At 39.2% G+C, this 121,896-nt stretch overlaps 10 protein-coding genes and 2 long non-coding RNA genes across 21 annotated transcripts in view; 7 read left to right on the top strand and 5 right to left on the bottom strand.

Moving 5' to 3' along the window:
* Positions 1 to 2,241: 2,241 nt before the first annotated feature.
* On the bottom strand, positions 2,242 to 3,012 carry LOC148080388 (gamma-crystallin M1-like). The gene is made up of 3 exons (XM_087792081.1): positions 2,935 to 3,012; positions 2,588 to 2,854; positions 2,242 to 2,520 (listed from the first exon to the last, which is right to left on the bottom strand). Exons 1-3 carry the CDS (start codon positions 2,941 to 2,943, stop codon positions 2,242 to 2,244), a joined length of 555 nt encoding a protein of 184 aa, XP_087648207.1. The 5' UTR covers positions 2,944 to 3,012.
* A 1,410-nt stretch (positions 3,013 to 4,422) lies between these two features.
* On the top strand, positions 4,423 to 8,297 carry LOC148080387 (ETS translocation variant 5-like). Its single transcript, XM_087792080.1, has 13 exons — positions 4,423 to 4,551; positions 5,395 to 5,458; positions 5,535 to 5,616; positions 5,679 to 5,726; positions 5,799 to 5,849; positions 6,119 to 6,221; positions 6,285 to 6,497; positions 6,557 to 6,807; positions 6,878 to 6,931; positions 6,996 to 7,064; positions 7,127 to 7,278; positions 7,352 to 7,453; positions 7,545 to 8,297. Exons 2-13 carry the CDS (start codon positions 5,411 to 5,413, stop codon positions 7,773 to 7,775), a joined length of 1,404 nt encoding a protein of 467 aa, XP_087648206.1. The 5' UTR covers positions 4,423 to 4,551; positions 5,395 to 5,410; the 3' UTR covers positions 7,776 to 8,297.
* A 1,470-nt stretch (positions 8,298 to 9,767) lies between these two features.
* Positions 9,768 to 27,772, bottom strand: LOC148080386 (voltage-dependent L-type calcium channel subunit beta-4-like). 4 transcript variants are annotated; one of them, XM_087792073.1, is made up of 14 exons: positions 27,607 to 27,772; positions 26,571 to 26,654; positions 19,771 to 19,941; positions 19,575 to 19,697; positions 19,370 to 19,497; positions 16,735 to 16,811; positions 16,310 to 16,329; positions 15,771 to 15,851; positions 15,559 to 15,617; positions 15,385 to 15,494; positions 15,166 to 15,317; positions 13,956 to 14,051; positions 13,690 to 13,875; positions 9,768 to 12,700 (listed from the first exon to the last, which is right to left on the bottom strand). In XM_087792073.1, exons 1-14 carry the CDS (start codon positions 27,667 to 27,669, stop codon positions 12,440 to 12,442), a joined length of 1,611 nt encoding a protein of 536 aa, XP_087648199.1. In that variant the 5' UTR covers positions 27,670 to 27,772; the 3' UTR covers positions 9,768 to 12,439. The 4 variants fall into 4 exon arrangements, with proteins under 4 accessions (XP_087648199.1, XP_087648198.1, XP_087648200.1 ...); XM_087792072.1 differs by having other exon boundaries at positions 9,768 to 12,703; positions 27,607 to 27,771; XM_087792074.1 differs by lacking the exons at positions 26,571 to 26,654; positions 27,607 to 27,772 and adding an exon at positions 23,490 to 24,083 and having other exon boundaries at positions 9,768 to 12,703.
* On the bottom strand, positions 9,768 to 55,464 carry LOC148080382 (uncharacterized). The gene is made up of 2 exons (XR_015711351.1): positions 55,235 to 55,464; positions 9,768 to 9,886 (listed from the first exon to the last, which is right to left on the bottom strand). It is a non-coding gene; the product is annotated as an uncharacterized LOC148080382 (long non-coding RNA).
* On the top strand, positions 31,140 to 36,506 carry arl6ip1 (ARL6 interacting reticulophagy regulator 1). The gene is made up of 6 exons (XM_087792070.1): positions 31,140 to 31,266; positions 32,017 to 32,150; positions 32,960 to 33,079; positions 35,050 to 35,167; positions 35,732 to 35,816; positions 35,922 to 36,506. The coding sequence occupies exons 1-6, from the start codon at positions 31,231 to 31,233 to the stop codon at positions 36,038 to 36,040; spliced, it is 612 nt and encodes a 203-aa protein (XP_087648196.1). The 5' UTR covers positions 31,140 to 31,230; the 3' UTR covers positions 36,041 to 36,506.
* Positions 37,130 to 41,890, top strand: cep70 (centrosomal protein 70). 4 transcript variants are annotated; one of them, XM_087792068.1, is made up of 16 exons: positions 37,130 to 37,218; positions 37,407 to 37,428; positions 37,744 to 37,843; positions 38,035 to 38,158; positions 39,008 to 39,188; positions 39,320 to 39,495; positions 39,574 to 39,633; positions 39,710 to 39,797; positions 39,857 to 39,924; positions 40,302 to 40,386; positions 40,470 to 40,625; positions 40,816 to 40,962; positions 41,032 to 41,200; positions 41,264 to 41,372; positions 41,464 to 41,543; positions 41,738 to 41,887. In XM_087792068.1, the coding sequence occupies exons 2-16, from the start codon at positions 37,420 to 37,422 to the stop codon at positions 41,797 to 41,799; spliced, it is 1,614 nt and encodes a 537-aa protein (XP_087648194.1). In that variant the 5' UTR covers positions 37,130 to 37,218; positions 37,407 to 37,419; the 3' UTR covers positions 41,800 to 41,887. The 4 variants fall into 4 exon arrangements, with proteins under 4 accessions (XP_087648194.1, XP_087648193.1, XP_087648191.1 ...); XM_087792067.1 differs by having other exon boundaries at positions 37,130 to 37,331; positions 39,320 to 39,633; positions 41,738 to 41,890; XM_087792065.1 differs by having other exon boundaries at positions 39,320 to 39,633; positions 41,738 to 41,889.
* On the top strand, positions 42,350 to 46,364 carry LOC148080383 (ankyrin repeat domain-containing protein SOWAHC-like). Of its 2 annotated transcripts, XM_087792064.1 has the most exons (2): positions 42,350 to 43,910; positions 43,974 to 46,364. In XM_087792064.1, the coding sequence occupies exons 1-2, from the start codon at positions 43,581 to 43,583 to the stop codon at positions 45,204 to 45,206; spliced, it is 1,563 nt and encodes a 520-aa protein (XP_087648190.1). In that variant the 5' UTR covers positions 42,350 to 43,580; the 3' UTR covers positions 45,207 to 46,364. The 2 variants fall into 2 exon arrangements, with proteins under 2 accessions (XP_087648190.1, XP_087648189.1); XM_087792063.1 differs by having other exon boundaries at positions 42,350 to 46,364.
* Positions 49,403 to 56,088, top strand: slc19a1 (solute carrier family 19 member 1). 3 transcript variants are annotated; one of them, XM_087792079.1, is made up of 7 exons: positions 49,403 to 49,488; positions 50,134 to 50,200; positions 50,323 to 50,661; positions 51,872 to 52,643; positions 53,034 to 53,226; positions 54,238 to 54,379; positions 55,448 to 56,088. In XM_087792079.1, the coding sequence occupies exons 3-7, from the start codon at positions 50,356 to 50,358 to the stop codon at positions 55,622 to 55,624; spliced, it is 1,590 nt and encodes a 529-aa protein (XP_087648205.1). In that variant the 5' UTR covers positions 49,403 to 49,488; positions 50,134 to 50,200; positions 50,323 to 50,355; the 3' UTR covers positions 55,625 to 56,088. The 3 variants fall into 3 exon arrangements, with proteins under 3 accessions (XP_087648205.1, XP_087648203.1, XP_087648204.1); XM_087792077.1 differs by having other exon boundaries at positions 50,134 to 50,661; XM_087792078.1 differs by lacking the exon at positions 49,403 to 49,488 and adding an exon at positions 49,678 to 49,760 and having other exon boundaries at positions 50,134 to 50,661.
* A 4,909-nt stretch (positions 56,089 to 60,997) lies between these two features.
* obsl1a (obscurin like cytoskeletal adaptor 1a) lies at positions 60,998 to 73,941 on the top strand. Its single transcript, XM_087792061.1, has 25 exons — positions 60,998 to 61,211; positions 62,245 to 63,393; positions 63,670 to 63,939; positions 64,087 to 64,347; positions 64,431 to 64,736; positions 65,013 to 65,279; positions 65,345 to 65,620; positions 65,869 to 65,983; positions 67,317 to 67,477; positions 67,541 to 67,813; positions 67,879 to 68,154; positions 68,402 to 68,677; positions 68,753 to 69,028; positions 69,097 to 69,372; positions 69,443 to 69,712; positions 69,786 to 70,052; positions 70,125 to 70,394; positions 70,473 to 70,739; positions 70,841 to 71,107; positions 71,558 to 71,670; positions 71,742 to 71,895; positions 72,003 to 72,164; positions 72,820 to 72,924; positions 72,994 to 73,260; positions 73,328 to 73,941. The coding sequence occupies exons 2-25, from the start codon at positions 62,283 to 62,285 to the stop codon at positions 73,603 to 73,605; spliced, it is 6,564 nt and encodes a 2,187-aa protein (XP_087648187.1). The 5' UTR covers positions 60,998 to 61,211; positions 62,245 to 62,282; the 3' UTR covers positions 73,606 to 73,941.
* A 4,097-nt stretch (positions 73,942 to 78,038) lies between these two features.
* Positions 78,039 to 88,785, bottom strand: ctdsp1 (CTD (carboxy-terminal domain, RNA polymerase II, polypeptide A) small phosphatase 1). Its single transcript, XM_087792062.1, has 7 exons — positions 87,979 to 88,785; positions 80,579 to 80,727; positions 80,411 to 80,512; positions 80,064 to 80,120; positions 79,731 to 79,823; positions 79,197 to 79,382; positions 78,039 to 79,123 (listed from the first exon to the last, which is right to left on the bottom strand). The coding sequence occupies exons 1-7, from the start codon at positions 88,049 to 88,051 to the stop codon at positions 78,995 to 78,997; spliced, it is 789 nt and encodes a 262-aa protein (XP_087648188.1). The 5' UTR covers positions 88,052 to 88,785; the 3' UTR covers positions 78,039 to 78,994.
* A 19,745-nt stretch (positions 88,786 to 108,530) lies between these two features.
* On the bottom strand, positions 108,531 to 115,411 carry LOC148080378 (uncharacterized). Its single transcript, XR_015711350.1, has 3 exons — positions 115,325 to 115,411; positions 109,191 to 109,237; positions 108,531 to 109,006 (listed from the first exon to the last, which is right to left on the bottom strand). It is a non-coding gene; the product is annotated as an uncharacterized LOC148080378 (long non-coding RNA).
* Positions 115,412 to 115,432: 21 nt separating this feature from the next.
* Positions 115,433 to 121,896, top strand: part of LOC148080377 (sodium/potassium-transporting ATPase subunit alpha-1) — a 13,621-nt gene continuing 7,157 nt past the window's right edge. The window contains exons 1-8 of the mRNA XM_087792059.1: positions 115,433 to 115,605; positions 115,940 to 116,050; positions 119,036 to 119,095; positions 120,360 to 120,461; positions 120,855 to 120,956; positions 121,232 to 121,345; positions 121,453 to 121,587; positions 121,673 to 121,790. Coding sequence (XP_087648185.1) covers positions 115,594 to 115,605; positions 115,940 to 116,050; positions 119,036 to 119,095; positions 120,360 to 120,461; positions 120,855 to 120,956; positions 121,232 to 121,345; positions 121,453 to 121,587; positions 121,673 to 121,790 — 754 coding nt within the window. The 5' untranslated portion in view covers positions 115,433 to 115,593. The remainder of the gene's footprint in view (positions 115,606 to 115,939; positions 116,051 to 119,035; positions 119,096 to 120,359; positions 120,462 to 120,854; positions 120,957 to 121,231; positions 121,346 to 121,452; positions 121,588 to 121,672; positions 121,791 to 121,896) is intronic.

Genomic DNA, 121,896 nt, shown 5'->3' with positions numbered 1-121,896 from the left:
CCTATTGAATCAGAGTCTGGCTAGATTAGAAGAAAGCATTTCAAAGATTGGCTAATTCATGTCAGATTTTTTTGCAGTTTTCTAAATCAGTTCCACATTATATGGTTCCAAAATATTGGCACTCCTGTAATGACATACTTAGGTATTTTTCTCTTTTTATTTCTTTCCCATCTTACCCTATTCATCCTTTCAACAGTCATGTGAAAATGTTGAACTAAACTTTAGTTTTCTTACAAATCCTTCTCCTCATCATTTCCGTGATTATTTACCGCTACTTTAATTATATTATCATGTTATTACAATGTTCTAATGATAAACTTCTAATGATGCATTTTCTGAGTTTGGGGGCAGGAGTGGAGTAAAAGTATCATGATGTTCTATTCTATGTTAATCTTTGTATCCTTTGTTTTTGTTATTTTTCTTTGATCTATGTTCTTTATCTTTAGACTTAGATTGTATCATCTTGTTCTTTCTCTTTATTTCTCTTTGTTCTTATTTTATTTTTATTTATTTTTATGAAAAATTGCTGTATTGCTGTGGCTAATTGGAAAATAACAATTTCCCGAAGGAGACCTCCTGAGGGATCAATAAAGTTCTACCTAACCTACCTAACCTAACCTAAACTTAGTTTCCCCACTATAATTAGTGCTTCTTTATAATTAGTGCTGAGCTAGTATAAGAAAAAAAACAACTTTAGAAGCTCTAGGAACAAACTGCATCCATGTGCACCCGCATCATTCCTGATGAACGAACATCTGAATTGGTTGTAAGTTTGGAAAAGGAGCTTTCACTTCTCCCACACGCAGATCCGGATTCTGGAAGTTTAAGATGGGCAAACGGGTTTTGGGCACGACTGACCTTAGGGACACTGTGGCCATTCAGTGTGTTTGCAAAGAAGTGGAAACCTGGCGCACATCTCAGGACAAGTCAGGGCTGGCAAGACTCTTTAAGCTGTGCCTTCTGCCAAGACTTCTCTGGACCGGGAGCTTCTATTAGAGAGAGCTCTCAGAGCGAATAGGGATCAATGGCGGCTCATCTGTGGGGCAGGGGCCCAGTTCAACTATAAGAGCTTCAACAAGGGCTGTGAGAAAATATCAATACACGCTGTATTGATATTGGGCTTTGAAACCACATTTCATTTTGATCATAGTTCTTTTAAGGTTTATATTTCAATAATGTGTGCGGAAATTAAAGTAATTTCATTTTTTCATTCATAATAACCATTCAAGCATTCACAGCATTTGTTCATGTTTGTAAGAAAGTAAGTAAGTAATTTTTATTTATATAGCGCTTTTCCAGACCAGAGTCACAAAGCGCTTAAACAATTAAAACAATACTCAATAAAGTATATACTTTAAAGGTCAAGATAAAACTGATAACACAACAGGAGTTCCAGAAAATCAAGGAAAAGCCTGAACAAATAAAAACGTCTTAAGATGTTTCTTGAAGGAGTCAGTAGATCCATCAAACACAGAGAGAGAGGAAGATCGTTCCAAAGATTAGGAGCAGTAGATTCTGATCCACAGACCTCAGAGCCCGAGCTGGGGTGTAAGGCTGGATCAGATCAGTGATGTAAGGAGGAGCCTGACCATGAATAGATCTGAAAGTAAGAACCAGAATTTTAAAGTTGATCCTGAAAGAAACTGGCAGCCAGTGAAGAGTTTGTGATGCAATTAAACTTCAGGACGCTAGATGGCAGTAGTCATTATGTCCTCCTGCAGCTAAAGGAACAATGAATTCCGTTAAGATACCAGCGATGACTGAGGACGAGAGGATACAGTCGACTCCAGAAGCTTTTAAAGCTGATGTTTGGACATATATTGGGTACAAATAAAAATAAATCAGTTACTACTTCGTAAGGGTCAAATGGTCTGTAAATCCTACAACACTAGAGTCAAGTACTCGATAATCAGAATAATACAAATATATGCTTATTCCTACAGTATCACAAAATATCCTGCATCATTGTCCCTTTATCACATTGTTTGACACATTCTTACCAATACTCACTCCCAACATAAACTGTTGCATTTACCCAGAATGAGCTGTTTTAGTTTTGTTGATGAGTGATATAAAGGAGATAAGTTAGCCATATATCATGGACAGATGTGGCCCACCAGCTGTGATGTAAGCTGCATACAACTAGTTTAGTGTGCTGTATGTTTATGAAAGTGCAATAACGATAGAGAAAGCAAAGAATACTTTAAAATACTATTTATTCGTCTACCAGGACATGCTGGGTTAACAGACGTCGGTGATGCGTCTGAGGGAGCAGATCCTCGTGATGTTGTTGTTGGCTATTTCCCTCAGGTTGCGGTGCTCCCCGGGCCTGACCAGGATCATGCGGCCCCTGAAGTGTGGCTGCTCAAACAGCAGCCAGTGGCCCTCCAGGACGTTGACGGACTGGCAGTCGGACATGTACATGCTGTCCTGGATGGACTCGCAGTCCTCCATCAGCTCCTGCATCTGGCCGCTCAAGTTCTCCCTCTCGTGGATCTTGATCCTGAACAATCCTCTGTGCTGCAGAGCCAACGCACTTTTAAGTACCGAGAACATCGTCTTCAACCGACACCAGTGGATTTCTTACCATGGGGATCATGCGACAGGAGCGAATGGTGTCCATCATCACTCCGCCCAGGATCCCGATGGTGCTGCTCAGGCGCTGGAGGTCAGGGATCTCCCCTCTTCTGAGGAACACCTGGTTGCCCATGAAGCTGGAGCGATCGAACCCCACGAAGCAGCCGTTCTCCACCCGGCAGGAGTTGACCCGATTCATGTGCATCATGATGTCGGAGCAGTCGCTGCTGGTCTCATAGGAGCGACCCTGGAAGTTCCTCTCCTCGAAGAAAATGATCTGAGGAAGAGAAGATGCACAAAGAGGTTTGTTTCTGGACACTGAGAGGAGTGTGGTGGCATGAGAGGTGTTGTTGTTACCCTGGCCATGGTGCTGGTTGTTGGTAGAGATGCCAGTTCTGAGCTGCTTTTATATAGAAGCAGCTGCCAGCTGCTTTTGTGCCAACGGTCCTGACTCAGCACAACGCAGCATTCATGTCTCACAAAAGCACTCAATGCTTATCATTGTTTGTTCAATGCATTTGCACAGTATAGGGGCAGGTGGGATATTTATCCATCCTGTACATTTCTGGAACGCTTTTTACATGTTGCTGGAAGCCTGTGGTGTCTGCCCCTCATGCAGAAGACACGGCAAAGTATCTAAGTCCCATTCGGCTCACAAGTCTAGAAAAAGGTTTTATTAAGATACAGACCTCGGACCAGGAATAAGAAGTGTATCTGGAATTGTCAGGTGAATCAAGCTCATCGTTACGGCAAATACAAGTTAAAATTAGACAGAAACACCTTGCTTGGATTTAACTTTCTCGCAGCCTTTCCTTTAGATAATTGACTTTCTGTCATCATGTTTTTGTTTTTATGTCTCGGGAGGACGTCAATCTTGGTCTGCAGATGATTTGAGGTTCAGCTTCCAAGTGGTGACAGCCAGGATCAGATGTTGAACTTTGATTCCCACATTAATGAGAGGCAGTGACAGCCCCTTCAGAGCACTTTGACTCAAGGATCCAATTTATTGATGGTCATGTCAATAATGTCAGCCATATTTGAGTCATACTTTTGAAATTGAAAGGTGGCCTTGAAACAGCATCACATCTATATGTGTTAATTTATAGATAATATATAATGTATAATGCTAATATATATATATATACTATATATATATATATATATATACTATATATATATATATATATATATATACACTGTATATGTATATATGTTCTCAATCTGTATAAAATCTATAGCACGTTTCTCTTTTTTTACTTTTTAGGTTATCTGGGTCATTTCATCAATGGTTTTTCAATTTTCGATTATTGTGAACCGTTACTTTTTGATTATAAATAAGACCCCGCAATTTATGATAGTATATTTCTCCTAAAGCGCTATATAAATAAAAACTACTTACTTACTTACTATGGCAATTTAATCTGCTTGATTTTTTTCCTTTCTGTTCTGAACATTCAACAAGCCACTTGAGTTTTCGACTAAGCTTTTATTCATATTTTGAAAGAGCAAAAATACACTCAACAGTGTCTATGTTTTACAATTGTTACTGTAAACATAACTCTTTGTATCCGTCTAGTCGCCTCTTGAAGTTCAGTGTTCGTTTTGTAGTTGTAAAAAAATAATAATGTTGTTGTTTCTTGTCCTTAAGGATGTCGCACATATAAAGATACACTTCCCGAGGCTTACGTAAGCAGCCTCGTCGCTCTGGTTCCTTAACATATTTCATGAATGAAACGTAACCATTCATAAAAAAGCAGAGGGGGCGGGTGTTCACGCGCTCGCGTTGCCGATTGGTGGGCTTTAACTGGCGTCCGCCTCGACCAATAGGAGGAAGGCTCGGCACTTTCCCTGGCTCCAGAGATTAAAGATCCCCATTGAGAAAAATCCACTGGCGAGTTTTTACTCCGGGACCTGTAGGGGATGTAGGACGCCTTCAGATTGTGTACCAAACAACCAGAACACTTCACTCCGCAGGTGAGTGCAGCCTTCCTGCTCTCCAAGAGTCTGTTCGTGTTTAGCATTGTTTCGCTGCATCGTCACGGCGGAGGAGCCGAGATGAGGGAGGCGTGCGCCATTTTCTGGATATCAAACATTGCGTCCATTTCACTCCGTCTTTTAACTGAGCACAGATCGACTAAAGTGGCGTCTTCTGCTGGTCTGGGATATTTCTGTTCAGATAACAAATGTTGAGCTACCCATTCTTTTTCCTCCCCCTGTTGCTGTGGGGATCAAGTTTCACTTCATTGTGGAATAACAATAATCTACTGCGCCTGCGCGGTACAGCCAACTTCAATACACTCGCTTTTTGGTCGACATCCGGTTTCCAACACGTTTGAAGGTTTGTCACGTGATTTCCATCGCGTCACAGTCGACCATTGAATTAAATCAGGAACAACCACACTGGACACAGACCTGATGAGACTCTTATATAAGGGAAGATGAGACAGAATAAAAATGTCAGATAAAACTAAATACCTTCTTTATCCCATTTAGGGAATTTGAACCGCAAATAAAACAGAGTACAGTACATGATAATAAAAAAGCGAACATAATCTAAATACTACTGAAATAGAATGTAATAACATTTAAAGGTTAAAACAAGTTCGTCTTTTATAACTTTAACATGCCACAATAGTATCATATTTTTACACTACAATTAATAGAACTTTATAAAATATATCTTATTTCTCAGAATAAGGTATTATCTTTTTTTCTTCTACGACTTAATGATCTGTTTATACAGTAGCTTCTCAGTCAGGTAGAATTTAAAAAAATGACAAGATGTCGTGGATAATTTCTCTTGTAATGTTTCACCAGTGAAGTGTTCTCCAACATGGACGGTTTCTACGACCAGCAGGTCCCGTATCTGCTCTCGGACCATGTGAGTGATCATTAACCTCATTTTAAGTTCCCACCATCACTATTGGAAATGATTCATGCAAGTGTTGGGTTCACAGTGTGGCACCGAGGACACGGACGCATGTGCCGGCGGCAGGACGAGGAAGTATCTGGAGGAGGACCTCGCTCAAGACACCGAAGGTGAGAGCCACCAGCTTCTGAGTGTGAGTGTTTAATAAAGGAGTTTTTATGCCGGTTTGCAGACCTTTTCCAGGATCTGAGTCAACTTCAGGAAATCTGGTTTGCAGAAGGTGAGATATGTCTTCTCTGTTGACGGATCGGTGAACATGAACCGGATTCTAACCTTCAGTTACCCACCACAGCTCCAGTCCCAGATGATGAGCAGTTTGTCCCAGACTTCCAGTCCAGCGACTGTGAGTGATCCTCCAACACGTCAGGTTTCTTCCACAACAAACACTGTAGAAGAAGACAGGCTTGCTTTGTGTGTCAAACGCATGGGCGTTTCGTTTTAAAATGAGATTCAGTACCTAATAGAAATGTACCAAAACATAGATCAACCTCAAATTCAGGTTCTTTATTTAACATGCTGCGTAAGGGGTCAGGGCAGAGTGTCTGTTGTGTTGGGAGACTTGATCTTTGTAATAATGTCAGTTGTGTCATTCATCCCACTGCTTGTGTCCAGTGCTGTTTCACGGGCTACCCATCAGCAGAGTCAAGCGTGAGCCCGGCTCCCCTAAAGACGGCTGCAGGAGCCCCCAGGCCGATGCGTGTCTGTACAGCTGCAGGTACCTCCCGGTTCTAATGCTTCTGCTCTGTGGCGCCTGACCCGTGCACTGATCCGTCCTCAGCAATGTGGAGAACAAACTGGCTGGAGCCACTGGTGTGTCTGCGCCCCGTCCTGCTGGTCAACCGTTCACCCCGGTGCTACGAAACGACAGTCGACCCCACCTCCCCGCACCAGGCCCCCCCTCCCGCTATGCTCCTCTGATGCATGAGCGCCATCGGTCGGACTTGACTCCTCCGGTCGGCTGCTCCTCCAAGCCTTTCAAGTCGGAGCAGAGGTGAGTGATCCTCCGATGTTCTCTCCGGCCCCCCCACTTATTCTTTTCCTCCAACTTAGGTTCCAGCGGCAGATGTCGGACCCAAGCTTGTCCTTCATGCCGAGTGAGAAGACTCCCCATCCCTTGTATCCGCCCCCCAATCGCCGCCCTCACTATCACCGCCACCTGTCCGACCCGCTGGTCCCTCCAGGACAACAAGGGTTCAAACAGGATCCCGTGGAGCGTCGTTACCCTGAGGCCGGTCCAAGTCAGAACCATTTCAATCATGTCACCATAAAGCAAGAGCCCAGGGACTTTGGCTTCGACCAAGGTATGTCTTGTAACTATAGGTAGAGTATCTGGTTGTGTTGTCGTGTCACGTAAACCCCTTTGTATTACAGAGGCTCAGACTTGTCAGACATTGTTTGGCAAAGGCCAGTTCCAGAGTCGCAGCGGTCAGTGTGAACATCATTGGGATCAGACGCCAAGGTATGGTTCTGATATGTGCTGCTTCTGCAGGGTTCGGTCCGGACAGGGAGCCTCAGATATTCTACGATGACAGCTGTATTGTCCCGGAGAGACTGGAGGGTAAGATTGATGGCTGCTGACGTTCAGCTGAGGACTGTGGTCACATGACGTTGTGTCTGCAGTGAAAGTCAAACAGGAGGGTTTACCGTACCAGCGCCGGGGATCGCTGCAGCTCTGGCAGTTCCTGCTCACCCTGCTGGACAACCCGGCCCACAGTCACCACATCATCTGGACCGGCCGCAACATGGAGTTCAAACTGTTGGACCCAGAGGAGGCGAGTGGACAAACCATGGGTCCGATCCGAAGTGCACTTGTCGGACTATCGGTTAACACGTTCACATGCACAGGTGGCCCGTCTTTGGGGGATCCAGAAGAACAGACCTGCCATGAACTACGACAAACTGAGCCGTTCGCTGAGGTACTACTATGAGAAGGGCATCATGCAGAAGGTTTGTGTGGAATTAACAATTTTGCAAAAGTAAAAAGGTAATCTTTTTTTTAAAAAACAACCCCTTTTTTTCGATTGGTTGCTTCTTCCAGGTTGCTGGAGAGAGGTACGTCTACAAGTTTGTGTGCAGCCCTGAGGCACTGTTCTCCATGGCGTTCCCCGAGAACCTGAGGCTAAGCCTGAAGCCTGACCCCGATGCTCCTCAACCGACCTGTGAGGATGAAGGTCTCCCCCTGCACGGTGTGGAGGAGGAGGGTCTGTACCTCGGAGAAAGGCGGGAGCCGCGTGTTCAGGGTCCAATGTTCCCCGATTACTTGTTTTAGCTTGTTCATCAGATCTTCTTTTATGGCTGCAGACTAAACCTGCCCTGGAAATACAAGTAAAAAAAAAGATTAACTAAAAATGGAGATATTTTTCCATAAAAACGTTGCCAACATCATGGTGTTAATTTATAATCTCAGTGTTGGCCCTGATGCCCTTGTGTCTGAACTAAAATTCATGGTTCTCCTGGAGAACCTTTCCCTGCTCGGGAAAGACGCTTTTACTCTAACAGTAACGTTAGCCTCTTAGTGGACTTACTGTTTCTCAAGTTATTTTGGAATTGTATTTTTTCCTGGAACTATTTTTGATCCTGAAATGCTTTCTTACAAACGTACCTGTCGGTGTGCTGCCTTCGTATATTTGCTTCAGTGCGTAGATGAACTCTGATGACTCAGGGATCTATTTTTGCTGAGTGGTTTGCGCGGACTTGTGCCTGCAGATAAACTGTTGTAACATTTCCTCTCTGAGACTTTATGTGCCTTCTGATCATCTAAGCTCAAGAAATAAACACGTTTACTCTTCTATGTCTGACCCTTGATTTGTCTTGCTATAACGTCATAAGTGCTCTAGGTCGCTTGACCCTGAGATGAAAGATCAGAAATGAAATGTCAGTTTTGATGGACGGGATGGTGGGAGGAACCTGAGGATGTTTGTTACAAAGCTTGATTGTATTTAGTGATTCATCATTACACTTCAACCATTGAGCTGCACTGTCAAACCAGAGTATGTACAACTCAATCACACAAGGGGGCAAAATCTTTAAGCACTATTTGGAAAGGTCAAACTAATTGTATACAGTGGTCCCTTGTTTATTGTGTGGCTTACATTCTGAAAACCCCTATCATTAAATAACATCAGTAAAATATTACTTTTTTTACTTATTTAATTGAACAATATGTTTTTAAACTCCAACAACCCTGACAGTAGTGGTGACTAATGCTTTGCCGCCCAGCCAACCAGTCGCAGCTGTCACTTTTGACCTAGCAGCATAGATATAGAATTCAAATACAGTATTTTACCAACCCATCAGCCGTCACTAAATAAAGCAGTGTGTACAAAGGCATCATGGGATTTGACTCTTGGGTGCGGTTGTTTCAATCTTTCTGCAGTTCAAATAAATTGACTTCTTGTAATACTGTGAACAAAGACAAGGAGCTTTGGCCATCCTGACTGCAGTTTGCTACAACATATTTAAATATGTAGTACCGTGTGCAAACAGACAGTAGATAGACAGTGTTCAGTCAGTTTCAGTATGTCTCAGTGAGCATTATAATATAAAATTGATATTTGGCTACATATGCTGGCAGAACAGCGTTTGTTGGACATTTTTGAACAATGATACAAAACGGTGCGAAAATGATGCTGCAGAATGCACATGCAAATGTCACAATTGAATATTTGTCAGCAACTGCTACTTGTGACCCAGTTGATAATCACGCTTAACATCTCTACATACATAAAAGTCTTTGTCAAGATGCAGACCTGACTTGACAAATATAGTTGTCAAATCAGGTCTGCCAGGGAGAATGTGACACAAGGAAAAGTTAATGTTTTTAGTCCAGACTGTTTATGACTTCCTACCAAGCATACAACCGGCATTTCTTGGGTAAAACAGAAACACCATCATGTTTCCGGTGACCAGGATAAAGATCGCTGGGACACCTCATCAGCAGCTGCCTGAAAGCCCTGGGAAAAGGGTCACGACTCTTAGCACCCACAAGAACCTCAACGAGCTTAAGAGAGACAGATTCCAGTGAGATGGGGAGGTTGGTTGACTGATCACCTTTGGTCAGTTTCCTGAGCGAGAGTGTCTGATGCTAAATGACTCAAAAAACCCAATAACATCCACATGATGTATCTTTGACCACTTTAAGACCCCAACCACACACTCAAACATTTTTTTTACTGTAAAGTTGAAAACAAGCGACATTAATGTTCTGGGTAATACTTCCAGAAACTCTGTTGTGAACGGATGAAGACACACTGGAGGCAGCTTAACAAGACGCTTTTATTTAGAAAAAGAAAGGTGGTAGCTTTGCCTTACACTTCACGTTCTATCTTATTGTTCTTTTTATAAATTGGAATATCTATGCATGCAGTAATGCATCAGCCTCTTAGTTGTTCGTCTTCCACAGAAAAACCAAACACAAAATTCCCCTGAAGAAGCAGATGAAGCTGCTGGGAGGTTTGGGAGAAGCAGGAAGCGATGTACAGTCTGCAGTTGCATAGAACAGCACGTGAGGTTCTTCAGCTTCACATCAGCATGCTGCTTTCTCGTGCACTTGGAAGTGTGCAGGACCTTGTTGAGTCCCTGTTGTCCCCCACCATTCGAAGCAGTTATCTCAGAGACCTTCTCTGCTGGACCAGAACGACGCTACTCCTGCTTAAGTGCTAACATTGAACGTAAAAAGCAGATCTACATCAATATATAACCAGAGCAGACTCCTACAGCCACTCGAGAAACACCTGGGGCAGACATTGGAGTTTTGAAAGAACTACTGATGTGTTACATTGTGCTGATGGGTATAAGATTGAAAATGTTTGAATTAGAGGAATATATCGCCCCCCTGTGGAGAGGAGACACGTTATGTTATCACAAATTAATGGTCTGATGAAAGAAGCGGCCCATTCTTCAGAGGTGGTGCTTGCATTCTAAAAACCATGGTTAATGAAGATAGTTGTTCAAATGTCTTCCTAACATCGAGGACATTGCTTTATGAAGCTTCATCGGCACGTAGATATGTATGTATTTCTAGAGCGGAACAGGGAATACTGGATTTGACGAGGTGAGTGCAGTGTGATATAAACCTTATTTAATAAAAAAACATATCTTTCTGAAAAATGACTTTTCATTTGGTCAATATAGGACACATTTCTTTCTTCAACAGACACGTTAACACTTATTTTTGAATCTATAGAGCAACTATTTGTTCTGCTCTTTGTCTCCAAATGCAAACTTTTGAGCAGCAACGTAATTTGATGTGTTTCCACAAAACACATCAGGAAGACATTTTTTCACTTTCCCTGGAATTCACAGCAGAAGATCTAATGTTCCCTTCTTGAGAGTTCTATTGCAGAGTTGTGCGCCAATAGGACTAAAGTGTAGTTTCGTTCTTAGAACGCATGATTGACTCGACCTGAAGAAATACTGAACAAATATATTGCTTACATGACATTGTGAAATGCTACAATGATAATTGGAAATATCAAATCACTCTCAATGAAAGTGATATCCAAACAATCTTATGGGCTGGAAAGTAAAATAGAGATAAAAGGTGTATATATATAAAACATATATACCATTCTACAAGTTGAATAATCTTTTTTCAAAGATCATTTTCACCAATTATGTCTTATAATGCTTTAATTTGTCAATTTAACTGTAAGATATACATTACCACTCACTTATTTTTCACTTTATTATCCTCTACCATTATTTATGATCCTTTTCTATTTATTCATGAGAAGATGCACATTTTCTTAGTTTTTGATTATTTTACTAAAATGTACAGAACTACTCTGTTGTTTTATGATTTTTCTTTTTCCCAATGAAGGCATGTTTAGATAGATGAAACACAAGTTTAAATGTAAAGAAAGACTGATCTAACTGTACTGAACGTCATCTGTGGGGTGGTATGGTCAGAGGACCATGATTGACAGTCAGGCTGAGACTGGCTCCTCCCCCTCTCAGTCATGCACTCTACTGTTCAGTTCATGAACGCAGCAATCAGAAGGTTCTGGAAAGACTCATTCTTTGTTTTCTTTTTTCTTTTTTTTTTTCAACCATTTATGGGCGAGACTTCCCTCGTCCAAACACTGACTTGGGTACAGGAAGGAGGAAACATGCTCTGCAGTCAGGGCAACATGCCGGCTACAACACGATGGGAACACTTCATTCCTCTTCAAACTTCTGTCGAGCAGCGTCGGTGTTCAGTCCAAAAGAACTATGTTAGTGACCAAGGCAGGAACTGGAAGTGCTCCGTTTCACAGCTTGTTTTATGCTAACGTCAGTCAAGATGCATCATCATCATCACTATATTCTGACACGGCTGTCTGATTGCTGATGCTGACGTGACTGATGGCAGACTATGAGAGCCTGTCGTGTCCGGGGCCATGAATGAAGCTACGCTACAGGAATGCTGTTCTTGCTCTTTTTTTTTAACGAAAAGTTGGTGAATGTGAAGCACCAGTTTCAATGGTTGCGGTCCCACCCCCTTACAGTAAACATAAACAAACTACGGAACAAAGAACAAAATGGCTGACGAGGCCCAATCCCACAATTAAGAGTTAAAAACCAGACCTCTCCAGCACACCTGTCGCAGGAGAGTCAAAAATGCTAATTAGGAAATATCAATGGATGCAGAGCTCCATCATCTATTAACATGCAATGAGCTAAACGGCGAAAAGTCGACCCAGGACCAGCGCGCGCTGGATGTCAGCAGACTCTGTGAGAAGGACTTCCTGCAGACCAGGAGCTATTTCCTGTCACTGAGAGCGTCTTTCACCTCAGTTACGTCTGGCTTTGAGGTGACAAATAGTGTCGCCACAGCAACTGTTCCTGCTTCATGTGTTTTAGGAAGAAAACAAAAAAGGATACAATTTTGGGACAGTCTCAGCTTAGCGCCAGCGTTCATCAGGGTTTGAGTCAAATAAGTGATGACCGGGTTCAGAGCCGGTGCCGTGAGTCGTGGCTGTAGCTCCCCGGAGAGCTTCGATTACGATGGGGTTTGTATGAGTCGTGATAAGGGTCCTGGTAGTCCTGGTATTGGTCCTGCTGCTCCCGACTGTGCTGCGAGCCAGACGACATGCGGTTGCGTCCCTTGTGTTGCCGCTCATTGTGGTAGTTCTCGTCTGATGTCATCAGGTTGCGCCGCTCGTTGGCGGTGGAATGGTCAGCCGTGTGGTTGTTCTGCTGCATCCTTTGGCTCTGCTGTACAAGCACAAGTGACCACTGGTGAAATCACCTGCTGACTCAGACACCTGGGCATGTCAGTGAGGCACTATCACAACCACAACTTACATATGTTCTTCTGTTTTGTGTAATGACAAGTTTAAACCAACACCCATGACACAAGTAGAAATGTATACTTGATTTGTTATTATGTTAAGTATGAAAAGCCTAACGTATTTCAATCAAAGTTTCCATTTTCCTTTATATGCGTGCCTTCCAAAAAGCTCCTGCCGCTTGAATATTTAAAATGTTGAAAAACATCTTCGAAGGACATTATTCTGGTGCTGTTTAGTAAGAACATTTGAGACAACATCAAAGCAACATTGAAGGAAAAGTAAGTGGGTAAGTAAGTAAAGTAATGGTTATTTCTAGACCAAGGTCACAAGGCGCTTTAACAATCAAAAACAATACACAGTTAAAATATATACTTTAAAAGGTCAAGACAGATAAGACAAACACAGGAGTCCCAGAAAATCAGGGAAAAGACTGCACAAATAAGAATGTCTTAAGATGTTTCTTGAAGGAGTCACTAGATCCATCAAGCACAAAGAGAGAGGAAGATCGTTCCAAAGCTTAGGAGCAACAGCCTGGAAGGATTTCTCTCCTCTGGTCCTGAACCGTGTGCGAGGAACCATCAGTATTTATTGATTTGTATGTTGCATTTGTTTCATTTTATTTTAAGTTATTTTTTTAATCATATGAATCTTCTGTCTTCTTCGTCTCCAGTAACCATCAGAAGTTTCCACAATCTACACCTGACGTTGTGCATCACTGGTTACTTGATACACCTACCACATTCATCACCTCATCTTTTCGGTTGTCATTTTATCCATTCATTCTTAAAACAGTCTTCATCCAAGAGTGCGTCTGAACATTCTACGGTGTGAAAACAACCTAGGAATGTCCACTGTGGTAGAACAATTTGAGGATATTTGATGGTGAAATTGACTCTTGTGGGAATTTACCTGCAGTCCAGAAATAGTGGTGGGGTACGGGGTAAGTGTGGTGGGGCCCAGGTTGCGTCCAAGCAGCGGGTTCAGAGGTGTTGCCATTGAGGTGTGGGTGGCTTTCCAGTAGGCTTCAAGGTATTCAGCGAGATGCTCGCATGCGTCCTCCAGTTGGTTCTCATCCAGGATGATATCAAACATTTCCTGGCAACAGACAGTGAATAAAGTTGTTTATTTCAACCGCTATTATTTTAACAGTGTATTTGGACTTTGAAGCCACCTACAGGAGGACACTGGGCCAGCTTATCAGCTGCAACGAGCTGGACGTTAAGGTGTTTGCTCTGAGACTTTCCTCTGGACTTGACCAGCCGCTGCAGGACCTGGAAGAGCAGAGAACACCATGACCTTGATCATCAGAATGAAACATGGGGTTGCTGCTGAGTAAAAATGCAGGCTGAATAAAGTATCTGAGACCTCTGCCATGAGCTTGGTCAGTAGGAGGTCATCGACAGAAGGTGATATCACGGTTAAACTAAAATGCAGTTACGACTCTTGTGCTGGTGGCTAAACTATTTTCAATCCAAAAATAACCTAATCGCCACATTGTTGGCTGGTTGAAAAATAGATGTAAGGACCAACCTGGCCCCACGTCATTCTGTCTTTTCTGAGAGAATGACAGTCTAAAACAACATGTAAACTAGAGTGAAAAGTTCTTATTTTTTATTTTCCAAGTAACATCATCAGATAGATGACCTCTTGACAAAAATAAACAGAGAACACATTTTAGAAGAACCAAAGTTGAGGGTAACCAGGTGGTGTGTCAGCACCAGTGCTTGTGCTTGCATGCTTGTGCATGCTCCTAATTTGTGTCTTTGTGAGCATGCCAACTTTACATTTCTCTGTTAGTGGCAAGTTCTCCAACATTTATGTGCAAATGAGGAAGTTTATTAAAAAATTGGTGCTTTCATTCAGGTCATGAGTGCTTGTGCCGTTTCATGAGCGGAGGAAACACAAGCCTGCGCAGGAAACCTTTAACTGTTGAATGCAGGTCAATATTTCTAGATGTTCGTCTCCACAGACAGAAGAGGCAGTAGCTGAAGAGATAATAGAATATTTCTACATTAGATGGTGAATAAATTAGGTCTTATAAGGGCAAAAGTTGCTTGTGCGACTTGATGAATCACATGATGGTAGTAATATGTCAACATGGCAAGAAATGGTATCATAACAGTTATTGTTATAAGACCTTCAACTGTTTCCGTGCATCATAGGAGTGACTTCAACCAGCTGGCACATAATGTTGCATATGTTGTCGGACAGTATATACTGTATGTATTATGTGCCCAGATGTGGTTCACAGATTTTGGGCTTGGCAAAAAAAGGTGGATGGTTCTGTTGTGAGATCTAACGTGTGCTTGTATTTTAAAAGTTCTTTTGAAGTCTTATCCTGTTTTGTACTGTGTTTTGTGCCACTCATAGTACGGTGCACGGTACCTTTGGTGAAGAAACTTTCACATGGACGATGATTGGAGCTAATGAGGTCTTGAGGAGCTGGGCCGGGTGGTTGATTGTATCAGCGTCCAGGACCACCAGCTGAAGGGAGCGTGCCAATTCAAAGATCCTCTCGATTTCACTTTGCACCTCCGCTAATGTTGAGAATCAAATTTGTTTTAATAATGCACATCACACTTGAACGACGTGAATCTTTCTTACCTAAACTGGAGCGAGTGTTGGAGCGCTCAATGATGGCTCTCTTGCTAGGGTTGTTCAGGACAGACCGTTTGGCTAAAGATATGTCTGCCGTGACACGAGTGATGGATATTCTAAAACATAACACAACCTTTTAGTCTTAGGCTAGCCACTTGTATTATCAGGCGTTTGTTTTACCTGCCGTCAAATCTGTGCTTAAGGAAATCAAATAGAGCTTTCTGCATCATATCCGTCACCTGGTGCCAAGAAAAAACACTGTCAATGTACTGTAATGGTTTTGCCTTATTGGTTGCATATCATTCAAACAACAATCATAATATCATGTTAGACTTCACGTCATGCAAACCTGGCATCAAGTAGTTTATGAGTAACTTATGCCTTCTTCATACCTCATACCCTTTCAGTGAGGGCCCTACTAGAACCACAGGCCTCATGGAAGGAACCACGTCATAAGGGGGGACGTGTTCAGTCTGTCAATGCAGAGAACATTTTTAACCACAAAAAGATATGACATCAAAGACATAGATTAGCGATGAATAATGGGAGCTGTCTGATTTTTTCTGGATTATTCTGAAGTTTAAAAAGTTTTGATTATCTGCCATATTTATGAATGACTGACATGAGGCCACTCTAACCATATTCTAGTGTAAAAGTAATCAGACATACACACAAAGAAGTAGCTGGCAAATTAATATAACTAAACATTGATTTCAAAAGTCATTGAAGAGCATTATTGTAAGAATAATTTCATAGTTGATGTTTTATGGCTCTCTCTTCAATCTAAATTAAATGTTAATAATTGAGCTGAACTTTACAATTGAAATTGAAAACTTTAGCATCATGGTGTAACACTTTTCTGAGAATCTGATGAAGAGTCTAGAAGATGAAGAATGATTATGGATGTTTTTTTTTACCAACACCGACTTACCACTTTCTGTTTCTGCTTCCCTGTGGGAGGGGAGAGAGGAGAGCATTGTCACTGTTTGCTGTAGTGGGAGGCGACCGTTAACATCCAAGTAAGCATTTGCCTAAGACTGGCAGGAGATCAATATCAAACATGTGCAAGTGTTTCTATACTCCTATGGTTATATTCACAAAGTCTCATGAGTGCAGTTCAGGGGCGCTTAGTCTTGTCGTTGGTAAGCCCCAGTCTCAGAGCGCCTGCAGTCCTCAACTGGAGGAAGAGGAGGATCATGGGAAAATATGCCAACAGCTCTACGCAGTAAACTTAACCTCTATGCAGAGACACGGGAAGCCTTAGATACAAATTCTATGTTGTTGTGGTTGAAAAAGCAAGGCTCTAATTTGGCAACTGGCTTTTTAAAGCCCCCTCCCCCTGATCGATGCCCTCACCTGCCGACGATATAAGAGGTCGGATTGAGGCAGACACCTCATCCTCTACACTGGAAGAAGAGTTTCCTCCAGACTTACTGGAAAGACAAGAGGGGATAGAGAAATATACAGTCGTGTTAATGTTTGAAATGATAGAAAAAAATTGGATTTAAACATTACAATTACTGAAATATCAAAATAAAATATAGAAGAAAGTTTAACAGCTCTTTCTTAACATGACAGAAAATATATTAATAGAAACTTTCAAAAACATAGTACTTATTATTGACGTTTCAACTTCTATCAGAATACTTGCATATATGACTGGTAATACTTATACTTATACTTTTATGTGAATGTTCTACTCTACATGACACACACCGAGATCAGTTCCTCATTTATCAACAGAGAACGCTCTTTCGTCACTCTTACCTACAACATGAGGATAGACATCCAGTTAACGTGTCTTCTTTACCAGGTTTGTTCTTACTGTCAAGGTCGTCTCACACACCTGATACTGTGTGTCTTTTGTTTGCTTCCAGAAGGGACTAGTAAATTAACCTGTCAGGATTTAGCAGTCAACTATTTAATACCGTTACTTGACTGAATGTTCAAATTAATTGACCCAACGATCAGAACGTTTAGCCTAGAATGTACCTCAAATTCAATAAAAGGGGTGGGTGAGAGAAGGATGTTAACCAGACGGACATCATGAAAACCTGTGGCACCCTCTATCAGAGGAGTGGGCTATGGAATGATATACGATATACTGGGGTACACGTATACGAGTTTTGTTAGGGGCCAAGAGACAAACAGAAACTGAAGAGGAAGCCTGATTCGATGGGAAAACCTTAAAAAATGTACTATAGATATAATAAAACTTGGCCAAAGTGGTCATTTCAGTTTATATTTTAAATAAATTCAACATAAATCATTAACTATGGACGAAACATGATGATATAAAGGCTTGTTTCATTCATCTCATTTCAAGAGAATACGTGTTCAGTATATTATCACAAAATGCTGAACACACACATTAGGTGTTTCCGATCAGTTTTTAAAAGTGTTTTTGGCAAATTGGTATAATCTTGGCCGACAGGAATGGTGAGTGTTTTCCAACTAGTCATGTGATGTCTCAAATTAGCTTCACTAAAGACTGCAGTAGTCAAGCAAAAATGATGGCAGGAAAGTAACACCTCTAACAACAAAAGAAATTACAAGATAAAAATGTAAAGTATGAAATGAGAAGAAAGCCAAAGATAAGATGTTGCTACAATGACATGGTGAGAATGGAAACAAGTCATGTTTAAGACAGGGCAAGGATACGAGCTTGTATTGTATAGGAATTGTTGGTAGAATTGTATTAAAAATATTTAGTTTTTTTTATTAAATTATAATTTTATGTTTTCTCGCATTTCTCTGTAAGTAAATCTTTACGGTTGATAGCTCACTTCAGTCCCAGTTAAATAAACCCTTTTCTGCTAACCAAAGCTATTCTCGCCGTATTTATATCCATCCTTATATGTCTCCTCTTAAGTTGTCTTATAATGTTACCAGTCCTTCTCTCTAAAAGCTCTAGCACTGTTTCATGTCAATGTGTTGAGTGAACACAGAGGGAAGTTAGCGGAGTCAGCTCCGGAGCTTGTGTCTGGGGACAGGTAACCAACCAAGAATGTTCAATAGTGTTACAGTGTCACCAAATATGCTCCCCGGCGTAAGAAGACAAATGACTACACAAGAATCACCTCCCCAAAGATCACAGCACCTCAACTGGCTGGTTGCATTGTTGCAGGTGCCCATTGTGTAGCAAACATGTACTTATCAAGGAGGGAGAGATTGGCTGACGCACACAATGCATATCTCCCACTATAACTATATTAACTCATGTTCTCCCTGTTGTGAGGAAATTGACGAGGAGATTGTGCCATGAGGGTCATCACTGCTTTTGGAGCCTCGTTCTTACCTTTCACAATTTTTTTATCACAATCCTTGAGCCATACAAAGAGTATTGCAAAGGTACAGAGAACATTCTAAGGTTCCCAAAAAGGAAATAAAGCTTTTCCAAATAAAAATGCTTGAACACACAGTGACCACTGTGAGGTGTGAGTACCCCAATTTACTTTTTGATGATGTACGCTAAAATAAAGATATCACTTTGGCAATATGAAATCCCTTAGGACAAAATGAAAGGTTTCATCATTTCCATCACTTAATTCCCTGTTTCTACTTTAGCAAACCACCAGCAACTCACCACCTTTGATTTCAGTTGTACAGACATGTTTAGAAGTTTAAGCTACACACATTTAATTTTGAATTCACACTTTGTGATCGCGCTGTTGATAAATGAGGGTCTCAAAAGGAACATTTTTTTATTGTCATTTCATTCCCATAAAGTGACATTTTTTGTGCTCAATTTGTCACTAATGCAAACCAGAGTATCATAATATATCTGAAAAAAATAATAACTTATTAAAAAACCCTTACAAAGATATATATTTAAAATACTCATCCTATTGTATATCGAAAGTGGGTCTGATATGATTAAGCAGCAACTCAATGTCAAAAAGAAGAAGCTGTAAACTGACAATGAAGAATATCTGGTGACAATTGCTCGACTGAGAAGTATGACGAACCAAAGAGCTTTTATGCTACTTACCCTTGAACTCGTCCTCTTTTTTGCTCCTGCTGTAGCCGGATGTTCTCCAGCTTAAGGGGACTGGGTATGAAGCCGATCTCACAGCCTTCTTTCACCAGTCGACCTATCCACCAGTCATTGTTGAATTTCTGAGGAAACAATCGAGAAAGTTATGATGAAGGAAAAGCAAATATACATTTAAAGTTGATTTCAACAAGAAAGAAACCTCTTTGATGTGGAGGAAGTCCTTGGCATCAAATGAGATGGCTGTTGCTGGAACTGGAACATCTTCATCCAGAGCACCACAGTAGCTGACATTGGTTCTTACAGCAAAAGCAACTGGTTTAGTCTAGAAGACAGAACAAAACATGTTTTTTTTTATCTTGGTCAGTCATTAAGCATGTTGCTGCAACCTGGCTTACCTTTGCTCTCTCAAGTTGAACGGTGGCCTGCTGTTCTCGTTCTAGCCGACTCTGTCCCGGTCCTTGGCTCTGGCTGGGACTCTGGCTCTGGACCTGAGCCTGCACCTCGCGTTCCTCTTCGAGAGACACATCGGAGTCTGATGGTCTGCTTGTATAGGAGTCTGCTGAGCCCTGGAAGCAATTTTACACAGAACTTACTTATTGCTTGCAACTGCAAACTTTCACATTCAGTGTCAGGAATGAGGTCACCAGCTAATTTTAAACCAGGGCACATTGTATCCTGCCATAATGCCAAAAGAGAAAAAGTATGAACCAACAAAAAAAGATTTATATATGATGGTTTTTTTTCAAGTTCAATTAGTAATAAATAATAATATGTACAAAAAAAGCCATCATTGTCATGACCAGGGTCATAGTTTTACTTAAGTCCATGAGGGCAAAATTAAGCCTGGTCTGCAATTTTCCCACACATTAGAAGTCAATTGTGTCCCTTCTGAGAACTTTGCCCTTCCTACTTGTAGGGAAGGATTAAAGGTAGGATCCAGGATGAGGTCAAAATCAAAAGCAAAAAATATTAACTTGTAATGAAAAGTAAAAGCAAAGATTTTTTTGACGATTGGATAGTAAAATATCAACCACAAGGGGTGATGATGGCGTGAATTGAAAGAACAGAAAGTGCGGACAACTGATGTAATTTTTCTTTTTAAAAGGTAAGAAATATTGTGACTTTAGTAATTGGGTACATAAACTAATGGTATTCAGGGTTGTGCTGTTATTTTAACAGGTAAAATAAAGTAGACAGACGGCAATCCTAGCGATACCAAGCTAACAAAAATCTTACTTCTGTGTCTTGAAGGATATTTTTTCATAGTGTTTATTTTATGGTTCTTTTTTTAGCTTTAAGAGGAAGGACATACTAACCAGTTCTACACCAGTTACAAGAAACTGTTTTGTATCAACTCTTTATATGCTTTTCAAGGGTTGTTATCAGTGTAAATATCCAAACATTAAATACTGAACTTTTGTGCGATTCCACAAATCTTTGTATCTGGGAATTGGTGATTGAAGATGTTGTAATTTCATTATAATGAGACTTAATAATATAAGCTTTACTTAGTAAGTTAGTAATTAATAAGTTATTTGTAAAGCACCTTTCTAGACTAGAGTCACAAAGTGCTTGAACAATGAAGCAATACACATTTAAAAATAACTTCACATTTAAAAACCCTCTTCCGCTGGATGTTCATGTTAATATTTCTCCTATTTTTTAGATACTTTAGCATGTCTCAAAGAGTAAGCCTCACAAATAAAAGTCAAGTAATGAGAAAAATGAAATTTTCTTCAAGACTTTTATCTTGAACCTCATCATCGGCAATTTATGGGACTTTGGCCAGAGCAATGAGGCTCTCAGCTCTTCTGGGAGAAACAGACATTGCTTGGTCAAGCGAGTGAGATGATCCCTTTCTCTCAAAAAGCACATCCATGTCTTTTTTTCAGTTGAGCCAGAATGTGTTCTATGAAGAGTGAACTACATCTGTACAAGAGCAACTTGTATAGTATTCAGTCGGAGTTTGAAGATTTATAAAGTATACTGCTGAAGTAAAGGTACTGCCTATTAGACAAATTAGTGTATGAAGAAACTATGGGAATAAAAAACTGCTCTCATGAATGTAGATAATGTATGTAGTATTTAATGAAAGTGACTGGGTACTATTCAGGATGTGAACGACGCAGCATATTAATACAATATAAAACTTTTCCAGTGGGTGAGTTTCAGTGGGGGGGGATATTTTACAAGGTTGTATTTTGATCACATAATGTTAAAGTTGTGCTGTTTTTGCCGCTTTTGCCTCTCTCTGTCAACAAAGACAGTCTTGCAGGGTCAAGATTTGAAGGGCCATACAATCTACGGTTATCTGCTCATACAATTGGGAATAAGGAGGTCTGCAGGAAAGTTAGTGACTACATTTTACAGTCAAATCTGTGCATTTGGTAGATAAATACTGAGTCTAGGATAGTCTATTGATTGATTGGTGATGATTATTCCAGACTTTTGCGCAACCACATTGTCATGACATAAGTCATGGCAAAATAAAGTGTGAAATTGTATCATACATTCCATTTGCCCCTAAATAAGGCAAATTAGTAAAAATGTAAGATTTAAAAATGAGTTATCTCAACCAGGGAAAACCACAGATTTTTTATAGTCTGGGACAAAACAGCCCTACAAGACGATCAGATTGACCAGATGACAACAGAGAATACACAAGTGTATGACAAGGCTGTTGACCGGCTTGAGAAATTGTCAAAACGTCAATTTTTTTTTCTCTCAAATTGTTACATCAATACTTGTATTACCAATGACTCTCCTGTATCAAACTAGAGGTTTATCCACAGAAACTGCAGCCAAACCATAAATGGCATCTTTTGAAAGGGAAAAATGGACGATCAATGGATTCAATATTTTCTTATATTCTTTGATCTTAAAAATATAAATCTTCTGACATAAATGCATACTGCATACTCTCATCGAATGTAAGCAGAGCATTTCAACAAGGATTAATTAAGAGAACTACAAAGATATATGAAATCTGAGGGCAACTTTTACACAGCTCAATAACTTAACTGTAGTTTATATATTTTTTTCAAGTTAGATTTGTAGAGCTATTGCCAGGCCACTATGGCATTAAATGAATCACCTGATTCTATCTGAGATAATGAAATGGCGACTTCCTCTTCAAAATATTTTGATATGGTATTTTGATTTGAGCGTAAATAACTGCTGCTTTAAATGTTTGTTTTTGACCAGTAACAGGTGCATAAAATCCTATTCAGGTGTAATGGTTGGTGAGTATTTGTAGATGCCGACATTGACCCTTGTTCTTTTGGTGGTCTTTTGCTAGTTCATTTGAACAATCGGCCACTAATGATGACTCAGTTACAAGAGCCATTAGTCTAAAAATCAATCCAGCTCAACATCAGAGCTAAGCTTTTTTTCCTTCATTTTACAAGCTAGCACTAGCCAGGCCTGACATCAGCACAGTGATTATCAAGAGTGCCCGTTTGCCGAGTGGAATGTTTAGGAAATATTGGTAATAAAAATGTCCGCGAGATATCAAAAGACACAACTTATAAATATATATTTTTTAAATGTTTACAAAATCGTGATGCTTCAGAATTACTGATCATCTCATCTCTGACAAATGTGGAAACTCACAGAGCAGTATCATTGTGTGATTCATCCACTTGAATGTACCTAATAAGATCACGATCCATGTTTCTTCATACCTCCACACACAGCCGCTCGGTTTCACACAAGGACAATCAATATGTACGTTAAAACGATGTCGTGAACGTCTCTAGATTTGACATTATCCTAGAAGGGGAGAGTTTGCATCAGTGCATTAATATCTGACAGCGAGAGGAGCAGAATGACAAATACTCGATAACTCCAACATGTCAACACATATTACATATCTGGAATCAGTACAGATGAAGAATGAATGTCACACATGAGATGCTAGTTACCTAACCTGCACCCCCACCTTCACAAATACACCAACACCCACTCACCCAACCCCCTTACAGCCTCTATTGCATCCTGCTGTACTGCTGGCTAACCCACGGTAGGCCTCAGATGTGTGCCGCTCGTGAGCCTTATCCATCGATAATGAGAGCACAAAAGAACAGATCGCTTCAGCATCTCACGACACACTCACCGCCTCAGAGTCTTCAAATCCATGCAGGTACAAATTGTCATACATGGAGGTTGAATATTCCAAAGAGCGACAATAAAAAAAAAATCAAGGCAAAAAAAGAATGAAGACGAGGAGGAAGAGGACACCGGAGAGTGAGAGAGGAAAAGAGGGTGGAACAGGGATGACGGCAATCCCCCTCTCTCCACAGCAGCAATAATTAAAAAATATCAGCTCTCCAGTTGGATCACGCCTGGTCTTCAGGAGGCCTGTCGCTTGATGGAAGCAGCTCCTGGGTGAGCGGTGCTGCCGGCGGATCACGTTATAGGATGGAGGGACTCTCTCTGGAGGCAACTCGATCCTGGCATCTCATCTCATCAGCCTTCCACATGTGCATGTACAGACAAACACATCTACAGCAGCAGCGCTGAATCCTTCCTCAATATCCAAGCCTGATGACTGAGCCAGTGTGCAGGAACGCCATTGGCTGGCTGGCTCACAGCTTGGATGAGCACTCAGCTTGATTTTTTTCCCCTTTAGTGCGGAGACGTAGCAAGCATGGGGGAGGGGGATGGGGGTGTTAAACGTGGGTGCATCCTCCATTTCCATGGTATCTGTGATCCTGCCTCTTGTTTAAAAGCAGAGCTATTTGGACAATAGGTTTTTGGTTGATAAAAACATTTTAATAATACATCTTTATTTAGATCATCAAATCCTCTGACCTTTGTTTTACACCCAAACAAGCATCCCTTATGCTCGGTGATGAAAAACTGGGAGGAGACTGAGACACCTGACGTATCCAAGTCATTGTTCTTCTACTGCTTCTCTTTTGTACCCGTCACTTGTACGTCATCTGTGCTTTTTTTTCCCTCATTCCACTTGGTCTCAGATGCCTTTAATTCGACAGCTTCTCACCACAATGTCGTGCTCAGCCTCTTGTCTTCAACTATCTGCAATCACCTGCAATCTCTGTCACGATCTTTCTCAATGTCATTTGAGGTTGACTTTCAATTTGTCATTTCAGTCATGGCACAAGCATTTCACTATATTTTAAGCCATAATGATTTCTGATTCCTGTTAAAATGTTTAAGTGAAAATGAGCATGGGCACAAAACCATATTCTTTGTCTGTCTTTGTCTTTGTCTTTGTATTTGATATAATTTGCATCCAAAATGATGCGTTTTGATCCGTTACGACTGTCTAAAATGTTCTTGCCGAACAATTAATGAATCAACCAGGCTTAATTATGTTTTTTAAAACATATTATTATTTAGCTGTATATAATGATCCTTTCTAAAATGTATTTATTTTGTATTTGGAGTGCCGAAAGACAGCTTCAGGTTACCTACAGATAATGATAAATTAATAAATAATTACTTAACTCATAATTATCAAATTGATTTTGAACACATTAATTTGAATGAAAAACATGGATGTCTTTGAGACTATGGACTTAAATATTTCCATGTGTTTGGGGAAATATTTACTGACTTATAATATTTTCAACAAGCAGTCCCCCCCCTTTTTTTAAGAGAATATGATTGGGCTTTTCTATGAAGTTAAGGGTGCTTATGTCCCACATACCCGTAAAATGAGATCTGTACTCGTACTATTAACTTTCATTCAGTCAACTACATATTCATACTCATAATACACGAGGTATGCATGCGTTATTGAAGACTTGTAGTTGTTATAGAACATTAAAAACGTTGGCTATATTTTTATATATTTATATAAGTGTATGAGTACAAGTTAATAAAGATGACCTCTTGAATCTATAAAGATTTGTTTTGCACCTCGATCATCAAAAAAATAGATGAATATATTCTACACACTCGTAGCATGAGGTCTGTACCCGTACTTCAAATGTGCATACAGATAACTCCATATTTGTACCCTTAAAACATAAGGCACACTTGTTTAATTGAAGACTTGTAGTCATAAAATAATTTAAAAAAATTACAACTATATTTTAAGTTTTACATCTAAACTTTTTTAACTTAAGTTTTTTTTTTGTTGTAGCAAATCATTTGAGATCCAAGATAAAAATGACTTCGCTTGGGATCAAATTGTGTTTTTTTTAGTGCTATGCCCTGAACTCTACTGACTGAGGCCCCTAGGCTGATGACATCATGAAACCTGTCACCTTACTCTGAGACCTGACGATGTCATAAAATGTAAGCCTGTCCTATATCTACCAAACTACGTTCCTTTAACGATTTTAAAGGGATTTGATTCTCAGGTTTCATTCAGATGTTGATTCAAGCTGTTTAGATAGCGATGCAGCCAAAGTAGGGACGAAGCACTGCAGCAGCTGACTCACCTGTTCATGTGTATGCGTATTTGAAGTACAGGTACAGATCAAATGCTACCAGTGTGTGGACTATATGCACCATTTAGGCCGTGATTGAGGTGCAAAACAAATCTGTGACTCACACCTGCTGATTCAAGAGGTTGTGTTTAGTAACTTGTGGTTGTACACTTTGAAAATATAGTTTGTTTTTTACGACTACAAGTCTTCAATTACGCATGCGTAATTTTACCAGTACGAGTATGGGTATTTCTTTTGATAACTCATGTTATGATTTCTTCTGATTGCATTAAATAGTGTTAATGAGTAGCCTCGGGTAGAGACAAATGGCTCATTCAGATGCGTTTCCTTAAGTGGTGAATTATGAAGCACTAGCTGAAATACCCGATTACCTGGTAACGATTAAGAGAAAAGGTGTGAGTTAAGAGAGTTCGGTGGATTATGTTCAATACAACTGACAAAATTAAATTGTAAAAAAATGTATTCAATATGTTATTAATATGGTATCAATTTCATTACATAGCATTTTTGTCGAGTGGTTTAGATGTTTATACAACATTAAAATCACACACAATTACACAATTGTCTATATATAGTTGATCTACGTTTTATAAATCTGAATCATTTAGAGCTCACTCCTTTTCATATACTGTATAAAAAACATTGGTTTGGGATTATCAAACCGAGGGCGCCATCTATAGGCCTAAGAGAAAATGTCATATTCAGTCAGGTTCGATCTTCCTTCTGTCTTTCTATCACACTCACACGTTTATTGTAAATATTAAAAAAAAAACCTGTCTCAGGATGAAGCTTGTGGACGTGGTGCTGCCATCCGACCTCTTGAGGCGACTTCTTCTGGAATAAGTTCCTCTGTTTACCTGTGCAGCCAAAAGAAGAGACAGAGAAATGTAATTGACAATATGAATAACAATATCAGAGAAATAGCTCTCGAGTATAAAAAGAGTTCCTTCGGAGGAAACAAGTCAGTTCCAGCACATTCCAATAATCTAAACCAAAACAAAAAGATAAACAATCTCTCTAATAGTCATTAGTTTGTCTATCATCAGATGAACTGTGCAAATGATCAGACGTTTTTCATTAGGATGTAAATATTCAATTCAATTCAATTTTATTTAAAGTGTCTTATCATAACAAAGTTATCTCAAGACACTTTACAGTTGAAGGAAGACTATAGTGGAGAAAGGAAAAAAAGATCCCAGCAATTCAACTGAAGTGGTTGTATGGAAGTCTGGATAAAACACAACTGTTACCTTTGATGAATTCTATCACTTCTGGAGGAGGAATCAATCTTATGGCAGCTTTTGGCCTCGTTTTAAATCCTCTACAGAGTCAGTGACAAAGTCATAACCTACTTCACAGATTTTTGAAAACCAGGCCATTCATATGGGTCGCCATCTTTCCATCTCTCGAGCTTGATGGAGTTCAAGAGAAGTTAGATGGACTATAATTAAACAGCTATTTATACCGACTCCCAAATAAACTCCTGAGACAAATGCCCCAGATACATCTTTCCTTTCAACTTCCGTTCACAGACTCCGGGAGATACAGGTGTGTATAGGCTCTGTCCATCCAAAAAGAACCAAACAAACAAACAAAATATGAATTAATAAGTAAAGCGGGCTACAGGAAAAGCAACATACTAAAAAATGTTGTATATGAAGCACTGCTATTTTTGGTTTGAGTCACTTTTTTTTAGGAAACAGAAAACTAATAAAACTGTAGAAGTAAAAAGTATTGCCTTAAATTACCTTAATTATATCGCAGAGCAATTCATACTTAAATGGAACTGTGAGAAAGAAAGAAAGTTACCTGGAAAATGGGGGCTTGGATGCCTTCTCCAATCTTGTTGCGGATGTAGATGTGCCGCGACATCTCTGCGAGGACATCGGTCCAGAGGGCGGGCTGCTCGGGCTGCTCGGGTCCCGCCCAGCGGAGAGGCTTGTGAGCCGCGTGCTCCAGCTTCAGGGGCTCGCGAGGCGCGGCGGGTCTTTGATCTGCAGCCGCGCCGCACTACACTCGCCGCTCGCGCTCCCGCTGCTCAGGTGCATGACGAGCCCCGGAGGATCATGGGAGCGGCTGTAGGTATATCCGTCGACGCTAGATGGCGCCACAACCACTCGGAGCTTCAGCTGCCTCCACAGACTTTCTATACCAGGATTAAGGTCCGGAGACAGGCTGGTATGAAGGACGATAAATAAAAAATATATATATAGATGTATAAATACATAACAGAATGTATAAATAAATACATGTGTGGATAAATATAATTATGTCAAAATATATAAATGACTTCTGACTTATTTTTTGTCGAATAACGGTGCTATTTCTACGAACGCATTAATTTAGTCATTTATACATTTTGACTTTTATTTATTTATGCATTTATACATTTCGACTTTTATTTATTCATGTCTTCATACATTGTGTCATTTTGACAGTTCGTTATGCAAATGAAGTAGGCGGGTCGAACATCAGTCTAAAGCAGTGATTCACCGTTTACTTAATAATCCTGGGAAGATCCAACGTATACATGCTATTGCTGATGATCTGTGCACTGCGTTAACGTTTGTGTCCTGTTAACTACATTTTTCTTCTGATCAGATTATATGATTTATTAATTTCCTGGACAGCTGGGAGAACAAATCGCAATGTAATGTCTCTCTTCAAGTCTAACAAATCGCATACATACTCAGGTAGTACATTGGGCACCCCTGTACATTTTCATGATTGTCCTTTATAAATCATTGGTTGTTTGGATAAAAAAATCCAGTTAAATATATCTTATAGGAGTGAAATAAAGTTTATATGATTTACAGAAAGTGTGCAAGAATTATTTAGACATAATTAGGCTTGTGCATAAATTTAGGCATCACAATAGAAAAAATACTCAATACTTTGTGCATCCTCCTTCTTCAGAAATAACAGCCTCTAAACGCTTCCTAATAAAGTTGTATCTATCTATAGTTTCCAATTAGGGTCTGGATTCTGGTGGAAGGTATTTTGGACCATTCTTCTTTACAGATCCTCTCCAGTTCAGTCAGGTTTGATGGTTTCCGAGCATGGACCGCCCGCTTTAAATCACATTGCTGTAAATTATGTGAGAATATAAACAATGTCTAAACAAAAAGATAGAACAAAGAGAGTTAGCCTATTATTAAATGTTAAGTTACTCCTCATAACAATGTCTCTAATTGTTGCTAATGTCAAAATATATAAATATCTGTATCACAATCAGATTTGAAAAATAAAAATTGTGTAAAAATTAAAATCAGTTACAGGGGCTCAATCCTGAAGCTCTGGGTCCAGATGCGAGGACTTTGACTAAGAACCATATGAGGGGATGATGATAATTAATAAACCGCCAACCATAAAGTAGGAGTACCGTTTTAAGAAAGAGATCCACGGACTTCTTTCATGAGGCTGCTGGTTGTTAAATCAGTCCTTCAAGGCCACTCCATGGCCTTAATGTGCTTCTTTTTAGCCGCTCTTTTGTTGCCTTGGCTGTAGGTTTGGGTCATTGTCATGCTGGAAGGCCCAACAACGACTGGCTGAGAGAAGGAGGTTTTGACCCCAAATTCTGTCCACATGACCTTCTTCCATCATTATCTGAATAATTCAGATCTTCACTTGTGAACTTCAGATGAGCCTGTACATGAGCCTCCTTGAGCAGGGGAACCTTACTGTGGTTACTGTGGTCCCGGCTACATTTGAGACCATGAACAAGCTGCTCCTATGTCGTTCTAGGCTGATCCCTCCCCTTACTCATGATCATTGATACCCCAATAGGTGAGATCTTGCGTGGAGACCCAGAACGAGGGGGATTGACGGATCTTTCATTTTGAATTAATCGCACCAACATTTGTCTCCTTCTCACCCAGCTTCATATCAGTGGTCTTGTACCCCATTCCGGCCTTGTACAGGTCTAAACTCTTGTCCCTGATATCCTTGGACAGCTCTTTGGTTTTGCCTATGATGGAGACGTTAGTGTCTGATTGATTGATTCTGTAGACCGGCATCTTTTATACAGGTAACAAATTGAGATTAGGAGTACCTTGTGAAAGACTGAAAGGACTAATGTGTGGGAGTCATTGTGGAGTGTGGAGTGTGGAGTGTGGAGAATTCTGTGTGAGACAGAATTCTTTATAGGTTTGTAGGTAGGGGATCAAGTACTTGTTTCATTCAATGAAATACAAATTATTTTCATGTATATACACACAGATATATACTTCTTTGCTAGAAATCAAACTGAGTGAGAACACTTTGCAGCTTAATGTGGATAAAACTGAAACTCTCTATTGCTCCTGATGATAAGGTTCCAGGGTTGAGTCAGTACTTGGGTGACTTAGGTCAAACTGAGCCTGAGAAACCTTGGTGTTGTATTTGACAAATACATGTCTCTAGTTGCTCAAGTAGAAGAACTCACATTTCTCTGATCCTTAAAACTCTTCACTGGCTTCCAGTTTCTTTCAGGATCAACTTTAAAAATCTGGTTCTTACATTTAGAGCTATTCATGGTCAGGCTCCTCCTTACATCACTGATCTGATCCAGCCTTACACCCCAGCTCACAAATAACTTACTTACTTACTGTGTGACAAAGTAAAACCAAAATAAAAGTGAAAACATAACACTGTGGGCCTCTGAGTATATTCATATCAATCCTCTGTCTGTGTTACACACATTGCAGCAATATACTTGAACTTTACCTTATTGACCAAGACTAATATTATTTCTATACATTTGTTCTTTGAATGTCAAGCTTTTGTGTTCCTCCACCTTAATATTGATTCATTATCTATTAGGAGTCAGTCAGAAGAAAAGGGGTCTAAAGTCATAATTTATAACTTATTGAACTTTAGAATTCAGTGATCAGAGTGAAATGTTGGAGTGACAACTGAAATAAAATTGGGACTGAGGTGGTTAAAGGGCTTTAAAAGGCTTGGGAGAAGATTGATTGATTGACTTTGTTTATCCCTCTGAAGATCTCCTCTGGGAAATTGAGTTTCACAAAGAGTGACAACATAAGATCTATCTATTTATTGTTTGACACAATGTACCTTTTCACTAGGCATCTGCAATCACCAAATTAAAATACTTTAAAATGTCTCACAACAAAGTACAATTTAAAAATATTTATATTTTTTTATTTAAGTTTTCAATGTATGACAAGTTTGAATTATTATATTGTAAATGATGGCCTAATCGGGCAATTCAATTTCGAGGAGTATATTTTACTCTAATAATATTATTTAAAAATAATTAAATAAACAGCTAAGGTCTGATTTAAAGACAAAGCAATACTACATTTCCCAGCATGCATGGCTTGGTTGTGACGCCACTGTTTTGTATAAATACGTCCCCTCACTCCCTAACCGTCAGTGACGCAGCCATTCTTTGACGGCCGTTAATATTTAATTTTAAAACAGCGTGAGAAGATGTCAGAGGGAGATAACAAAAGTACAAATATGCTGGTGAGTGTTCTTCCTTTGCTACTTGACTACGCCTCGCCCGCTATGGACGCTGTTCCAGTCTGTACTGGTCCAGTCTGTACTGGTCTACCGCAGCGGCTAGCGCAGCATTTGGCGAGCTAAACGGTCCGTGTACGATGATTCTACAGACGCGTAGTTGTGGAATGCAAAAAAAGAGCAGAAATAACTGTCAGAATACTGTCCATTATTTTGTTTTTTCAACCTATGGTCCCATAACTGACAGCTAGCTTCCGCGCTAAATTAGCTCCTGAGCATTAGCTTGTTAGAGGCGTTAACGGTCTCGGCTTAAACTTGAATTTGATGTTGACGAGACCTGCCTTTTTAGTACAATCTGCTAGTATTAGAACTCTTGTTATATTAAACTGGTGTTTTTCCACATGATTATCTTAAGGCCAATCGAATGATCTAAATTTCAGTGTTTTAACGATGATATTTAAACTCGCGCATATATATATATATATATTTGTCGTAGTTTCATTCAGCATATTTTGAATTAACTGTGTTTTCATCCATTTTATAATAATACCAAGATAACACTATGTTCGATTAGTATGAAAACGTGATGTAGATGATCAACCGTGTCGATGTTCAAACCAGATACACGAGCTTCATGTCCTTGAGCAACCATTGCTCATTTAAAGGAACGAGGCCTGACTGTCTTGTTGGGTGTGGATCTGAAACATCCACATAACTCATCTTTGCCATGTGTGTTTCTGTATTATGCGTATGTAGGCCCAAGAGACGGCTCAGCTGGAGGAACACCTGCAGGGATGGGGAGAGGTCATCCTGGCAGGAGATCGTGTTGTTCGTTGGGAAAAGCCATGGTTTCCTGGAGCCCTAATCGGTGTAACCACAGTTCTGTTCATGTGAGTATGTGTGTGTGCGCCTTTGTACAAGTGTTTCATTTTGCTTCATCAGCTGATAGCTTTCTAAAGCACATCGTGGAATGTCATGTGAGAAAACGGGAAGATAGATGGATTAGGTTAGGTAGAACTTTATTGATCCCTCTGGAGGTCTTCTTCGGGAAATTGTAACAGGAGATATACAATATTTTGTTTGCTTAAGTAGGAGCTTCTGTGCATTAAACCAACAAACAAAAACACATAAAGATAAATCTCATATTAAACTGGATAATTCCCTTGTCCTATCTTTGATGAATTAAAGTTCATTTTGATGTAACCTTTATTGCAGGAGAATGACCTTTAGTACACTTTCCTGACCATAAAAAGAAAGTGTTCTATTTATATATGATGATTATTTGCGCTAAATTAAACGGCAAGTTTAACAAGAGTTGACCTGCAGCTATGTTCCATATCAACAGTAAACAAGGACTGCTATTATTAAATGGACAGAAGAGCCAAACAACTTGTTTTACTAATGCAAACTTGATTTGCAAAGGGGCAAGAGTGAAAGTACTTTTTTTTTCTTTTTTTTTTCCCTTAAGATTTTCATTGAGGGTTGCATTAAACCGAACATTTTCCAAGAACAGATTAAGTATTGATAAATTCTGTATGGTGTTTTATGAAAGTTGGACGTTTTATTTTCAACATCCAAAAAAGGGTGTGTGCGTGTGTAACTGTTCAACCATGACCTTTCCCAAAACTGCCTTCAAAAACATCTTTGTTGCATGTTTGACCCTGGCCTGATAGGCTAATATCTGATTCTCCTCATGCAGCATGATCTATTACCTGGACCCCTCTGTGCTCACCGGACTCTCCTGCACAGTCATGCTGCTCTGCTTGGCTGACTACCTTGTGCCCACTCTTGCGCCCAGAGTTTTTGGCTCCAACAAGTGGTGAGTTTGGCTGTGTCATTAAATCCATATTGACATATCCAGAACACCAGCAAGAAACTGAAAACAAAATATTAATTATTAAGTCATAAAGGGAAATGCATTGTCCATTTGTATAATCTTTAAAATGTCATTTGTAGCTGGCGATTACTGGGATATATTCATGTTGCTTGCTACGGCCTCTTTTGTTTAGTTACATGCTCCCATGTTGTTGCCCCTCTCCCTGTAATTTTAGCCTGGGGGAATTACTTCGAGCTCATACTTGCTAGACACTTTTCAGTTAGCAAGGTACACAAATCTTGAATATCCTGTATTGAAACTGCGAAAGCTTTTTTTTTCTCCACTGACACTACGTGAACGCCACTCTGCCTGTTAAATTTGGAAGACTGTTGCAGAACCCTTTTAACTCTTAAGAGAATGACTTGAAATTTATATTTGAATTCTGTGTTTATTTATTTAATGGTCCTTAATTTCAAACCAAATCCCCATTCAGTTTGGAATAGCATGTCAGGAGCATCAAAACTAAAACTCAGTAATGGCCTCTGGTTATTTCTGTTGAGCTGCCTAGACGATCTGAAATTTGCAGAAAGACTGGGGGAAAAGGATTTGATTGAGGTTTTGGATATATTGCTTAGCATATGTAATGATTGCCTCGTCTGTTAAGTCAAAGTCTTAAAAATGACTGATCATCTGAGTCTGTAAAGTGTCTCCCACTAAAGACACAGACTTTGTCGCTTCTTCGCCCACTGCCAAGGATGCTAGCCAAGAGATCACTTCAGTTTTTCATTGTTTGAGTTTAAAAATGGATTATTGGGGTGATTTTTTTCCAACCTCAATAACTTGTGGTTACGATTTCTCACGTGTTACTTAAGCCATTAATCATAAAATAAACAAAATTAAAAAAAGAAACATGTGCCCATGGTCAAATTAATTTAAGTGTTTTAAATGACTAAATTATCCCTGTAAACTAAGTATTTACAAAAGGCATGTATTAAGTAAAGACTGGGTGTTTCAGGTGAATCAGATGACTGTGACTACATGATTACCATTTCTGTGTGGCAGCATTGGGCAAGTCTTATCCTGTGAGGTTAAGCAGCAGAGATTATATGACAATTTCCACACCTTACTAAATTGAGTTCTATTCCCACTTATAAAAGGGATGTCCCATCTTCTGACCAAAACCTTTTTTCTTTTTTTCTTTTTTTCTTTTCCCCCAACGTGGAAATTGGCTTTCTGACATTCACTGTAGATGTTACGGCATGGTTTGATAAAACTCATGCATCCTTTACAGTTATAGCAATTTTCACTACTGACTTTCATTTTAAAAATGTCACTAGAACTCTAAAAACCAATTAAATTAATTCCGGGTCCATTAATCCCCTATGGTGCAGATGAATGTGGTACAAATCTTGGTACCACTCTGTGGTTTCATAGTTCTTTCAGGGGAAGAATGAGAAGTATGAGCACGTTCTACAATTATTGAAACATGCAGACTTTTGAAGCAAATCTATTTGAGATGCAAGTCAGGCTTTAACTCTGTCATGTTGTAGTCTTGCACACCACTTTATTTTTAGACTGCAGCAATGGATCTGATCCTTGGTCTTAATACAAGACTGCCAGGTTCATGATCCTGCTCACATTTACTGTTTTGGCCCCTCGACAAGATCCATTATATAAATGAATGTCTCAGCAGAACTCAAGACCGTATTGGCAGCTTGATGGCTTCCAGTTTCTGCATGGTCCTAGTGCGTCACCACTCGTCAATATTGTCTGCTACAATCAAAAATGCATGCATATTAAAAAAACGACTCAAGTTCACCATCTATATAATAAATCATTCCGATTTCTCTTGAAGGACATAAATGTAATCTAGGTCGATCAAGGATTTTGACCCAGCCCATAATGTTTTTAGGATCATGATTGGTTCACTTGATCAATGGCAGTCTATAATCCTATTCATTTGTTCTTTGCAGGACCACTGAGCAGCAGCAGCGTTTCCATGAGATCTGTGGCAACCTTGTTAAGTCGCAGCGCCGCGTTGTTGGCTGGGGGAAGAGACTGTGCAGCCTCAAAGAAGAGAAGCCAAAGATGGTAACTTGCATAGTATAGTCTTTTTACTGGCTGTGCAAGATGATGATAACTAATGTTTAATGCCTTGAATTTGTCTTATACTTTATTGTCAGATCTAGATTATCTTGAGTAATGCGTAAATGTGAACTTTGAGTTTCAAGTTCATGTCACTTGCATTAAAGGCTTCAAGATGAGATAATAGTTCTGGTGTTGATCAGGATCAGAATCAGAATTTCTGATTCTGATTAAAGGCTTCAAGATGAGATAATAGTTCTGGTGTTGATCAGACGTCCTTGTTGAAACTGAGAGGATTGGGACACCTAGTGGATAAAGTGAAACTTAAATTTTACTTTAATTCATTAAATAAAAAAAGAGAAATAACGGAGTGTAAAAGGCATTACCTCGCCATTGCAAAGATTTTAAAAGGTCATGTAAATAGTTTAATGATTTGTATGCTTGTAGCATGTTTTCTGGCTAAATAAGAATTTCTGTGACTGGTCTACCAGTATACTTGTATAAAAATATACTTTAACACACCAGCTTTATTTCTTTTGCCTAATCTGGATGTTCCCTGCCGTCTTTCAGTACTTTGCCTCGGTCATCAGCAGTCTGCTAGCAGTTGCCTGGATTGGACAGCAGGTTCACAACCTGTTTCTTACATACTTGATTGGTCAGTACATTTTCAGTCCTTTCAATTAAATGATTGCTTGATGGTTTTGTTAAAGCTTTGTTAAATGACACTGAGCCTCCTGTTTAATTGTCATCTTTCCCCTAGTGAGCTTTCTGCTGCTGATGCCAGGCTTGAACCAGCATGGGGTCATCACAAAGTACACCTCTATGGCCAAGAGAGAGATCAATAAATTGCTCAAACAGAAGGAAAAGAAGAATGAGTAGGTGGAGCGTGACTATGCGTTCGCATGGATTTGAAGGTCAATGGATGTTTATAAGGTCATCATAAATGATTTCTTTTTCTTCTTTTTTTTTGCTTAAAGGTGGTTTTGAATTCCACTAGACTTCGTTTAGTTGAAATGATCTTGTATTGCATAAGGCTGCCACAAACCCTGAAATATCACTGGTATGAAAACATTTAAGTTAATTGTCACACATTTTGAGGGTGGTATGGTGAAGGAGCAACACTGTCACTTATTAAGTCTTGTTTCTTTTTTTAATGTTTTATCTTGCCTCTGCTAAATCGATATGGACATTGAACTGGTGAATGAGCTAAAGTAGGGTTTTTTTTCAAGAGCCATCTATAAAATCCGACAATGCTGTGTCTGTCATGTTATTTATGTATTATTTGCCTGGTCTCGTCACTGTCAGTGTCATTTACAAATACCAAAATAAAGTTGACAAAACTGTTTCAAGTCTGTCTTATTTCTGACTAAGTTATTGACAGTTGTTACTGTACTGTGAATGTGTTTTTATTTATTTCTCATGCAAAAAAATAAATTAACTGTTCAATAAAAAAAATGCAGTTCCTGTTGTGCAAACGTCTGGCAACAACCAGACGGGTAAAGAGTGGAAAAATCAAGATGTATCTCAAGACAATTCTATGAAAGCGGACCAGACTCTGGACTTCTATTAAATCGCTCACTCCATGCTGGATCATCTTGATTCTGTGGACTTCAGGTAGTGAATGAAGCTTGTTTTGCTTATTTGATATTGTCCTTTTTTTTTTCTTTTTTTCCTGACGTTAACAGTCGTTGAGAAGTGCTAAACTGTTAACTGAAATTGCAAATTCGAGAAATATGAGAGGTATTTGGTAACGAGTAAAACGAGAATTTATGGACATGGTTGGAAAATAATTTGTGTTCCAGCAAATGTTTTGAGGAGTTACTTGCAGTGACGTTTTCTTTCTTTAAAACGTGCAGTAAGCAACGTGGTGCAGCTAGTGATCAGTAGGTGGCGATATACATCTAAATCCCGTCTGCAAAGCGCCATTAACACTAAAGAAGAAGAGAGTGCGCACTGTTTGAAATCCGGAAGTCTCGCCTTTTGCTGAAGTTGCGTGACAACTGTTCGTTCACCAAACTAAAAAATATAATAACTCCGAAATCTGGCAACGCCGACAAGTAAGAAACATAAAGCTAGTAAACCACTTCCTTTTGAAGCCTAATTTAAGCAGCTTAATCCTTTAAATTGACGAAAGTAGAATCGTACGTTATTGTGAATGTCCCTATATACGGTACATTACTCCAAAATTAATGTTAAACTCATTATTTCAAGTATGTATTGAACTGTGAATTATCTCTTTCAACAGCCGCGCTGAAACGATGGACCAGGTGAGAGAAGACTTACTTCTTGTATATGTTTGTGAGCATATGTCCTCCAGAGTGGGTGGACCAGCTTCTGCTCTCTCGTTACTGCTGCTCTAGCAACTGAAACACGATGCCTTTTACGTTTGACTGGGGCCTTTCAAGGAAAAATAGTTTTAGCTAGTACTGCTTTTGAGGTTAAACAACATGGCTGTTAATTTATCACAGTCTGATAGTAGGACTTACATATATTTGTGGACTTCCCGACAGTTTCAGGTAGATGGAAAGATTTGGACACATTTTGGGCCATCATTGCATTTTTAAGTTCCTTTCTTGATGCAGGTGGAGCAGCTACAGTGGGAGGACTTGAATAAAGTCCTGCAGCATCATGGATTCAAACCACTGAGTTTTGCAGATCCTGCTGAGAATAAGAAGATATCAGGTGAAGAATTTGGTCTGAAATGTGTATTTTTCTGCCCTAGGACAATAGCTGATTCCACACTTAAATACAGACTTTTCATTCATACAGAATTGTTTTTCTCATTTGTTTATAATTTTGAGTTACAGTGGTATGTTTACATTTTGCTTGGATCAGATGGGCATGCTTTACAAATTGATAATCTCATTGTTCAGATCTGGTTCTGCTGGACAAAAGGGCGGCTGGTGAGATCCGAACCACTCTGAGGATGATGCTCACTGACTCTGAGAGAAGACAGGCTATTATCAAGGAGCTGATTAAAAACAACAACCAACTAAAGTATGTAGAAAAAAAAGACTCTTGACTCTATACTTTTTTTCTGTGTAAGTACCGGTAGTTGTCTCATTAATTATTTATTTGGTTCTGCATTGTTTCATTTGATGATATCTAAAAGTGTGTATGAGACATAAGAGGAATGTTTCAATATTGAAAAGGTACTCCGGCTTTGTGGACATTCATACTGGTGTGGTTAATAATAGATTAATTTAGGATGACCACCTGTCTTCTGTTATATAATCCTACAGGCTTCAGGACTTCGGAGTGTATCTTGATGAACCAGAAAGTACCTGAGACTCGTTTAAATGTAACATTACTTGATATTTACTGTTACTAGTCCAGAGGTAATTAGAATATTATAAGAATGTTATGTCTTTAGATAGATATATACATTATTATTCCCACAGTGGTCCATGTAATTAAAGAGACAGAGGAGAATATACAATAAATAAGAACATTTAAAAAAGTGTAAATAATTAAAACACTCAATTCATAGTGTGACTTCTCCTACTATGTTGGGATTTCTGATGCATCAGATTTGATGAATATTATGTAGAATATGATAATGTTGATGGACAATATAGACATAACATTTGAATTTCTTAAGCAAGTAATCGAAATTTAAACATAATGTGGATTTATACTGTATGTACAAATAAGATAACTTTTTTTTAAATTATTTGTTTGAAGAGGATACAACATTTAGGTGTCAAATTCATAGATAGGGTAACCTTTATAGATACAAAAGTACAAATTTAAAATATTAAGTGTCACATGGGAAGCATTTAAGTACTACTAGACCTTGTTTGTGCATAAATGGCTTGTTTTGTGACCTTATTCATTGTTTTGTAGGGAGGATGTTCAGGAGTGTGTGAAACGTGAGGCGAAGTTACTTAAGAGGACAACAGAGCTGGAGGAGCTGTTCAGTGGTATGAGGGTCAGAGTCCAAGACTTGGAGGAGCGTTTCCTCGGCAAGGCCATGAAGCAACGTTGCCAGACACAGCAGCTGATGGAGGAGACGTTGGAGGAGAGGGTGTGTGGCAGGTTTATCAAAGCACATTTCTTTCTAACCTGTTGTGACATTTTCATTTGTATATCAATGAGGAGAGATGCTCATTAGAAAGCCAATTCAAGCATTTCAATAATGTTCCTTCTATCGTCAAGAAACATTGTCAGGCGATGGAACAGAAACTGTCTGAGCAAAAGGCGGAAATGGCTGAACTACAGAAGAAGCTTAATTTCGCAGTTAAGGAAGAAGAGCTTCGTTTGAGTCACCAGCGTAAGGTCTTCAGGCACATCTGCATGAACGTCGTCCATCAGGACTCTGTTGAAAACCAGCAGTGGGTCACGTACTTTATGGCAAATATAAATTCTCCAGGGAAAAAAGAACACTTGTTTTCTAATGCTCCTTCTTGCAGGTTGGTGGATGTGATTGACTTTTATGAGTCTAAACTGGCTCAGCTTCAAGGTGATGTTTGGTAAGTTCCACCTTTGAAACCAACAAACGGTGTGAACTGAATAGATACAATTTAACTTGAGTGCAAATAACGGCAGCTCAGCCAGAGGACCTGCAGGGACGAGGGATCAAACCAATGGCAAGTTGTACAGCAGTGTCACACCAGCCTTTAAAAGTGTTCTCAAGGTGAGCCACATTTTTCAATCATAAACTGACAAAATGAATGCATTGAGCTTGTCTTGTAGGCGTATCGGCAGCAGCAGAAAGATACAAACAAACAACTAGAGGAGCTTAAGAATGAATTGAAAACCAGGTGGGTGTTAAAGTACTTTTTTCTCAATTATGTGTTTAATGTTTACAACAGTGGGTTACGTAAAATAATGTCAAATGTCAAAATCCAGTGTCCCAAAATCACTTCACAAATCAGCTACTTTTAACAACACCTTGACACATGTGAACCTATTTATATACTGTACTCCAAGAGCAACTCAAGACGATAAATCATCTTGATAATACAGGTGTGACATTCAAATTCTGGACTTTTATTTATGCATCATTCCATTTTGATGACATTTAGTAATAAAATAAAACAGATTATGTTAGTAAATATCATTTAGAGGATCTTTATCATTTATCATTGTCGCAAATTCAGGAATTGTTAAAATGCTCCTCTGTGTTCAAATTTTGCAGGTTGAGAGAAAAGGACAAAACATCCGGCAGAGTAGAGGCTCATGAAGGACACAGAGAAGCAGCTATTTTCGCTGACTATCATCAGGTAGTATATATACATACAGTGTAACTGTCACTTCATGTCTGTTATATGGCTGCACCCTACTGATGTCTTCTTATGTGTTCCAGCTTTTATGTGAGTTCGGTGCGATCTTAACTGGCTCTACTGCTCCACTACGACTGAGTAGACACGGGTCTTCTTCCTCTGACTTATCAGAGCTTGTTCAATTCCAGGCTCTCCTACCAAAACTTGAATTGTGGGCACAACAAGTCTGTCTTCTTACGGTAAACATGCTACGATTTTGATAAAAAACAAGTGTTATTTTAGCAACAAATAAGGAAGTATTTAAGATCTTTAGATGGTTACTACATAAGAGGAACATTTTTGGAAGGGTTAGCTTAGTTGCAAATGTTAGACAATAGTTTTAAAAAGTGTGTCAAGTCTTGGAATAAAAGTGCTTGTTTTTCCTGAAAGGATCTTCAACAGAATTTACTGAAGCTAAGTGCCCAGTTGGTACCATGGCAGGCCACAGGCAAGCATTCTAGCGAGACTGTGAAGGTGGAGGACATGATGCTGCTGGTGAAGAGCATGCTTGATCACACAGCAACGAGTGACAATAAGGTGCCATTACTCATGTCCTCTGAGGTTCATAGGCAGATTGTTTGAATAGTTTATCATATTGTGTTTCAGGAGCTCATCAGTCCGACTCGACACACATTGCTCTCAATGGTGTCTCACTTTCAAAAGTTGTTTGATGTAGCCTCCATCAGTGGCGTTTTCCCGCGTATGAATGATGTCTACATGAAGCTGGGAGAGATGACCAATTCCATGAGGAACCTGAAAGACGTCCTGCAGCTCGGTACTGCTTCCAAAATGATGGAATTCAACTAAAGGATTGACTGAATGTGTGTTGGTGTGTCAGAGAGCAGTGACGCCCCTGCAGAGGTGCTAAACACCGTGGCCCGGCTGGTCGCCCTAACAGAATACACGACTGGACTTCAGGACATTCTTGGAAATGCTGATATTGATAGGTGATGTAACTTCCGACGACAATAATTTAATGATTTGAACTAGCCAAAAGAGAAAAGAGTCTAGTATTAACTGATAGTACTTGTCTTCCAGTGTCATACAGAAGGTGAAGCAGCATGAAGAGTTTTTTCCTGCTTTTCACTCTCTTGTCCTTGATGTTTTTCACATTCTGGGTAAGTAAGTGGCAGAGTTGCTGCTGCTTTCAGTGGTAGATACAAATATAATCAAGCAACTGTAATACTTATTCATTTGTTTGCCTCCACCATCAACAGTGCACAAAGCATTACCATCATAACCGGCAGATTTTTTCTTTGATACTGTTAGCTCAATATGATGCTTACATGCTGATGTCATTATGTGTTTTTAGGAGTCAATCGTCTGGGTGATATAGTTCCTGCTGTCCAGTCGTTGAAACAGAAAGCTACATAGCAACACCTTCTATTTCCTAAATGTGATGACTGCAGTGTGATGTGCTGATCTTTATATTTACACAAGTGAAACCTATTTATAGATTTGACATAATAAAATTATTGAAAAGATTTCGTTTCTGGTCATTTTTTATTTGTAACATGACTCAAAAAACATTGTGGAAAAAGTATAAAGAATTCTTGAAATGTAAGTAATTGTATTATATTAAATACTTATTTAATGGTTATTTTCACTATGAATGCACTACCCCTGTTGTATAAAATACAATATTTTATTACATACTACTTCCGAATGTTATCAAATCATGAGGGACCACGGTTGACAAGTGTTAATTAGAGTCAAATATTTCTTTAATCTAGAGTTGTAGACCCAATAAAGACTTTTTCCTTTCATTAACAATGAAGTCAGTAACGTTAAATATCACTTGCAGTTAGTGGCTAGAGATTCTGTCAGAGCATCTGCATCCAACTGCCACATTATGTAGCGTGATTGTTGGGCTGCCATGCCCTTAAAAAAGGAAAATAAGACAAGTTGGGCTAAGGTGTGCAACCATGCAATAAGTAGTATGTAATTTGATATACCACATTTTTATTTCAATATAAAGCGTAAAATAACCTCGGAAAATACATTCATTTATGACATGAAAGCGCCTCAATTCATTTTGAAAAGCAACAAATGGAAAAAATGTTTTTTTTTAAATAAATATTCCCGAAACAATTTTGTCATAAAATATTTAAGTTTCAAAAATACAAGTATACATGCAGTTCACATGCTGGTTGCTATTCATTTTATCAAAGTTATTTAAAGTGTCAAAATAAAGCTGGTTTGCCACTTTTCACAGTCGGTTTACATGTCAAGATTCGAACTCACACGGCGACTTGTTCACACTTGTTCACTGCATAGCAACCAGAGGCAGTTTACATCACAATGTTTCACTGTCACCTCGACAACAGATCGATGTCATGCAGATACATATGTTCAACAAGTAAAATGTTAGGGTTTTCTTTTCATCTCTTCAAATATTGCACATTTTCTTTCAGCCAAATCTCACTTGCAATAAAAGTTTCTGATTCTGATAAATGTTCAATTTTCAAAAGTCAAGTCATCATACAACTTCGTTACAAGTGTTGTAAACACGTGTTTTTAGGGAGACATTGCAGAATATATGAATGTAAATTAAATAAAATCAGATAAATTAAAATACACTGAATCAAAATCAAATAAGAGACATTCAAAACAAAGTTACAACGGAATGTTTTCATCTGCACCCCTCTGAGTACATGGTATCGTCCGTATTCTGGTTTCTATGGGTAGAAGAATGTCATTTATAAAGTAGTAGCTTTTGAAAAACAAACCATTTGAATGCAAATATAAACGCGGTGAGTGCAAATACTGACTATAAAAGTATAGTATTGTTAAAGTTTATAGGTTTTGTAAAATAGATTAGCCAAATTTATGATTTTTAAGCTAAGTTAAACATCTAGTTACTTTCTTTGTTATTCATTTGTGCGGTAAATAAAAAATAAAAACTTAATTAAACCGATAGCTATCCATTGTAATCTACTTTGAGATACTAGAAATAGAACGCAAAGCGCAGGTCACATAAGCTCTTTGAATAGCAGGACTGGAGTTTTGGCTCTAGGTCGTGTAGGTCTATACTGCCGCCGGTGATTAATGCTGCGGATAAGTCTCGTACAAAAGCGTGTTTACGTTCTTCTGTCCTCCCAGTCCGCTATGGCCTCACACTAGACGACAAGTTTAACTGCACTAATCCATACACAATGCAGGTCGAGTGCTCCCAAGATGCGATTTTGAACTTTTTAAGGAGAAATGGCGACCGAGTGAAGAACAGTGATTTGGTGGAGCACTTTAAGGACGTGTTTCCAGCAGAGCCGCGGGAGAGAGCAGCGGTCCGGGAGACCTTCAAAACATACGTGGATAGAGTCGCTTTCGTGAAGACGGACGACGGGGTGAAATATGTTTGTCTGAAGAAGAGGTTCCGTGGAGCTGGCGCCGGGGAGCGTGAGACCGCACCTGTCTGCGCCCAGGTGAGCGCTGATGACGCTGAGCCTCCGGAGACACCTGGCTCAGGTTACGGAAATGAGAACCAGGTAAGAGTTCCGCATACCTTCGCATCCACGAATACTGAAGCTGACACAGGCGGACGCCATGAGATTGTCTTCCTAGTGGAGGACAGCGGCTCGGAAGGGATGGGGAACAGAGCCAGTGTCCGGAGAGAGCGCAGGGAGTCCTCGAAGCAGAAGACCAGAAGATCCTCGGACATACCTGAGATCACAGTCATACAAGCTTCGCCTCTCCCTTCAGATGTTACCAAGCTCGGCTTGCCTGGGCCTGCAACAAGTGGTCCAACAGGGCGAGCAGCTGACTCACCTGCTGCTGGACTCTGTCCCAGAGAGAGGCGGGCTGAGACAGAACCCGAGGTGGTACCATCGGTTCTCCTCGGAGACGGAGGCCAGTCAGACTATGACGAGGATGACGAGCAGGTGGACTCTGATGGCTCTGTCACCCCCAGTGGCAGTCGTAAGCACTTCATCGAGCTCATGATGAACAGCTCGCCACAGGTGAGGCGCAGCATGGTTTTCCGAAACTCTGTCTACCTGCCCTCCAGGAGCGACAGCGACTCCACCTCCATACTGTCGTCCAACCTGGACGAGGACCGCGCCTCGGTCGCCCTGGACCCCCTGGAGCACGAGTGGATGATGTGTTCCTCGGATGGTGAGTGGAACGACTTGAGTCCTCTCCTCACCACAGAACCTGGCCTTCTTTTGAGGAAGGACTTCATCACTGGTTTCAACTGCTTGCACTGGGCGGCCAAGCAAGGCAGGACAGAACTCATTGCTTTGATTATTAACTTTGCAAAGCAGAACAACATCCCCATCGACGTGGACGCTCGGTCCAGCTGTGGTTATACGCCGCTGCACATCGCTGCCATGCAGAACCACATGGACGTGGTGAAGCTGCTGGTGGGAGCCTACAATGCTGATGTGGAGATCAGGGACTACAGCGGGAGGAAGGCCTGCCAATACCTGACGGGCTCGGTCAACATGGACATCCGAGACATCATCGGAGAAGAAGCTCGTTCTGAGGAGGCTCAACAAAAGCCAGGAAACCGATGGAGGTTCACCAAGGTTCTCCAGACTAATCTGAAGCCTCCTGGCCTTCAGACCTCCAGTGAGTGTCACTCTGTGGATGCTAGTGGTTCCACCAGGGAGAAGCCTGTCAGGAGAAAATCCTCCTTTAGCACCATGAAACCTAAACTTGAGAGGCTGCGACAGAGGACCTCGCAGATCATTCACAGCACGTCCTTCCGAGATGCTGATGAGATGGAGAGACCAAGGAGGGGGTCCTTCAGAGTGAGAGCCAAGTCTCATTTCTTTGGCTCATGACACTGAATGTAGGAACTTTGATTTGAATCTGCTGATTTTCTACAATTGTGTTGGATAGCTTAACAAAAAACTGGTTGTGACAAGAAATTTTAAAGCTTAGGAAGGAAGTTATTTATTTTTGATTCCTTCATTTTTAATATGGTGGATGGTTTTAGATATTCTGTTTTAATTGAGAATTAATTAATATTGAACTTGCATTTAGATGGTTCGAGTGAAACTGTGGTCATTGAGTGTAAAGATGTGTGATACAAAATATCCTATTGCATGGTTCATGTTACTTTCATTCTTGTTGAAAACTGTCAGTCAGTGAAGCGGTGGAATTGTGAAACAACAAATTCCATACTGGATCTGCCGAAAATCACATAGAAACGGTCACTGAAATAAATAAATTATGCAACTTGAAAATACATTCAAACAAATCCATCGTTGTAGAAAATTAAAACATAGTCAACTAAATAAATATTTACTAAAAATAACAAAAATGTAATTTGATTCAAAGTGACAAAGCAAATGTACAAATCTCAAGAGCAAATGAACATATTCAGGGACATTTTCAGGGACTCAACACATTTTGTCATGCACTCCTGTCACCAAAGTTGAGTCACTTTAGATGTTTCAAACGTTTCATAGATTTTCTCTTAAACGCCCTCCCTACTAAATACAATGTACTATATTCAAAGTGTTTTATCTGTAGTATTAATCTTAGTATTTATGTTCACATTAAATTGAAATCTTTATCTGAACAAACATTAGTATGCAATGGATTTGATCTCAGCTAAGCAAAGTAAATTATATTACAGTTGTGTAAAGCTGATAAATGGGGTTTCTATTGAAATGCATAGTTGTATTTGGTACGGAAAGCAGATTCGTAGATAGAATCTTTCTCTTTTGGACACAGACTGCTTAAGAACTTCCCCACAGTGACTGTCCTGCTGAAAGATTCAAGACGGTTGACTTTTTGTATTTAGTAGACACAATCATCACCAATTCTGTAACCATCACTAGTATCTAATATCTTGGGCTGATTGCAATGTATGCACAGGGGTTTGTGTTTCACATTATTTTCTTTCAAATGAGTTTAGATTTATACATCACTGGTGATGACCACTTGAGTGTGCACTTATTTTCTTGTTAAATAAAATTGTTTTTTGGAAAATATACATGCATATGTTTTGTTTTGTTAAATTCAAAAACAGAATGCAATACACAGTATAGTAAATACTAGAGATGGGTCAATGAGGCCTCATGGAACAGTTTCATAGTGAAACCACTGTCATGAAACGGTGTCTTACCTTTAAAAGGTCACTAGATGGCAGTAACTTAGACCAAGTTTAAAAAGAATGCCAAGTTGTATCTACTTAGTAGATCAGAGCCAATGATTTTAAAGCAGAGAGTGACATCTAGTGGCCTTATTTTTTTCAATAAAGACACTGTTTCATGACACAGTGGCAAACCGTTTCATGAGACCTCATCAGCCCATCACTAGTAAATGGTATAGTAAATTCAATAACCAGTCAAAGTTTAATCTAGATCAACCATAAAGGAATAGTACCATAAGAATACATAAACTAAATGTGGTTTGTGTTTTAAGTAGTTTAGTTTATCAAGATCAACCCTAACAAGAGCCTTACAAATAAAAACATAAAAAGTTTTTAAGAAATATATAGTAGCTAGCTAATTAATGACGTGCTAAGACAAACCTTATTGCTTCACAACAGAGTGGGCATCGTTGTGGTAAATGAGCTTTAATCTTCAGAAAATCAAAGGTTTATGCAATTTTATTTTTTAAATAATGTAAATACTTAAAAGAGGCTTTTGTGCAAACAGACACATACTGATGAGTACAATTGCATTGCCCTTTAAATCAGACTTGTTTATGACTTGTTTTGAATAACTTTTTTTAATTATTTGTCGGAAAGTACATATTTATGGTAGTGTTAAAATCGTATTACATGTGCTACCATCTAGTCTGTGCATTGAAATTGAGTGGCTATTTCAGTTTTTCTTTTGATTTTCTTTACCTAAGAATATAAAAGTGGTTCCGAGGATGGCCACGCGTCCGTACAATAATGCCTGGTGGCAGACAACTCCTAACAGCAATAAGAACTTCATATGTATTTTCCAATAATTCATCTGAATTTAATACTTCTCCGACAAGTAAAATATTTTAATACATTTTCTATTATGTGCAACATTTATATCATTCTGAATAAAACCTATTTAAGAAGAAAAAATGTGTTTATTTATAAAAGCTGTACAATTTAAGATTTTTGAAGACGTTTACTTATTGCGTAAGGGCACATTAATATTAATGAAATACACACATTTTATTAAACAGGAGGTTTGGAATAATATTCCACATACTCCATTTAAGAATCCTTTCAACCAGTTAAAGTTAATAGAGCGGGAAAGTCCAACACATTGAATCCAACTTCTGTTAATGGCCATGACATGATCTGCTTTTTAACTATATGCAGTTTATTTTTCATATTATTTAAAATAAATCTGTCCAGCATCACACTTATACTTTTTTTTATCAACTTCATAGAAAACGTATGATGCTTTTGATTTAAAAAAAATCTTCATGTTAAATACAGATTTAATATTGATAATAATAGGTTAGGTAGAACTTTATTGATCCCTCAGGAGGTCTCCTTCGGGAAATTGCTTTTTTCCAATTAGCCACAGCAACAGGGCCGGGTCTAGACAGGCATGTATGAGGGGGCAGACACAAATCTTGAGGGGGCATTGTGCCAGGCCCCCTCTTGCCCCTGCCTAGACCCGGCCCTGGTTTGAGGGGGCACAACATTTATTTGAGGGGGCCAGGCCCCCTCTTGCCCCTGCCTAGACCCGGCCCTGCACAGCAATACAGCAATTTTCCATAAATAAAAATAAAATAAGAACAAGAGCAAAGAGAAATAAAGAGAAAGAACAAGATGATACAATCTAAGTCTAAAGATAAAGAACATAGATCAAAGAAAAATAACAAAGACAAAGGATAAAAAGACTAACATAGAACAGAACATCATGATACTTTCACTCCACTCCTGCCCCCGAACTCAGAATTGTACAATTTAATAGCCCGAGGAATGAATGAATCCTTGAGTCTATTTGTTTTGCACGTGGGAAGGAGCATTCGTGCACTCATTCTGCTCTCTGCTCACTGATGACAGTGTTCAGAGGACGACTGTCATCATCCATGATGGACAGTAGTTTGTTCAATGATCTCCTCTCAGCAACTGTCACCAGTGAGTCAACTTTCATGCCAACCACAGAGCCAGCCTTTCTGATCAACCTGTTGACACTCCTCTTGGACACATTAATAGGATAATTATAATAATTATAATAGGATGTTCATGTTGTCATTCATAGTAGTAACAATTAATTGGTAGTAATAACTTGCATATTTGACACATTCTCAACTTGTGCAAGTATTAGAATCAGGCAAATATGTTACATTTATTAAAGTTTACGTCCAAACCAGACATTTTGGAAAAATTGCCTAAAAAACTCAAAAGGTGAGATTTAAAAAAAAAAAAGTTTGCTGTGAAAAGGAATGCCTCTTCATTCAAAACTCCAGCAGATTTAGAATTTGTATAACTAATAAAAAATAAGTAAGGAGAGATGGTACAACTCCGTCGGATTACTCGGCTTTTCTATCTGGGGGGAAAACACGCATGCGCTTGAAGAGCATGAGGCCAACAGTACCGATACATTTGTCCGTGTAGCGTTGCCATAACAACATGGCGAACCGTGTAATACAATGTTATTATTCACTGATCTTGTACAGAATAATCTAAATAATAATCTAATTCTCTCTGTTATATTTCGTCGTCCTTTTTATTTTCGTTAATCTGCTTCTGAAATTGAAAATGACCGTTGTACCTTCTTATACATTTAGATTGTTATTGATGTGTTTCAGTGATGATTAAAAACTAGTTTTAAGTTAATTTATATCTATTTTAATTGTATTAGAATTGTTATTTATGAAGTTCAACCGTCTTTTTTTATTTTCGTCAACTATGCTGTAATTGTTTTCTTCTACATTTCTATTTAATTTGCTTTTTTTGTTTCACTAAATATTTTAATTTTCAATGATTTGAAAGATATTCTTGCAATTACATTATACATTATTTTTGTTGCAAAAACTGTCCCAGAAAAAAACGTATGCCGTCAACGGTTCAGTCTACCGCTACCGTAAACACCCTACATTTCGTGCAATGTATTTCTGCTTGCGCCATTGTGATCGGCAAGGAGCACCGACTGGACGTTGTCACAAGAGGTTTGTAACTTCTACCTCGTATGTTTATGATGAAATCTTACTCTATATTGTTATTTAATTATAAATTCCTACTCAATGAACAGTCTTGTACTCGCTGTTACATGTAATACGAAGTTGCTGTTTTTTTTTTACTAGCTACGCTGTTAGCCGAGTAGCTAACTTAATGTTTGCAGGTTACAGACACGAGTTTCCTGTTTATTATTTGATAGTTGTTGCTATTCATTTATCTACATTTATGCTGGTGTTACAATAATACATGTGTGTGGTGTTTGGTAAGAATCAGAGTATATAAACAAAAACTATAATAAATTTAATGAGGATAATCGGCCAAAAAACTCGTTCTTTTCGGGGTAAAAATGAAAGTATAAGTTTAACCACACTTATCCCTTTTCGTTTCTGCCAGTAAACCCCGGACACAAATGCTCAACTCCTCAAACTCACTCTGAAATTGTATGCGATGTTTTGCTCGAACTCGGGTCACCAGAAAAGAAGAGTTGATGTTATTGTAAACTCTTTGGAATCTCAATAGTCGTTTGCACTAAACTGTTTTTTTATTGAATAAGATTGACATGTCATAGCAGGTCATGACTGATGGCATCACTCGAGATTAATTGTTTACTATATAAAAACACTGTTATCTTTCAGGTCAACAATGAGAAGACAGCCTGCAGTTGGATAGTCGTTCTGCACCATGTGAGGCACTGGAGCAAAGGTCAATCGCTTACAGCATGTTGCTTTTTAACTACTTTGTTACACAGTTCTTACTTTTTACACAAGAGGAGCCACACAGTTGCCGAGGTTTTTTTTTCATGTTAACTTAACGCTGCAATACAGAAACTCTGCACAGGAGTGATCCCACAGACAGAAATGATGGTTGCAGACAACAGCGAAGGGAATGGAGACCCCCCTGATGAGGAGACGGCTATGGAAATAAATATGACTGCGTACCAGGACGACAGTAAACCAAATAATGGAGATGGAGATATGGTTGAAGCTGCCAATGTAGTACCAATCCCTGCTGAAGGACATCCACCGGACACTGCGGGCCATTCAAAATGGGACTGTGCCGTAATATTCCTGTGCTTCTATGGTTTCATGTCTTCTATACGGCCAGGAGAGTCCTTTATCACTCCCTATCTGCTGAGCCACGAAAAGAACTTTACTATAAAAGAGGTAAGTCTTCTATTAACATAACCAGATTCATTTTTAGACTTGTTAAACAGTTGCAGTATTTAAGTATTGGTGTCAAGAGTTAATAATTATACTGAGGCTGTTAGGAAAACTATTCTTTAGGTTCGAGCTCGCCTTGTGTTGTTCCTCAGCTCGCACACTCACTCACTCTCACCTCCTGCACAGCACATCTGTGGCCCCTCACCCACTGTCAACAAAGACCAGTTTCTGAGGAGAAACCGACAACAACTTGCAGATCCTTTAGTGGCTCCTTATTGTAATGTCCTTAATTATTGATAACCTAATGGATGTCAGTCTGAATAATGTTCTCCCTGATGAAACATGGCGACTGATACCTTACTTTCCACTGAATATCATTTTTACTTTGCAGAAGATCAGAAAAATGACTTTGCTGTTATGTATATTCCGCCACTGTCTGCAGTTACAATCTCTAGTTAAGGTCTAATACACTGTTACTACTACTCTGCACTATTATTTACCAAGTTCATTTTCACATATAATTTACATATTTATATATAAATATTATTGAATCTGTCTGTATTTGTAGACACCCATGTGTATTACATAAACCTCTGCCATGCAGTTAGATTGCAGAATAATAATTATCCCATTTTATGCCCCATTAGATGGTTTGGGAAATTCCAAAGTTTTTATGATTTCAACCAAACTAGGTGCTGAAAGAAACCTGAAATTCAGAGCTGTCCTTAATTCGTTCCTATCACGTGAATAGATTTATGAAGCCACTCCTCATTAGTAATCACAATATATCTCTTAAGTTGTTATTCAGCTACTGTGTGTGACACAAACAGACATACTATATGTTGACACATGTTAGTGAGTTTATTATTGCGAGCAAGTTATCCATCTTGTATAACTTGAGAATACATTATGTAACTTATTTACTCCGGGTTTGATGTATAATCTTAAACAAATCAATACTTTAAACATTAACAAGAGAAAAGTTTTCACAAACGTTGCTCGCTGTTCTACTAATTCTCATTCACAATATAGCTCTTCGATGGCCAAATTATACTTAAACTGCGCTAATGCTGCTCTTCCAGAGTTTTCCTGTATCATAAAAAATGTTTTTCCTTCACTTGATTTAAGTTCAACATGCAGGTAGAACACTGGGTTTGTTTTGCTGTGTCACCTGTCACGATTGTTTTGTAACAGCCGTGGTGTTTCTGTTCAGGTGACAAATGAGATAACTCCGGTGCTGACCTACTCCTACATGGCAGTCCTCGTACCAGCCTTTCTGCTGACTGATCTTATGCGCTACAAGCCAGTTTTGATCATCCAGGGGGTCAGCCAGGTGATCATCTGGATCATCCTACTTTTGGGTACTTCCTTGCTGGAGATGCAATTCGTGGAGTTCTTCTATGGGATCACCATGGCCTGTCGTGTGGCCTACTCCTCCTACATCTTCTCTCTGGTCAGCCCAGTCCACTACCAACGTGTCGCCAGCTACTCACGCTCTGCAGTCCTTCTGGGCGTGTTCACCAGCTCCGTGCTGGGCCAGCTGTGCTTGTCCCTCGGTGGCATACGCTTCTACACCCTGAACGCCATCTCATTAGGTTTTGTAAGCTTTGGTCTGATGTTGGCTCTGTGCCTGCCTTGGCCCAGACAATCCCTGTTCTTTAACAAAACTGCAGGCAAAGGGCAAACTGAAGCCACGGCGGCAGAACTTCACAAGATGAACCTGTCAGAAGAAGTCTTGTCAACATCTGCATCCCAGCGCTCTGCCTCCTGCTGGAGGAACTCTGTCATTGTGCAGATGTTGCTGGAGCTGAAGAATGTGGTGAAGAAGCCCAACCTGAGAGTGTGGTCCTTGTGGTGGGTGTTTAACTCCACTGGTTACTACCTTGTGTTGTTCTACGTCCACATTCTCTGGAGTAGAGTCACAGCCTTGGGGGGACAGACTGTGATTTACAACGGTGGCGTGGAGGCGGCATCAACTCTGCTGAGTGAGTCTAATAATATGTTTTTTTTCGAAATAAACTCAAGCAAATTCAGGGGTTTTGCCCACAGCTTTCACTGCCATGTTTAGTTTGGACAGAACAGTAAGTTTAAAATGACACTCAATGCTAAACGTCCAAGGCAGGTTTGATCTAATTTTACATATGCTGTTGATATGAGTAGTAACTGCTAATCTAATCTGGTAGCCGACTTTGTAAATATGAAAAACTATTTGAATACATTAAAATTCAATCAAATACACTTATCGACGGTCATAATGAAACTTGACGGTTATTTATTGAGAATGTCTCACAGTTTAAAGTCTTATTGATGTCCAGGTGACACTGCGTGATCATCCGGGAATGTAAGTAAACACTGTCATGTGCTCCGCCCTGCAGGTGTTCTCACCTCCTTCGCAGCCGGCTTTGTAAAAATCCGCTGGAATGTCTGGTCGGAAATGGTCATTGGGATCATCACGGCGGCACAGGCTGGACTGCTGTTGCTAATGTGCACTTCAGACAATATTTGGGTGTGCTACCTGGCGTACGTCCTCTTCAGAGGATTCTACCAGTTCCTGGTTCCTGTTGCAACGTGAGTGTCAAACTTTTCTTACTTCATCACCATCATCTCTGATTTAAAAGAACATGTCGCGAGTAGGTCATGTACGAAGATCTATTAATACGTGCTGCGCTAATCGATGTGGATCAATAATCCTCTCATCTCATTATCACTTTAGAACAGAAGATCTAACATTTTTATATCATTAATGATTTAGTTGAAGCTTGTATTTATATCAAAGTCCAGGAAACTTCAAGCAGAGTCTATATTATTAAAGTCTAGTAATTTAATAGAAACGTTGATTGAGGAGTTCAAGAGAGAAGGAACCACTTCATGGAAATGTTATCAATCGTCCCGAATGAAAAATAACCTTTTTCATATTCACCAATAACCGTTTGAGTCCGATTCACTGTAGTTGTTAGCAGCGCCACATGAGTTTGAGGCTTGTGATCCAGTCTGCAAGCTCAGAGACAGAGGATTAGAGGGATAAATCCTAAGCATGTGAGATCAAATAGTTTTGACGCTCCTTGGTCGGTCTTGGAGCAGTCAATAGGAAAGATCAGGCAGAGACATGGTTATTGTTGAAGGATATTCACGTGTTAAATCATACAAGAAGAACGAAGGTGAAAATCAGTTTCTATGTAGAAATCATACGACTACAAGTCTTTCAGTAGGTTTTAACTAGTCCATACCAGTGGGACGAGCAGTGGAGTCTCATCAGTTGTGGATCTTTATTGTCAGATTACTGGCGTCACAAACACTGCATGCACTGAAAACAGTTGTTTTTTAATGGATGCATGATTGTTTTACTGAGGGTGTAAATGATGGTCTAGTCTTTATTATCCTTAGCTACAGATGAATTATTATATATGTTTCGTCAATCACTTGAACAATGAGTGATGTCCAGATCATTCTTATAATCAAAATCTTCTCTAATAACCGAGTTTATTTTGTAAACTATAACATGTTTTATATAAAAATGACATTTTTGATGTTTTGATCATATGAAGTTCCTCAAAATACGTTGTTACTTTCCCTCTTCAGTTTCCAGATTGCGTCGTCCCTCACGAAGGAGCTGTGTGCTCTGGTGTTTGGCATCAACACCTTCTTGGGGACGGCTCTGAAGAGCATCATCAACCTCATCTTTATTGATAAAAGAGGGCTGGGACTGGACGTGAGGAATCAGGTAAAGAAAATGCTTCATCAACACCAGGTCCAGCTGGGTATCTATGGAGTCTTTAACACTTTCAATAGTTTCTAAATTCCCTTTTAGAAACCTTTTTTTCTTGTTAACCTTCATTTATGTTTAAATTCCTGTGTGTGAAACGTTTTCCTGGTCTACACAGTGTGCGACCCATTTTGGTAAGTAATAGTAAAATGTACTAAAAGAAACTTAAAATCCATTTTAATTTTGAACGATTTGCAAAAGGGATTTTGATGTCGAGGCGATTTAAATTTGAAGGAGGTAGTGATCCTGCACGCCATCATCTGAGCTCAATTCCACATTGATTGGGATGAAAACTGAAATGTGCATTTTTTAGCATATAGCATTTTATGGATTGAAGCCTTTCTCATATTGCACTTGGAAATCCTAATATACCAGGCGTATTTCTTTAAGAGAAATTTGATATAAAAGCAGAGTCTGAGGGAAAATGAAAATGATTGTGCAGACTCAAAGAAAAATCTGATAGAGAGATAGAAAGGATGAATAAATAGTTGGTGATGTTGTTAAACAACACTTGTTTGACTTAAGCACTCTGTGTTCAGAAGTGGAGTCTGAGGGCCTGAAGGCTGGTTTATCAAGTTAGTCTACTCATTAATGACAGCATGTGTTGTATGGAAGACGCATATATTGAACATTACATGCATCATTTATCATCTGATATGCAAATCACATTTCAAACTGCTAAAGTTTTTTATCTATCAGGATCTTAACTTCTCCAACTGGTGTGTCTTCTAACTGGCTCATCCAGTTCTAGCAAAGTACTCTTGTCAGCAACAAGATAAGTTGAGTTAACATAGTTAACAAACAGAAGCAAACATGTAGAAGTTGGTCTTTCTCAGCAAACTTTACTGGCTTTGGTTTAAAGCTGCTCAAGATTAAAGCCAACTAAAATAAATATATCTGGAATGTGCATCATGAGACCCTGAGAATGAATATTAATTCACTCAGGAACATGAAGTGTTCTCCCACAATGAGTGTTAACATATTCCTAATGAATACAAGTATTGATGACTAACTTGTGCTTTTCAGTTCTGGTTGTACTTCGTCTACTTCACCCTGCTGACTGTGGTGTACCTTGTATGTGCTGCCGTGGTGCTCATTCGTCACTTTCGAGGTGCCACTCAGCAGGACACGCCCACGGAGAATGATCCTGCATCAGCCAATCCACAACCAGAACCTTTGTTAAACAAAGATGCTGCAGCATAAAGACTTTTATTGAGACTTCTCAATTCTAGAGAAAAACATAGGAAACAAAGTGCCTGAATGTTCACTGGAGAGTTTACTCATAGTGAAACTGTCTGTTGATAGAGGGACCAAATGTGATTCTATTTACACTTCAGAGCAATCCAGACTTCTACTGATGCTCCTCATGGTTTACTTTGTGTGGTGTTCAGGAGGAACCTGAACAATCAAATTATAAATGAGCCGTTTGATAATTACACAAGATGACCCTCATCGTATTAATCTAGTAGGAAAGATTTGATCAAATCTTTAAATGAGAGACGATTGTCCTAATAAATTATAATTTGTAACAGAGGGATACTCCACAGTATTATTGAGTTGACTTGTTTGATCGAGGGTCAGAGTATCACTATTCATAATCAGTACAGTTATTGCTGCGTCTATTTAGATAAGCACTTCATAAAACAATAAAGATGATTGATGAATCACTGTGTGTTGTGTCATTGTGGTTTTACAACCTCAGTTTCACTGAAAGGAATGAGGGATTAGGAAGGACCCAGATGCAGACCTCTGAAGAATATAATACTGACTCCCTACTTGAGTGACCAAAAACTCTTTTAAGTGTGTTTTAAATACTTGTAATGAACTTCTTGCATAGCTGTGATAAGGCAAAATAATAGCATCAGCCCTTAAATTTAGAGATACATTAATTAGACTTAAAAGTATGTTTTGTATTGATCTTTCCTTGCAAGTAAAATGATAACTTTAAACTAGATATAGTTTATGTTCTTTCAGTTTCAGTATCCAGGTTGAGATAGAAATGTTAGCCATGAGCCACAATAATGCATCCCATAGTACTCAGTTGACATCTTGAGCTCTAAAACCCTACCATTGCAGGTGCTCTGGCCATGAAAGTAAATTCTAATCCGATTATTTAATTGAACATTCCTTATGTTTACCTTTGAAGAATACATTAGTCGTTTCAGTTTATGAAATTATTGTTTGAAAGTTCATTTGCAAATTGTCTGTCAGTTAGGGCTCATGGGTTAATGAGGCAGTGTCTTCATTTTAAAAGGCCACTGGATGGCGCTCTCAGTTTGAAAATGATGCCAGGTTTCATTGCGTTAGTAGATTCAATTAATATAATGAAGTGAGTGACATCTAGTGGCCTTTAAAAATCTGCATCACGATACAGAATCTGATTCTGTATCACAAATCTTCATGAACCCATTACAGTCCTACACTCAACTGTGGCTCAAGAGTCTCATCAGATTTGATGTAGTTTCTGGAAAGTGATTCAGAGGGAATTTGAATTTAGTTGACCCAGAACCCTGGTGAGTCTTCGCCCTGCAATCTCCTCAACAGGCACATCTGAAGTACACATGTTTCTGTCTTCATGTCCACTGTCCAGTCCTGCGTTTGACTCAGATGTAGCTGCTCACAGTGTTAAGAGGAGCTGGAAGGCATGGATACAAATGATCCTCTTTATGTAGCACACACATATTTAATACTCAAGATTCTAGAGTTTGTTGTCATTGCTTTTGGAATGAACAATATTTAGTTAAGCAACTCTGTTAAGTGACCCTGGCATTAAAACAGTACATACAAATAAAACTTGCTTAATTACATAGAACACAATCAAAAACATGAATGTGCCATGCACCCCCCTTTAATTTACTTTAAAGGAACAGCAGAAAGCCACTGGTTTAGATATGTGAATGACACCTGAGTCAAAATCCTAACACATGCCTTTGTGTTGCTGTGGTCTGTGGTCTGTGCAAGAGAGTTTGAGGCAAACGGGTGTTTGAATGTGGAACTTTACAAGAAGCCTATGTGTCTCAATACTCTTTGATGTCCACCACCCCTGCAGCATAAACTGGGTGACCTCAGACCACACTAGTTATTTGAAAACAAAGAAGCCTCATGGATGAGAGGGAAAAGTCTTCCCAAAACTATTCACAGTTGCTTCGCTTTAAGATGCTCGAGGAATGTTGAATAGACAACACCGCCACCTTCTGGAATGGATCGGGTATCAATAGTGTGGATTATGCAGGAAATACAGTGCCTTGCGAAAGTATTCGGCCCCCTTGAACCTTTCAACATTTCGCCACATTTCAGGCTTCAAACATAAAGATATACAATTTTAATTTTTTGTCATGAATCAACAACAAGTGGGACACAATCGTGAAGTGGAACGAAATTTATTGGATAATTTAAACTTTTTTAACAAATAAAAAACTGAAAAGTGGGGCGTGCACTATTATTCGGCCCCCTTGCGCTAATACTTTGTAGCGCCAACTTTTGCTGCAATTACAGCTGCAAGTCGCTTGGGGTATGTCTCTATCAGTTTTGCACATCGAGAGACTGGAATTTTGCCCATTCTTCCTTGCAAAACAGCTCGAGCTCAGTGAGGTTGGATGGAGAGCGTTTGTGAACAGCAGTCTTCAGCTCTTTCCACAGATTCTCGATTGGATTCAGGTCTGGACTTTGACTTGGCCATTCTAACACCTGGATATGTCTATTTGTGAACCATTCCATTGTAGATTTGGCTTTATGTTTTGGATCATTGTCCTGTTGGAAGATAAATCTCCGTCCCAGTCTCAGATCTTTTGCAGACTCCAACAGGTTTTCTTCCAGAATGGTCCTGTATTTGGCTCCATCCATCTTCCCATCAATTTTAGCCATCTTCCCTGTCCCTGCTGAAGAAAAGCAGGCCCAAACCATGATGCTGCCACCACCATGTTTGACAGTGGGGATGGTGTGTTCAGGGTGATGAGCTGTGTTGCTTTTACGCCAAACATATCGTTTTGCATTGTGGCCAAAAAGTTCGATTTTGGTTTCATCTGACCAGAGCACCTTCTTCCACATGTTTGGTGTGTCTCCCAGGTGGCTTGTGGCAAACTTTAAACAAGACTTTTTATGGATATCTTTGAGAAATGGCTTTCTTCTTGCCACTCTTCCATAAAGGCCAGATTTGTGCAGTGCACGACTGATTGTTGTCCTATGGACAGACTCTCCCACCTCAGCTGTAGTTATCTGCAGTTCATCCACAGTGATCATGGGCCTCTTGGCTGCATCTCTGATCAGTCTTCTCCTTGTTTGAGATGAAAGTTTGGAGGGACGGCCGGGTCTTGGTAGATTTGCAGTGGTCTGATACTCCTTCCATTTCAATAGAATTGCTTGCACAGTGCTCCTTGAGATGTTTAAAGCTTGGGAAATCTTTTTGTATCCAAATCCGGCTTTAAACTTCTCCACAACAGTATCTCGGACCTGCCTGGTGTGTTCCTTTGTCTTCATGGTTCTCTCTGCGCTTTAAACAGAACCCTGAGACTATCAAAGAGCAGGTGCATTTATACGGAGACTTGATTACACACAGGTGCATTCTATTTATCATCATCAGTCATTTAGGACAACATTGGATCATTCAAAGATCCTCACTGAACTTCTGGAGTGAGTTTGCTGCACTGAAAGTAAGGGGGCCGAATAATATTGCACGCCCCACTTTTCAGTTTTTTATTTGTTAAAAAAGTTTAAATTATCCAATAAATTTCGTTCCACTTCACGATTGTGTCCCACTTGTTGTTGATTCATGACAAAAAATTAAAATTTTATATCTTTATGTTTGAAGCCTGAAATGTGGCGAAATGTTGAAAGGTTCAAGGGGGGCTAATACTTTCGCAAGGCACTGTATAAAGAAAGAAAGCGAAATGCATTTGAAAACACTTCTGTGTATTTAATCATATTTTAAGATATTTAAAAATATTTAAATTTTATTTAACATTAACATTTCTGTATGTATTCAACATACTCTATGAAAACATTTATTTTAAGATGTGTGCAATCCTTTTCATTTTCTAAAGGAATAGACTTCTTTAGTATTTTCTAAATTCTAATGCTATATGATTTTTGGTTTCAGACAAACAAGCCTTATTTTAAAATGACATTTCTAAAAGATCAAACTTCCCATGTGTCTCCGTGAGCTAGTCTGCTTTGATCAAAAGTGGTGGTTTTGACGCCAAATCAAAATATTTCATCAAAAGCTTCTCCCCTATTGAAAGACTTAATGACGCCGATGGTCAGTGCTCGTCATTGGTTGGGTGAGGGTTCTCTGCTCAACAGATGTTAAAGATGTTTACAACCGGGTGAGGTTTAGGTCTTGGATATGCTGGAAAAAATATAAAAATGACTCAAGTTTAATAACCTTTGCTTTATACACATAAATACACAACAGTAGTGCAATATGAAAAAGCATTACATAGAAATAATCATGACCTAACCATTCCAACACTTTCATTGTCCTGTGGTTCTGAATGAAATCATTAGTTTTCCCAGTAAATGTTCTTATCAAATGATCCTGATACTAGAAACTATTGAGCTCCATGGATCAATATTATACTCAAGTTTACAGCAAAGGAAAAGTTAATCTCTCTGCCGAACCCTTCTTTCACTCTGTGTCAGATCCAGCAGAAAAGTATTTCAGGAGTTTCTGTGACAAAGAGTTTTTTATAGTTTGAGCTTATTTAGAAATTCTACGAACGACATTGTGTTAAGTCTACTGAGCTGCCGATGAAACTGTATCTGAGGACACAGCACGACACAGTCCTCGATTCCTGTTATGGTCGTCATCGACTCTCTTTTGACACATGATTCAGTGAGTGAAGCAGTAGAATGATCTAATGATTGACTTCTGCAATAGTTTAGACAAAAAGAGACATGGTGTATCATCTAACCTATACATCCTCCAAATTGAGACACAGGAATGTCATCCCTGAAACGTGAGTGAGAAGGTTTAGTATTTGAGTCATATGTTCTGTATTTATACTTCTTTTGTTCGGTTAAATTTAGTCTTTATTATTATTGATGTTTTTTCTTTTGACTTAATTTTGACCCAAATATATACAATATGACAGCACGTTTGATCTTACATAGTCGTATATAAAACAAAAACAAATTCATTCTTAATATGTTTTAGTTATTTTAAAACTTCTCTTTGTGAGTCACCATGACTTGAATTTGAGCCCCTGGGGCAGGTGTGGTGTTCTGTCTGTTCCCGGGCTTAACTCTGAAGTTTCTGCGTGATCCCGAGCAGACCCTGGCCTCCCCCTCTATCTTTAGTGAGTCTTGTTCTGTGAATGGACAGCCTAACTTTATCAGTCCCACCCTCGGCCGGGCTGCGTCTATTCTTAGAGCAGAAGTTGGGATGACGGGGGGGTCGGGCGAGGGGGATGCAGGGCCGCAGCTGCTAAAGCATTTAATGCTCTACACCCCACAACTTGACTCTCTCACTCTGAAGCAGCCGGACAATGACAGTGTCACCACTGACGCATGAAGGCAGCACTCCACTGACAAAAGGCTCCGTTTACCCGCCAGCACTGAGGACGCCCTCTTACCCAACCAGACCCTGAACCACCTGGAGTGGAATATATCCCACTTTTTATCGCTTCCCTTCTTTGATTGATCGATCAAATCTGAACAAAGGAAAGAAAACTATTTGAAAAACAACAACCCTCTGATCTGGATATATATTTTTAAAAGAAGCCAAAGACACGTGGGGAGTTTATTTCTGGAGTGGTCGACCATCATGATATAGAGAAAATTACTGACCACGGAGGTAAGTTCTTGGAACAAGAAATGAAAGGACATCATAACAATAAAATTTGAAGCCAGGTGGTGATTTCAGGTTGTGTCTGTCGCTGACACATGGTTTGTGGGAGCTTTTTTTGGAAGAACTACTTTAAAAATACTCTCCCTCTATGCTGAGTTACAGCTCCTACTAGTGATCATAGAGGAACTAGTAATCAGTTAAGATACATTTTAAAAGAAACCTTATTTTCATTTATTTACTTTGAATTAACCAGATCATATTGGTAGATTACACTGGTCTTCACTTTACTTACTTACTTACCTTTACCCAAACCTATAAGGCATTAAATGGAAATCACAATAGGCCAGTTAGTGCAAACAATATTTACAATACTAATGTAAAGCAGTTGATCCACCTTGAGCACTTACATTTTAAAATATGGTGAAGACAGAAAATATAAATAGTTAATTAATGTGACGGAAAACAGTTTCATATTGATGTTAAATATATCTTATCTTTTAATTGTGATTTTTAAAAATCATATACTGTCAGTATCTGAAAAGTTTATTAGAAAGTCGAGTGGCTTTGATGCTCCGTAATCTGAACCAAATTCAAATCTTAATCTTCCCTAGTTATAGGAAAACATTTCAATTATCAAGCTAAGCCTTCCAAGTGGATCCCTTTAATTTGCACAAATGAACGTCGCCTTTATAGCTTTTTTCTAGCGGAATAAATCTAAAGTTGAAACCTGAGCTAGCATATTTCCTTTTTAAACAAAATCATAGGGTATTTATTAGTGCTATGATTTCGCAAAATTAGATGAATGTGTTCTTATTTTTCATGAATGTGAATGACTTGTTTATGATTGACTGCAAAGAAAAACTTCATTGTGGCTTAGTTGGATATGTCTGTCATATTGTACTATTGTGATGCTTTTTAAACATTTTCCACACTCATATCAAACTGATTATTTCTGACACATATTGTTTTCTAAATTAAGCGGGACAACTTCAACATTTTTTAATGAGTTTTTTTTGTTTTTCCCATTCTGTTTATGCAGAGACGTCCCTAGATTGAATCTAAACAGGAGTCTTCATTATGGACATTTTCGGAGGAGCACCCCGTGTATTGGGCTACCCCCGTCCTGTTGTAGCACAGCCTGGTACTAACGCAACGCTCCAATGTCAAATTGTTGGTGACCCTCGTCCCGATGTAATCTGGGAGCGTAAGAATGGCCAGATCGCGTCTGAGGGACGCTATGAGCTAAAAGAGGATGGAAAGACATATATGTTGAGCATCAGTGCCGTCAGTGTGGAGGACGCAGGTCAGTACATCTGTAAAGCGAGGAACAGTGTTGGTGAAACATATGCTGCAGCGTCCCTCAAAGTGGTAGAACAACAGTCAGAGCACATCGCAGCTAATGGAGTGAAGTCAAACCTGAACGGTCACGGTTCTGACAGAGAGCAGAGCAAAGAAAATGGAGTGCAGTTAAATGGCAGTGGAAAAGAGATGGATGCAGGCTCCAACAACAGGCCTTCCTTCCTCATCAAGCCATTGTCTCTGCGTGTGGATCGAGGGGAAGACGCTGCGTTTTCCTGCAAGATTTGGGGAACCCCTGTACCAGAGGTCATTTGGCAGAAAGATGGCAAAAAGCTGAATGACATCTTCGAGAGCGCACACTACAGCGTGATACAGCAGGACGGTGGATGGTTCCAACTCAAGATCTACAGGACACGCATGCCGGACAAGGGCGTCTACACCTGTAAGGCTATGAATCAACATGGGGAGGCAGTGGCAGGAGCTGTGCTCCTGGTGGAAGCAGTGCCGGAGAGAAACAGCAGTAAGATCTCATCCAACAGCCACTCCAACAACAAGTGGTCGCCAAAGCCGAGAAGCAGCAAATACAGCGTGACCAAGATAACGGAGGAGCCACCAGTTAATCCATCCAAAGTTAAAAAGTTTGCAGTGGCGGAAGGAAAACACGCCAAGTTCCGCTGCTTCGTCACTGGAAAACCAAAGCCAGAGATTGTATGGAAGAGAGATGGGATGCCAATAGAACCCGGGAGGCGCAATCTCATATTTGAGGACAGAGAGGGTTATTATACACTGAAGGTTCTGTACTGTAAGGTGCAGGACACTGGCCTGTATGTGTGTGCAGCATCCAATGCTCTGGGCAACACCCTGAGTGCCGTTCACCTTTCTGTCAAAGGTAAGATGATAAATCACGTTTTCTCCACCTGCAATATGTTCAGTAAAATACTATAAACCGGCCAACAAACTGGCTTAATTGGAGAAAAGCTAATGATCTATAATTAATTGAGCTAATAGTATTAGTCTTGGGGCATTGGCTTGACTTTTTGCAGTTGTCATAGAAGGGTTTTGGTGCCGATTTTATTTAAATATTATAAAGATCTGTAGGAAGTAAGTATTTCTCATGCCTTGTTACAGCAGCTTGTGTTAAGTCAGATGATTATTTATTTTTCAGGCCCAGCTGTACGGTTCAGACATCCGTTGAAAGACGTGGAGGTCAAAGAAAGAGATGTGGCGGTTTTAGAATGTGAGTTGCCTGATGAGTCGATGCCGGCCGCCTGGTACCTGGAAGACCAGCGCCTCATGCCCAGCAGTAAGTATGTGATGGAGCAGCGGGGCACGAGGCGGAGACTGACCATTCAGGACGTCGGGACCGATGATGATGGAGTGTATCTTTGTGAGATGCCTGATGGCGGAAAGAGCATCGCAGAGCTTACAGTTAAAGGTACGACAAAATGATACAAGTGATCGACCATTGAATCATTCGACACACATTCATGTTTTTTACTCTGTTTGTAGTTTCCTCCATATACAATTTATTTTGTATTATTTGTGCAAAGCTTGTCTTGTAATCAATGGCTTAAACTTTTAGGCACTATTATTCGTAAACTTCCCCGGAAGCTGGAAGTCCTGGAGGGGGAGAATGCTGCGTTCTGTGTGGAAGTGGCGGAGGATGACATTGAGTTTGACTGGTTCAAAGATGGTTTAAAATTACTCGAAACGCATCAAACTATTCTCAAATCTTTTGGCAAGACTCACATCCTGGTTTTCGTTAACGTCACCTACCATGACTCTGGGGTAGTGACATTTATTGCTGGACAATCCAGGAGTTCTTCTCGTCTCAAGGTTAAAGGTACTTAATATGACACAAATTTAACAGTTTTACATTACCATTCTTTTTTTGACGTTGTTCTTCGTGTACGCCCTCGATTCTAGCTGCACGACACAGTCCTCCTATCTGTCCCACTGAAGTAAAGATGGATGTGGACCGTCCCAACAGCGTGCTGCTCACCTGGGTTCCCGCCACGAACAGCGTGAAAACAACTCGCTCAATCTTTGTGGTGGAGAAACAGGAAGTGGGCTCTCAGGAGTGGCAGAAGTGTTTCACCTCTGAGACCTCCACCACGGCTGAGGTCGGCGGAGACAGTGTGCTGTGTGAGGGCGACTACCGCTTCAGGGTCTGCTGTATTAACAAGTACGGGCGCAGTGGTCACGTAGAGTTCCCTGAAGTGGTCCATCTTGGTAAGTTCAATTCTTCTGAATTGCAGCTTATGCAATAAGCATTAAACCACTAATGTGTAAGGTACAACATTTGTTCTGGTTGTATTGATCTCTTATAAGTTATTGTATTATTTATCTTAACTAGCCACGTCTCTTCTGTCATCTGCAATTTTGTTACCAGTTTCTATCACAAAGCTTTTTTGAGTCACTTATCATTGGCTGCTTGATCAGGAATGAAAGAAAAACACTTCTTGTATAAGACTGCATTCATGAGTGGTATATAATTTTTGTTTACAGTCCCTGGGCCAAAGATTTGCAGTCACATCAAAGCTAGTGAGGTGACAGAGGGAGAAGACGCTCACTTTTCCATCCAGTTGTCCACCTCAATGGTCGGAACATGGTTCTTGAATAGTGCTCAGCTGCAACATGGTGGACGCTTCTCAATCCAACATTCCCAAACTCAACACTCCCTGACCATCCATGAGACCCGCTCAGCTGAAAGCTCAGCAGAAATCACGTTCATTGCTAACGGAGTTCGTGACTCAGCTGTGCTCAGAGTGAAACGTAGGTGTAAAATCTTCTTCTTGAAAATTGATGGTAATTGAAATGATGTTTTGTTTTTTCTGCAGCTGCTGTGGTGACATTCATTCCTCTGTCAGAGTCCGACAGCAACAAGACAGCAGTGACCGGCGATGTTGTTGTGCTCTACTGTGAAGTGTCGCACTCGCTCGGGAAGGTGTCTTGGTTCAAAGACGACGAGGAACTCCAGGTTACTGATGGCCTCAACATCCAGTCAGATGGGAACATGAGGAGGATTGTTATCCAGGCAGCAGAGCGGCATCACTCTGGAATTTACTCATGTAAAACAGAGGCGGATGTCATCAACTTCAATGTAAACGTCTCAGGTACTTGTAATGTTCCAAGTTATTATGATCAAGTATTTATAACATTGTTCAAACAAAGAATTTAGATCCATAGGAGGCAGTCTTAAACTATTTTTGCATGTTATATATAAAGTTTATTTCTATGTATGCTCAGTATGTTGGTAAGCTATAATGTTGTACAATTGGTCCTCTGTATTACAACTGTGAGTGAAATAGCAGAAAAAGTTTAACGGCGGATAACATTTGTTCTGCCTAATAAACATGCCCAGGTCCCCCGGTACACTTTAGTCATGTCCCAGAGGAAGAACTCCAGAAGAGCAGCTTGGAGCTGGATCCAGTGGTGTTGCTCTGTCACGTCTCCAGAGAAGATGCAGATGTGGTGTGGTAAGCTGTTATAGTGATCGTTCACCCAAAATTCAAATTTCACAAATTTTCTACTCAGAAATTTAAGATTTGGGTTTAGTTATTTTCAGAGTAGTCTCCTTTTGGAGTTATAGGCATAAATGTATGTCAATATGACGGTAACCAACTGTTCTCACTTTTTCCGTCCAAGACGTAGTATAGACAGTAGAAACTGGGAGCCCCTGGGTAGCATGTTAGCCTTTTAGCTTCTGCTACAAACGGCTTCAAATTACTTGTTAAATTTTTTTTCAAACAATTTTTTTTGAGATGTCATTACATCTTTGTTTTTTCAAGCGTGTATTTTTGGACGAAGAAAAGAGAGCCCGATTCACGACTTTCGAACGGACATACATTTCTGCCTATAACTTTCCCTTTAAGGACCAACATTAGTTACATTAACAAAGGTCATTTTTCAATTCTGTGGGAATTACATGAGTTCACTGTAGAATGACGCTTTGTTAGGAAAGTTTCTCTGCTTAACCATTTACAAGTTATTCAAAATTATTCCCCTTGACCATTTCCAACTATGCTTTAGGGAGGATGCATTCAATAGTTATTCTTTGACTCAAGATGAGTATTTAAGTATTCATTAGGTCATAGAAAAATGTACTGGCTCATCACTTTTGGCAGAAGCATTAAAGATTTGTGGGAGTTTGCTCAACTGTTCAATGGGTTATTCAATAGACGGTACCCTGGAAGTATATACTAAATCTGTTAACACAGTAAATTGAACCCATTTATGAAGTCGGTGATAATAGGTCCAATAGGGCAGAGCTTTGTCACTGGTTTTATTCAAAACCTTTATAGACAAATGACCTCCGCACAGCCAGGGGAGATCGGCTCTTTGGTTTAGTGGCCTCAGGATCTCATTATTGCCGATCAACACTGCACCTCTAATCATAAAAACTCTGTAAGTCTGTAAGAGCAGAGTCCAAAGCAAATTCCTGTGGCCCCTGGACACAGGGTGATGAATATAGTTGTTTAACAGAGACTCAATAGAAGAACTCAACAATGCTCCACCAGAGGGAAACAAGCCAGTTGAGGTTGCTTGGGCATCATTTCCCTCCAGTGACCTGCTGGTTTAGATTATATCCATCAGTCAGTCAGTAAGAAGACATTTCTGAAATGAGGGAAATCTGGGTCTCTGCTTCACCTGCTTTCTCTACAACTAACTTTGGATAAGCGTCTGAAAATTGGTAGATGCAGGCTGGAAAGTTATATTAAATAAACTTCCTAAAGGTCTTCCCTGGGACCCAATGTTGTTTAATGGTCTCAATAACGGACATCTTAGAAGGTTTAACAACTCTTTTTCAAGGTACAAAGACAACTGTGAGGTGAGGCCAGACGACAACATCACTCTGCAGACAGAGAATACCATGAGGAGGTTGATCATTCGTTCTGCCGAGGCTGCAGATGCTGGCGTCTATACTTGTCAAGCAGGAAACGACAGCATGCAGTTCACTGTGAACATCAAAGGTAAGACCATCTTCTTTAAATGCAATCAAAAAACGTTCTCACTTCATCTTTGAATTCTTATAGAGCCTCCAGTAATGATCGTAGAGCCGAAAGAAGATGTTGTGATGGAGAACTACATTTTAGACGACATTCACCTTCAGTGTGAGCTGTCTCGCTCTGGTGGGAAGGTACAGTGGCTCAAGGACAACCAGGAAGTGGAGGAGAGCAGTAGAGTCCAGCTTGCCTCTGAGGGTCCTTACAGGCGTCTGACCATCTACCGCAGTGAAGTTGAGGACAGCGGCGAGTACATCTGTGAAACTAACGGAGACTCTGTATTTTTCCAGCTTAGGATAACAGGTATGTCTTGTCCTGGCTAAAAACACTTTGAAAACAATATTAATTGACCTTCGACTCTCCTTCAGAACCACCCATACGTATCATATCACCGACTGAATCCGAGGTGGAGCTCACACATGTTGCATCTACGAGACTGGAGCTCAACTGTGAAATATCCGACTCCAATGCCCATGTGCGATGGTACAAAGACGGCCTGGAGGTAGAAGAAAGTAAAAACCTCATCCTGGAGGGAGATGGGGCCAAAAGGTGTCTTGTTATACCCTTGGCTGCAGTTGAGGACACAGGAGAGTACATCTGTGACACAGAAGATGAGTCTGTGGCCTTCCTTGTTACGATAACGGGTCAGTGAGTGATCTTTTATGAGAATTTTGAAACCCACATATAACAGTATGATTTCTCCTAAGTCCAACTATATTGAAGCATTGTGAAGAAAATCGAATATCGATTCCAAGAGTAAAACCTTCTGATAATTTTTCTAATTTGTAACCGGATACTTCAATTTGGGAATCTGAATTATGATTTTTGTATTAAATGTAGTGAAATCATGACTTAACATGAGACAAAAATTATTTTCTTCCTTTAATTTAGAGCTACCAGTGACACTCTCTCGTCCCCAAAACACACCGGAAAAAATGGAATGTGTTGCCGGGGAACCAATAGTTCTGGAGATTGAAGTGTCTCGACCAGATGCAAATGTTCAGTGGTTGCTCGATGGCATCGAGATTACAGAGAACAGGAACACAACTATTACAGAAGATGGAAATACCAGACGTCTAACCATCCACTCGCCTGCCCCAGTGGATTCTGGGAAGTATACCTGTGATGCCGTAGATGCCACAATTGATTTCAGGGTCATTGTTTCAGGTGAAATGCAATGTTTTGAAAGACAAAGATGAAAAGTTCAAACACTTACTAACACTGAAACGTTTTCTTCTACAGAACCTGCCGTACAGATCCTGAAGAAGGATGAATTGAAGAGAGACCTCAGGACAAAAGTTTCGGATGACATTGTGCTGGAGTGTGAACTCTCCAGAGCCAATGCCATCTCCAAATGGTACAAGAATGGGAATCGGATTGAAGGTGATGAAAGGCTGTGTGAGGAGGAAGAAGGGGCTTTTCGGTCACTCGTCATCCTCAATGCTGAATTAGGAGACTCTGGAGAATATTTCCTTGATGCTGTGGATGATAATATAATTTTCCAAGTCACAGTGGAAGGTAATTTTAGACTGTGTGATTTAATTGAAAGGCTGCTGTATTAACATACTTGTGTATTTCAACTAAAGAGCCCCCAGTGGCTATTGTGGGTAACTCCAATGATGTGGGCTACCAGGAGATGACGGCAGGAGATGACCTGATTCTTGCCTGTGAAGTGTCCAGAGCCAACGCACCGGTCCAGTGGCTTTGTAATGAAAAAGTTCTTGTCAATGACACACGAACTTCCATTGAAAGCTACGGCACGCTGAGAAAAATCATTGTGTCAAACGTCCAGCCCTCTGATTCTGGAAAGTATGTATGTGATGCAGTGGATGACCAGATGGTCAGTGTTATACGGATTCAAGGTACACAAATGTGCTTTTGGCTGTTTTATTAGAACATGTTTTGACTTGTATGTTTTCATTTCCTTGCAAGAGACCCCAGTTATGTTCTTGAACAAAGAGGAAGACATTGTCATCACTGGTTATGACGCAGAAAGCGCAACATTGACCAGCTTTGTGTCTAAAGAGGATGCTTTGGTGCGCTGGCTAAAAGACTGGACGCCAGTAGAAGGAGAACGCTTTAAGGCGCTCATGGAGGGTCACCAGCGCACCCTCACCATTGAACCCCTGAGGCGCTCCGATGCTGGCGAGTACACATGTGATGTTGGGAGCGACCAAATCCACTTCAGTCTGCTTGTCAAAGGTAACTGCTCTTAACTAGGTCTGCTCTGGTTGAAAGGGGTATTTGATCTGAAATTATGATCTCTGTTTGGCAGAAATGAGGATAAAGTTTGTGAAGCTGCTCGGAGATATTGTCGCTCATGCGGACGGGATGGTGACACTTCGCTGTGAAGTGTGTAAACCCAAAGCAGATGTCCAGTGGATGAGGAATGGTGTGGAGATCGTAGCAAACAGGAGGTTTACAATCAGGGCAGACGGAGTTGAACGCAGTTTAACCATTCATCGTTTGACCAGAGAAGATGCTGGGGACTACACATGCGAGTCCAGAGATGACAGGACTACAGCAGCACTTCGAGTAGAGAGTAAGTGGTCATCTGTGTTTGATTTCAGTCACTTATGAATTTGATGTGCTGACAAGAGTTTTGGTTCCTTAGTGCCTCGAGTTGTGGAGTTCCTCACTGAGCTCCACAGCACCACAGTGTTGGAGGGAGAGAAGGCCACCTTTAAATGTGTTGTTTCTCCGGAGGATGCCCAGCTTGTTTGGCTCATGGACAATGAAGTGATCAACCTAAGTGATCGTTTCCAAGCATCACAAAATGGCTTGTGCCACACCTTGGTGATTCAGAAGTGTCAGATGTTGGACTGTTCCAGAATCACAGCTGAGGTAGAAGGCAAAATGAGCAAAGCTAATCTTAAAGTCCAGGGTAAGAGAAACAACTTCAATTGAACTTGAAATGGTACATCTGAGTATCCCTTTGAATTGAGTCACGCTTTCACTCCAGAGGCACAGGTGATGTTCACTAAGAAAATGGAGGCTGTCATGGGAGAAGAGTTTGGAGAAGCCACCTTAGAGACAGAGATCAGCCTGGAGACGGGCGAGGTTCAGTGGATGAGGCAGAGCGTGGTCATCCAACCCGGTCCGAGACATCTGCTCGACCAAAATGGCTGTAAACGGAGTCTGACGATCAGCGATCTCACACTGTCAGACAGAGGGACTTATCGATGTGAGACGCTGCATGACAGGACACAAGTCAAGCTTAATGTGGAGCGTAAGTTGAATTATGTGCTTCGCTTGTATTAGTAAAGCTAGTAAAGACTCTTACTGTAAAACATAAGATGGTTCATTTATTTTTCTCATTGTCTATCAAAGCTCGCAAAATCTCCATCCGAAAAGGCTTGAGCGACCAAGAGACCTTGGAGCGAGAGACAGCGTCCTTTGAGGTGGAGCTGTCTCACGCTGACGTCGAGGGTATCTGGCAGAAAGATGGAATCAGAGTGAAGCCAAACAACCAGTGGAGGGTGAGCACCAATGGTCTGATCCACGGACTCACTCTGTCGAACCTGACGCTGGAGGACACATGCTCCATCATATTTTCAGCTGAAGGGGTGAGAACCACCGCCAGACTCACAGTCAAAGGTAATTGCCACGGCTTTTTCTTATGTCTTTTTTTTCAAAATTCTTTACTTTTGCATTTGCTGAAAGACACTGTTGACATGAGAGCCTCATATATGTGACTGACTGTGGTTGTCAATCCATGGCACCAATTTTTCACCAATGATTCTAGCGGACAAAAAACTGGCAACGTTCGGGTCTAGTTCGAGATACAGATACTACAGGTTCGACCTTTTTCATGTTGGAAGAAGCCAGTGATGTTTTTTTATTATAGTTAAACATTCTACAATAATACGTTGAAGATGTATTTAAAACTAAAATTGCATACGGTTTGAAGTCTATCATTGTATAAAGCAAAAGACCAGGCAAGATTGAAACATATTTTATTTCTATACACGTGCTCACAGCAAGATTTGTTGTCAAAATCTTGACAGTCATACAAATAATAAGTCGGATTCTTTTTTGTTTTGGAAGAAACACCAGTTTCTCTGCTGAAAGAACTGGCTGACGTTCGTGTCGAGGAAGACTCACCCGTCACTCTGGAATGTGAATTATCTCGCCAAAATGTTGACGTCAGGTGGTTTAAGGTGATTTATAAGAGATTTGAAGAAAATTCCAGTTTAATTGTAGAATAACAGTCGTAATTTTGATGACCAAGAATGGACTCGAGTTGAAGCCGGGAAAGAACTGTCGGATATACTCGATGGGCCGCAAGCGTTTCTGTCAGATCCTTCAGTGTTCGCGTGTCGACTCTGGAACCTACTCTTGCGATTGCGGTGAAATCAAGATCTGCTGTTCTCTGGAGGTGTACGGTAAGTTAACCATTTTTCTATGGGCTGCTTCATGAACTAACTGTCCATGTGTTCATCTAAACACAGAAGGGCAACGTGACTATTAAAGTTATTTTTTAATTCCTAAGAGCATGAGCTGAAGATGGTGCAGCACCTTGAGGACCTCTACATCAAGGAGGACCAGAATGCTGTCTTCATGTGTGAGCTTTCTCTTGAGGACGTGACAGGCGAATGGTACAAGGACGGTCACAGAATACGACCCACCAGCACCATCAAGACCCGGACTGAAGGTACAGAATTAGACTTGATGAGTTGGAGGTTCACGCATGATTAGAAGACCAAGACAGTAGACTTATGGCAGTGTGACTTTGTGCATGTGTGGCACAAAAATGACCCCTGACTCTGACATGTTTCTACATCTTACTGCAAGGCCCTCCAAAATATAAACCTAGGTTAACCAAATGTAACCTCGGTTCTACGAATGCATGCAATGCCCTCCAGCAACGCCTGCCAATTGACGCCCTCTGAAGTCTTTTGAGGCAAGGTCAGATAATAGTTCCCCTTTTAAAGGTAAGGGGGACCTGCCAAGTGCTGGTTGGCGAGTGCATGGAACTTTCTCAGAGCAATAGGGGATAAACCATTAGCATAGCTCTGCTGCAGGGCCTAAGCATGAAGTAAAACCAATTATAATATACTATCACCCCAGTAAATAGACACCCCAAAACTGTTTTTCCCCTCATCAGCCAGACTCCTATGCTTTCTTGATAATTCCCCTGCACAAGTTCTCTCCTTAGCTGGTCTAAACTCTTCATAATCCATAATCCAACAGGAGTCTTGTTCTTGTTGTCCATGGCACCAGCAAAACTAGCCTCCTCCAGCACAAGTTTTGATATTCAGGTTACACATGAGTTGTTAGGTTCTGATCAGTTAATTGTTCTCTTTCAGGCACTAAACACTTCCTTCTCATGTGCAACGTCAAAGCCGACGATGCGGGTGAAGTTCATTTCACAGCTAGAGGCGTGGAGTCGACGGCATTCCTGGAGGTCGAAGGTGCGGCGCTTGAAGGAATCTAAACTACTTTGAAAGTGGTGCCATTAATATTCCCTTCACTGCCTTCAGAACTTCCAGTGACTATTGTGAAGTCTCTGCGGGATCGAACTGCCCTGGAGAAACACCGGGTCATCCTGGAGTGTACGGTGTCTTCTCCTCGCTCCAGTGCCACCTGGTATAAAGGTCGGGAGGAGCTGGAGCCTTCAGACCGGGTGGAGATCACGCTGGACGGCTGCACACACAAGTTACTGATCAAGCAAGTGGAAGTGGAGGACGAGGGAACGTACAGCATTGAGGTTGGGGAGCACACGTCTAAAGCCCAACTCTTGGTGGAAGGTAAGGCTACCATGAAACACAGAGGTTCATGAGCGTCTAATAACATTATAACATGTTGGGGTTCTAGCTCAGGCTCTGCTGATGGTCACAGACCTGGAGGACGTCGAGGTGATGGAGGACGAGTCGGCAACGTTTCAGTGCGAGGTGTCGGTCCCTGTCGACAAACCTCCTGTTTGGACCCTGAACGGAGCGAACCTACAGTCAGGGCCAGGTGTGCGTCTGGAGAACCAGGGCACGGTTCACCGACTCACCCTAAGAAACACCACGGTGGACATGAGTGGCACAGTGAGGTTCAATATGGGGAAGGCCAAGAGCAGCGCTGAGCTCACGGTCATGTCAACATAAGTGAGGGAAGTGGAAAGATGAAGTGATTCACATGGAAGCAAACTGCACTCATTTAGCAAAAACATGTTGTTTTTAATTAATTAACATGATAACAAGTCCAACTATATACAAATTCTCAACACTATCTAAAAAAAAGGGAGAGTGTAGTGATTGAACATTTAAAATAAGAAAAAACTTGATTTTTCTCTAATATCATTTGTGTAACAGTTCTTTAGACTGAAATAAATCACGCTTTTTTTTACGTTCACTTACTTAGTGATTATCATCAGAACACACTTTCTTCATGTCTGGTATTTGTATCATCTACATTTTATATATAAGAACACATACTATTTGTTTCCCTTGAGAATATTTCACATCACAATCATGTATCCTCAGAACAAAATTAAAGATTGTTTACCTACTTTGTTTCTGTGTGCTTTGTAGAGCCAATAATAATAATAATAATAACAGATATAAGAATAAGATCAGGCACCTGTGTCCAACTCAAGGCCTAGGGGCCAACTCCAGCCCGCCAAGACATTTTGTGTAGTCGGATGGTTGGCTCAAAATCAAACTGAATTATTGTTCTTGTTGACTTCACAACTAATAAAGATATTAATGTTTAAGATAAGATAAAGAACAGAGATTATCAACATCAAAAATACATATCTAAGGAAATGAATATGATGGGAATGTTTGATAAAAAAAAAGACAAAAACAAATATAATCATAACATGCAACAGGCGTCATACAGTTTGAAATGCCACTAGATGGCGATCTCAGTAATAAAGATGCAATGTTTAATTGAATTAGTGGATCAGAGCCATTTATTTTTCATCCAGCAAGCTCGACTAAATATTCTGTGTGATTAAGTTTGACAATGACCCATAAGATAAGAGAAATTGAAAGGTTTTAGATATAAAGTTTATTTTAATTTGTGGCGATCCATCTATTATTATTGGTTTCAGTCAGAAAGGTCACATTTACATGTATGTAACATGATCAATCCCCGTCTGAAGGAAGATAAATGACTTATGTAGAAATAAATGTATAAATACTTAACAAAATGTATAAATATCTAACAAAATGTTTAAATGTATAATTAAAAGTATGGATAAATATCACTATGTCCAAATAAATAAATAACTTCTGATTTAATATTTGTCGAAGAATGGAGCTATTTTACATATAAATACACTTTTGTCATTTATTCATTTTGACATTTATTTATACATTTATCAATTTTGTCTTCCATTTATTTAGGCATTTTGAGAGAGCGAGAGAGAGCGCATAAACGTTTATCAACTTTATTGATAATGCTGATCAGGCTGCTGTGCCACAGACAACGAACAGAGACTCGCGATGCTTTCATGGACCTCCGTAAACTCCGAATTTAACACATCAAACCACCGTTACAATAGTTTATATTCTCACATAGTTGACACCTGAGTATTTATCAGTTGTTAGATAACTTGAGAGATACAACATTGTGGTTTGCTCACCTAGCTGTGCAGGAAATAAATAACTCGGGTTCTCAGATCACTAGAACACTGGACACAAAACTTACTTACAAACATAAACACAGCACAACTAAATACATTTCACACTGGGTTGTGATCTTATCTAATTCACATCTATATCAGATCATAAATCATTAGCAATATGAACACAGTCCAGCTTCCCAGGATTATCCAAAGTTAGCCGTGAAGCTAAGATAAACGTGTGATGAAAGTATGATGCTCTCAAGGCAGTAGTAGTTGATCCAAGGCTGTAACCAATCACTGCCTTAGACTGATGTTTGACCCGCCCACTTATTATGCATACAGACAATAATCTGTCAAAATGTCAAAATGTATATTATACCTAAATAAATAGAATTTCAAAATTTCACAGCCTGATTAAACTGATCATGGTGCAGATCAGTTGTAGGATTATATATCCACCTTCAGAAGCTGGATCCTGATATGGGGCAGTAAGTAAGTTAGTAAGATTTAAATAGTGCTTTTCTAGACCAGGGTCACAAATCGCCTAAACAATCAATACAATACCCAATAAAATAGATGCTTAAAAGGTCAAGACACCACTGGGACCAACACAGGAGTCTCAGAGAAACAAGGAAAAGCCTGCACGAATAAAAGTGTCTCCAGATGTTTCTTGAAGGAGTCAGTAGATCCATCAAGCGTAGTATAGGAGTCCGGACTCTCTTGCCATAAACCAGGGCAAATCGTCACGGGTCGATGAGGCCTCAGCATCAGTTGTTTGATGAATTTTGATGGCACTCTCAGTTGGAAAATTATGAGGTGTCATTCGGTTAGTAGATCAGAGTCAAATATAATGCTATCTAGTGGCCTTTCAAAATGAGGTCACTGCCTCAAACAACTGATGCTGCATCTCTGAGGCCTCATCAACCCCTCACTAGCAAACAGTGCTCCCCTATAAACGATCCTTAGAGGTCGTTCAGAGAGCCTTGAACTTAAGATTCATGCTAGTCTATAACAAAAGATTATATTGGAGACAAAAACACAGGGTGCCAGATCCTGGGGGTGCTCTGAAGAAAGGGGGTCACCAGTAGGTGGCACCAGGAAGGGAACTGACCAAACCAGCAATTACTGGATGTAATATTTACACCAGACAGTCGGAAATGGACTCTGTCCAGAATCTGCTGCAGGAAAGATACAACTCAGAGATACACCAAGAGTCCAGACCTCTAGACTGACACATGTGCCTCCCTGACCAATTTTCATTTATTCTGTCTGATGTAAGTTTGTGCGGAACAATACCTCAATTGTGATTTGATTATTGAACTAGTTAAAAAGCTGCAGAAGACATTCATGTGTCATCATCACTTATTTGAACATCCGATGATTTAAAAGTTTTTCAACAGCACAAACGTTGAGCTGCTACATTAAGACTGATAAGTTTACATAACAGTGGACTGTGATCTTCCAGGTAAACTAGCTGCACGACACAAACAGACACGCAAACATGTTTACTGTCGTTCAATAAGCATTTATGGAGCAGAAATTACATTAATATACATAATCCAAATATGGACAAACCTTGGCGACACATGAGATTACATCTATCCAACGGTTAGCACACAAACATGAATTCATATATTAATGACATTTGCTTTATTTCTGCAGTAGAAAACCAAAGCTTGAATCTACTGAATGTGAGTGAGGTTCAGTAAAAAAATGGCCCCCATGGTAACACAAGTGCTCACAACGATGAGGATGAAATAAAACACAGTTATGTGCCACTAAAATGCTGCTGTAGTAGTTTAAAAGCATTTTGAAACAAAAAAGAAATTCAACATAATAGAATAACACAAAACATTTTTGAATTATTATATTAGCAGGAGTTAATGGTTAAAACTTTTGATTACAAAATAATGTTTTCATGTCGAGCTGATGGCAGTAAGTGTCGACACTGCCAATGCTTCCTTCTGTCACATTGTCGATGCAATAAACGGATCATTGAGAGCGTCAGAGTTTAACTCTAGAGACAAAATATACACGTGACGACTCATAACGCTCTGCAACAGTTACTCACGGCAGTACATCTGATTGCCAGTTCCCACACTTCCCAGAAGGCAGGATTCATTTGAACATGAAGGCAGAAAAACATGTATGTATGATAGGATTTATAGCTTTTACTAAAATTCAAGGAACATTTAACACTTCAAACAACAATGCAGATAAATGATTCATTCATTGATACACGTGCAGTAGCGATGGGTTGATGAGGTTTCATGATACAGCGTCGTCATTTTCACATCACAATCAGTTGCGCTCTCAGTTAAAAATGTTTTCATTGAATTGTGATTCAGCCCAAGACTGCGATTATAGGGTAGAGTGACTGAAGTGGCCATTGACGAAGTTTCATGAAACCTCATGAACCGGTCACCGCTATGTACCTCTTACTAGGACAGCTAAAAGTAGCAGTAGCACAGCATAAACCTTTCAATTTTAAATGACCGTCTTTGTACAAGAATACAAAAGATTGAACAGATTGTTTCTAGCTCCCCCTGGGGTCAGATCAGCGCAACTGTAATGTTGTGGAACCTCATTTAATACAGCGTGTACATAAGTTGACATAACTAGAAAAAAGGCTTTTGGGTTTTCCGTTTCTGGTTTTATCTTCTGGCAAGTTAAAAAAAAAAAGGTATCTTAGTACTTTATATGGAAACGCTGTCTCTGACCCATGGATGTGAAGCAGTTTGGTGGTCACATGACACTCGGACTCTCTGGGCGGGTTGTCCACACAAAGAATTGGAAAGAAAATAAACTGGCTGTTCAAAAGGAAACCAATCATTACAAAATATTAAAAAAAAAAAATGTTAGTGCTGCTTTAATGTGAACCGAAAACAGTATTTGACTGTACGATTATGAAAAACAGCATTTAATCCAGCAGCTTTGTGTAATTTGTCCAACTTTTATTATGAAACCCAAAACACTGGAGCCCATCGTTTGGATTACAACAGAGTCATGACAATGAACGCGTCTCTTGGTTAGTGTCGAGCCATTAACAAAAGTTAATATTTGAGAAATTCGACATTCTTGGCAGAAAAAGTAACCCATGCTAGTTTTATGAGAGCCATTAGTGCAGAGAATATCTTGATAGGCAAACCATGTGAAACAAAGACAATGACATACAGTAGAAGATTCGCCTTTCTAGATCACCGGACGTTTTCTCAAGAACCGATATCATGTTTAAGAGAATGATGTAATGTGGCATATTAGAGAACGTGTTTCTGAATGTGTACGATTGTAATTAGTCTAAAACCTTGGTTCCATAATCACTCGTACTGCAACATGACTTTCCATGTTCCAAGCAGTAAATATGGAAATAAATACAGCTGCTGAATTAACCTCTCACCACAAGACAAGACTATTCCATTAATAACAAAGTTTTCTATACAAAATATTAAATTCCATGCAAGAGAAAATACATTTTTGTTTGTATTAGAGTACAAAATGTGCAAATATCAATCATAAGGCTGCAGTGGCAGAGGGGGCTGTTCATCCAATCATGTTTGACATCGAGCATACAACTGGAGAAGAACAATGATTATCATCAAATATGGCGTCACTCTAAAAATGGGAAAATAGTGTGATTATTAGCAAAAAGATTAGGTTGTGACCAAACAAAGCTCTAACTACAGTACATGTACACACCTCCACAACTTTATTGAGATTAAACCTTTCCCATGGTTCCACACAGAGTGACACGGCCAGCAGCGGCTGCCCTGGCTGTCCAGAAGGTGGACAGTCTGCTGTTCATTCGTTTTGTCTTTTCTACGACAAAAGGATTAAGGCAGTTTTGTGATTTACCACTCAATGGCAGTGTTGACGCCGTGAACGACACAGGAGTCTGCTGATGTGCACAGAGAAGTGTAACACCGTTAGCTGGAGGTGGCCTGTTGTTTGAGGACTGTGCACACGTTGTCAACTTTGCTCAGGCTTTCTAAAAATGGGATGAGGTCCAGCAGCTCTGTGTCGGACATGTCGTCGAACCATGACGCCACGGGAACCTGAAACAAACAAGTTGCACACTTCCGTCTTTGTTGCGCACAAACAGTGGCTGGTCAGTGTCGAGTCACTCACAGCATTGTCGGGGTGGAATATGTAGGAGGCAGGAGAGTTGTCCAGGATGATGACCTTGTTCAGGTCTCTGCCCAGCCGACTCAAATCCTTTACATAGTTCTTTTGGTGGAAGACACAGGACTCCCGGAATAGGCGACAACGAAATGTGCCCCACTTGTCGAGGAGGTCCGAGACTGGATCAGCATACTGGATCAAGAAGGATGAGGAGAGACATGTATGAAGAATCTACTATGTCTGAATGACTGTATGACTAAAATGTTGGGACAGTTTCGCCAAAATTCCTCACAAAAATAATTAAATTAAATGAACCAATGACATTTGCAGCTTCATCACTCTCTGGATGGAAAACCTTGATGTGTTACTTATGAGTCATGGCTTGAGATAAAAAGGATGTCATTTCTTCGGTATTTTCCTGAACCCTAGATGTGGTTGTGGCCCGTGTGTGACCTCATGTTTCACCAAAAGAAAACTAAACTCACAAGTTTAAACATCACAGATCAAGTTTGTAGATGGACATTAAAGAATATTTCTCACCTTGGCTAAACTGGCAGTGAAAAGGACGCACTCAAAAAGTTCCCCCATTCTCTTCAAGAACTCGTCCACGTGAGGCCTTTTCAGCACATACACCTGCAGAGAACAGGTATCCTTCACTAACAGGATTCTTTGCTCTTTCTAAATAAACATTTCACAAACTTGATTCTTCTGAGCTTTGATGAGTGAAGGTAGCGATCCTGAACCAAGTCATCCGGAATAGGCTGAGCTAGTCTGAACAAACCTATCCTGGATTACTTGAAGCAGGCTCGGACCGTGTTGGTGGGCCCGGAGACAATTGAACAACAGCCATTATGAACAGCTAGAACACAATACCTGGTGTACAGTTCCGTCTATTTCCACAGGAATGATGAAGTCAGCATTATTCACTGGCTGTTGAGAGAGAACAGACTTGTTTTGTTGAATCGCATGACACCTCCATGCTGTTTTTAAGCATCCAACACTAGCCTATACTCTGTGTATTTATTTGTGTTTGAAGAACAAAATGAGCTAGGACTAGAGATGTTGTACTTTTTTAACTGCTTAAGACCATCACACAGAGAGGAGAGAGAGAGAACAATTTGTTCCATACTTCAAATACTTTCTCAACTAAATGAAAGGATACCATGAAACAAAGCTGTGCTGCAGAAAAAGAAACAGAAACATGCTTTACTTTAAAGTACCTTAAAGGAGCTGTGGACAAGCGTCTCATCCAGATCTATAACCAGACATATCTTTCCAGAGTCTTTTGACTTGGCAGGGGGCAGCAGAGGCTTCACCTGGGCCTGAAAACAACAAACGCTTCAGTCAAATCTTACTTTAGCCAAAGAAAAGATGTAGCTGCTAACAACCTTAGAGACGGTTCCGTTCTCCTCCACCAGCAGGGGGGCGTTGTTATTAACGGGCGGCGGCTCCTGTTGGTCACGACACAGGCAGCAGGAGAATATCGAGAAGAAACCTCCACTTCTGGGCTTCTTAGTGGACAAAGTGGGTAGGGAACCTGCAGAGAGTGAATGTCACATTAGAATGTACTTCTCATTTATTGCTGCTTATACTTGCGTCTAAAAATATGTCACTGTTTATAACTCAAAATATGTGAATTACTGTAAAACCCAGATAAGTTGAATTTTGCGACAGCAATTGCTGATTTTATCGCATCTTATCACAATTATGGCAGTTCTTATACTTCTTATAGCCAGGTATAAGGATGCTTCACAAGTAGAAATTAGTTTAAACTACATCCAACCAAGAAGATCCCAACTTATCGTAACCATTGATTAAAATTAACTTTATCATTTTTCTACCTAGCTAGAACAGAAAACAAAAGATTCAGTTCAGATCCTGGCAGCACTGTGAAAAACAAAAAATAGTGTCCTGCCTAAATGAAGGGCCCCCCTTTCAGTACAGGCTGTCCCCAGGACATGGGGCTGTATAAATGCCTGAGCTTGATTCTGCAGCTGCTGATTTCCCCAGAAGTCTCTGTGTTAGTACAACAGCACATGGAGCATCCGATTTACTTGAGAATGAGTTGAGAACATCAAGCGCACAAACTATTATGGCTTTTAAATATGTTGTAACAAGAGTTCAAATATCCCATTGAGTCAGTGTGATGTTATTGTGTGGTTGTTTACTGCGATAAATTCAATTTGTGGTTGTGATCTGGTCACACTAGTAATACCACAAATCTTTGCACTAAATGCATGTGTTAATCATTATTAATTGTCCAGTTTACATGTGGAAAGATTTCCCCTGAAAAAATAAATACAGTAGTATAATGATGTACTTATGTACATAGAAATTAAACTTAAAGAAGGAGTCATTTTAAATTGAAGGCACTTCTCACTGCTAATCAGGTCTTCTCATGTTGCTCAAACATGGTGGTGAAAGCAACCAACTGTACAGGTGTGATGGTACCGACACATTTCTTTACTAATATTACTTAAACACATCCTACATTTAGTTGTATTAACACAATCATTTGTCAGGTTGAAGTTGGATTCAGTTTTCTCCGACCCGTTTTCCTAGTCACATATGTTACAGTCGGTCAACATTAAGGTTGATACGTTTTTTGTGCTATACGAGTACATAACTGAAGTTATTTTCAAACTCAATAAATGTCAATCAATATTGGAGGAAACGGGGAAAAGCAAGCATTGAGAAACAACAACTTTCATGCTAGAGCCAGCTGAAATGGCCCCCCAAATAAAGTATATTCAAGGTACTCTTGATATTTGGGGGAATAAATAATGATAGAGGTTCTGAAAGCAAATCTTGTTTATGGCCAAAAATTACTTATGCAAGTATGACAGAAAATACTGGTTTCTAAATAAACATAATTTAAAAACAATCATTTGGCTTGGTTAAAAACACTAGTTATGGTTTTTTATGCATGTTGGGGATTTTTTGTCTGTTTGTAAATCCATAGCGTAGTGTATACGAGAGTCATTAATGGCTTCACTTTATATATATGAATAATAGGCCATACAGTGCAGTCCTCAGGTTTTAAACATTTGCCGTATATATATATATATATATATATATATATATATATATATATATATATTGATTACAGCGTAGGCACAATCTTAAATCTAATGTTGTCCACAGTACTCTGAAATATGTGCATGTTCAGTTTCTCTCATTTTTAAGGAGAATGTGCATTTTAAACTGATCATTTGGATATTGTGTGTAAAAAAGGAGGCAACCTTAACAGAGTTGGAAAGATTGGGAGAAAATCCAGCAGTATTTCCAGACGTAAAGTTGTTGCACAACCAGAATGTTATGTGGTCTAATTATATACTAGAGGCACAACGAAACAGGAATGTTGTCATTTCCGGAGTTAAAAATAGCCAAGCAAAAATGTGTTAGCTTATTGCCTCATTTGAGCACAGCATAACTGAAATGCTTGAAAGAATAATGCACATATTGTTATTTACTCAACTGTTGGGGACCTTCCTCAAGCATTACACTTCAACCAAGCTTCAGTCCAGACTCCACTAATGAACCATAAATCTTTCTGCTCACTTTTAAAGGCCGTCATGAGTTTTGTTTAGGTCTCTTTTGTGCTCTGTCCTCTCTGTTTCTGGACGTGCCTGTGTTACCAACACACAGACCACTGTTGTCCATCTCTCACGCCTCTTTCATTCCCTTCTGGCTGTTCCCTCCTACTCTGTTTGTGGATTCAAACCCTATCTGACCCTCCTAAGCACTGCTTACAACCCAAAAACAGGAAGAGGAAGCAGACATTCATCAGCTGTGGAAAGGCTCGCATCAGGATGTTTTTTCTTTAGCATCATGAGCACCTCAACTGAGTGCTAATGTGTTGTTATTTTAAACTTTTTCTTACGTTTCTGATTCTGAAGCTTAGCTATTCTGAATCCATGAGTATTTTATCTTAAAGAGTTTACAATCAGGCTCCGTTTCTTTAACAACTTCCTTTATATTTCTACTGTTGTTCTACTATGTCCGTTTGCAAATACAAACTTAAACCTTTCCAATCGCTCTGTTAGTTTTTCCAAAGATGTTGTCTGTGACGTTAGCATTTCAGATGGATCCGTTGATCAAAGACAGCATTGGTCCAGACTGTTTTAACTATAATTACAAAAAGACCTAATGGTTGAGGCTCATAAAATTAATAATTATTAATACAATTGTGGATTGCTTGCTGACGTGATTTAGCCAGGTATTGAATCATAAAACAGTCACACACATTTTGAATCTTTGTTTAAGTTTTACTGCTGCATTCTTGATCTTCAGGAATTGCATTGCATTACATCCCTGTTGTTAAAAAAAAATAAAACGGCCTCCTCTAAACTTTACTGTGAAATGTAAAATACAACATTATCCAGCAGTGTGAGTTTTTTGTAGGTTTTCGCCAAAATAAATTATCATAATTAAACTTGTGGTTTTACAGTTCATCCATAATGTGCATTTACATACAATAGATATTATCTATCATCATTTTTCAGCACGACTACAATATTTATTAATTATTGTAACTATATTGAACCATTAAGTAAGTTGAGAAATGTTTAATGGTTGCATAGATCATTTAACAATATTATTCTGACAATTATTATATATTAGTGTAAATTAAGAAATGTGTACATACAAAAAAAAAAGAACGACTTGGACTAGACTTCAAACGGAGCATTAGTGTCAGAAAGTCAGTTGAAATTAAAATAACAGCAAAATAACAACCGTTCAAGTCTGTACAGCTATGGTTTGGATAAAGATTACCAGAATGGCATGAGATACCTTTACTCAAATAGAATTCCAGGTGTTCAATATTTTTCCAAAAATATATTTTTAGCCTATTTAAAAAAAAACAGAATGCAAAATAAAAGGGAATATGTTTATTACTTCACTAGTTTTAGTATTCATATTGTAAATAACAAAAGAACAAGAGGGTTAATTAACTTTAAGGAGCATAGTTGTCATGTCATGACAGTTCTGATTTACAAAGTAGAAAATCGAGTATAACATGGTCTGAAGTTAAAAGACACGAGTACAACATGAGCTGCTGTGTATTACACAGAACTTAAACCCCTTGTTTTTCTAAATACTTTTTTGCTCTCAACCTTCAAAAGATGTGAAAGTTGCACAAGCTACCGAGATAAACAAACATATTATATAGTTACTCAATTTAAATAAATGGAAAATTGTTTAGCAAACTTTAACAATAGCTCCCAATGAAGTAAATATTCATTTGAGACATGACATCTTCCTTTGATTAAGCGTTTTTCTACATTGAACATAATGCCTTGTTTGCGATTTCCTTTTCTTTTCTGACAGCTCAGTTTGGTTTCTTTAATCTCACCAAGAGAGGTTTTCTTCAAACAAACAACAATTAACGCAAATTCACACTTTTCCGGGAAAGCTACTAAACTCCCTTGAGTCTGATGGATCTTTAATAAACAACAGTTGCCTCCAAGAAATCATCAAATAGACCAGAGGCTGCTTTAACATCAGAGAGAAGGTAAAAAAAACCCCTCATCAATCAAGTTAAAAGCCTGAACACTTAAATCACATGGTACAGTGATGTAGGGTGTTCCCTCACATCATTTGAGTTTGGAGTAACAGTTGTTCTACTTTTCCTTTGACTGTAATAAAATCCCAACACACAATCCATGATCTCTACACGTTGAATGGATTTTGGCACATAATCATGATCTGATGTTGGGCAGATGACCTAAACAAGTATTATATATGCTTTTTTTTTTAATATCCCCATAGAACAACCTACGGAACTTTGGTTCTGTCTTAGAAATGACTGAAATGTTTCACTACTTACAAGTATCTCAATATACATTTCAACTTTCTGTACCAAGTTCCGGTAACCAGAAGAAATCATGTGATCAAGAACTGATAAAACTGATGGTGTAGACACATGTATACATGGTTGCACCATACAGGAAAAAGCACTTGGCAGTCCATGGAGAAAGTCCTCGTGTGCATATGTGCATTGTCTGCAGATGTTCTATTGCACTGGTAATTGCCTGGAAAATAAAAATCAAGATTTGCACAAAACTGTTTTGCGTTATGCAGTTATCAGTATGTAAGATTTTAGGTTATAAAATGTCATTATGAGATTTCAGACTTTCAGATTTTCTAAATCAAAATCAGCCTAGAATTATTTCTACTCACCCTCATGTCGATTTAGGGTTGGGATTATTTTCAGACTAACCTGTCCAATTAGAGATATAGGCAAAAACGTAAATTTTAATATAGCAACTAGTGCTCAGTTGTTGTTGACTTCATCTTTGTACAAAAAGATGCACCTAAAAAACCTCCACACTGCTCGTCAGTAATGTCCATTGTATTGAAGCCTCGACAAGACGAACTGTTCTGGTAAAACTTAAACAAATTTATGTCCAAGTGTTTCTTTTTTGTGTTGCATGTTAGCCTTTAAGCTTCAGCTTCAAACTCGCCGAGTTTTGACTTAAGCAATTTAACTTTTAATATTCAATTATTACTTAGTCAACATGAGGGCGAGTAGAAAATTTGTGAAATTTGGGTGAACTATCCCTTTAACGAAATTGGCATTTAAATGAACTTTTAAAGAAACAAAACATTTTTTTTTATGTTGTGTTTTGTATTTACTGTTGTCAGACTGCAATTCCTCAATTTTTTGTAAATAAACTATCGTCAGGACAGGCAGAAGTACATTTCTAACATTAATATCAAATAGATCAATACTTAATTCTTCAGTGCAAGAACAAGTGGAAGGTTTGGCTAACATGCATCGTTAAATCAATTCAACAAAAATTAAAAAATAAATACTATTTTTTTTCTATACCGTCTGTCTGTCGTTCCATCATTATATGGGAAACATTGTATTTACTATTCAGAAATGTTCCCAAGTAAGACGGTGCTGCACCAGAAGTTGAGGCACTTCTTTACCATCAGGGAGGAAGATTGGACCTAAGCTGCAGAATGAAGGTTTTTAAGTAGACTCTACCCTTGACTACCGACCAATCACAGCAGTGATTTGGTAAAACAAGATTGAACAAGATGAATGTTTTTGATGTGAAGATGCATCAGTAAACTGTTATACATCAGCAGATATAAGAATTACAATGAATTGCAATTGGCTGACCAAAATGTCAAATTGCATACTAAATTAGGAGTAATTTCACGACTACTATAGTTGTAAGTAAGTAATTTATTGTGCGGCTGAATTGTCAACATATGCTCCCAAACATTTAAGTTAGGTGCCACTGTGCCTCGGATAACACAAAAGTAAGTCTGCAGAGAGTAAAATGCCCTAAGAATCTCACTCCAGCTCAAGTAGAAGGAACAGCTCATAGACTCTCCCGTCAATATTTAGGACCTGAAATTGACGTCCTGGCATTTCATTTCTGAAACGGATTATTACACCACTACTTTGCAGTCATAAGTATTTAAGTAGGGAAATGATAAGCTCTATTGTATTCAGCATTCAAACAGCTGATGCATTCAGCCAGAACTCCTCAAACTAGCATGTGGGGTCTACTCTAGCCCCTGATAGAGGGATCAAAGATCTGTGGTGGGAGCAGAGTCAACATCTGGTTGGACTCAGTAGCAGTGTTGAAGAGGGTAAACATTAGCTTGGGTGACCATGTTACGCAACAGAAGAGGCTCCTACACATTTACTCGAGAATGTCACAGTCCAGTGAGGAGCTCACGTGTCGCATCAAAACAAACCCAATGTTTGCGTTGAAGGAAAGAACATGTTGGCAGCAGCACATGGGTTTAATGATATGGGCTGATCTCACGTTGGTGTATCAGAGTATATAAAGTACCATTAAATCATTGCCCAGTTGCACTTCTTAGGATCTTGAATTCTGTTTAATTTATACCTCTTTTTCTTATCTAACTTTGGATCTATCAAATAGAAATCTCCTCCCATCGATGCTTTAAAAACATATCCATCTTTTGTATTACATTGTATACAGATTTCATTTAACCACATTTCCACTGCTGATCAACTGTGAACGGCAGACTGGAACAAACTGTCACACAGATCCCATGACTTATGGTCAATGTTTAAAATACCACAAAAGTCGACAAATATTGACTTCAATGCATATATAAACATCGTTAATGATTCAATGAAAACACCATCAACCTTTTAAATCTTAAACAGTTATATCATTTAAACTTGTGCAGGTTTGCCAAATCTAAAGAACTCATTTTTGTGTGTCAGACTTTGAAGAACCAGTGGACTTAGTTTTAAATGTTCTGCCACTATTTAAGACGAAACACTAAAAGATTAAAAGTGAGAGAAAAATCTCCTTTGCTTACAATAGAAGTGAAAACCTTTATTGCCAGTGTTGTTTAAACAACACAGGAATTATGTGTGTTTGCAAATTAATATTATATACACATGTACTATACAGTATATACACATAGAATTATTTAATTAAATTCAGCGACAGCAGCTCTGAAAAGTGTTTGGACCAACCTTTGAGCAGCACTTACCTTGACTGAGTGTGTCTTTTATGGTGACTTTCTTAAAAGTTTAAATGTTGTTATTCTCATTTTAAATCGTAGCCAGCTTCACACGTCATTTCCTGTTCAGAGAGCAAAGGGCCCTATGACAGTTTTTTTTATGATGCAACTTCTAAGCCCTCTTTACTCGCTCATGTTCAAATAAAACTTCTGGCTTGTGTCAATGTTTGGAACTGGAATGACAGTGTCTGTGGATCTCACTCACAGGGAGAAGACTTTTGCTCAGGAAGATTGAAGTGGGATGTAAATAGAGACTCACCCCTCTCTGTGGAGGACGTGCTCCCCTCCTCATCCCGGCTGACCTGGGTGATGACTGAGGACGGGTTGTCCATCACATCGACGTCTGGTCCAGAGCTTTGACTCGAGCTTTCAAGTGTGTCCTGCTGACTTGTCGCTGCTGCATTCAAACGATCGCACGCATAAGGCGAGTAAAAAACTCGCTCAAAGTCTCTCTACAGCCGATCCATTCCCCGTCACTGCTTCAGTTTGAACGGAAGGGTTTCATTAAAAGTCAACTTTGATTCAATGTGGAGGATCTTCTCGTAACTTCAAGATACAAACACGGAGGTTTCAAGGCCCCCCATTTCCCTTCAAGTGGCGCAGCAGGCTGTGACGAGGACTTTGACGACGGTCCCTTAGAAAGTTCGTCAACGCTACGCTAAAAGTTAGCTTGAGTTAACTAGTCAAAAGTGCTCGACTAACTACAACTAAACTAACCCACGGCGCGTGTTTCAAGCATGCACGGGGGCAGAAAAGTCCCGCTACTACACCGCGACGTCAACTTTTGACCAGAAGTGATCGTAGGAACCGTCAAGTGACAGTTGGCGCTCGAGCTAACAGTCCCCAGCAGCTGTCGCCTGCAGTACCTGGAGCTTCATCGACACCGAGCCTCGTCTAGAGTAGTTCCGCAGGTTTGTGGTGTTTCCAGGACAGAGTTGAGGAAAGTTGACGAGAGTTGAGGAGAGTTGAGGAAGAAGTGTTTTGTCGCGAAAAACTTTGACGCGCAGATACGCCCAGTTCGGGCCCCCTTGAAACTGACCAATCTAGGGAACATCGCTAAAGTATCAGCCTCGCTCGTTGCCCAGAAGCGTTTAAGGCACCTACTATAAGAGACTCAATTCAATCAAATAGTAGTGGAACAGGAAATATACAAAGTGTATTATTGATGTGATAACAATTAAATTAAAATAACTAACACTAAATTTAAACGACTTTGTGTTTTAGATGCGTAGTGCTTCATTTTCTAATGAAGAAACGTTGTTAGGGACCCTCATCCAAAAATCGGAATATTGACAGTCAAAGTGAATGATTGAAAGATTGAAAAACTATTTAAATTAAATATTTAGATAGGTGGACGCAGAAATATATATATTTATATATTTTGATGTTAGTGGTAATCTGAACTTAATTCCTAAATTAAAGGTTTTGATAGTTCTAGTTCTACTAATCACTGATTGACACATACGGTATCTATAAATATGTATTATATACTTCTGTATATATATTTAAAAAAACAAAAACAACATTGAATTAAACATGGATCAATCTCAATTTGACTGTAGACAGAAATTGTGTTGCTATTGTCATCATTTACAGGTGACTACTAGTGAGAGGTCGATGAGGCCCCATGATAGTCCTCTGTTTGATGCTGATGCAGTGTCTTAACTTTGAAAGGCCACTAGATGGCGATCTCAGATTGAAAATTATTCCAGGTTTAATTAAGTTAGTAGATCAGAATCAAACAGTGCCATCTAGTGGTCCTTTAAAACGAAGACATTGCACCATGATACTGCATCAGCTGTGTGATGCTGCATCATGAGGCCTCATCAACCCATCACTAGTTACTAGGTAAGATTGGTAGTAATTTTAAACTACATTAGGATAGATTAAGTTTCACTTGCATGGTGGTAAGAGCTGGTGTCCAATGTTTTATTTCCGGTCTAGGGAATTTAAAAATGTAGCTTGTCTTAAGCCGATCCGATTCTTGAATCATTATATTTCAGTGAAGGGTGTAACCCAAGTTGAGCAAGGTAAGATCAGAAAACTCACATGAGAAGAAAAAGACCATTTAAAACTGTGACCTTCAGCTCAGTCTGAAGCGACAGGGATGAGAATCAGCACCTCCATGACCTCACCTACGGTCACGTATGGTCACCTATGACATGGTGACCGAAAGAACAAGATCGCCGGTACAAGCGGCCGAAATGAGTTTCCTCTGTAGGGTGACTGGACTCTCTCTTAGAGATAGGGTGACGAGCAAGGGCCTCCAGGAGAGGCTTGGAGTAGAAGTCTTTCGCGTTGAGGGGAGTCAGTTAAGGTGGATTGGGCATCTGAGTAGGATGCCCACAGGACGCCTCCCTGGTTAGGTGTCAGGGACATGTTCCAGCGGTAGGAGACCAAGAGGAAGACCCAGGTCTATCAGGTCAAGCTGGAGAGACTGGTCTGGGAACGCCTGGGGGTCCTGGGCGGGGAAGGTCTGGATCTCCCTGCTGAAGCTGCTGCCCCCGCAAACCAAACCCGAAAAAGCGGAAGAAAACGAGACGAGATGAGATGAGAATATAAGGATTACATAACAATTGTATTCATCAGATTGTGTATTTTAACTTATTATGGTCTGTGGTGAAGAAACATCAAAATGATTTTAGTCATCATATTTTACTATCTGTCATGGATGGCTAGATGTAGCTCTAAGTCGCAACTTTTTCATTTGGTATTTCACAATAACATTAGTCGTGAACAGGCCCCAACCAAGGCATTAGTGAATCAAGCTAATGCTTAGGGTCATTTTGCCATCAGGCCCCCCTAGAGAGCACCAATAACATGTTGTTAACCCTTGTGTTATCCCAGGATCAAAACCCTCATTGTGAAATTAAGAGTGAAGCACCTGGAAGAAAAACAATCCCCTTATAAATGAAACTTTAATAATGTAAAATGTAAAACTAAGAGTTCCTTTGCACAAACGTTTTAACAGCCTTTGCGATTCATTTAATTTCGATCATGTTTCCACTGATCATGCTTGGTTGAACAATTTCTTACCAAGTCCATTTAAGTTGAATCCAGTAGTGGGCACGAGTCCTTATATAAGTATTTAAAGCATTAGGCGTGTATATGTGATTCCAAAACATTTGCTTCTTTAGTTACAAATAATAAAACTGTGTTTTGTGTCCACAAGAGAGCGCCAGATAACAACGTCATTTTTTTCGACATCTATTTTCATACAAACACATACAAACTATATATATATATACTGTATATATATATATATTACTACTTATAGGTATGCGTTTGAATAAAATGAACATTTTTGTTTCATTCTATAAACTACTGACAACATTTCTGCCACATTCCAAATAATAATATTGTCATTTAGGGCATTTATTTGCAGAATATGAGAGAGCATGCCAAGACTCATGACAGCTGTGATTAAAAATCAGGGTTTTCCCACCAAATATTGATTTCTGAACTCTTCCCAAGTTAAAACATTAGTACCATGTTGTTTTAAAATGAATATGATATTTTTTTCTTCGCATTATTTGAGGTCTGAAAACATTGCATCTTATTTGTTATTTTGACCATTTGTCATTTTATGCAAATAAATGCCCTAAATGACAATATTTTTATTTGGAATGTGGCAGAAATGTTGTCAGTAGTTTGTAGAATGAAACAAAAATGTTCATTTTACTCAAACACATACCTATAATCTAAAATCAGAGAAACACAAGTAAATACTTAGTCGTGTATAAAATTTCATTGTATGGTGTTGTAATTGTCAGACGTCACTAGGTGGCGCACTCAGTTGTTGCGAGGTTTCAATAAATTATTGGTGCAAAGCCAAAGATTAAAGGTGTCACTTAGTGGACTTTTTTAAACTAGGAACTGCATCAGAACAAGACTCATGAAATCTTGGTGACCTCTTGTGTGACTCATGAGGCACTCCTGATTCAAGTTACTCTAAATCCAAAAATAAGAGTAGTTCTTCAGTAGGACTCTGCAGTGGGGACGAGAATCTTAAATACCGTCTCGAACCTTTTATCAAAGGTTCTGGGCCCTCAATGTTTGTGTGTAAACGGAGCCCCTTATTTGGTGTGTGCAGCTGAAACACTGCTTGCTGTGCAGGAATCACTGTTTCATATTCAGATCTCATCTCTGAGTCCGACTTACTCACTGAAACATCCACCAGGTTGTGTGTGATGTTGAAATGTTTGTTGTGATCATGTGAATCACGTGTAACTTCATGAATGTGCCCATGTTTGACATACACATGTAAACATATGACATGTACTCAGAGGAGAAGCATATCACTGTGAAGTTATCACACAGCTCTTTTCATCAGAAGACAAGGGAGAGACAGACAGACCAGAGAGACAGACAGAACCAGAGAGACAGACAGACCAGAGAGAAAGACAGACCAGAGAGAAAGACAGACCAGAGAGAAAGACAGACCAGAGAGAAAGACAGACCGTAGAGAAAGACAGACCAGAGAGACAGACAGACCAGAAAGACAGACAGACCAGAGAGAAAGACAGACCGGAGAGAAAGACAGACCAGAGAGACGGACAGACCAGAGTGAAAGACAGACCAGAGAGAAAGACAGACAGAAAGTGGTTCTCAGAGCTTTTTAAGGTAACCATCCAGACAATGCTGTTGCTGCTATGGCAACAACATTGGTACATGTTACCAAGTGTCCTCCACGTGAACCTTCACGGTCTGTTTATTTATTTCAAGAAAGATGCTGATTTGCTTTCACCTTTTATCTTGATAAAGTTGACTTTAGGCCGGTAAGATCTCTCATTAAGGCTCTTTGGAACTCCAACAGCAGTGAAATCAAACACAAAAGCAACTCAATAATGCATGTGGAGTGTGCTAGTGTGGGCCCTGGAGGGAAACTTTGGAGGATAAACATTCATTTAGTGCAAGAAATCCAAGCAGAGAAGCATTATGGACAAGATAGATTGTGCTTCTCTTTATATTTAAAAGAATCGAAAAGTCTGACAGCTCACCAACGTTTTTTGAAACTCTTCTTAGTCAAGAAAACTCCAGTGATCCTGAAGGTACAATTTGTTGCAAACTACATTTGAACAATTCATCATATATGTCACATGTCACATGTCACACACCAGATCTGTACAGAAGACTAGAAGGTCAGAGCAGGACAGCGGTTTAATAAATGTCATTGGAAATGACATGTTATTTAAAAATAACTTGTATTAGAATTGAAGGAATTAAGGATCTGGAATAACAACATGTTCTGCTTCAGGGTGCAATAAACACGGTGAGCTGGAGGCAGAAGTAAGAACTCTGAGGAAGGATCATGTTGAGGCTGAATCATAATGATTTTCACTTTCTTCAACATGTAATCCAAGGCTCTTTTATCCCCTCGAGCCCTTAAATTAAGTGAAGCTTCGGAGAGTCTAAGTGAGAGTGATAATGTCAATAAACCAGTTTGTTCAAGAACAAACCCAACAGAACAGTGGAGACTAGAGGAGAGTCCAAAGTGTCCGAGACACTGGAGCCACTCCGCTCAGATGGTTCAGTATAGACCTGACAATAATGTGAGATAGTGAATACGGTTACAGTCGCAGGGACATGAGTGAGAACAACTGAAAGCAGGTCCTCACTCAGGTCCTTGATGATCAGAGTTCCTGTCCAGTCCTAGTCTCCAATGCAACTCAAGTGCGACTATCACACGACACCCGTGTGACCCCGGAGCAGCCTTTGATAGCCAGGTGAAGATGAAAGGAGGGGGAACAATGGATGGAGTGAGGTGTAAGAATCCTGGTCGTTGAGAATGAATGCTCACAGCTGCCGGAGCAGAATATGGTTTTATATCATGTTCAGGTCAGTGCTGCTGAACATTGCAGAGTTGAGGGGGTTAAACCCTGTAATTGACGTGTGCAGGTTTACATGAATGAGTCCGGGCTATCCTCCTTTTTAAGTAAGCATGAAGCACTTATTATCTGTTTGTGTCATTTTGATATAAGACAAATAATGCGAGGATGACTGACTTTTTTTTTATTACATCTTGTTATATTCATATAGTACATATATTTACTGTACAGTATATACAGTATAAAATGAAAAACTTGAGAGGCATGTACTGTTTATAACAGGTACACTGCAACTTAGAGATAGAATGTAAAACTATGATTTTCAAAGAATTAATCTATAAAACTATCAAGAATTATTGACCTCATAGGTCTGTTTATTCTTTATTAGGACGTTCTGCTGTTCTCCACTGGTTAACTGTATTATAGGCACCTGATTGAACTAGTTATACTGTACATGTAAAAGACACTTGTCCACCATGGCCAAGGACGCAGACAACAGGGACAAGATTGTATATTGAGAAGCTCCAGACTACCCAAACACAATGAAGAGAGCTGGGAATGCAGTTACAAACGTTACTCTGTTATTGTTTTATCCTTTGTGTTGCCTCTGGGTCAAGATGGACGACCTCCCTGGCTTCTATAAATACATATGCAGTGGTGCAGGTCGATCATCTTGACCCAAAAGCAACAGAAGGGATAAAATACAATTACATTTGTTTTCGGGGTTATTCAAATAAATGACTGAAAATCATACTTTTCTTTTTTAAATGATATCCCCCACATGTGTGAAATATAACTACATAACATACATAAGACCTCATATTATATTTTTGGACTTTACACTGCCCCCCAGCGTTTTTAGATGGTATTACTTAAAGCTGTTTTTGCTATAGGTACTAGATTCCATGTTACAAGTGGTGGAATTAAATGATTTTGTGCAATAAAACCTATCATACTATCAGGTCACTTCATCTTGTGTTCTTCTAAGGTTGCCAGGTTGCACCAGACTTTCAATTCAATCGTTGACCTCAAATCTCACAAGTGTCTCCCTGACCTGTTTGACCTCTATTCATCCAGTATGTGTGGGGACTTTAAAAGACAACACATCCACACCCCAGACACCCCCCTAGGTAAATAAAAACATGAGGGGATGAGTTTAGAGGCAAATGATTAAATGGCGATCTAAACCACCTTTGTTAGAGCTAACGTCTCACTCCATTGAGCTTCATGTGCAAACTTCACCATGATTGGATTGTTACATAATTCCGCACAAACATGCTATGTCCAAGCGCAGCAGCAATTTCACACATGCAGAAATAAATGGCGAAAAAGTGGATTGACGAAAGCGTTATGTAATCCCATGAACACAGTGCTGGATGTAGTCCACCAGAAAAGAGGGTTGCATGAAAAAATCTTGATTGTGTTGCTTTGTGATTTAATCCAGATCAGACCAAACATGTGTGTGTGTGCATGTCTGTTTGTGTTGTTTACTTCTGCCTCTTTTTTTTGGTGACAAATTCAACGAAGATACACTAATCATCTTAAATGTTTTAATTCTAAAATAAACACAACACATTCAATTCTCGAGGCTTTCAAGTTAGCGAGCAGCTTCCAGAGCTTATCCTGTGGCGGTCACGTCAAATGACTTCCAAAAATAAGGCTTTTCGGGAAACAGCGGAGCACACATTAATCCAGGAACTAGAGTCATGTTTTCCTCAGACTCAATCTGGGCTAAAGCGATTGAAAGTTATTTGTCTGTAGGAGAACATGTCGACGCGGGGATGTTTCTGAACACTGTTTTGGTTTTCAGAAAAATGTGCAAATGAATCTAAATGTGTCCAATAGGTGGATAGATGTGCAGAGAACCAGGGCAGATGCTGGAATGTTTGCTTGCTCATCTGCACTAATCCCACCGTCATATGGATGCCCCTAATCCTGAAGCACACACACACACACACAACACACACATGAACTTGTTAACACTTTTCTGGGGAAAACATTGTAATATAAACCCTTGGTGCTGGTGTGGAGCCAAGTCAAAAAATGAAGGCGTAATCTCGATGCAGAATAACCAGACTAAAATATGATGTTATATTTAATTTATTAGTTACATTGCATTGCATTTAAAAATAATTCATAGATGCAGCACTTTCTGTTACAGTTCTTTTTCCAATCTGCTCAAGTCATGATCCAGCATCACGAGCTGGAGATATTTGACTTCTACCTCGTGTTGCTCCTAAGACCTAAGAACCAAATCCGGTTCTCCAGCTATATGGCGATTATTAATTGTAGGCTCCCGTTACAGCCAACAGGGGTCTCTCTCCTGTTGGCTGTGGTGCGAGGCATGCAATTCTGTCGAGAGGCTTTTATTCATGAATTCATCTTGAGCTGCTTATCTGTTATCTAGTTGCGATATATCTACAGCGGTCATTTGGTAAATGAACGTGTTAATAAGTGAAATACAGTATTCTGCCATTGTCACTGTATAATAAATGTGATCAGAAAAATATTGATTTGAGAGTATTTTCCCTATATCAATAACACCGTACATGTTATGTACACTGTATTGAACTAGTAGCGAGTTTTCTTTCATCCACTGTACCACATACTTTTCTTGAGTTAATAATCTAAAAATAAGTGCAGATAATTATAAAAGTATTAAGTTAGTAATAGGGTCTGTGGGGGACTGTTAACATAATTTTCTTGTGTAAGGAACTTGAAAATGTGTACAGATAGTAAGAAACTATTTAAATAATATAGTTCTTGTTTTTCATGGTTGTCAGCATGGCTGATTTGAATTGCACTATCCAGCACAACACAAGGCCCATTTAACAATACTACATCACTAAAGTCTCTATACTCATTTGTTTTCTGAACCTCTTAATATTAATACATTACACATTAGCCCTGTTGAAAGAGTTACCAATACTGTGGCAGGGCCAGAAGTCTGCACATTCACTGGCAGACCAATGGACTACTTGAGAGAAGAATTTTAATCAAGATGAAGACTGGTCAAGACAAGCTGGTGAAGACTGAGAGAAAGACTGTAGGAGTCATGAAAAATATGCAAGCAATACTACAAAATAATGTGTCTACAGAGCCAGACCAGTGTTCATCCATCTAACAGCTGAGGGAAATAAGCTGTTTCTCAGTCTGGTGCTCCTAGTGTAGATGCTCTGAAGCCTCTTGTGACTCTCGTTTTGCATCTGGAGCAATAGATTGATGCTGTGGTGGATGCTCCAGATATTCCTCTGTTGACCACTGAAGATATGCCTCTACTACCTTTCAACATAATTCCAGGTTGGTTCTCCACCAATGGTTCCCCATTGCTTCTCCATTGAACCAACATCACAACATTACAACATACATGCTCTTGGCCCTCATGATGTCTACAATCAGCTCTTTCCTGGTCACACCAAGACCTGTTCCATCACCGTACCTTAATGCATTATCCATGGAACTCAGGAGAGAATTGACCTGAATGTTGAACCAATCCTGATGTGGGTAGCTGGTCACGACCTTGGTAGTGGAAACATCTACAGCTCACTTGAAGATTCAGCCGAGGAGTGCCTAGGGATATTTCTCTGGGTCCACTTCTACCTCTCATATAGCACTAGAACATTTTTCAATTGTTTTCACTGGAAGCAGGCACATGTTAGCAACACGCATCACACGGGGACAGTCAAAAGTCCTGTTATAGAGTATCTGTGGAGAGTAGGCAGGTAGTAGCTAAAATGGGGGCCCGACAACCATGTCCATCTGTAAGGCAGGTTGTTCTTTACACAGGTTTCTATCAGTCAAACTACTGCATAGTTCCTCTTTTGATGATAGACCTGTAGCTTCAGGCAAAGTTATTCCACCGTGTTGTTGAGAGAGTTGGAATCGAAGGCCTGCTAACATGTAGCTTCCTTACTTAGCCCCCAACCCTCTTTTTCCCTTTGAGCAGAACTCTTGCCTTTAAAGTTTCCTCTGATCTTGTCTTTAATCATTCATGTTGCACTACACCAGGCACATGTCCTCAGGAGATACAGCTGAGCTGTGCTTCATGCTTACACACACACACACACACACACACACACACACACACACACACACACACACACACACACACACACACACACACACACACACACACACACACACACACACACACACACACACACACACACACACACACACACACACACACACACACACACACACACACACACGTGCACACACACACATAAACTGCTCAAAAAGCCACTGCTCTACTTCTGCTCACTATCATGAAAAAAACAAAAAGGATACCAAAGTACATTCAATTTCACCGTTCTTTGTGAGTGTTACAGGTTGTCCATCACGTCTTGATAGTTAGATGTGAAGCTCTCCATTTACCCTTAGGTGTATGTCGTTACTCTCGTCTATGGTCCGAGACATGGGCAGGGTGACATGTTTCAGAAAACTTGTTTCTCCCATTTAAAAAAATGAAAGATCATATTTAGACACACATTTTATTTTATACCAGTAACATTTGTTTTTTTAATATCTGACACTGTTTTTTAATGCTTAAAAAATTCCTCCATTTTTTTAGATCTTCGATTCTCGTCTTTTTGCTTGACGGTCTCTGAGGAAAGGTTCTTGCCCACCCTTGCTCTCGAACTTTGGGTTGTGCCTGAAAGAACAGGAAAGGGATTTTGCTTTTATAAATAGATAGATAAAACTTTATTGATCCCTCAGGAGAGATAAAAAAATATGGTTTTGTTTCCTTCTTTGACAAGATGGTATCATGTAAGAGGATAGAACAAATTCAAGGTTCTTCTGCATCATTCATCAGTTTCATTATATCACTGAGTTGATTGTTCAGAGTTCTTGTAGGTTTAACAAAAGGGCAACTCAAGGTCACAATTGAGATCAGCATTAGAGCTTACCATGCATATGGTAACAGTTCTGTTGCTCACACTTCCTCATCATTCCATAATCATGATTTTATTTTCACTGTGTCACACTTGGGTATGGAGAGGCTTAGTGTGGACAGCACACCTCCATACTTATACATTGTGGGTGAGACCCTGTTGCCAGGCAACACTGGCCAGTGTCACTGTGTGTGTGTGTGTGTGTGTGTGTGTGTGTGTGTGTGTGTGTGTGTGTGTGTGTTTGTGTGTGTGTGTGTGTGTGCGTGCACGCATTCATGTGTCCATGTAAGTGTTTGTCTTAATTCTGCATTTGTGTCAAATAACAGGGACGAAAGGAAACATTTTATGAGTGGATCAATATTTGTTTGCTAGAAAAAACAAAAAAATGGGTCATTAAAAACACACATTCTACTCCCATGATAGCAGCGAGTGAACTAGCCAGTCACCTGCGGCAGAGATTCAATTTGGACGACTGTTCAGAATCAACAAACCTATTTACACAATGTGAGTTTATAAATGTTGTTAAAATAAACATTTTAATCAGGGTACACTGTTACATTTGTTTTCTGGGAGATGGAACAATGTCACATGAATTAAGTATAACCATGACTACAGTTGTGTTTAATCTCACTGGTAATCTTCAAGTGCCAGATGTCAGCACATCTGGATATTAGGATAAAATTGTTTAACTGGCAAGCCATCAAAGAATAGAAATAACATTTGGGATCAACTCCCATCAGCAGTGACCTTAGATATCCATGAATCTGTGCTGGATGAACCCAAGCGCTTGAATGAGCAACAGTGTCTGCCAGTATCTAATGGACTTGACTGTCTTCGTATGATCCTTTAACTCAAAACTGAATTACAGTGTGTTAGAGGAGTTACATTTATAATAGACATTCTCTTCATCAAACGACACTTGATGTGGTCACATTGAGCTAAACGACCTTCACTTTTTACAATTACTGAAAATAAATGAATTAAATTCTTCTTTACAAATAATGCAACAAATACTGTCAGATTTTAATGTGGATATACTTTTAAAAAGATAAAAATATCTATACAATATTCATAAAATATGATATTATCAGAATGTTTAATGCGAAGAGCAACCGTTTCACTTTGTTTGTTCAACAAGAACAAGCTCAAAGCCAAAACGAAACAAAAACGTTCTTTAGTGTCTGTTAATCATCTTTGTTCTGAATTCCTTGATGTAATATTTAAAACAACTCCTTCATTGCAGATACACTCTGGTTGAGTCCAGGCTTCTCAGGCTTAAATTCAAAATGGTGAGTCTACGATTTATTTTATTACACAGTTTTTATATTATGGACTGTTGGATCTTTTGACTGGTTTTTGAGTGGTTTTCGAAGAATACACTGAGTCTGTAGTGGACAACACAGTTTTCATTACAAGCTTCTAGTTGGTCAGTTTTAAATTTCAGTGAGGCCTCAATTATATTTCATATTTCATCTGCCTGACTTCTTTCTGACACTCTTGTGTGTTGTAATGGCTTGTAATTGCATAAGGAGCAAGAGTTCAACTTTGAAGTGAATCAATAAACCATTATACACATACACCATATCTATAATAACCTATAATTATACATCTATATACTATTTTAAACCTGCAACACAATCAAAATGAACATTAATTTTGTGTGATGACACCTTTTATATTTACCGGCAGATTTATAGCACATAGCAGCACTGATACAGGCTACAGAGTTGGACCTACCAGGGACCGGTACTGGTCCGTGAGACATGTGTCAATGGGCCGCACAGAAGAAAATGAGATCATTTCTGTTTTAATGATCATTACTGACTGAGAGGTTTTTTATTTCCAGCAAGAGACTAGTGACTAGTGACAGACACGTACAGCAAACACCACTGTCAGCAAAGTTGATCTATTTATCAATTTATACAATGAAATATACATGGATCCAAATACACAAACATCTTGTTCTAACCAGTCCAGAGCTCTTGCTGATTCAGTGTTGTGGTGTTTTTTTCATGCACTTTATTGTCATTTCTTGGCAGGGCATGCTATTGTATTTTTACTTTTTTCTACCTGAAATCGGTCTGTGATTATAATCCTGACATTTAACCGGTCGGTTGTACAAAAAAGGTTGGAGACCCCTGGTTCTTCTAAGGAATCGCAGCCTTCATCAGCAGCCAGATAACAGCTGTAATCTCCTCTAATCGTTGCAGACTAAAACAAAGGTTTGATAGTGTTCCAGCAGATTTGTGAGGACGAGAGGAACATTAAATAAATGAGTCCAGTTAATTAAAACACGTACACACTGGCCTGTGTGGAGGATTAGTCCATTAGGAGGTGGTGTTGCGCCTCATCTCTGGAGGACCGTCTGTCGTTCACCACAAGTGTGAGCGAACACATCCCTCCTCTCACTTGTGCTTGGGTTATTTGTGAATGTTGTTTTGCTCTGAGTATATTTAAAGTGATTTTGAAAAGTTTGTTCCAAGATGAAGACAGATGGTGTTTTGTGTGAGCTGGTAGTTTTCCACGAGGGCGGTTTGAGGGCCCAGCGGGGGAAAGTCTTTAGAGATGGGAGGAGCCTGCTAAGGAATGTAGACAGTGTGTGTTTGTGTGGGTGTATGTGTGTGTGTAAGGGAGAAACAGAGGCAACCTACACGCTTGTTATTGGTTTCTAGATTGGCGGCAAATATCTAAAAGAGAAAACGGTGACAACTTTGCACTCTTTTGAAGGCCAAGAGGCAGGATGTGAGATAAGCATGCAGGAAGTGGATGTGAGTGACGCGAAGCAAAACGGAAGACAAAGAACTCAGTTGTTTTGAGTAGCCGGCGTCCTTTTCAAGGACAAGCAGACATGCTGCCACCGTCATGTGAGAAGAACCCACCTCCTTTTCCTGCCCCCACTTCTCCTCTGTGTGACTTTCTCAAAACTTTTTCCCTCCACGCATACAAATATGAATGGAAAAATGTGACATCAGCAATTTCAATTCAAACTGTTTTTTGCTAACTTTGGTGATGGGATTTAAACTCACTGACGACACCAAAGACTAAACTTTACTCAATATTTTCCTACTTTAATATATCATTTACTCTAATGATACAAGGCATAAAAGGGCAACAAAAGAACAGTATTATAATCAAAAATGCATTTAAAAATAAAAATGTTTTAAGCATATTTGAGGTGGACATATAAAAGCCCATGTGTGACAAAACTGTTCCAGTATTTAGCTCCTTAAATTTGACACCCACAAGTAAAAAATCTGACAACATGAATATCTAAATATACAAAAGAAAATAAGTTTTAACTCAGGAATTGTGTTGAGTAATCATCACTTTTCATTTGATTTATTATTCACCTTAAAGGGTCAAATTTGGCGTCCAAACATTTAGTCAAACATTTATTGTAACATTATAGTATTGGTGTATATTGTGAAAACAGTGTCTGGTTGAAGATGTAGTATCTCTCAACTTTCAACTTTCAACTTACAACTTTTCACAATTCCAAAATGCTACATAAAAACAACATTATTGGCTCCCTGATGCACTATAATGCCCCCAAAAATGTTTTGATGTAAGAACCAAACAAGGTGGAGTGTAGACGGTGTGTCAGTTTTGTAAAGGAAAGGTTTGATCAGATTTTATACTTTTAAATACATGTTATCTTATGTAATATTTTGACCCATTTTATTCATGTCAACATTAACTTTGAGTCGGTTAGTTATTTAACTAATGACAAAACTTCTTAAACAATGTCAAATAAACCATTTTAATTTAACTTTAATTGAACCTTTTACAAGAATCAAAGCTGTCACAACACATCTTAAGACCCAAACTCTTGTTTCTTTTGTTGGGTTCTAATTGAGTCTAATCAATTCATCCAAATAAGTAGATATAAGAGCTGTAGATTTCCATGTGGATATTACTCTCATCTAGGGCTTAATCAATAAACAGTTGTAATCATTCATTCAGATCATATTTCAGACTCACTACATGTACTGCTGACTTGACTCATGTGCATAAGAATCCTGTTGTCAGGACATGTGTGAAATCAACTATTGTAATGTTGCAAGTCTAAGTCTAGTTCGGCTCACTGGTTCTTGTCTGTTTAACTGGCATTTCCAAACATCATGTTAGCAACAAACTCTTGAGAAACAGGTTTGTCTGTGGCTATGGGAGGCACTGCCAGCGTGAGGGACGTTGACTAGTAAATACCAGCACTGTGCTCTACAAGGACAAACCATCAGGTCAAGGAGAACGTTCCAACTGAAGGACTCCATGATAAACTGCTTGAGGGCGACTGTGCGTTTAAAAAGATAGCACAGCATCCTGATAAAGGAAAAGTTAACCATGTAATCATATCAAATGTAATTTATTCCCAAAACATTGATAACTTTGTATTAACTTAACCAAAACGTTAAGCTTCTTGTTGTGTCATTAAACTCTGCTTACTTGCTGCTAAACTACTTTTACTATTGAGTGTTTGAAGTCTCCATAGAACATGATGATGTCTGACTTTATTTTGGTTTGTGGTGAGATATAGGAGGATATGAAAGAGAATGGATGATCTGAAGAGAAAAGTTATGATAGGCAAGCCCACCAACCCAGAGAATACGGCTAAACATGAGAAGTATGTAGGATAAAAGTAAAGTTGAGGAAGTAGAAGCAGCGAAAACCTCAGGTATTCAAGATCTATCCAACAGAGTAATGAAATGAGAGGGGAGGAGGAAAGCGCAGGCAGGGTGGAATGGATGGAGGGGAGACGGCTGTCACATTGGATTTGTCGGTCCATCATAAGAGTTCAAAAGGTCACTGGGAATGAAGCCCTTAAGGGTCACTTAATATCTTTGGCTTTGTGTTGTGTTGCACCACGGATCTTTCAATTCAATTCAATTCAATTTTATTTATTTCATTTTTATTTATATATCTTGCGCAGACCTCAGAGTTTGCTAGTGCGGTTCCTGATGTGGTGGTGGAGAAAGTAGCGTGGGTCGCCCGACAAGCATCTGAGAACTGGTGTTTTAACGTGAATTCATGCACATCCATGTCAACCCAACTTCATCATGCCATGTCTTACAATGTTCTGATATATGATTGAACAAAGTAGTGAGTGATGTGAAAAAGAAAGCAAAACTGACAAAAGAATATAAGCAAACAGAAAGAAAATGTCCCGCTAAAACATTTTATAATAATAATATAAACATCATATTTATATAGCTCTTTTTGGGACCCTCAAAGACGCCTTACAACAAGGATGAGAAACATATACACACAATTTTTTAAACAGAAAGGACAGAGGAGACAATTAAATGAAGGCAATTTTAAAAATGGCAAGACAAACATGAACAGAGTGTGACTTGTAGAATCCTACAAATCTGCGTGAATGCCTGTGATTACAGTACAGAGTTATCCGACAGTTGTACAAAGCAGACATAAGTACCTCACACTGTTCTGAGGATTAACTTTGACATTTTAATCTGCAGCCCACTCAAACTTTTGACATAAATGGAAAAGTCTGAATTTCATTAAATATCTGGATACCTAACTATGCAATCGTTTTATAAATAATTAAGTAATGTATTATTATCTTTATTAGTGTACTGACTTGGGTATGAGTTGCACATTAACCCGAGAGTTCTAAATGATTGACTTGAGAAGGCATCTGTGAACTCTAGTGTCCTGTGGTCTGAGACTATGACACAGAGACGCTCATTTTACAAGTCTATTAAATCGTACATTTGACAAACTTGAATGGAGCCTTGTAGGCAACTGCAGCACTTTTTTAGATCGCGCCAATGAGAACAGCATTTTTCTTCCTCCCCTTCTCAAAGATTACCGGTGACCTTTGACCCATTGTGGCGGCAAGCTGTTATCTGCCAGGGAGGGGGTTCAAATGTGCAGGTTGGACTGCTGCAGACAAATGGGGTGGAGTGGTGTGGAAGGTTTATCACCACAAAATGTCACAAGAGATCTCACAGCTTAGAGAGAACTAGTGGACCAGAGAAAGGACATCAACAGAGGAAGTGACTCAGTCAGTAGTTTCACAATGGCCAAGTTAGCCTGGCATGTGGAAACTTTTGACCGCTACAAAGTCATTTCAGTGATTGCTAAACTCAGCGACAAAAGAAAAGTGTTGAACTTGGATATCTGTGTCACCATTTCCACGCTAATCTTCAGATTTGAGTTCATGACCTCACATAGTTTTACGCATTAGATTGACATTTCAATGCATTTTTCAGCAGTCAAATAATTGAGAGTGAAAGGTAATAGTTACAGTTTGGTTTAAGCTATAAGATGGAGTTCAAAGGCCTTTAGAGAATGTGGCGTAGCTGTTCCTGTGAAGCATAAAGTAATTTTCCTTTTGTAACCCTTTAAGGCTTCGATCATTTGCTTTGAACAGATGACCATTGGAATGTCTTTGTATAGCTGTTACATCTGTTGTCCTGTATAGGGGGGGGGGGCAGTCTGAGAATCCTTCAATCCGAAAACATGCTTTTGGTATTCCTTTACATTTCCAGACGCTACAGTTCTTTCATTATAGCATTATAGCACAAGCGATAAAGTGGTTGTCTTGTGGCCATAATAGTTGGGGTTCAATCCCTGCTTTGGATAAGATTGTGTCTGTGACTGTTTATATTAATAGGAAATGCATAAATGTTTTTCAGTTCATTTTCCACATTTTCTTTGTTATCATTTGTCCCTTGTATTTTACACAGCATGTGTGTGTTGTACCACCATCTATGGCTTTTTGTTCAAACATTCTATTGCATTTTTTACATTTACAAGCGTGTTTGTTTACTACTTTGTTTCAGGTTTGCTCTTTCGTCCTCTGTTTGTGTTATTATCCTGGATCTGGTGATGTGTTAGCTCACTCTTGTGACTGTGTTGTTCATTTGTAATTGTCGTGTGATATTTAATTGTTAATCTTGTGTTTACACCTCACTAGTCATTCACATTTAGGTTCTCCCTGAAGAATCTAAAAAACAAAACGTATCCCTTACCCATCTCTTGCTAGATAATGGCTGATGTAATGTTATGTAAAGAACACAGTAGCAGACACTTCTGTCTTTAACCTTCTAAGGCTTTGAACCAACACCACTGCCTGGCACAATTTTGTGTGGCTATGGCATCATTGTGCTTCTTTAAACCTTGGCCCAACCGTTGATGATTTATTTTTTGGTATCAAACATTTCACCAATATGGCAACAGAAAAAGCTAATTTTGTAGGTGTTTATAGTGGGTCATCAGCAACAATCTCAAAGTGTTGTTCTTGTGAGCATTATGGCTCAATTTGGTTTTCACAACTTTTTATTACCTTCCTGACTGGTATCCCATATACAGGAGCAGAACACCAGAGATAAATAGTCGTAGTAGCATTGTGAAGGTGAATTCTGAAGGTTGATGATACTCACTCTTTATCATATACTCATCAAAACTGATCATGATCCACTTCTACTGGTGTTTTTTAAAGGTGACAATGTGTCTATTACCATGAACTTTCTTTGTTATAGGCACTACTTCTTATTATTATATTATTGTTATTTCTCATCATAGCCTTTTGTTGGGTCAAACGTTATTCTTGTAATTTCAATTTCCTCTAGTCCTTCTGTTGGGTGGTAGTTTGCTCCATCAGGGAGCCGCCCTGCCAGTCCACAGTGCTTAGTCAACTCCCTTTCTATTTGACTTCCCTTTATTTGGTACAGAATATACAGAATCATCAAATTCTTTGGTCTCTTATCTTGGCCAAAAATTCTCCCCAGCGTTGCTCAGCCAATTAAAGTGAGAGATTTCCTGGCACAGGTGAAAGGCACTCAATGTTTTACTTTTCTTAACATTTAGACAGTGTATGTGAGTCAGAAGAGGAAGGAATGTTCATTATTAACAGTTTCAAGTTCTCTATTTGTAATGGAGTAGCGACTTTGTTTTCTTTTTTTGGCAACTCTCTTACCTTTTAGAGAAAACATGTGATTCTCCAGACAGCACATCTGTACTTTGGGTAATGTGTTTCATTATCTGGACATTCTGGAGGAATTAAAACATGATTTTCCTCAGTTACAGTCGTGAACAAAACCAGCAGATTTCAATTCTCTTCAATTACCTAAGCAGAGTAGAGTGGGAAAAAGGCGAGCTGGCGAGAGATGGAGAGAGGGGATAATGTAAGAAAAAAGTCTCGGCACTGCCAGCCGGCTGATCTGAGGGAGCAGCAACAAAGAGCTTCTGTCTCTGCTCACGACGTCAAAACTGCTGTGCCCTGCACGGACCAGATGCAAGCTGCTGGAGCCAGACAGATTTTCTCTTCTCTATTCATCTCTCTGACTCCAGGAGCAGGAGGGATGGTGTTGAAAATAATGAATCTGTGATGAAATGAGCACACAAGCATTACATTGCTGTATACAGTTCTAAAAGTATGCCAACGTGATGCAGTTGCCACAAAAGTAGGAACGAACCACAACAACAGAAAACAATTCCCCAAATAGTTTCCTTATATTTATTTAAATAGAAACAAAGTTTTAACATTTGAAGAAAGCAACAAATAATTGGAAAGATGCTTGGAGCCACATGGTTGAAAGGGAAACAACCAAAATGGTGTCATCTGTTCCTTCTATCATCATTTCCTGAAAATCTTATTGGAACCCATTTTTAGGTTATTCTGCTGACGTACCGACAGATGGGAACAGAAAGAAAGATAAATCCCAATGATCTCATAACCGCTTTGGTGAAGATAAAAAAGGAACAGATGTTAACAATCCCTCCATATTGTTTTAAGAATGCTCTCACCACCTTCAGTGAACACGGCTGCTGCTTCAGTAGACACCTGTGGCTCTGCAGAGACCTTGGAAAAATAATTCATACAAGAACCAAGAGAATATCAGTTGATGGCTAAACAGTACCCTTGATGGCGTAGTTGTTGATTTGAATGTAGAGATGTATGTGAAGAATGGTGTGGAGGGGAAGATGGAACAAGACAAGCTGGTCTGATCACATTTGTGGTTATTTTCAATAATCATCAATCATTTAACAGATCAGTATCATAAAAATTAAAAAAAAAATTAACAATAGAAAACAACATATTTTTACAACAGGAACGTGGGATACTCTAACACTTTCTGGGGGTAACATTGTTGCCCACAGGCAAAATGTTGGTAACCGTGTGCAGTGTGCAGAGTAGTAGTGGGTAGTATCTATTTCTTGTACACATGTAGCTGATCTGCTATAGCAAACATGCTTTTGCACATGAAACTGCAAGATCTTTTTTTCAACTCTTACCAAAGTGAAGATTTTGAAAAAACTCCAAGTTGGCAAACACCATTGTCTGTGACAACTAATAGATAACCTTCATATACAATGCACCTTTGTTCATGTCCGGCAGTGGTTGGCACAGATCATCAGAGAAGTCTGACACTTTTACAATTGGATACTTTTTGTACGCTTTCTTCCAGATACTGTTTATTGTCAGTACAAGTGAATGAACTCCCATTTTTGTTGTCCGTTAAAGTGACATCACGAAAAGGAAGCTTGCTCTGACTCGACAGAACGACCAACTATAGGTGTGACATGCTCAATGGCACATCTATTTGGTTTTGTTTGGATGGAATTCTACTTGTATGTGACATTTTTTGGTTGGTTGGACATTTGTAAGGTATATCCAACTATGTGTACAATGCTTAAGAAATGTTAAAAGCAAGTAATGTGAAACCCCAACTTTGCTCACGTTTCAAATCAGAATCAGAAATTGACTTTATTGCCATTAATGTCAGAACAAAACCAGAATTTTGTAAAAGATTTAATAGGAAAAGTCTTCAACTCTTAGGTGCAGTCAGTCCCTCATCATGATGATGCTTTGTTTTGACGTAATAAACGGCTTTACTCCTCTAGCCAGCTATAATCATACAGTGACGAACTTCAATGACCAATCACAGCAGAGTGAGTGTTATCGTAAACAACATTTGATCTCCAGAACGTAAATATTTAAATCACAAACTTGGTGGAGACGACTGACAGTTGTGATCTGTGACAGAATAATTTAACATAGGAAAGCAGTTATTGTAGTGTCTTAAATAAAGTAGTTTAAGCTAGAGACAGAAACAGAGACCAGATTGGCAGATGTAAAGATGCTCAGGGTTTATTGGAAGTGACAAAGACAAGATGTATTTCAGGAACAGCTCATGTAGAAAGGATTGGAGAAAATGTAAAAAAAAAAAAAAACCTTTGACAGTATACAGTCACAGATGTACGACTATGTTATTCATTACATTCATTACTATAATCTTCATGTTATTTGCCATTATTGTTCCTAAACTTTACTGCTAAAGATATTTATAGAGTGTTATAGGTATTGGCACAAAGCAGTGCCAGAAACATTCCCTGTAGAATTCTAAACCTGCACCTTCATACCCGTGTATTGCAATGGAAATAAAGGTCTCTTAGTTTAACTGAGGTCCACCACAAGACAGTCGTAGTGATGTTTGGCAGTCGATTTAATTTTCTGCACACCAGCCACTGATCTCTCCACGGCTTTCCATTCCAATTCTTTGTCATCTTCGATTCAGCCCACGATGTCACCAGAGAGCTTCTGAAGAAGGCATGTGACAGAGTCAAGCCTGAAATCAGATGTGAAAAGAAACAGAGACAGAAAAGTGCCCTGGGGCGTCCCAGTGTTCCTCAACATCATCTCTGATTTAAAACCCCGACCAAAGCAAAGCTTAACTGATCCACGCATGTCACGTGAGCTGCAATGTGACCTTAAAATCACTCACCTGACGTCAAGGTGCTGCAGAACCAATTCTGAAGTCATGGAATTTACCTGGTGAATAAGGAAACATAAATGCACATCTATATAAATATTAATTTATATTTCTTTATTATTTGCTTGTTTGTTTAAATGAATAGCTTCTTGCCCTTTGACATATGTTGTTAAAATTGCTAATAAACCCCAACAATGATGTCAACTCTTTCTCATTCCTATAATTGCAACCGTAATCCGCGACAGATTAGAAATGACACAGCAGGTCTCAATGAGTTGTGTGTTCTGTATGAATGGTACATGGATCTCTCAGATTAATCATCCTTGTCATGGCGGCATGCTTTGAAACTGTCAGGAATCCAAATCCGATTGACCATGCACCATCTCTACTGGAATGAATGAGATCCAGCTGAGAAGCTTGTGTCAAGTGTGTCATTCTGACCCTACTGGAGTCTACTTGTATCGTCAATCATCTTTGGTATCTCTGTTCTGACGCAGAGAGGATTTTAGAATGAGCCCTTCAGCAGAATCCTTCATCTCAAATGTTCCTTTAAGGGAATTAGAAGTTGTATAACTGGGTTTATCAGGTTTCCTTTCTGACACCATTGTGTTCTGCCCGTCCTCACTGTTATCTGTGTGGATTTAAATTTTGAATGCTGACTTTGATATGAACAATAAGTGGAGGTCACAATGTTACTGCTGATTGCTCTGTATTAACAATAGTCAGCTCAAACCTTTGAAGCCAAAACACAAAGGATAAAAAATTAGGAATCTGGTGTTACTAATCTTTCTTCAATGCTTTGCATGGATTATCTTGACTTCTGACTTGGTTAGACTTCTGTGTAGACTCATGCATTAGGATACAACTTAAATGTATAGTTTGACAAAAATAAATCAGAGGTTCTTTTTTTTACGATGTGTAACATTGAAACGTGTATATTTAAAAATAATGTACATTAAAGGTTTCTGTACATCTTTTGTGAAATAATTTAAACTAAAGGCAACATATTATTGATATTATTTAATGATGATTAAACTTACTAGATATCTACTTATCTATTACAATCAAGCAGTAATATTACCTGTAGAAGAGTTAATCTAATACTGTCGATTCAGTACTTTCCTGTATTTTGCCATACAAGAACTTTTTATAAAAAGTATTCATTAAATACTACAGTGTAGGTAATAGGTTAGAATATGCCTTTAGCAATTATGTGGCACAAACACAGTTAGCTTGTTACCTCAATAAACAAATAGTTCAATGTCAATATAAGTCTCAACTACGAGTGTGAATGTAAGATTCTCCGTCTTTGGCTCGTCTAGAAAGGAAGGAAACGCCCCCATATTCACAACAGAGCGAGCAGTGTTTGACCTTCTTCAGGTGTATAACGTTTCCACACACAGCACAAGAGGTGTAATGAGTTTGAAAGCTGCACCAAAAGTTTTTCATGTCCAACTGTTTCTGCCTCACATAATCTTTCGAAGGCTGTCTAGGACGTCGTAAACCCTTAATCAAATTTGGCCAGATAATATCCACAGAAACTCTTTTTTCCACTTGACAACGTTCCGTTTCATACAAACACCTCTGTTTGGAATTTGGAGCAGTTGTGTGAGAAGGCTTGAGGAGAATTCTGGGGCTCCAGCTTCCAAGTGTTTCTCCCGGAAGCCTCGAAGAAAACAAATGCTATAACTCATAGACCCAGAGCAAGCCCTCTGAATGTGTGGTTGATGATAGTAAGGTAAGGTAAGGTAAAACTTTATTGATCCCTCAGGAGGTCTCCTTTGGGAAATTGTTTGTCAAAAGTAACATCCATCTATTATATTCTGATATAATCAGGGGTATAGTAACAAGGGATTCCATTATTGTAGATGAAGCTCAGAATCAATGTAGAAGACAAAAATGAAATTAAGTTGACCAGATCAGTATTTGGTTGACAGTTAAACTAATGTTAGGAAAACTTTAATAGAGCTTCATCCTCTGTTCCAGAGGCCCATACTATCTATGGAAGAACTTTTCCAGATGTCTGTTAACTCCTAGGTAAATGACAAAGGTAGTGACGCAGGAGGAGAAGATCTGTAGACTGAGAGGCTCGTCTGACCAACTAAGGTCATGTTCAAACTGTGGTGCTTGGCTTTTGGAGCCCGTCATGAAGTCCTCATCTAAGAAAGTCTAATCACCAATATAAAGAATCTCCAGAGGTGAGTCAGTTATAACATCAATAAGTGACTGACCTAGCGGGAGAAACAGCTCAACAGGTCATGCAGAGAAGCTTTCTAGCTTCATCAGAAACTGTGCTTCTGAATGAGCATGGAGTTAGAGGACATGCTATTGAACAAACAGTAAAGCTGACCAGGAGATTCTGTAAGGACTTCTCAAGGTGTCATTGGGCAAGACCAAAGTAGGAGCGTGCCTGATGACCCAATGACGTGCTAGTAGAGTTTTAACTAAGTAGTTTATAAAGTCAATGATAATTCACTGTTCAAAATTAGCAAATTTTTCATTTATCGCTTAAATAATTAGTTACTCAGAAGCTGAATTAACAATCTTCAGACTTCCTTTCCATCAGGAATCTCTTTAAGCCCTTATGGGGGAGTATTGAGGCGTTCCCAAGTTAAATGAGGGCATTCATCAGGTCTACATTCGGCATTCCCAGACCAGGAAATTGTCCAGGATGCACCGCGACATGATGACCAAGACACTATAGTTGTTCAAAACCAACCATAAAAAAGCAGTAGGATGAGGACAGCATCAACATGCATCTGAATTTGTTTTAAATTATTTATCTTTATCCTTTTTTTAAATCCTGAACTTATTAACAATGTTAATGTAAATCCCCCTTAATTGGAATTATGCGGCTGATACAATGAATCTTTGTGCTTTGAAACAATAAAGGGGTGGGAAGAACGACTGAATCACATGAGAGACACAATCTTCTAGTTTAGTGTTTGCTACTGGAAGGCAAATCAATAAAAGTAAAAATGTGTGAAATATGATTGAAGATATCACTTTTTTGTGAAACAGTTCCTTTTTTTCCACACTCACTTTGGATTGTATAATATGAAAAGCTTGGTTCACAAAAGTGTGTACATCAATCAGTGTCCAGCGTTCGTCAGGCGGTCAAATAGTAGCTATCGGTTTGATTATTAAGCATTTTTAAATGCCCACCTTGTGGCAGGTCCAAAGATCAAACCCAGAGTCAAACATTTACAGCAGAACTTTGTTCATTAAGACCTAATTGAGTACCATCGATTGAATGTAGAACATAGAAGACCCATCAGACCCATTAGTAATTCATATTAATAGTTTGAGTTTCTTGAAATCGTATATAATTGTATTGTTATTTATATTAGTTGCCAGGTTTAAATAATTAAAAACTTTTTTCTTTCTATCTTATTACAGAATATATTGAATGTTCAATGCCAGATTTCTATTCTTCTTATTTTAGATGAACAATTAGTTTTAATTCTTAAAGTTGATGCAGATCAAATGCAACAAAAATATATATAAAAAAAATAGAGTGGAGCAGATACTTCTTGTACATGGATGACAATATCACAATGAGATGTTCAATCAATTGTTTTAGAATAGTGACACTACATAGAAGAACAGAGAGTAAGATAAATGTTGATAAATGTAAATGTTATTACATCTTGTAGAAGGGACCCGCATTGCATGGGTAATAAACTGGTGAACATGATTTAACATTAAAACAAGTTAAGTTTTAATCGAGTTCGCAACACTCTCCTGCAAAAGTTTTTTTTTTTCCAAAACTCCACTTTCTATCTGCACCCCTTCACCCTCTTGGTGAATCAAAATTCCTGCCTGTTCTCACCTCCAACATCACACTCTCAGGTGCAGTGGACGTCAGCCCTGACCGCTGTGGCATTAGCTGACATTCGAAAGGTCACGTTCAGCATGTGTGTGAACGCTCCCACATTTAGGCATTGTTTTGGGCTAAACAAAGGTCTGCGCAGCATCTTCTGTTTTGTAAATGTGCGAGGGATGTCTGAGCAGATTGGGATTTCCTCTGTCGTTAATCCAGTCGCTCTCCTGGGGAAAGCGAGTTTGAACACTGGGCGAGGTTGTTGCTAGTTAAGAAAACAAAGGGTTTGCATCAGTCTTACTGGAAAGATCTATCTTACTCTTCTTATCTGAGCTCTTTTAGAATAAATGTCAGAAGACATTTCTCATTTAAATTGATTTCATCCACCCCCGAGGCTTTTTCATTTTCTCTTGTTATTTTTCCTGGATTTGATTCAGCCCTGTGAAGAGAAGTGGAACCAACTGGCAGTCCTGCAGCGAGAGGAAGTGACAATACTTCTTTCTTATTATCTGCTTATGCCAGATCTCTGCCTTCAGTGTCTCCGGACACACAGAAACATTTGCCTCCTCCCCCCTGCATAGTTTGGTGACTATAAACAGTTGGAAGTTTACTACAAACACTAACAACAACCCCCACAAAGAAGCTGGGACAGCAAGGACGTCTTTCCTCCCCCATACAGTTTCAACGATAAGAGGTGAAAGTAGTTTCTTAGAAACCTTGAGGGTCGTCGGTTGGTACATATTAAATTCTTATTAAATGTTGTTACCTAAGAAAGACACTACACTCGCAACATTGTGCTTCACAAGAAGTCTCCACAAGGACAAAAAGGACATAATGAATCACTCATTCACCACCTCCTTGTTAAACTTTACCACAAATCCTTTCGGTCAATATAATCAGCAAGAAAGGTATTTGTATGCACTTCCTTCTTCAGACTATCTAACTTTCAGTGAGATAAATGGAACATTTGCACAGAAACATATACATATACAAACACAATAGAACTTTGATCTAATGCATACTCATATCTATTTAATTCTAAAATATTATTAAAATATAATTGACACTTTCTATACCATCTTGTCACACCACTTGTCAACATAATTATATTGAAATAATGTACATAAGTATATAGAGAAGTGATTTTTGAAACATTCAACCCTCATTTAACCTCTCTGGAATACTCTCAAAACGAATGATGAAAAATACAATTGCCGCCAATCTATACAATTATTACTAAGTAATCTATAGACTAAATACTAAATGAAATTGAAACAGAAAACAGCGTACCTAAAAAAGAGGATAAAATCTATTTAAAATACCAAACACTATACGTATAATGATGCCTATGACATGGATCACTACAGAGTGACCTCTGTAAACAGGAGGAGGTATATACTCTTTTTAGATTTGTTTTATTAATTTATTTTAGTTAAAATATAAGAGTACAGTGTCTTATTGAGTTTGTTTGTTAAGTCCTTTCAAAGACTAAATATGTTGATGTGTTTTCTCTGATAAATGAATTCTTTAAACAAAATAAAACTTGACAAGTTTAGCATCAGATACGAGAAACCTTGACAATGACGAAAGTGAGGCTCAGCAAGTAACGTCCTCTTTATTTTGTTGGATGTTATTAATGATGCAGTCGAGTTAGTGAAGAACTTCAGCGATCACAAAGTGAAAGAGGAAATACGGTATAAGTGATAGGATTTTACTTAAATAAAGTTTCAAAAAGAAAGTTTTCAGTTTGTTTGGTAGTAATTTTCTACACGACTGAAGAGAAGAGAAACAGATTGTGATGACAGCTGATATATGGCACAAGTCAGAGCCCCCTTGTTTGGAAAAATTCTTCAACATACGTAGGCCCCATTTTCCAGAGTAGAATTAGCTCTGTGAGCAGTCGGCTCCACATGTACTGCTAGTTTATGAGCCAACCTGCTGGATTTCTGCTTCAGCTCAGTCACCTTGCAGCTGCAGTACAGGATCTGGACAAGTGAGTTTGAACTCGTCTGTTTTCACTTCCAACAAAGAAGATCAGCTCTTTTGGTTGTGATCTTTGATAGCTTGCCACAGTGAAAAGCAGCAGAACTGGACTTTCAACTTCTTGTTCTGTGTTTGGAGTGTAAACTCACACCGGCGACCTCCAAATTCAAATGACTGAATTTGCATGTGGAGCACAGATGAGTGAGCGTGGGGCAGTTTGCAGACACAGAACAAGGAAGTTGAGCGAGTTTTACACCTCCCCCTTCCCTCCTCCGCTCCTCGGATATCACCAACCTCCCTTTAGGGAACCCCACCCACCCCAACGTGGACTCCCACTCACCTGTCCAGTTTCGCCACCCCTCCCCCCAGCTCCTCCTCAGGAGGCAGGTGGAAGTGTTTTTTCTATAAAGGTATGCTAATATCAGGCCACACTATCTTGCTCTGGGGAGTGAAGACGACAGGGTCGAGCGAGAGCAGAAGAGAGGGAGGGAGAGAGAGAGAGAGAGAGAGAGAGAGAGAGAGAGAGAGTGCGTGAGAGAGAGAGAGAGGCGGAGTAGGAAAGTTGCAATTTAAAAAGACAATTGGATTGAGTGTTCTCACTCTGCAACCATGGGGCTGGGAGTAAGTACTGGAACTCTGTCACATGTTTCTGCCTGCTTTCTTAAGATTTAGGTTCGGATTAGAAGTGTTTGGGGGCTTAGAGCAACTTTTCTAAGTCATGTGAACACTTAATGTGGATGGCCTCGGGTGTTTCTGGAACTTCCAAAAGCATATTTTCTCTGTTTGTGGAGCTTTTTTTACTTTGATGAGCAGTTTAATGATTAACGTTTTTTCCCGTTTGTTTGAACAGAAAAGTTGACAGAGTTTTTTTTAGTTTTTTTTTAGATAAAACCGCTTTAGTCCGAGTGTTTTCATTTTTCAAGTGTTTTGACTGAAACCTACCTTCTGCTCGCAGAGAGGGAAGGATGAGTACAAACTGGCAGCCACCTCAGATGGCGGGGACAAGAAATCCAAGAAGGCCAAGGAGAAGAAGGAGATGGATGACTTGAAGAAAGAAGTAGATCTGGTAAGTGTGCTCTCTGTTACCGACGTCTCATCCGCTGCACTTCCTGTCTTCTGCCTGGTTGTGGTGATTGGCCACAGTTGTTGCGCCAGACTCTGGGTCACATGAGTTGTAACAGTCTGCACCTTCATTTTACAAAGATCCGCTGCTTACCGCTCATGTTATTAAGCAGCTGTGAGTGGTGTTTAACTAGTAAGTCATGCTTGTTTGCTGTGGCCTCACTTGTCACATGGTCTTAAAGTGACGTTCAACACTTCTGACTCTGGCTGTTCCAGATGAAAAGATAGAGGGAAAGTAGTAACAAAGTTGCAGAGTTGCAGATTTAGGTGTCTATGAATCAAAATTTCCGCTTCTGTCAGTGTTTCTTTCAGTTTCCTATAGGTTAAGGTCTCAAGGTCAGTGTCTGAAGTTAACGGCTCCACATGATTTTCAAGTTGTTGGAGAATATTTCTGATTACTTTTTGATGAATATTCAAAACTTATCTGCAACGAGTCTGTGGATGAAATTCTGTTAAAGTTAGTGGTGTTTAAGAGAGTTCAGATGTAGTAACAGTCAGCGGTAATTAGTTAATCATTTATGGCACATTTTTGAGTCTTTTTCATTCTGCCATGGAATTGAATTTAATCCATTTCATGCTTACACTCACACTAAAGAATAATAGAAATACATATATTTCACAAACAACTTGCTTTCTTATGCAAGTTAAATCATGAATAAATGATAATTAAGTTCATGGTTTCCCAAAACCTGGAACATAATAATTGAATTTTTTTAAGTTTGATTTGAAATTGATAAATATTAAGTAAAATGATGACAACGGTTTAATTAATCTTTTATCAAGGGTTTAAATCAATTCTTTTGGTGCTGCCGCTGTGACAGTGACAAATTGATGAAAAGGCAATAAAATGCACATTCAGGTAACACATTAATGATTATGACCATCAACAACTGAATCTCAAAGTCCTGCCGCCATGTCAGAGGGAGAATTTTATCAGACTGATCACACTTAATCTGCAGTTTCAGGATTGCACTTGTCCTTTAAATACAGGACAAGTCAAGGACATTTTGTCATTGAGCGGTAGCCATGACTTTTTTAGTGTTTAAAAACTACATTCTAAAAAAGTGTAGTTGACTGAAATGGGCAATTTAATTTGATTGTAGCCATTTTCCGCATTATCTTTATAAAAAAATAAAGTTTTTTTTTTCATATGTTGTTTAGTGTCTGAAACTAGAGTTTGAATGATCCAGCAGTTTATTCACACACTTGTTTAAAGTAGTACCTTTATAAGTAATTATTATTCATCACCTGTTTAGATTAAATCTTTTTCTCTTTTACATAAGTATCCATTTGTTGGCTCCTATTAGCAACATGAATGTACCCGCACAATGAATAATGGTTGTATACATGTAAATAACATTATCAAAAGATCATATTCATAACTAAATAGACTGCTATTTTTTAGCAATGCCAGCATTTCCTTATTGTTACAAGTAAGCTATTGCAGGCTCTCCTATTTCAAATCTGTCGACACATATGTTAGTTTATCCAACCTGTAGTGAAATGTAGTGTGACCTTTATGTGCCCTTCAGGTGACATTTTAAATCTACTAGGTCACTACGGTCAAAGTGGTCATTGACATTAGATTTCATTTATTATACATTGTATAATAACAACACCTACTTTTAATTACGAAGTTATAAAATACACATAAATACCCTTTATCAATAATATCTGTTTTTAAATTTGGCTTTAGATCGTCGTGGAAAAGAAGGGAAATGTCATGACCTTTTCTTTCTTAGGATGTCTTCATCATTTGTTTTAAAATCAAACATATAACTTCCAAGACGTTATAGGTTTAACTCTTCTAATATCTGTTGCCGATCTTCAAGTATAGTTTACGGTTCCGTATTAATGATAGTAACTTTATGACAGGATCTCATCGTCCTTCCGCCATGTCAGTGGGTGGTCAGCCAGATCAGTTTACCGTTTACCTTCAGGGTTAACTATTACTTGCCTTGCTCAGGTGCAACCTTAATGCTCTGTATGATATTCTATTTCTGACTTTTTTCAGTTTTTTATAATTAGCTTTTAAAAGCAATATCTAATTATAATTTCAGCTTTAGTTTTCGTCTCTCAGTTTCTTACAGGTGAACGATAATAAGGTCATAAAAATATCCTCTCGTTTACAGTCCTCTGTAACCAGATGTCAAAGTCCTGCACCTGTCACAACCGTCATGTATTAAACATCAACCTACAGCACAAGTTCTTGTTAAATGTCCCTCATATAGATCTTTAGCCACGATGAAACCATTAAGATGCACGTTTGTGAGTCCTAGTGATACTAAGTTGCAGCGTTAATGATTATTGCACCGCGGTTCTTGCGACATCATGCAATTAAGCATCAAAGTCCAACCTAGCTAACGGTCACTATGGCAACGATAGAACACTGAAGGTCATAAAGTGACAAAGGTTTGATTTATATAATTAAAAAAAGCTTAAACATAACACAAATACACGCTCAACTTGTTATGTGACTTGTTTGTTAATAAACCACAGTTTGTGTTGTCAAAACACTGCTGTGTCAAAATAAAAAGCACAAATATAGTCTAAAATGTGTAATTACTTGGTTGCACGATGATAAAGTGCTGTAGTAGGAGGTATATTGCTTATCATTTTTATTACTTTGGATAGAGTCCTCGTTCACCCTCAGTGGGCGTTGTTTAGTGTAGGCACATGTCAGCTGCTGAATTTAATGATGAGAAGAAGGCAGATTTCCAATGCATTTAAGACCTGTCACGGCTTAAGAATGCTACACTACACAGTAGAAATGTTAAATGTGAAATACATCAATGCTAACATGTAGCCTTCAGCCGTGAAAACACCATGGCGAGGGTCTCAACTTATAGAGTCGTCTGGAGTGTAAAAGGTCTCAATTAGATAATCTAATACTCATCCTGATATCTCTTCTTTCCTTCCCATAATTCAGGATGATCACAAGTTGACTCTGGATGAACTTCACCGTAAATATGGAACTGACTTGACAAAGGTGAGAATCCGGATTTGTTTGTGTTTGTTCACATACCATCAGAAGTTAATCCTGTTGAACCGTCACGAGTGCAAAGACGTTTATTAGTACTACTTCTACTAACTACTGCTAACATTATTCTTAAATGCACAGTACAGAGGTAGTTTCAATTCTTCTGTATCTAGAACGATTTCAAATAGTGTTTTTATTTGCCCACAAGTTTTAATGGTGTGTTATTTTCTCTACTGCTGCTACGACTACTACCATCAATGCACCTACTGTAGTCAGCACTCTTGCTCCTCCCACATCACTGCTTCAGTCGCAATGAATGCTTCTAATGACGCACATGACAAGTAATGGTGTGTTTACTATAATGTGTCATAAGAACGTGACCACCACTCACTCTTAAGAACTTCTACCTCTCTTACCTCCTTGATAATAATCACTATGACTACTACTTCCTATAATATAAATACTAATATCTAAACTTAAACTTTTAGTGGAAGTAACGGATTCTTACACCAGTGGTCTTGTACAGATATGACTGACAGCTTAAATAAACATAAGCCAGATTCTCTTAAAATATGTAAATATTGGATTTTCCTCTACAGTTCATCGTTCATTAGAAGAACTCTAATGCGCTGTTGCTTGTTACTTATCAAACACACACAGTGAACACACATTATCATTACACAACACATTTACTGTCCAAGAGCTCCACTGCTACCGATAAACAGCAGTAATCTGATCTGCCTGTTTTTACACAAGGTCTTCACACAGACAGAAGCAGCGGTCTCTCTGACCCGGCTGGACCAGCCGCTTTCACTCATTTTCCCTGCTATCTTACACTGACTCGGAACAAAAGTCACCTTGACTGTGTGAAAGAATGTTCTCTTCTGTGATAATACTGATACGTGCTGGCTCCATTCACACACTACTTATCCAACAATAAACAGTCATAGAGGGATCAGTCTGATCTTTCCCTCCATGATAATGCTTCCTTTTCCTTTATGACAACGTCACACGTTTATCCACCACATCCCGGAGTGATTGCACTCCATTTGTTGGCAAAATAAACTAAATTGGTACTTACATAATCATTCAGGCATGAAGTTTGGCGCTCATGGGAAAACTCGCAAATTTCTCCTCTGCTAAGTTTTGATTGAGCCAAGTTATAGTCTGTCAAAACAAATCTGTAGAATCATAAACCAGTGATAGAAACCAGTGTTTGAATTTGCATATCAACAGTTTTCTTTGTATTCACAAGTTCCTGCTCTCTCCTCAGGGTCTGTCCAACACCAGAGCGAAGGAGATCCTGGCCCGTGATGGCCCTAACGCCCTGACTCCCCCTCCCACAACCCCTGAATGGGTCAAGTTCTGCAAGCAGGTACACCCGTAGTTTACATAGCTGGAAAATCAGGTGGTGAATCGTTTAAAATGCCACGGGTTTCTATGAAAACACATGGTTTTATACTTTAATGTGCGTATTGAACATGATGTGCAGCATTTAAAATGTTATTAATATATGCATTTTTGAATAGTTACTTGTGTGAGGATTAAGTTGGATGAATATCAATAGACAGAATTGATTTTGTTAAGAAGAACTGCTGACTTGAAACTTAATATTGTGTTTCTTGATATATATCTTTCATAAATGAACCTTGCGCTTAAATGCCCTGATTTTTTCGTAAAGCTGTAGTTTGAGTGATTCCCAATTTTTTGAATTATGCCAGATATTACTCCATACTACAACTATAATTGAACTATTTTACACTCTCAGCTCTTCGGCGGTTTCTCGATGTTGCTGTGGATTGGAGCTCTCCTCTGTTTTCTGGCCTATGGTATCCAAGCTGCTTCTGAAGATGAACCTGCCAATGATAACGTAAGGATCATCACAGTTTGTTTTCCATTGACAATCCATGTCTAGTTAGTAGCTAATAGAATGCTAATAAAACAAACTATATTTAATTCGATTTGTGCCTAAATAAAGATGATGCTAACAAAATGTTATGTCAGTTCAACAAATGAATCATAATAGATTGTGCTTTTTACTTCAGCTTGAACTTTGGCCCATGTTATTTACATTATCCTCCAGGAACTTTAGATAAATGAAGCTTAAATAAAAACTAATTTTGTGATGTTATCACTGTTCCTCAGTTGTACCTTGGCGTTGTACTGTCGGCTGTCGTCATCATCACCGGTTGTTTCTCCTACTACCAAGAAGCTAAGAGCTCCAAAATCATGGAGTCTTTCAAGAATCTGGTCCCACAGGTGAGAGAGAGGACGGTTGTTTCGAACCCTTAAATAACACAAACCCTTCTTCTCATGAAATGTAATGTTGTCATTGTCTTGTAAAATATATTTTCACTGTCTCTTAGCAAGCCCTGGTGGTTCGTGATGGTGAGAAGAACAGTATCAACGCAGAGGATGTGGTGGTGGGAGATCTGGTGGAGGTGAAGGGTGGAGACAGAATCCCTGCTGATTTGAGAATCATCTCTGCTCACGGTTGCAAGGTAAACTATTTTACTGTGCTGTTATTGATTCAGTGGACAGTATAGTTTTGCTCATGTGACTAAACCTGTAATTCTTTATCACCAGGTGGACAACTCCTCTTTGACTGGTGAATCTGAGCCTCAGACTCGTACTCCAGACTTCTCCAATGACAACCCACTGGAGACAAGGAACATTGTTTTCTTCTCCACAAACTGTGTTGAAGGTTTGTAACAGTTAATTCTCCAGTTTCCACAGTGGTAGAGTAAAATAAAAAATAAATCATTAATATTACTCAGCAAAGATATATTTATGGGACTCTACTATGGCGG

Source organism: Callionymus lyra, chromosome 5, assembly GCF_982586985.1.
Source record: "Callionymus lyra chromosome 5, fCalLyr1.hap1.1, whole genome shotgun sequence".
NCBI lineage: Eukaryota > Metazoa > Chordata > Actinopteri > Syngnathiformes > Callionymidae > Callionymus > Callionymus lyra.
Note: the sequence above shows the minus strand (reverse complement) of the source record. Positions and strands in the feature narration are given on the sequence as shown.

Bases quoted from the DNA above. Each gene is read 5' to 3' on its own strand.
- LOC148080388 (XM_087792081.1), bottom strand. The intron at 2,521-2,587 runs GTAAGAAATCCA...TTGGCTCTGCAG, and splicing joins CCTGTCGCATGATCCCCATG to CACAGAGGATTGTTCAGGAT.
- LOC148080387 (XM_087792080.1), top strand. From the start codon at position 5,411: ATGGACGGTTTCTACGACCAGCAGGTCCCGTATCTGCTCTCGGACCAT. The intron at 5,617-5,678 runs GTGAGAGCCACC...GCCGGTTTGCAG, and splicing joins CCTCGCTCAAGACACCGAAG to ACCTTTTCCAGGATCTGAGT. The intron at 7,279-7,351 runs GCGAGTGGACAA...TCACATGCACAG, and splicing joins AACTGTTGGACCCAGAGGAG to GTGGCCCGTCTTTGGGGGAT.
- LOC148080386 (XM_087792072.1), bottom strand. From the start codon at position 27,669: ATGTCGCGGCACATCTACATCCGCAACAAGATTGGAGAAGGCATCCAA. The intron at 15,852-16,309 runs GTAAGTCGGTGT...CTGCATTGACAG, and splicing joins GGAAGCAGAAACAGAAAGTG to ACTGAACACGTCCCCCCTTA. The intron at 15,318-15,384 runs GTAAGAAAGATT...TCTCAACATTAG, and splicing joins CAACACTCGCTCCAGTTTAG to CGGAGGTGCAAAGTGAAATC.
- arl6ip1 (XM_087792070.1), top strand. From the start codon at position 31,231: ATGTCAGAGGGAGATAACAAAAGTACAAATATGCTG. The intron at 31,267-32,016 runs GTGAGTGTTCTT...ATGCGTATGTAG, and splicing joins ACAAAAGTACAAATATGCTG to GCCCAAGAGACGGCTCAGCT. The intron at 33,080-35,049 runs GTGAGTTTGGCT...TGTTCTTTGCAG, and splicing joins GTTTTTGGCTCCAACAAGTG to GACCACTGAGCAGCAGCAGC.
- cep70 (XM_087792067.1), top strand. The intron at 39,798-39,856 runs GTGAGCCACATT...CTTGTCTTGTAG, and splicing joins CCTTTAAAAGTGTTCTCAAG to GCGTATCGGCAGCAGCAGAA. The intron at 40,963-41,031 runs GTGCCATTACTC...ATTGTGTTTCAG, and splicing joins CAGCAACGAGTGACAATAAG to GAGCTCATCAGTCCGACTCG.
- LOC148080383 (XM_087792063.1), top strand. From the start codon at position 43,581: ATGCAGGTCGAGTGCTCCCAAGATGCGATTTTGAACTTTTTAAGGAGA.
- slc19a1 (XM_087792079.1), top strand. From the start codon at position 50,356: ATGATGGTTGCAGACAACAGCGAAGGGAATGGAGACCCCCCTGATGAG. The intron at 50,662-51,871 runs GTAAGTCTTCTA...GTTTCTGTTCAG, and splicing joins AGAACTTTACTATAAAAGAG to GTGACAAATGAGATAACTCC. The intron at 52,644-53,033 runs GTGAGTCTAATA...TCCGCCCTGCAG, and splicing joins GGCGGCATCAACTCTGCTGA to GTGTTCTCACCTCCTTCGCA.
- obsl1a (XM_087792061.1), top strand. From the start codon at position 62,283: ATGGACATTTTCGGAGGAGCACCCCGTGTATTGGGCTACCCCCGTCCT. The intron at 65,621-65,868 runs GTACTTGTAATG...AAACATGCCCAG, and splicing joins CTTCAATGTAAACGTCTCAG to GTCCCCCGGTACACTTTAGT. The intron at 68,678-68,752 runs GTGAAATGCAAT...TTTCTTCTACAG, and splicing joins TTTCAGGGTCATTGTTTCAG to AACCTGCCGTACAGATCCTG.
- ctdsp1 (XM_087792062.1), bottom strand. From the start codon at position 88,051: ATGGACAACCCGTCCTCAGTCATCACCCAGGTCAGCCGGGATGAGGAG. The intron at 80,513-80,578 runs GTTGTTAGCAGC...TGTTGTTTTCAG, and splicing joins AGAACGGAACCGTCTCTAAG to GCCCAGGTGAAGCCTCTGCT. The intron at 79,824-80,063 runs GTATTGTGTTCT...TGTTCTCTGCAG, and splicing joins TAGACGGAACTGTACACCAG to GTGTATGTGCTGAAAAGGCC.